Source organism: Dendrobates tinctorius, unplaced genomic scaffold (genome assembly GCF_039654945.1).
Source record: "Dendrobates tinctorius isolate UK_male_01 unplaced genomic scaffold, ASM3965494v1 ptg000231l, whole genome shotgun sequence".
NCBI lineage: Eukaryota > Metazoa > Chordata > Amphibia > Anura > Dendrobatidae > Dendrobates > Dendrobates tinctorius.
The window spans coordinates 7,814,718-7,957,328 of record NW_027361898.1 but is presented as its reverse complement, the minus strand read 5'-3'; the positions used below and the strand labels follow the sequence as shown (position 1 = coordinate 7,957,328).

General features: G+C 44.6%; 1 protein-coding gene across 4 annotated transcripts; it reads right to left on the bottom strand.

The window, feature by feature from the left end:
• Positions 1 to 31,261: 31,261 nt before the first annotated feature.
• On the bottom strand, positions 31,262 to 137,117 carry TRAF2 (TNF receptor associated factor 2). 4 transcript variants are annotated; one of them, XM_073556056.1, is made up of 14 exons: positions 136,962 to 137,117; positions 123,146 to 123,406; positions 79,833 to 80,042; positions 79,007 to 79,085; positions 76,324 to 76,422; positions 68,841 to 69,002; positions 68,672 to 68,746; positions 66,695 to 66,769; positions 65,381 to 65,746; positions 64,801 to 64,978; positions 63,439 to 63,587; positions 63,179 to 63,268; positions 47,561 to 47,691; positions 31,265 to 31,561 (listed from the first exon to the last, which is right to left on the bottom strand). In XM_073556056.1, exons 3-14 carry the CDS (start codon positions 80,033 to 80,035, stop codon positions 31,396 to 31,398), a joined length of 1,773 nt encoding a protein of 590 aa, XP_073412157.1. In that variant the 5' UTR covers positions 80,036 to 80,042; positions 123,146 to 123,406; positions 136,962 to 137,117; the 3' UTR covers positions 31,265 to 31,395. The 4 variants fall into 4 exon arrangements, with proteins under 4 accessions (XP_073412158.1, XP_073412157.1, XP_073412160.1 ...); XM_073556057.1 differs by lacking the exons at positions 123,146 to 123,406; positions 136,962 to 137,117 and adding an exon at positions 116,940 to 116,979 and having other exon boundaries at positions 31,262 to 31,561; XM_073556059.1 differs by lacking the exon at positions 47,561 to 47,691 and having other exon boundaries at positions 31,276 to 31,561.
• Positions 137,118 to 142,611: the final 5,494 nt, after the last annotated feature.

Genomic DNA, 142,611 nt, shown 5'->3' with positions numbered 1-142,611 from the left:
TTTCCTGCACAATGCATTGTACTACACGCTCCATAGGTGCCACCAATAGAGGTGTCACAATTATGTGCAAAATAATAACGGTCAAACATCACTAATGTGTTTAATTACTGTTTTTGGCAGATATATTATACAATATGGGTCAAAATTCATGACTGTGTAGATGAGTTATTGGCTCCTTTAATGAAAGGTTGGGTTCTAATAGCAGTATGGAGTTCAATTAGTAAGGTCAATCAGGTGTCAATTATGGCCCTTATTTAAAGGGACTCTGTCGGCACAGAATGACTGTTCAAACTCCGTACAGACGCTCGGTGCTTTATGGTGCGGCCAGTCGTTTATATTCACCTTATCTGCCTGTTTTCCACCTATTTCTGCCCTTTTCTAGTTCTATAAAGCAACAGCTGTTAAAGAAGAGGGGCGAGAGGAGATTAATGGAAAACAAGCAGGTCGGAAGGTGTATGTAAATGATTGGCCGAGCGGCGGGACTTTGTCAGCACCGAATAGCTGATCAAACAGAGTCCCTTTTAAAGAAGGAGGACCGAAAATGTTGTACCTGCTGGTTTTAGCCCTTGCTCATTGAATAAAATGGTTCGTTCCAGACATTGTACTGTAGGAGAAAAAAACTGATCTAGGAGTTGATTTGGAGATGGGAAACATATAAAGAAGTGCAGAAAATAATTGGCTGCTCAGCTGAAAAGATTCCCAATGCTTTAAAATGGCAAAACCCGAAGCGCGTGGTAGGAAAATAAACCCTACCATCCACATAGGTCATATAACAACAAGAATGGCAAAGAAGCATCTAATGATCAGCTCCAGGGAGATCAAAGATCTTCAGTTACCTGTGAGTCTTGCAGCCATCAGAAGACCCCTATATGAAGCCAAACTAGCTGCAAGAAAACCTGGTACAGGTTATCTGAAAAGATAAGTTTGCCAAAGAACACACTGACTGGCCTAAATAGAAGGTGGCACAACATTCTATGGACAGATAAGAGCAAGATTGTTCTTATTGGGTGTAGAGGCCGCAGACAGTTTGTGGGATGACCCATAAACACTGATTTCAGGTCACAGGACACTCTGAAGACTGTAAAACGAGGAGGTGCAAGCATAATGGTTTAAGGATGATTCTCCTGCTATGGAGATGGGCCCATTTATCGCATACCAGGCACCATGAACCAGTGTGAATGTCACAATACTGGAAGAGGTCATCTTGCCTTATGCTGAAGAAGAAATGCCCTTGAAATGGATGTTTCAGCAGGACAACGACCCCAACACACACACCAGCAAGTGGGCAACATCCTGGTTCCAGACCAACAAGATTGATAATGTTATGAAGTGGCCACCCAATCCCTAGTTTAACCCCTTTCTGCCATTTGACGTGCTATCCCGTCCATGTGCCCTGGGACTTAATTCCCAAGGACGGGATAGTACGTCATAGAGATCAGCAGCGCTCACAGGGTGAGTGCCGCTGATCGCGGCCGAGTGTCAGCTGATTATCACAGCTGACACCCAGCACTATGTGTCAGGGACGGTCACGGACCACCCCTGACACGTTAACCCCTGGCACACTGCGATCTTACACGATCGCAGTGTACCGGGGGTTTAGGGAAGCATCGGCATGAAGGGGGCTCCCTCCGTGCTTCCCTGAGACCCCCACAGCAGCGCAATGTGCAGTGCTGCTGCGGGGGCCTCCTTCCCTGCAGGTCCCCGGATCCAATATAGCGGCGGGAGCCTGCAGGGAGGCCGCTTCGTCAGTGCCTGCAAAGCGCAGGGCTGAGGAAAGTCTGCATCAGCGCCTGTGTGAGATCTCTGATCTGTCACAGCGATCTGTGATGTGTCAGATCAGCGATCTCACACATGACAGTGATGTCCCCCCTGGGACAGTATAATAAAGTGTAAAAATAATTTATTAAAAATCGCTAAATAGATAAAGAAAAAAAAATATTCCCTAATTCATTTTTTGGAAAAAAAACAAACAATAAAAGTACACATATTTAGTATTGCCGCGTCTGTAACGACCCGCCCTATAAAACTGTCCCATTAGTTAACCCCTTTAGCGAACCCCTTAAAAAATAAAAAGCAAAGCAAAAAATAATGCTTTATTATCATACCGCCGAACAAAAAGTGCAATAACGCGCGATCAAAAAGACAGATATAAATATCCATGGTACCTCTGAAAACGTCATCTTGTCCCGCAAAAAACGAGCTGCCATACAGGATCATCAGCGGAAAAATAAAAAAGTTATAGCTCGCAGAATAAAGTGATGCAAAATTATTTTTTATATAAAATTGTTTTCATTGCATAAAAGCGCCAAAACATAAAAAAAGACATAAATGAGGTATCGCTGTAATCGTTCTGACCCGAAGAATAAAACCGCTTTATCAATCTTACCGCACGCGGAATGGTGTAAACGCACCCCCCCAAAAGAAATTCATGAAATGCTGGTTTTTGTTCGTTCTGCGTCCCAAAAATCGTAATAAAAAGCGATCAAAAAATGTCACATGCCCAAAAATGATACCAATAAAAACGGCAACTCGTCCCGCAAAAAATAAGACCTCACATGACTCGGTGGGTCAAAATATGGAAAAATTATAGCTCTCAATATGTGGTGATGCAAAAACTATTTTTACAATAAAAAGAGTCTTTTAGCGTGCGACAGCTGCCAAATATAAAAACCGCCATAAATAGTAAATCAAACTCCCTTTATCACCACCTAAGTTAGGGAAAAATAAAATTACAAAAATGTATTTAATTCCATTTTCCCGTTAGGGCTAGGGTTAGGGCTGAGATTAGGGTTAGGGGCAAATCAGAGGCTCTCCAAAGGCAACATGACACGCGCAGACCATTCCATCAATGTCTGCATTCCAAAACGTCACTACTTCTTTCCGAGCCCTGACGTGTGCCCATACAGTAGTTTTCTCCCACATATGGGGTATCAGCGTACTCAGAACAAATTGGACAACAACTTTTAGGGGTCCATTTTCTCCTGTTACCCTTGGGAAAATAAAAAAATTGGGGACTAAAAGATCATGTTTGTGGAAAAAATATGATTTTTTTATTTTCATACCCCGGCGTGGGGGTTCAAAGTGCTCACCACACATCTAGATAAGTTCCTTGGGGGGTCTAGTTTCCAAAATGGTGTCATTTGTGGGGGGTTTCCACTGTTTAGGCACTTCAGGGGCTTTCCAAACGCGACATGGTGTCCGATTTCAATTCCAGCCAAAAAAGTCAAATGGCGCTGGTTCCCTTCCGAGCTCTGCCATGCGCCCAAACAGTCGTTTACACCCACATATGGGGTATCAGCGTACTCAGGACAAATTGCACAATAACTTTTAGGGTCCTGCTACCCTTGGGAAAATAGAAATTGGGGGTGAAAAGATCATTTTTGTGGAAAAAATGATTTTTTAATTGTACCGCTGTACGTTATAAACTTCAGTGAAGCCCTTGTGGGTTCAAAGTTCTCACCACATATCTAGATAAGTTCCTTGGGGGGTCTAGTTTCCAAAATGGGGTCACTTGTGGGGGGTTTCCACTGTTTAGGCACATCAGGGGCTCTCCAAACGTGACATGGCGTCCGATCTGAATTCCAGCCAATTTTCCATTGAAAAAGTCAAACGGCGCTCCTTCCCTTCCATGCTCTGCCATGCGTGGAAACAGTGGTTCCCCCCCACATATGAAGTATCAGCGTACTCGTGACATATTGCACAATAACTTTTGCAGTCCAATTTCTCCTATTACCCTTGGTAAAATAAAAAAAATTGGACTTGAAGTAATTTTTTTGTGAAAAAAAGTTAAATGTTCATTTTTTTTTAAACATTCAAAAAATTCCTTTGAAGCACCTGAAGGGTTAATAAACTTCTTGAATATGGTTTTGAGCACCTTGAGGGGTGCAGTTTTTAGAATGGTGTCACTTTTGGGTATTTTCTATCATCTAGACCCCTCAAAGTGACTTCACATGTGATGTGGTCCCTAAAAATAAAATGGTGTTGCAAAGATGAGAAATCGCTGGTCATCTTTTAACCCTTATAACTTCCTAACAAAAAAAACATTTTGGTTCCAAAATTGTGCTTATGTAAAGTAAACATGTGGTAAATGTTACTTATTAAGTTTCTGTGTGCCGTATCTCTGTGATTTAAGGGCATAAAAATTCAAAGTTGGAAAATTGGGAAATTTTCAAAATTTTCACCAAATTTCCGTTTTTTACACAAATAAACACAAGTTATTTGAATGAAATTTTACTACTAACATGAAGTACAATATGTCACGAGAAAACAATGTCAGAATCTCCAGGATCCATGGAAGTGTTCCAGAGTTATTACCTCATAAAGGGACAGTGGTCAGAATTGTAAAATTAATATTTTGTTCATGTTTTAGTTTGGAATTGAATGTGCAGCTCCCAGCACCTTTGTGTATATGGACATAAATGCTATTATGAGGATTCAGCTTATTCTCAATTGTTTTAAACACACTGCTGTTATTTTTCACATAACTGTATTGTAACACCGTTTAACGGTACAAGTATGATCTACTAAACTTGTAATTCCTCACCATTTTTAGATCCCTGCTTGCTCTAAGTGAGAAACACAGAAAAACACAATAAAACACATAAAAATACTGTTTTAAAAAAAGTAACAATAAACAGCAAGTGCTAGTAAAAAGATGATAAAAAACAGGGTATTTGGTTGATACGTTTTTTCAAAAAATGTATACTAAGCCGCTCTACCAAACATCAAGGTAACCCATGTCAGAGTAGTCCCTAACTGATGTATTTAAAAAAACTGATCATGTGTATAGTACCTATATGAGTAGGACTCAGGTAATGTCCGATGTGGACACATTGCAGAGAACGGCTTATGTGTGCATGGCCCACAAGGAAGGGTTGGAAACCTCCTTAATCTTGTAAAAACAAGAAACTAATTATATGCAAACACATGGGCCATGCACACAGTGCGGTCAGTGAGTACTAATGCTACTGTTAGAGGCTAGATGACTAGTCCTACTTTCAGATCTGAGCTGCTGCTGTCTTGGCTGTGTCCCCCCCGTTCTTAGCCAGAGGAGCAGGACTGGAGGTTTGCTCCCCATTACATTACTGTCTGTAAACCGTGTTCTTAGTCACAAGCAGCAAGCAGATAGTTTCTCACCATTTACAAAATTTCTACTAGAAAGTTACAGAACTTTTTGTTATAAAGCACTTTTCTTTTCCACTTGTTATGTAAATTAAAGCTTAGATTGTGTAAAGGCCTTAAGGCCCCATCTCACTAAACGATCTCGGTAGCGAGATCGCTGCTGAGTCACAACTTTTGTGACGTAACAGCGATCTCACCAGCGAGATCGCTATGTGTGACAGCGATCAGCGAGCGGCCCCCCTGCCGGTATCGCTGATCGCTGCAAGAAACCTCTGGACATTTCTTTGGTCGCTGGTCTCCCGCTGGCCAGCACACATCGCTGTGTGTGACAGCGGGAGACCAGCGATCAGGTGTAAAAAAAATAATAAAAAAAAATAAAAAATATGGTTATTCTCACCTTCCGACGTCGCGTTCAGCCATCCTGCCTCTCTCCACGCTCCGGTCCCAGTGATCCTTTGCATGAATGACCGCGAGACTTTGTTATCCCGCGAGACCGTGACATCTCGCGGTCATTCGTGCAAAGGATCACTGGGACCGGAGTGTGGAGAGAGGCAGGATGGCTGAACGGGACGTCTGGAGGTGAGAATAACTATATTTTTTATTTTGATACTATTTTCTACAGCGATAGCCAGCGATGGCGGGCGCTCGGCATCGCTGTGCAGATCGCTGGTGAAGCTGTCTGTGTGACAGCTCACCAGCGATCACATAGCGACTTACTAGCGATCCTGACACCTTCATATCGGTGTCGGGATCGCTGGTGAGTCGCTTAGTGAGACGGGGCCTTTACCAAGGGGTTGTCTGACCTGCCCCCCAGTTCTCAGGATTAGAGGGTCTCTGTGGCAGTTCTGGCTCTTTTGTGGGCAGTAATGACACAACATGGAGTGGAAGCAATTAGACAGATATGAACAGACAGCTCTTCTATAATGAAAGCCATGATTGCCACAAGCAAACCAACATGAGCACATTAAGAGAACTGTTGCGCAATTGCATCACTGACAAATTTGATAGAATTGTTTCCAATACAAGTGTGACCGATACGGCTGTAACCATTGTTCAATGTTAATGCAGCATCTAAACAAAAGATTGAAAAGCTTTTAATGGCCAAAGATTGCAAATGGCCACTGCTGTGCTGATCACCCCTATCCCCACAGCTCCACTCACTGTATGTCATATTTAATGTGTCCTTATATCACCTGATCAATAAATCATATTGCTAAAAAAAAAAAGTGAATGAAGTGTATTGTGTTTAGCCCAAACTGTTTAGATCCATAAAATGCATCGGCACACCGTTATGTCACAACTATGGGAAATATCTGTTAAAATACTGCTCCAATGTACAAAAGTATAATGAGGTGGTATGATAGTAGTTATATTCTTGTACATAGGGGGCAGTATTATAGTACAACCCCTGGCAAAAATGATGGACTCACCGGCCTTGGAGGGTTTTCATTCAGTTGTTTAATTTTGTAGAAAAAAAGCAGATCACAGACATGGCACAAAACTAAAGTCAATTCAAATGGCAGCTTTCTGGCTTTAAAAAACACTAAAAGAAATCAAGAACAAAAAATGTGGTTGTCTGTAATTGTTAATTTTTTAGACCAAGCAGAGGGGAAAAATTATGGAATCACTAAATTCTGTGGGAAAAAAATATGGAATCACCTTCTAAATTTTCATTCCCAAAACTAACACCTGCATCAAATTAGATCTGCTCGTTAGTCTGCATCTAAAAAGGAGTGATCACACCTTGGAGAGCTGTTGCACCAAGTGGACTGACATGAATCCTGGCTCCAACATGGGAGAGGTCAATTGAAACAAAGGAGAGGACTATCAAACTCTTAGAAGAGGGTAAATCATCACGCAATGTTGCAAAAGATGTTGGTTGTTCACAGTCAGCTGTGTTTAACAACCTTCCCACGTTGTTTGTATTTGGTCCAGTGTTATGAATGGGAAACCGAGGAGGAAAAACAAGACAACAAGCTAAGTCTCAGAAAACCAGAGAAGTTGGTAACTATGCAGATTGCAGATCCCTGATCTTAACCGCACAACTAGCAGCAGTCGTGGAGCGTTCCTACGTTGGTCCTAGATGCCTCGTCACAACCGGAGAACTACATAAGCCTAAAGCAGGAAAAGAGGAAAACTAACTGCCCCAGAGCAGACCCCAAAGGAAAGGCAGCCCCCCACATGTATTGACGGTGAAACAAGATGAAAATACAAACAAAGGCAGGAAAATAGGCTGAGCAAACGATGGGGCCCGGCTAACTAAAAAGGACAGAAAAGGAAAGACACTGTCTGCAATCTGCCAAAAACAACCTACAAAAATATTGTCCAACACTTCTGATAGCAAAATTAACCCTGAAGTCACTAGACTTCTAAACCTATATCAGCACTCTGAAATATTCTGAGACAGAGCAAAAAAGAGGCCAATCTAATAAGGGACAAAAAGCAGATTGGCAAATACTGATTAATAGTGGAATTTCAGCATAGCCCCAGCAGGGGCAGGCAGGTTACACAACAAACTGAATTGACCAACAAGCGCAAGTGTGAACATTAGCAAAAAACAAACTTAACTTGAGAAGACTGGAAGAGAGCTGAAGTCCAGGACCTGAGAAGCAGACTGAATCACCAGCACCCAGATAGGGCGTCGGCTGTCTTATATCCAGTCTGATACTCCAGAGATCCAATCGTTATCTTCGTCATCAGGTGGCAGATCACTACCACTTAAACCAACCGCACTACCTCCTGTCACCACCAGAGGGAGAACGGAAGGGGAACTCTCAACTGGTGGAGCAGAAAATGAGTTCATGACAGTCCAGATTTTAAAGGTAGACCAAGGAAGACATCAAAGCATCAAGACCGGAAACTTAAAGCAATGTGTCTCCAAAACAGGAAATGCACAACAAAACAAATAAGGAATAATGAATGGTTGGAAACTGAAGTCAATGTCTGTGACCAAACTGTAAGAAACCGCCTAAAGGAAATGGGATTTACATACAGAAAAGCTAAACGAAAGCCATCATCAACACCTAAACAGAAAAAAACAAGGTTACAATGGGCTAAGGAAAAGCAATCGTGGACTGTGGATGACTGGATGAAAGTCATATTCAGTGATGAATCGCGAATCTGCATTGGGAAAGGTGATGATGCTGGAACTTTTGCTTGGTGCCGTTCCAATGAGATTTAAAAAGATGACTGCCTAAAGAGAACATGCAAATTTCCACAGTCATTGATGATATGGGGCTGCATGTCAGGTAAAGGCACTGGGGAGATGGCTGTCATTACATCTTCAATAAATGCACAAGTTTATGTTGATATTTTGGACACTTTTCTTATCCCATCATTTGATAGGATGTTTGGGGATGATGAAATCATTTTCAAGATGATAATGCATCCTGCCATAGAGCAAAAACTGTGCAAACATTCCTTGAAAAAAGACACATAAGGTCAATGTCATGGCCTGCAAATAGTCTGGATCTCAATCCAATTGAAAATCTTTGGTGGAAGTTGAAGAAAATGGTCCATGACAAGGCTCCAACCTGCAAAGCTGATCTGGCAACAGCAATCAGAGAAAGTTGGAGCCAGATTGATGAAGAGTACTGTTTGATACTCATTAAGTCCATGCCTCAGAGACTGCAAGCTGTTTTTATAAAAGCCAGAGTGATGTGTTGGAGTGTTTTTTTTTTGTTTTTCATGATTCCATAATTTTTTCCTACAGAATTGAGTGATTCCATAATTTTTCCCCTCTGCTTGGTCTAACAAAGTAACCATTAGTGACTACCACATTTTTTGTTCTTGATTTCTTTTAGTGTTTCTTACAGCCAGAAAGTTGCCATTGAAATGACTTTAGTTTTGTGCCATGTCTGTGATCTGCTTTTTTTCTACAAAATTAAACAACTGAATGAACAATCCTCCAAGGCCGGTGATTCCATAATTTTTGCCAGGGGTTGTAGTTATATTCTTATACACAGGGAACAGTATTATAGTAGTTATATTCTTGTACATAGGGAACAGTATTATAGTAGTTATATTCTTGTACATAGGAGCAGTATTATAGTAGTTATATTCTTGTACATAGGGGGCAGTATTATAGTAGTTGTATTCTTGTACATAGGGGGCAGTATTATAGTAGTTATATTCTTCTACATAGGGGCAGTATTATAGTAGTTATATTCTTGTACATAGGGGACATTATTATAGTAGTTATATTCTTGTACATAGGAGCAGTATTATAGTAGTTATATTCTTGTACATAGGGAACAGTATTATAGTAGTTATATTCTTGTACATATGAGCAGTATCATAGTAGTTATATTCTTGTAAACGGGGCAGTATTACAGTAGTTATATTCTTGTACATAGGGGGCAGTATTATAGTATATTCTTGTACATATGAGCAGTATTATAGTAGTTATATTCTCGTAAACAGGAGGCAGTAGTATAGTAGTTATATTCTTATAGGGGCAGAATTATAAGAGTTATATTCTTGTACACGGGGCAGTGATATAGCATTTATATTCTTGTACATAAGGGGTAGTGATATAGTAGTTATATTGTACATAGAGGCAGTATTATACTAGTTATATTCCTGTACATATGAGCAGTATTATAATAGTTATATTCTGCTATATAGCGAGCATTATTATAGTAGTTATATTGTACATAGGGGGCAGTATTATAGTAGTTATATCCTTGTACATAGCGGACAGTATTACAGTAGTTATATTCTTGTACATAGGGGTATTATAGTAAATAAAAAGGGGAGAAGCCAGCGCTGCCTATGGTCAGAACGCATAATACAGAATACATAAAGTGCATATGCACATATTGATTTCTAACTGTACTTTAAAATGAGACATTTAGCAGACAATTGATAAATTCTTTGAGCCACCCAACCACGTCTCGGCATTCTGATATAGGGCAGTCCTACTCTCCGTTTTTTTATATTCGCTGTGCCATTACGGCCTCCTAAATGTATTAAAAGCAAGACTGTATTAAATGCAAAATGTACCTGAAGTGTTTCTGAATCACTCCCACGACGCCAGAAAGGGCGAGCACAGATGAAGGCCGACCAGGTCCGGCCATGGACATTTCAGATCTGACCTCCACACTGCCAAACCAGCAACCACAGATGAAGGGTGAAACAGGCCCAGACACAGGTGCATAATCAAATAGAACCTGGGGCAGGGAAGGGCTGCTGTATGTGTGTACAGCAGCCTAGATCAATCACAATAAAGACAGAAAGAAAGGCGTGCATAACCCAGTGTGCACGGCAAAAAGTGGTGGTCAGCCACAAACCAATATATAAAAAAAAAAAGGGGAGAAGCCAGCGCTGCCTATGGTCAGAACGCAATACATAAAGTGCATATGCACATACTGATTTCTTTTCAAATAATTTTATTGGTTTTCAGTCATTAAACAGGGTAAGGGAAGGAAGGGAGGAAAGGGAATGGGAAGTAAAGAATCTTGTACAGGTACGGAAAAAAATTAAAACTAGAGAACCCACAAATAGGCATTAAATAGCATGGCTTTTTGCAGGTCTATGATATTGTCCCTGACATCCTTATAAAGCTCTTTGATCTTGCCCATGTTGTAGAGGTTAGAGTCTGACTGATTAAGTCTGTGGACAGGAGTCTTTTATAAAGGTGACTATGTAAGACAGCTGTCTTTATTTCAGGTAGCGAGTTGATTAGGAGTGTCTAACTGGACTGTAGGAGCCAGAACTCTTAATGGTTGGTAGGAGATCAAAAACTTATTTCTCACTGCAAAATGCAAATCAATTTCTATAATTTATACAATGTGATTTTCTGGATTTTATTTTTTATATTCAGTCACTCAATGTTAAAATGAACCTACCCTTAAAATTATAGACTGTTCATGACTTTGTCAGTGGGCAAACTTACAAAATCAGCAAGGGATCAAATACTAATTGGGGGCACTCTATATTCTTGTACATATGAGCAGTATTATAGTAGTTATATTCTTGTACACAGGGGGCAGTATTATAGTGATTATATTCTGGTATACAGGGGGCAGTAGTATAGTAGTTATATTGTACATAGGGGGCAGTATTATAGTAGTTATATTCTTGTACATAGGAGCAGTATTATAGTAGTTATATTCTTGTACATAGGGGCAGTATTATAGTAGTTATATTCTTGTACATAGGGGGCAGTATTATAGTAGTTATATTCTTGTACATAGGAGCAGTATTATAGTAGTTATATTCTTGTACATAGGGGCAGTATTATAGGAGTTATTCTTGTACATAGGGGCAGTATTATAGTAGTTATATTCTTGTACATAGGAGCAGTATTATAGTAGTTATATTCTTGTACATAGGGGCAGTATTATAGGAGTTATATTCTTGTACACAGGGGGAAGTGATATAGGAGTTGTATTTTTGCGCATAGGGGGTAGTATTATAGTGGAAGAGAATATGCGGCACTTGCCAGTGTGAAAAAAGTATGATCCTTTATTCCATACTTCAGGACATGGATAAAGATGAGGAATGCAGGTTACAGAGGCACGCGGGGAGAGACAAAAGACGACGCGGTATTGCGTAACAACACTTCAATGGTTCCAGGTGTGTAATTACTTGAGGTCACTCCCTTTTTAAAAGGCTAACCAAATAGTATATACTGGAAAAAAAAGTGTTATAGATCAATATACATAAAAGTATACAATAAAGTAAATATAGCAATACACTAAACTGCTCTCTTTTAGCTCCTCATTGCATTAGTGCACTCTTTATTCTTCAGCTCTCCTAGATTTAACAAGATCATTAGGTTGCCGTATTTTTCTGATTATAAGATGCACCGGACCATAAGACACACCTAGGTTTTAGAGGAGGAAAATGGAAAAAACTGAAGCAAAAAATGTGGTCATGACTAAAGATGAGCAAATATTTAAATGTTCGGATTACGATTGCCAATTTTGCAATAATCGTCGATTTATTCATTGAATATTCGCAGAACATAGCCAAACGCCATTGGAGTCAATGGGAGGAAAAACAAACGCATACACAACACCTTCAAACTGGCCCAAAAGCTGACAAAACATCAAATTAGGGTCACACACTAGGAAAGTGATGAAGGCGGATTCACCGCCGAAAAGCTTTGTGAGGACATAATGACCAAGTAAAGAAGTTTCTTTTCCATCTAAAACAAGTGTTTGTCTTGGTCTGAGCGCCCTAATCAGCCGTACTTCTCTTTTCCCTTCCCCATGACAGCACCGCAGACATGAGAGATGGTATCCACCCACAGGACACAGGAAACCTGTAGCAGAAACATAAGGGGGTGGCACCTCTCTCCTCAGTTTCGTTTCCTGTTTCCCGCAGGCGGATGCCTGAGGCAGAGTCCATACCTCTGGAGGGATCCCCCTCTGATGTCAGGAGGCCGAGGTCCGCGGGGAGAGGAAGGCAGCGGGGCACGGTCGCGCGCGCCTGTCAGCCTGGCTCGGTGGGCGCTGCAGCAGTGCTCCTCGTGAGACTCCCTGGCGGCACTCGTGGGAGGCTGTGCCGGGGGAGGCGTGGCCACCACGACGCTGGCGCCGACTGGCGACGACTTCCAGGGTCGTACCAAAAGTGACGTCACACGCCGGGGGAGCAGTGTACTGGGCACTTCTGGGAGGGAGCAGTGCCAGTAGCATGCACCGCTCCTCCATAAAAGAGTGAGAAGGCAAGGTGCCACCGGTCCCTGAGAGGCTGCATACAGGCTCCGGAGTAGCAGAGTCAGACCAGCAGCCAGGCGGCTAAAGCGTCAGATGGATCCTGAAGGCCAGATGCACGCACAGGAGGAAGAGCCACAAACAACCGGGGTACCCAGTGTGCCTTTGTAAGGCAACACATAATATTAACGACTGCCGTATGTCTCTTAGGGAAAGGCCACATCAAAGCAAAAGAATAAGGAGTGTGCATTATGCAAAAAGGCCCTAGCTAGAACTTATGAGAAGCGACTGTCGCTCGTGCATTAAAAAAACAGTGGCCGAAGAGTCACCGTCTCTACTCCAGAGTATTAAAACTATGATCCGGGATCAAGTAAAGTCGACAGTCAAAGATGAATTGAAGGAGCAGACTACACTTAGCTCCGACGTAACACCTGCTTCACCCCCACCTCCTCCGCTTTCTCCCACAGAAATAACTACCGACATAGAGTCTGAGGAAAAACAAGGAGAGATAAGGGCCTCGGACTCAGACCTAGACTCCTCGGACGAGGAAAAGGGTCGTCCATATTTCCTATCCGAGGACATTGGGAAGTTACTAAAACTTGTAAGGTCCACAATGGGGCTTGAAACACCTAAAGAGCCAAAATCAATTCAAGATGCTATGTTTAGTAATCTTGAGGGGAAAAAACGAAGTGTTTTTCCCTTTCATGATAACCTTTTAAATTTAATTAAAAGGGAATGGAAAAAAAACCACCAAAAAAATATCCATACCGCAGGCGCTCAAACGTAAATACCCGTTTGATGAGGAGGTATGCGGTAAATGGGAAAAAGCTCCCAGACTAGATGCCGCCATTGCTAGTACCTCCAGGGGGATAGCATTGCCATTTGAGGACATGGGCGCCTTAAAAGATCCCCTTGACAAGAAAGCGGATGCTTTTCTAAAATCTGCTTGGGAGGCATCGGCTTGGTCGTTTAAACCCGGGGTAGCCGCCACTTGTACAGCGCGTGCTATGGTCAAGTGGTTGGACGAATTAAGTGACCAAATTAAAAATAAATGTCCAAGAGAGACACTGCTGGAGGCAATACCTTCCCTACAGAAGGCAGCAGGATTCCTGGCTGATGCCACAGTAGATTCCGTCCGAGGTGCCGCCCGTGCATGCGCCCTTTCGAATTCAGGCCGCAGAGCACTTTGGTTAAAAAACTGGTTGGCAGACTTCCAGTCGAAGGTCAAACTCTGCGCCGTCCCCTGTGAGGGTCAATACCTGTTTGGGAAAGCATTGGACGAAATTTTAGAAAAAGCGTCAGATAAGAAAAAACGGTTTCCACCCCCCTTCCCTAGGCGTCGGTGGACTGAAGCTCGCTCGTCCTTTCGTGGAGCAGGGACTAGAGGGAGCTGAGGGCGGCCAGAAGATAGAGCCATGCGGGGCAGACCCTGGAAGGAAAGGAAAGGGAGAGGATTCCTCTTTAGCAAAACCACCCCGAGACCTGATACTAAGCAATGACGCCAGGGCGGTTGGGGGAAGGCTTTGGTTCTTTGTCCCTCAATGGGTAGCATTGCCCGCCTCAAAGTGGGTAACCGACCTGTTAGCCGGGGGCCTACGACTAAGTTTTCTAAGCCTTCCACCTCAACGAGTAAAAGTGACCCGGGTAGCCAAAAAGAACCAGGCCACGCTGGAAAAGGAGATTCATCTCATACAAAAAGAAGTACTAATAAAGGTACCGTATCATCAAGTAGGGAAGGGGTTTTACAGCACTCTGTTCCTCACGCCAAAACCAGATGGGTCACTAAGAACAATATTCAATCTCAAAGCCCTGAACAAATACATCAGAACAGAAAAATTCAAAATGGAGACCTTGGGATCAGCAGTGAAGCTACTCAACCCAGGCTGCTACATGGCAGAAATAGATCTTACCGACGCCTATTACCATGTGCCAATATGGGGAGAACATCAGCAATATCTAAGATTGGTAGTAGAGATTGCTCAAGTCCCCACTCATCTCCAGTACCAATGCCTACCCTTCGGGGTATCAGTAGCCCCTCGTATATTTACGAAAATCATCGGGGAGGTAGCATCCTTTATAAGAAGGGAAAATATCCTGTTGGTACCCTATTTAGACGATTTCCTCGTCATAGCAAACAGCAAGCAAAGTTGCGAAAATGCAGTTATGGTGGTTCTGGAAATATTAACCAGGTTAGGCTGGATGATCAATCTGAAAAAATCCAGATTAACTCCAGTTCAGTCACAAGAATTCCTTCGAATTCAATTGGACTCATTAAAACAGCAGTGCATTCTTCCAGAAAGGAAAGTTGGGGCTATCCAACAAAAAATAAAACGGATACAATCCGGTCGAGCCATATCAATAAGAGAGGCAATGTCGCTTCTGGGCACTTTGACAGCAACAATCCCAGCGGTCCGGTGGGCACAAGCCCACACGAGAGAGCAACAGTGGCAGATCCTATCCGAACAGGGGAAGGGTCCTTACAATTTAAATCGGGAGATCATTCTCTCACCTCAGGTGCAGGATTTCTTAAAATGGTGGCTGAGCACCGAAAACTTAAACAGATCAGTGCCCTGGACTACTCAAAACTCGGTGGTACTAACCACAGACGCAAGTCCGAGTGGTTGCGGGGCTCACATAGAGAAATGAACCCTACAGGGCCAGTGGGAATCCGTAATGAGGGATCCATCCTCAAATCTGAAAGAACTGGCGGCTGTAAGGCGAGCCCTTCTAGTAAAACAAGAAGTGCAAGGGAGGCATGTCACAATATTATCCAACAACAACACGGTCATAGCACATACATAAACAGACAAGCGGGTACAAGGTCGGCAACCCTTATGGCAGAGGCCAGGGAATTATTCGCATGGGCGTAAAACAATCTCCTGTCCTTATCGGGTACACATTTAAAGGGGGCAGACAATTATCTGGCCAATTATTTAAGCCATCATGTACTACACCAGGGAGAATGGTCCCTAAATCAAAAAATATTTGGGGAAATCTGCGCTGCCTGGGGCACACCGGAGGTAGACCTGTTTGCTACAAGACAAAATCGGAAAGTGGACAGGTTCTACTCCCTAAATCCAAGAGAACGACCAGAGGGAGTGGATTCGCTACTACACGACTGGAAATTTCGTCTGGCCTATGCATTCCCCCCATTTCCATTGATTCCAGTAGTCTTAAAAAAGATCTGACAAGACAAAGCTCGAATAATCCTGGTTGCGCCCTTCTGGCCGAAAAGGGCATGGTTCACATGGCTCAGACGCATGTCTATCTCGGATCCTCCCAGATACCCCAAATCTGCTATACCAGGGCCCAGTAGAACATCCCCGAGTTCACAGGCTGCACCTCACTGCGTGGAACTTGAGAGGGGACTCCTTCTAACCAAGGGGTTCTCAGTTCCATTAGTAACTACCCTGCTCGCTAGCTTAAAGAAGGTAACTTCACGTAAATACCAAAAAATTTGGGAAAAATTCTTACAGTTCACGGGCCGACAATGGACTCGGACAGGCCAAAAAGTACCAATAAAAGAGATAATAGAGTTCCTCCAGAAAGGACTAGAAAAAGGACTGACCACAAGCACCTTGAAGGTGCAGGTATCGGCCCTGGGGGCGTTTTTGATCAAAAATTGTCTGACCACCCATGGATCTATAGATTCATTCGGGCCTCCTTTACATCCATGCCCACAAAATTGCCAACAAAGGTAGCTCCCTGGGATCTAAATCTAGTGTTAAGGGCACTGACATCGTCTCCATTTGAGCCTATTGCTTCCATCTCAATAAAGGTGCTAACGCTAAAAACAGTACTCTTGGTGGCCCTGACTTCAGCTCGTCGTGTTTGCGAGCTGCAGGCAATATCCGTAAATCCACCATATACCACCTTTTTGGATGATAGTGATCATAAAAACTGATCCGGCCTTCCTACCGAAGGTTAATTCCAAATTCCACAGGGAGCAGTAGATAATTTTGCCCTCGTTTTGTCCAAACCCCAAATCCCAGGGAGAGAAAACCTTCCATTGCCTAGATGTCAGACGTTGCCTGCTTCAATATATAGAAGCCTGAAAATCTCCTTTCAGGGGACAAACGGGTAAGAAAGCTTCAAAGTCAACGATTGCACGATGGCTACATATGGGTATTGCACTGGCTTATTCTTCTTCAGGTCAGACTCCCCCACTGGGTGTAACAGCTCACTCTACGAGAGCTATAGCCATGTCCTGGGCTGAAAGGGCAAATGCTTCGGTTGAGCAGATTTGTAAGGCAGCAGTATGGTCCTCGCCATCCACTTTCTTCCGACACTATAGACTAGACCTAGGGCCCTCAAATCTGGCCTTTGGGAGAAAGGTGTTGTCTGCTGTTGTCCCAACCTAGGAGTCTATTCTATCTTTCCTCTCATGTCTGCGGTGCTGTCATGGGGAAGGGAAAAAATGATAATTACTTACCGGTAATTTGATTTTCCAGAGCCATGACAGCACCACATTGTTCCCGCCCTATCTTGGTGATAGTTGTGTGGTGCACCAGAAAATTTAAAGTTGTATCTAGATATTTAAATCTATGTGAAAAAATATATAGATATATAAAAAAAAAGGGTGAATATTAGTGACACTGTTATATAACGTATGTAAACTAATAAGGTGGTTACCTTTGCATACTCTGAAACAAACTGAGGAGAGAGGTGCCGTCCCCTTCTTATGTCTCTGCTACAGGTTTCCTGTTTCCTGGGGGCGGATACCATCTCTCATGTCTGCGGTGCTGTCATGGCTCTGGAAAATCAAATTACCGGTAAGTAATTATCATTTTTCCTTGCATTTTACACCCTTCTGGGTGAGCGGCTTGGTGCAGCACGGACCCAGCAGACTTTCAACCATCCTTCAAGACCTGAAAGACGGAGGACCTGTGGTGACATCAGCATCACGTGACGCCCCTCGTGTCCGGCTAGCCTCTGAATCCGGAAGCCAGGACAACGAATGGTGCACGATAAGCACAGCAGGCTCTGCAAAAGTGGTTATGTTGGCAGGTTAGTGTACTTTGTTCTTAACCTCCTCTACGTGACCACTGGGTATCACACCAGGAGCACCCCCTCCTCTGTCTTATTTTGTTTACACACCGGAAAGTGGCCTCAATTCCTCCTCAGTACAAACTTTAGAATGACACAGCAGCAGTTCTAGGCATGAGGTATCAGGGTCTGGGCCAGCATTTACAGCTTTGAATTGAATGTCAAATTAAGATTAGGGGGGTGAAGCATCGGTGTAGGCCTTCTGTGCTGGGAGCCCTGATACCACATGCAACACCTCTGCCTGCTTTTATGCTCATCCACACAAATATCAGTTTCGTAAACTACTATTGTCAGAAAAATGGAAGGATAGTAACATGGGCAGTTGACTCCAAGGAAGTGCAGGTCTGACTGTCTCAGTGGCCTGCTACAGGCAACACGCATGAAGGAGACCCAACCAGGAGTCTACACATTTCCAAAAATTAGTCGCAGACACCAATAAAGTGGCATCAATTTCACCAGAGTAGAACTAGTATAATGGGGACTGACACCTCTTCCACTACAGCCAACCCAGCAGATGGACACCCAACCAGGAGTGTTCACATTTCCAAAAATTAGTGGCAGACACCACTAAAGTGGCATCAATTTCACTACAGTAGAAATAGTAGAATAGACACTGACAGATCTTCAACTACAGCCAACCCAGCAGATAGACACCCAATAAGGAGTCTTCAAATTTCAAAAAATTAGGGCCTGACACCACCGAAGAGGCATCAATTTGCCGAGAGTAGAAATGGCATAAAAGGGACTGACACGTCTTTTACTACAGCCAACCCAGCAAATGTAGACCAACCATGACTGTTCACATTTCCACAAATTTGTGTTAACATCTGCAGCAGCAGCAACAGCAGGCACAGAAACCACACTAAAGATATCACAGACTGCAATTACGCAAGATCAATGCCGCACACAAAGTCAAAATCGCCTAATCTGTACAGTTTGCGATTGGGGTGGAAAAGTCTTTGGAGATCCATGACTTATTCATCTTGATGAACGTTAGGCGGACTTTCAGGGGACATCCGGCTGCACTTCAGGATACCAGCAGCAGCGCTGAAAACACGTTCTGAGAGAACGCAGACTACCGGGCATGATAAAATCTCCAAGGCGTGAGAGGGACACTCAGGGTATGTGCTCACACTGCGGATTCTGCTGCGGATCCGCAGCAGTTCCGCAGACAGTGTACAGTATAATGTAGGTCTATGGGATTTACAATCCGCAGTGCACATGCTGCTTTTTTTTCACCTTGGAAAAGCTGCGGTTTTAAATCCGCAGAATTGACATGTCAATTCTTTCTGCGAATTCCGCAGCGGTTTGACACCTGCTCCATTGTAGAGGTGAAGACCGCAGGCTAATCCGCAGATAAACCGCAGGATTTTGCTAAATCCGTGCGGAAAAATCCGCAGATCAATCCGCAGCGTGTGCACATAGCCTCAGGCCACTCATCCATTTTTGAAGACCAAAATATGAAAGGGTCCATACCCTCCCTGATGGTATTGATATTTAGTTCTACGTAAATACTCCTGCACCATCCTCTCCATTCGTTCACCACGTGTAGGACTTGGACTCTGTTGTGCTGATGCATGAAACGTTGATGCAGACGCATCCGCATACATCCGCACAGCCTGCGTACCCAATATTAAAGATAGGTACGCAGGCCGCATGCAGATGTAGGTGGAGCTGACTGGAGGAGGTGCGCCAGTGGGTGGAGCTTCACGGAGCAACTATGCAGCCCTCTGCAGTAGAGTTGAGCGACTTTAGTCGGATCGGGTTTCATGAAAGAAAATACATTTCAGATGAAACTGGTCCGACAAGGGCAAAAAAAAAGTCGGAGTTTTGTCCGAAACCCGACCCCAATGCAAGTCAATGGGAAATAAAAGTCGGCATTGAGCGGATGACATTCATCCACTCAATGCCGACTTTTATTCCCCATTGACTTGCATTGGGGTCGGGTTTCAGGCGAAACTCCGACTTTTTTTGCCCTAGTCGGACTACTACTGCTGCTAATGCTTTGGCATTTACGAATTGACGTGCCAGAGGCTGAAAGTCTAGAGCTGTGATGCGAACTGTGTGCTTCACTGTTGTCTTGGGGAAAACCTCTCTTAACCCCTTAAGGACCAAGCCATTTTGTAGGTTAATGACCAGGCCTTAATTTTGAAATCGGACTACTGTCATTTTATGTGCTTATAACTCTGGAAGGCTTCAACGGACCCAACTGATTCTGAGATTGTTCTTTCATGACATATTGAACTTCATGTTAGTGGTAAAAATTTCTTCGATATGACTTGTGTTTATGAAAAAAATGGAAATATGGCAAGAATTTAACAATTTTGAAACTTAATTTTTATGCCCTTAAATCAGAGAGAGATGTCACAAAAAATAGTTAATAAATAACATTTCCTACATGTCTACTTTACATCAGCACAATTTTGGAACCCAATTTTTTTTTTGTTAGGAAGTTATAAGGGTTAAAAGTTGACCAGCGATTTCTCATTTTTCCAACAAAATTTACAAAACCAATTTACTAGGGACTACATCACATTTGAAGTGAGTTTGGGGGGTCAATATAACAGAAAATACCCAAAAGTGACACCATTCTAAAAACTACACCCCTCAAGGTGTTCAAAACCACATTCAAGAAGTTTATTAACCCTTTAGGTACTTCACAAGAATTGAAGCAATGTGAACATTTAACTTTTTTCCCCAAAATTCTTCAGACAAAATATTTTTTTATTTTGTCAAGGGTATTAGGAGAAAATAAGCCACAATATGTGTTGTGCAATTTCTCCTGAGCACATCGATATCCCATTTGTGGAGGAAGACCAATCTTTAGGCGCACGGCAGTGCTCAGAAGGGAAGGAGCATCATTTGAGATTGTGAATGTCAAATTGGCTGGAATAGAGTGTGGATGCCATGTTGCGTTTGGAGAGTCCCTGATATACCTAAATAGTGGAAACCCCCCATAAGTGACCCTATTTTGTAAACTGGATCCCCCCAAGAAACTTATCTAAATGCGTGGTGAGCACTTTGAACCCCCAAGGGCTTCACAGAAGGCTATAACATAGAGCCGTAAAATTAAAAAATCATCTTTTTTCCACAAAAATAGTTTTTTCACCCCCAATTTTTATTTTCCCAAGGGTAACAGGACCCCAAAAGTTATTGTGCAATTTGTCCTGAGTATGCTGATACCCCATATGTGGGGGTAAACCACTGTTTGTACGCATGGCAGAGCTCAGAAGGGAAGGAGCGCTGTTTGACTTTTTTGGCTGGAATTGAGATTGGACACCATGTCGCGTTTGGAGAGCCCCTGATGTGCCTAAACAGTGGAAACCCTCCACAAGTTAACCCATTTTGGAAACTAGACCCCCCAAGGAACTTATCTAGATGTGTGATGAGAGCTTTGAACCCTCAAGGACTTCACAGAAGTTTATAACATAGAGTTGTAAAATTAAAAAAAATCATATTTTTTCCACAAAAATGATCTTTTCATCCCCGATTTTTATTTTACCAAGGGTAACAGGACCCCAAAGGTTATTGTTCAATTTGTGCTGAGTACGCTGATACCCCATTTGTGGGGATAAACCACTGTGTGGGTGCATGGCAGAGCTCGGAAGGGAAGGAGCACCGTTTGACTTTTTCAATGCAAAATTGGCTGGAATTGAGATCTGACGCTATGTCGTGTTTGGAGAGCCCCTGATGTGCCTAAACAGTAGAAACCCTCCACAAGTGACACCATTTTGGAAACTAGACCCCCCCATGGAACTTATCTAGATGTGTGGTAAGCACTTTGAACCCCCCCAAGTGCTTCACAGAAGTTTATAACGTAGAGCCGTGAAAATAAAAAAATCATATTTTTTTCCACAAAAATGATTGTTTGCTCCCAAATTTTTATTTTCACAAGGGTAACAGGAGAAATAGGACCCCAAAAGTTGTTGCACAATTAAACCACTATGATCGCCTTAATGCGATCTTTGGGAGGCAGAAAGAACAAATCCACAAAAGGTGAAGAATTGGTTTTATTTTTTATTAGTGATTAGGCGACTTTATTCCTCGGGTTGGTACGATTACAGCGATACCACATTTATATCCTTTTTTCATGTTTAGCTTCTGTCACACACTAAAAGAGGCTTTTTTTGTTAGAATTTTTTGTAAGAAATTTTTGCATTGCCGTATTTTGAGAGCTATGATTTTTCTATATTTTGACCAAGAGTCATGTGCGGGCTTGTTTCTTGCGAGATAAGCTGGTGTTTTTATTGGTACCATTTTCGGGCACATATCGTTTTTTGATCGCTTTCTATTCCAATTTTTGTGGACGCAAAATGAACAAAAACCAGCAATTCAGGAATTTTTTTTTTCCTCCATTCCACGTGTGGTAAAATTGGTAAGGCAGCTTTATTCTTTGGGTCAGTACGATTACAGCAATACCTCATTTAAATCTTTTTTTTTTTTTTTAATGTTTTGGCGTTTTTTACACAGTAAAAACTTTTATAGAAAAAATAACTATTTTTGCATCACTTTATTCTGTGAGCTATAACTTTTTTTTATTTTTTCGCAGATGATGCTGTATGGCATGTTTTTTGCAGGACAAGATGACGTTTTCAGGGGTACCATGTTTATATCAGTCTTTCTTATCACGTGTTATTTGATACTTTTTAATACTTATTTGATACTTTTTATTTGATACTTTTTTCATGTGTTTTTTACTCCATTCACTGAAGGGATTAACTGGGGTGACACTTTTATAGATGGGATTTTTATGGACGCGGCGATACCAAACGTGTATTTTTTTTGCTTGTTTTATTTTCTTACATAAAAATGTGTATTTTTTAGGGGATTTTTTTATTTTTATTATTTTTTAATACTTTTTTTTTTACATATATATTTTTTTTTACCTAGTCCCTTTTTGGGACTTTCACTTTTTAACTTTGATTTGCAGGTATAATACATTGCAATGCATTATACCTATGGAGAAAGCTGCTGAGACCATGCTGTGAGCATGGTCTCAGAGGTTTTCCGTAGCTGGATGACCCAGGGGTTGTCATGACAACCCCGGGTCATCATGGCTGAGATCGGACCCAGCGATTACATCACGGGGACGCCGATCGGAGGCAGAGGGAGCCCCCGACCATCTGCCTCCCCCCCGATCGCTGCAATCACCCTCAATTGCAGCAGTCAGGGGGTTAACAGCCAGGGGCGGGCGCTGCTGTCAGTGCAGGAAGCACAGCCACTGGCAGCGCTGAGCTCCTGCACTTACCGGGCAGGAGATGCTGAAATTTCAGCATCTCCTGCCCGATCGTGCTGTGTTTGGTCAGTCAGATTGACTGACCAATCACAGCGCTCTGGGTGCGGGGGCCGACTGCAAGGGTCCCCGCACCTCTTGCTGTGCCTGTCAGCTGTCATAGACAGCTGTCGGCACTGAACTGTCACTGCGTGTTTACACGCAGTGACAAATCAAATGCATGACGTGCACAGCCCGTCATGGTGCGGTAACTTACACCCGGCCTTGACGGACTGTGCATGTAAATGGATGTTAAGGGACTTGCGAATGCTGGAGTGTCGAAACACGCTTTTACACAACCTTAAAGGGAACCCTCTGTAGTATAATGCACCCCCCCATAAACACTCACCTCTCTTCCTCTTGGTTCCTGCGCAGGAGGACTATCATCCACCTGTCAGCGTCTGACGTCACCCCGCTCATCTCTGACTGCAGGTGCCAAGTACTGATGTCATCGCACCCACTGTCAGTGTCGCCGTCGGTGACGTCAGACGCTGACAGGTGGATGATGGGAGAGGGAGCGCTCGCTCTTCTCATCAATGCGGTCAGCTGTATTGACATGTAACTAATACAGCTGAACCTGCGATGACGGGCGGGGGGGGGCCCATGGCGGCCGGGCGGCAGAGAAGGGAGATCGATTCTCCTTGCTCTGCCACAGAATGTAACTGTATTGGCGCACTGTGCACGCCAATACAGTTACACTTGCGTTGCTCAAGGTGGGCCCGCCCGTTAGCTACGCTACTGGATAGATACATTGATAGATAGATGCATAGATACAGGTCTAGATAGAGGGATAGTGAATTAGTAACACAAAAAGTGACTTTATTGTATATACACTACTGTAATTTAGTTGTAATCTAACATTAACAAGGAATGTTTATTTCCACACCTTAGGTGATGAGCTGAGCTGCCAGTGAACTCCTGGGTGCTCAGTTTCACTAAAGGGCCTTTTACACATAGCGATATCGCTAAAGCGTCACCGATTTTGTGATGCAACAGCGATATCGCACATGTGACACTCACCTCCGACCGGCCCCCTGCTGGATAGCGCTGATTGCGCAAGAACGTCCTGGGCTGTTTTCTCATCGTCTGCTTCTTGCTGGCCCCGACGAGTGACGCATGGACGCAGGTGGAAGTCGTCATCATCGCTGCGTGTGACAGGTAAGTAACGACCGCCGACCGCTGCTATGTCGCTGATGAGATCTGCCTGTTGGCAGCTCACTAGCGACCATTTAGCGATGCACCAGCGATCCTGACCGGGTCATATCGTTGTCGGGATCGCTGGTGCGTCGCTAAATGTAACGGAACCCTAAGACGCTGCCAAGGAAGGAAAGAGGAGGAGAGAGGAGGCGTCGGGCATGTAACAGGAAAACAGGAGGCGGTGCACACACTGCACAGATGCAAGAGGGAGATGATTGATGGCTCCGAGGCGGTTGACATGGGGGAGAAAGCATACCCCCCCCCCCGGACACAATAGAGGTATAGAGGGGAATTTATAAAAGTCAGTATTTCAGCATTACTAGGGATCAGAAACATAAAAGCCACCTTCACAGAATGCAGCCTTAGTGCTGCTGAAGGTGGCTCTTATACTTAAAAACGCCCTGGGGGGGTGACAGGTTCCCTTTAAGGTTGTGTGAAAGCATGTTTCGACACTCCAGCATTTGCAAGTCCCTTTCCAAGGCAGGAAGCATCTGGCAAATTTTTGTCTTATAACGTTTTTCTAACAGAGTGGTAATCCAGTAGTCAACACTATTTTGAATCATAACTATACGGGAATCATGTTGCAGATAGTGCAGCAAGAAGGTACTCATATGTCGGGCTCTTCCATGAGATCCAAGCCCATGCTATGTAGGTTGCTAGGTAACACTGATGCTTATTTCCTCCGTACCCTTCGCCAACCACGAACAACAGAGAGGGGATGATTATCCTCTTCATTTCCTGACAGTTGCTCGCCCATCACCTCTTCCTCCTCCATTTGTTCCTTGGCTGTACCACCTTCGCGAAGTTTTTCTGGTATTACCAGCCTCCAGGGCCGGACAGTCCATCGGGCAGTTCTGGCATTTGCCAGAGGGGCCGTCCCCTACCGTGGGCCGCTCCCTCTGCACCATTCATGCAGCTCAGCTCAGGACGGAGCAGGAGAAGGAGGCGCGGCCACAACTGCTCTTTTCATGCGTGCAGCAGCAGTGGGACAGAAGTCGGCAGTCAGGAGGAAAGGCAGAGGCAAGATGGAGGGGGGCAGAGGGGCATTTATCCCCAGACCATCTCTCAGCTCCTGCTCATGGCCGGTGGGGGTAATTTACATACCTCTCTAGGAGGCGGCACCAGATCCACATCTCCAGCACAGCTGCTGTCTGTAGCCCCAGCCAATGAAATCAAGCTGGGGAGCTACAGAAACCAATGAGAGGAGGTGGGCGGAGCCTATGGAAGATCCCAGCACTGAGCTCCTCCAATGGCAGCTGCAGTGTTCCCTCCTCTGCTGGGTCAGTGCTGGAGGATGCTGGGCTGAGAGCAGGACAGGAGGGTCAGGCCTGTGTGCAGCCACTAGTGATGGAGCTGAAATCCCCTGCTCCTAGGAAGTGACGTCACATGAAGAAATCCAGGTGCCTGCAGAAAGGAGCGAGTATATATGTATGCACACAATGTGTGACGTGTATATATGTGCAAGTCATGTGTCTGTAGTTTGTGTGCATGTATATATATATATATAGGTACTATCTGTAAATATATATATATGTGTACTGTGTATATGTATATATATGCACCTTATGTCTGTATATGTACTGTATATGTGTGTATATGCAAATTGCCTCCAGAAGGAAAGAGGACTATGTCATCACAGGTCATTGTCGTGCAAGGCATCACTGGGAATGGGAGCTTCCGGGAGCATCGCTGAGGCCTGGGGACGCTGCGGGGGACGCAGGAAGGTGAGAATATCAACAATTTTTTAATTTAATTCTTTTTTTACCAGGGATATAGTACCCAGAGCCCAATGGAGAATTCCCCAGACCCTGGGTACCATCTGCACATTTTCCGCAAAAAGAGTGAGCATGCTGCGTATTTTTTCCGCGATGCGATTTTGCCACGCAAAAATACGCAGCATTAGCACAGCATGTGCAGAATGCCATTGAATACAATGGCTTGCTTATTTTATGCGTTTTCGTGGCGAAAATGCGCGGCAAAAACGCATAAAATGCGCCGGAATTCCGGATGTGTGCACATAGCCTTATAGTTGCACGTGACAGAATGTGCTACTTCTTTTAATGGCCTCAGTTTCCAAGCACTGAAGCAGTTAAAAGAAGTAAACGGAGCAGGTACAGCAATGTGGCTTTACATTGCTGTGCACTAAAGTTCATGTTTAGCAGCAGGTTTGTGGCGCTTTTTCAATCCGCCTGAAAAAGATGTGTGCACATACCCTTAGACTAGGGTCACATTGTGTTAATGCAGTCCGTTCAATGCATAGCGTTGACGGACTGCATTAACGCTACTGTCATATTGTGATCGCGTTTAGTGATCATGCTAGCGCAGCTTCCCTGTCTGTGCTAGCGGTGACGGACCCCTGAACGCTGGATGGAGCCCGTGTCTGAGGGCCCATCACAGAATGACGGCACATCACGTACGCATGCCGATTATGACATGCATTGGCGATGCGCTCATCTATTGCAGTTTATGGAACAGAAATAATGAAAACCACAGATAGAACATGTACGTGAGAAATGGACGTCTGAATGAGACTTTCCTGTCATTACTGTGCTCCAGCATGTACATGACCACCAACCAGCCATATACACGTCAGTCAGTGTCCTATATGGCCTATTCACACAGGAGGACGCACTTCTCTGTGCACACAGCGACTGGTAATATGTTCTGTGCACACAGAATGGCCTGTTCTCCGGAGTGCATGTCCTGTTTACCCGGAGCAATGTGCTACCAAGAACCTTGATTTTTAAGCCGGCTAAAAATTGTCTCACGTGACTAATAATCATTTTGCTCTTACATCAGGTGATTACTGACCTATTTAAACGAGCCAATAATCAGGAAGACGCGCTCTTAAATTTACACATTTCATGATTATTGGCTCATCTAAATTGGTCATAATTCAGTGGCTTTTGGCTATGCAGCTCCGCAACACTAAACGTTTTGATTGTATGCTGCTGACCTGTACTATCTAGAGAGCAAGATTACAGAAGTTACAAGACGTGGGCCTGTGTTCTTAAAAAATGGCAGGGCTGAATTTCAGTCCCAGTCCGGCCCTGCCAGCCTCCCTCGATCGCGCAGTAATCCTCTCTCCCTTGGTACCCGCCTGTGTGACAACAGTCTGGAACTTTGAGACAATGTTTTCCTTTCCGCATCCGCCTCTGTTTCCTCCACTTCTTCTGGGACCACTACTTCCTCCTGAAGGCTATTCAAAGTTTGCTCCAGCATATAGATTACTGGAATAGTGATGTTGATGACTGCATCGTCAGCGCTAACCATCTTAGTAGCCATTTTGAAACTGTGCAGAAGGGTGCAGAGGTCTTTAATCTGTGCCCACTCCGTAAACGTGATATGCGCCACATCTGTACTACATTGGCCCAGGCTATATGATATGACCTGCTGCATCAGGGCTCATTGCTGCTGCCACAATCGCTGCAGAGTGGAATTCCACCATGTTGGCACATTGCATATCAACCCGTTAACTGGACAAAAACCTCTGTATCGATACAAGTTGATGACCTGAGGGAAGCAAACGGCAGAAGTGAGCACAGAGCTTCTGTGCTCTCTGCAGCAGCTCACCCAAACAATTTGAAAATTAGATCTCTCATACGGTATGACGTTAGTAATAGAAGAAAGAATTGTTTGAGTGTGGATGTGGCCTATATGACAAAGAAAATATGCTCCAGTTTCAAACTGAGTTCTCCCCTACTGTATCACATTCGTAACAGAAATTTGTTTTTAGTGTGGATGAGGCCTGTATAACCTAGAAGATATGCTCCAAACAATTTCAAACTGGGATGTAGCCTGCTGTATCACGTTAAAAAAACCAAAAAAATTATGTGCAACAGCCCTGCACACAGAACAATTTCACTGCCACTAAATGACAAGGTGGGAAAAGCAGGCTGTATCACGTTTAGCAACAGAAATTTTCTGAGATTTTTTTTTTTTTTAAATCTGCAGGAGCTATGCGGACAGCTGAATTTCACCTCCACTAAATGACAAGCTGATATATGGCATGCTGAATCATATTAGCAACTGCCAAAACATGTTTTTTGTGCAACAGCTCTGCACACAGAACAATTTCACCGCCACAAAATGACAAGGTGGGATATGGCTGGTTGTATCACGTTTTGCAACAGAATTTTTTAAAATCTGCATGAGGTATGCAGACAGCTTAATTTCACCCTCACTAAATGACAGGGTGAGATATGGCATGCTAAATCACGGTAGCAACTGCCAAAATATTTTTTTTCACTGGCCAGTAGGTTGTCACAGAACAATGTCACCACCACTAAATCACAAGGTTGGATATGGCGTGCTGTATCACGTTTAGCAACTGAAAAAAATAAGAATTAGAAAGGACTACTCGTGCATGGAGTGCAATGGAAGCAGTGGACCTCAGTAATGGCACAAGATAAAAAAAAATCTGGAAGGTGGACAGACATACAGGACACTAGCTATCTAAACAATCTGACCTAGATTTTAGCTAGTTAGCTAGGCGGTTGTTTCTGTCAGTACCCAGGCTCAGCGTCAGGAGCAGCCTCTCTGCACTGTTATATTGACGACTTGATTCTAAAACAAGATGGCTGCTTTTTATATAGAGAGGGACACGTGATTTCAGCAGCCAATGACACAAGCCGTCGGGACATTGTGGACGTTTGCTGCGTCCTGATTGGCTAGCTGCAATGTGCACACAAAGATAGAAAAAAAAGTTTACACGGACACCGCTCCTCTGGGCTCTCCCCACCCCTTCCCCTCATCAAACATGTGTCCCACACTCATCATATACCACCACTATCCTAGCCAAAGTGCTCAAAATACTTTAGCGGCAATGCAAATATTTTCCTACACTTTTTAATGAATGTTACCTATTTTTTCTGATTTTATAAAAAATTTTGCTTGTGTTTCCGATCATGAATCCGAATGTGCCATATTCGTGCTGAATTTATGGTTGACGATCGGTTTTCGAACATATTTGTTCATCTCTAGTCATGACTCACTGTTATAGATGGGGGTGATCTGCTGCTAGCACTGCTACTGGGGTAATTCCCCCAATTCTGTACTAATATCCTCCATCCTGGTATATATATACAGTGAAGGAAATAATTATTTGATCCCTTGCTGATTTTGTAAGTTTGCCCACAGACAAAGTCATGAACAGTCTATAATTTTAAGGGTAGGTTAATTTTAACATTGAGAGAGAGAATAGCAAAAATAAAATCCAGAAAATCACATTGTATATAATATATACATTTGTTTGCATTTTGCAGTGAGAAATAAGTATTTTATCCCTCTGTCAAACAAAACATTAGCATTCGGCGGAGGGCTGCGTACTTCCTCCGTTAAGCTCTGCCTACTTCTGCACTTCTGTTTAGCTCCGCCTACTTCTGCATGTGTCCTGCATACCTTTCTTTAACATTAGGACATGCGGATGTATGTGGATGTATGCGTGTTTTTGACGTGCCCACCAAACGCACAGAAACGTAACATAATGTGCTTCTTTTTGAGACACTCCTTTGTTGCCTTGGCTGTATGTTTTGGGTCATTATCTTGCTGGAAGACCCAGCCACGACCCATTTTAATGTCCTGGCGGAGGGAAGGAGGTTGTCACTCAGGATTTTACGGTACGGTAATTTTTTATGGTATTGATTCAATGTAATTAATTGGTTCTTTTTTTTTTAGTGGTTTAAGTAAACTAACTAATGAATTTATAGTGACTGCTTCATTGAAAGGATTAATATATGGTGATCTTAGTGAATATTTAAATATGTGGATGTCCTAATATGATGCAACCTATCTTTTATAATTTACCGCACAGGCGACTCATATTTTTTATTGATTTCTTTTATTCACCATTAAAATCTTTTCATATATGGTATATATCAAACTGTCCACTTAGGAAGCAACACTGTTTGACAATCATTTTCACATGCTGTTGTGCAAATAGAAAAGGCAACAGATGGAAATTATTGGCAATAATCAAGACAACCTCAATAAAGGAGTGGTTCTGCAGGTAGGGACCACAGACCAGTTAGAAACCGACTCCATGAGGACGGTCTGAGGGCCCGAAATCCACAGATGGGTGTTGTGCTCACAGCTCAACACTGTGCAGGACGCTTGGCATTTGCCACAGAACACCAGGATTGGCAAATTCGCCACTGGCACCCTGTGCTCTTCACAGATAAAAGCAGGTTCAAACTGAGCACATGTGACAGACGTGACAGAATCTGGAGATGCTGTGGAGAGCGATCTGCTGCCTGCAACATCCTTCAGCATGACCGGTTTGGCAGGGGGTCAGTAATGGTGTGGGGTGGCATTTCTTTGGAGGGCCGCACGGTGTTGGGCTGTGAGCACAACCTCCATCTGTGGACGTTGGGCACTCAGACCAACCTCATGGAGTCGGTTTCTAACCGTTTGTGCAGACACATGCACATTTGTGGCCTGCTGAAGGTCATTTTGCAAGGGTCTGGCAGTGCTCCTCCTGTTCCTCCTTGGAAAAAGGCTGAGGTAGCGGTCCTGCTGCTGGGTTGTTGCCCTCCTACGGTCTCCTCCACATCTCCTGGTGCACTGGCCTGTCTCCTGGTAGCGCCTCCAGCCTCTGGACACTACGCTGACAGACACAGCAAACCTTCTTGCCACAGCTCGCATTGATGTGCCATCCTGGATGAGCTGCACTACCTGAGCCACTTGTGTGGGTTGTAGAGTCCGTCTCATGCTATCACGAGTGTGAAAGCACAACCAACATTCAAAAGTGACCAAAACATCAACCAGAAAGCATAGGTACTGAGATGTGGTCTGTGGTCCCCACCTGCAGAACCACTCCTTTATTGAGGGTGTCTTGATAATTGCCAATAATTTCCATCTGTTGTCTATTCCATTTGCACATCAGCATGTGAAATTGATTGTCAATCAGTGTTGCTTCCTAAGTGGATAATCTGATTTCACAGAAGTTTGATTTACTTCGAGTTATATTCTGGTGTTTAAGTGTTCCCTTTATTTTTTGAGCAGTGTGTGTGTGTATATATATATATAAATTAAATCAAGTTATTTTCATCTTTTTAATAATAATTCTTGCAGTTGGTAATGTCCATAACACTTGTTCTTTCAACAAGGTTTCCTTGAATTTGACAGCTTGATGGAGTGGTGAATTCCTGGCTCACATGTTTTTGAGTGAGATCGGATCTGCGGTGTATATATGAAAACCTTTTTTTTTCTGTTTTCTACAGTTTCTTTTTTCATTTTTTTGACTTTTTCTTTGATCTTGATATACCTATAAAAGAAAATAAGGATGTTCAAATATTAAAATGTTAATTTTTTTTATTCTGTATCTTTCTAACAAACATACTTTGTCATCTGTTGTATTATGCGTCAACCCTATGAGCTTTGACACTGTTCTGACATGTGATTATCTCTTGGCGCCAGATTTGAATGTCTGCGTCTATATAAATGGTATGTAAGGATATTGTACACTTATGCATCTCCTGAGGAAGAAGTTATGTGAACTTCAAAACGCGTTGAGAGAATAGTGAATAGAATACCAATTTTATTATCTATATACTGGGACTGTGATTTCTACAGCAGCACGGTCAATATCGACGTTTCCTTCTATCTACCAGGCACTAGGTGACAGGAGTGATCACAGACCACTCCCAGCACTTTAAGCCCTGAAATGCTGTGATCAAACACGATCGCAGCATTCCAGAAGCCGGCAGAGGGCTGTCAGCCCCTCTGAGTTTGGTTCGGTGACGCGGGGGTCCCGATCATTGCCATAGTGACCTGATGTCGTCATGACGACATCCGGGTCACCAGAGCTAGGAATCTTGCTGATCATGCGCAGTGCAAGATGGGCAATTCTGTTTGTCAGTGCAGAGCTGACAGCTTCTATGGCATGGCAATGCTGCTTCATCTCCAAGGTATAGAAGAGATCAGCCTGCAAAAAAGGATTGTCCCAAACTGGGACAAAGGGAAAAAGTTAGAAAAAAGAAAAAAAAATAATTGTAAAAATATTTAAAAAAAAATAAAAATAATAAAGAAATCAAAAGATATTGTATCTCTAAATATTTGAATGTCAAAAAAAAACCCCAAAACCATAAACAATAAAAGTACACACTTGGTATTGCCACGTCCGCAATGACCTGACCTAAAAAACTGTCCCACTAGTTAACCCCTTCAGTAAACACCGTAAAAAAATAAAAAACGAGGCAAAAAACAATGCTTTATCATCATACCGCTGAACAAAAAGTGGAATGACGTGCAATCAAAAATACAGAAATAAACATAATACCACTGAAAACGTCATCTTGTCCCGCAAAACCGCAGCCATTGCGAGGGATTCAAATGGATTTAGGCGTGTAATAAAAATTATGAAAAAATGTGTCGTGTTTTATTTCATTAAAATACTTTTTTCTGAATTTTTTTTAACCCTTTATTAGATTAATAATGGAGAGGCTTCTTATTGATTCCTCTTCATTATTTACCGGGCTTAATGTCACCTTACAATAGCAAGGTGACATTAACCCCTTATTACCCCATGTGCCACCGCTACACGGCAGTGGGAAGACAAGGGCTAAGTGCCAGGTGGATGCAGGCTGGTATTTGTAGCCGGGGGGGCGGGAAATATCCATGGCCCCTTTCTAGGCTATGAATATCAGCCCGCAGCTGTCTACGTAGCCTTTCTAGCTATGAAATATAGGGGGACCCCACATCCTTTCTTTTTGGGGTCCCCCTATTTTAATAGCCAGTAAAGGCAATGCAGACAGCTGCGGGCTGATATTCATAGCCTGGGAAGGGGCCATGGGTATTACCCCCTTCCCAGGCTACGAATATTGGGCCCCGGATTTCCATCTCTGGCGCAGAAAATTGCATGGGAGCTCACGCCATTTTGTTTCCATTTTCTTTTTCAAAATGAAACGTTCATTAATAAACATCGGCCTTGCTATTATTTATCTATATCCATAGATATATCAAAATATAGATATATCTATGGATATATCTATTTATAGATCTGTCTATCCCATATCTATCTCTATCTATCTATAGATCTGTCTATTTAGCTGTCTGTAATGGAGTGTGGGTTGGACAAATGTAAAAGAGGAGGTTGGACCACAAATGACATCACAAATCTTTTTCTTTTTGTTAAATAACATATCTTTAATTAGCTTACAAAAACGGATACAATTCGCATCAAAAACGCGTGGATTTTTACCTGCGTGTTCTGCCAAGAGGTACAGATTCTGTGCAGAAAATTCTGCAGGCAAATCTGCACATACCCTAAAACTGCCTTATCAATTTTACCAAAGCCCCCCACCAAAAGATATTCCTGAATTGCTGGATTTTGTTCATTCTGCCTCCCAAACATCAGAATAGAAAGTGATCACAAAATGTCGTTTGCCCGAAAATGGCACCAATAAAAACGTTAACTCGTCCCGCAAAAAAACAACTCACATGACTCTGTGGGCCAAAATATGGAAAAAATTATAGCTCTAAAAAATGTGGTGATGCAAAAGTTATTTTTCGCAATAAAAAAGCATCTTTTAGTGTGTGACAGCTGCCAAACATAAAACCCGCTATAAGGCCTCTTTCACATGTCCTGATATTTACGGTACCGGAGATGTCAGTGTCCGTGTAATACTTGTGACACACGTGTGGCATCCATGTGCCGCATCAGTACCACATGGATGGGCGCCAGAGAAGCGTTATAGTAAGTGCTGTTCCCCAGCGCTTAACACTGCTCTCATCATTGTCCCCTGCTCTGCTGGCGATCGGCGCGAGTAGAGGAGAATGTTATATTTAAGTGATAGAGACAGCAGGCGGCGGCTGATGGGACTATTACTCCCATCAGCCTACCCCTGCTGCCGCTAAAAGTGACAGCAGGAGTGGCTGATGGGGATATTCATAAGCTGCCACCTGCGCTATAAGGCCATGTGCACACGATGCATTTTTCCTGCGGATCCACAGCGGATTTTACCGCGCAGAAACGCTGCGGATCCGCAAAGTGATTTACAGTACAGTGTAAATCAATTAAAAAAAAACCGCTGTGCAGACGCTGCGTTTTTTTCCGCACGGTTTTTGTGCGGTACAAAAAATTCAGCATGTCACTTCTTTTGTGCGGTTTTCCACCTGCTCCATTCTCCAAATTCAGGGGGAAAACCGCACAAAAACCGCAAGAAAACAGGAAGGAATTCGCAGGAAAAATGCAGGTCATTTGACCTGCAGATTTCTTCAAATCTGCGCGGAAAATCTACGTGTGCACTTAGCCTAAATATTTTCTAAAGCCAGCCAGGCAAAACTCACACCTGGAGGCTGCAATCCTCAGATGTCATCTTCAGCAAGGTTGGTTATCAAGAATAGAGGTATCCCCACGCTCATAGCTGGGGACTGGTATTCTCAGGCTGGTAAGGGGCCATGCAAGACAGAAGAAAAGCGGAGTAGCCATAAACCACAAGAAAAGGTTTATAAGATGCATAAAAAGCAAATCTTTATTATAATGTATTAAAATTTATCAAACATTTATAAATATACAAGAGGTGATTTGGAGAAGCATTCTAGAAGAACAGGCGAGAGGTCACCCCTATACATAATAGGTAAGACAAAAATAGTGTAGCTGCAGAGCAATCCCTAGTGAACAGAATATTGCAACATGCCTGAGCTATATCAATGAAAACTACATCAGGGTGCTGGATAAAGGAGTCACAGTATAATATCTGCAGTTACACCGTGCCCAGAAATCAACACTAATCACAGAGGGATAATACCCATAATATCCGGGGTGCTATTGCCACTTACCCATGTTGACAGTGCAAGGAGGGGGGCGCCTTGCTCTACCCCGACGTGCGTTTCGCCACGGCTTTATCAAGGGGAAGTGTCTGTCTAGCGTCACCTACCCATATATATATGCAGGGTCCCAGGTGCCAATAATCACAGCGGCACATGCCCAGTGAGGCCAGGCGGCATTCGCAAAATGACCCGTCGCCATCAGAGAGTCGCACGCATGCGTGGTAAAAAAAACACCAATCAGACGTCATCAAGATGCGTGCGACTCATATTAGATGGCCGGAACACTGCGTGCCAAAGTCGGCTACATGGCGCACGCGCGCAAGACCAGCACCATTTTTATGGAGACCTGCTGCGGGCAGCCATAATAGAAGTGTCACTCAGCTTGCACTTATGGGATAAGACATGTTAAATATGCTGAGCTGGGAGTTCCTGGAGATGTGCTGTTATGTAACCTGCACTGCGGCTCTGTGAGCGGCTGCTGATGATGCGAATTTCTATGCCGGTAACAATAGAGCACGGCAGTAATAGAGGGGGTGATTTATTTATGCCATGTGCTCTCTGCTCCTAGGGATGCTAGATTTCTCTCATCTGGTCAGTGTCTGCTGAGGTGTTGTGGAGAAGGAAAACTATTGCTGATAGCAACCAATCACAGCTCAGCTTCTTTTAAACAGCTCTGGTGAAATGAAAGATGCTTAGTGATTGGGCGGGGCTATGTGGAGTGAGCGTGGCTGATACACACATACATGCACTCATTTTTAGATAAAAACAAAAGTTTTACATTTTTATTTAAAAATAACAAACACAGTTATACTCACCTAACTATTCAACCAAAGCCCTCGTTCTCCTGTAATAAACCAAAAATAGAAAAAACAACATTATCCATCACCTGTTGTTCTGTTCCACGCTGTCATCCATGTCTGGGGGATGAATAGTTTTCAACCTGGATGGTGCCAATATGTGACCATCCAGGCTGAGAACCACTGGGGAATTAGCGGCTGCGAGCAGCAGCATCAGTGACCGGCGGTGACATCATAGAGGTTACCTCCGATCACTGAGGTTACGTTCCCAGCTGGGCTGAGCTGCAGTGGCTTCAGTGTGAGATCCACCCCTAGCACAGTGAACAGCTGTTATTAGCAGCAGCAGGGGTAGGCTGATGGGAGTAATAGTCCCATCAGCCGCTGATTGCTGTGGCTCTTATCACTTAAATGTAACTCTCATCATTCTCCTTTGCTCACGCCAATCGCCAGCAGAGCAGGGTAGAATGATGAGAGCCGTGTTCAGTATCCGGTGTTTTTTAACAGCGCTTACTGTAATGCTTCATCCCCGGCGCCGATGCGTGTCACATGGATGACATCCATGTGTGTTGTGTGTATGCACATGTGTGGAATGTTTTGTAGCCCATGCTGACATTAAAAAATGGAAACACTCTGACATGTGCACATACCCATTCACTTGAATAGGCAAATAGCGCTCCGTTCCTCCCGAGTCTCTCCGTATGGCTAAGTAGTACTGTACAGCTACATATGGGGTATTGCCACGTTTAGTAGAAATTGTGGGACAAAGTCTGGTTCCATTTTTACCCACTTCTTGTGTGAAAATGTAAAATCTTTGGCTAAAACAAAATTTTGGTGGTAAAAATGCTATTTTGTCTTCACTGCCCAATGGTGTAAAATTCTGTGACACACCCATGGTGTCAATAATGATCACTGCACCCCTAGATAAATTTATTGAGAAATGTAGTTCGTAAAATGGGGTCACTTATAGGGGGTTCTGCTCAAGACTGTGGAGTCGGTATGCCAAACCTCCGACTCCTCAATTCACATGATGACTCCACGACTCCGACTCCCTCATACATGACTCATGTTTAAGTGATAAATTTACAGTAGTAAATGGTAACATCAAGCTTTTAATCTTTATTATGATACAATAATCAAGTCATTTAGATAGAACATAAAATATATTTATTGGAATACAACTTTAGAACGAAAAAACTTTGCATATTTACAATTTATTATACACTCTGCAGTAAGTGGAAAAAAGTTTTCTACAAAAACGCACTGAGTAGCAAAACGGGTAGTGCTGGAGAGTGAGCCGTGTGTGCCCCCTTGTCCCGACGCGCGGGGGCACACACGGCTCACTCTCCACTACTCTTGGCAGCCTTTCCAGGTATAATTTATAGCGGTTACACCTTAGTGGGAGTCCGATTCTTTAAAAGATACTTTATTATTAATTTAAAAAATTTTTGAAAAAACTTTTTTAGAAAAACAGGCATGAAAAAATGCTGATATTTTTGAATCCAGAAATCGATGTATAGAATAAATTCCAACGTCAGGCAAGGGATAACAACCTGTTTATCCCTATAGGGCCCTATAACTCACGCCTGCCTGAGAGCGGAGGTTGGCACCCTCTTGAAACGCAAATGGCACCCCCGCTCCTCGGCGGCTTTCCCTACTCACCCTGTTGAATCCTGTCTATAGAAAATCAAAACTAGAAGCAACAGATGGCCGGGTTCATTAGATTCACAATCAATAATAATAAATATCCCGTGCCAAAAACCACCACAAACAAAAAATAGGTGAGCAATAGTAGCTGGATACAAAATTACTTATTGGGACATAAAGGGAGGAAAGATAACTAAAAGTCCCTATTTGATAATCTCCCTGCCTAACAGCGGAGCTTTTTCACCCTACGTTGTTCTGGAGCCACCGCTCCTCGTAGGCTGACCCTTACAATAATAGCACACACAAATATATATATACTAGATGGTGGCCCGATTCTATCGCATCGGGTATTCTAGAGTCTGTTAAAATAAAAAAGTTATATACTTACATTCCGACTGCCCCCGGACTCTGTCTCTCCTCTCCACGCTCCCGGCATCTTCCGGCTCCAGTAATGCTTTGCGCGAAACACGCTGATGATGTCACGCTCTCGCGAGAGTGATGTCATCTCCGGCCCTTCTTGCTAAACATTACTGGAACCGGAAGATGCCGTGCGCGCTGTTACCTAATATATTGTACTCCAGTTACAGCCAGAGCTGCAGTCACTGTTCTGCTGTTACCTAGTGTATTGTACTCCAGTTACTCCCAGAGCTGCAGTCACTGTTCTGCTGTTACCTAATGTATTGTACTCCAGTTACACCCAGAGCTGCTGTCAGTTCTGCTGTTATCTAATGTATTGTACTCGTTACTCCCAGAGCTGCAGTCACTGTTCTGCTTTTGCCTAATGTATTGTAGTCCAGTTACACCCAGAGCTGCAGTCACCATTCTGCTCTTACCTAATGTATTATACTCCTGTTACAGCCAGAGCTGCAGTCACTGTTCAGATCTTACCAAATGTATTGTACTTCAGTTACACCCAGAGCTGTAGTCACTGTTCTGCTGTTACCTAATATATTGTACTCCAGAATATGTACAGGACTGTGCCTGTGTAATGAGCGACGCAGCAGTGATGCCTTTAACGGCTGTAATGTGCCTGTACAATAAGCAATGCGGCCATGTTGCCGCGACTGTCGCTGATTGGTCACGGCCTATATTATATATATATATATATATAGATGTCCTCATCGATCCTGTTACTGTATTTCTGAATTTAAGATGTTAGAAAACATTTTTTCCCCTTATATTCTATGTACAGTGTATATAAGTCATCAAAGCAGCTAATTTATCCAGACAGGAGCTAAGAGGAAAAACAAACTAAAACATCAAGCATAAAGAGATAACATATACTGGACTATTGATTTATGCAGTTTATTGAAAGTTTAGATATGCTTTAGGATGTACATACCTTCTTTAACCCCTTCACGACCCATGACGCCTACGTAGGCGTCATGAAAAGTCGTGCCCAAACGACCTATGACGCCTACGTAGGCGTCATGCTATAAATAGCCCCCCTGCGGGTCGGGTGACCGGGGTCACTGAAAGGTCACCCGACCCGCACACAAAGGACACTCTACAGTTAATCCCTGGGGGCGTGGCTTAGCCCCCACGTGCCTACGATCGCTCTGATTGGCTGTTAAAAGTGAAACAGCCAATCGGAGCGATTTGTAATATTTCACCAATGAAATTTGGTGAAATATTACAATCCAGCCATGGCCGATGCTGCAATAGCATCGGACATGGCTGGACACTGACCCCCGACCCCCCCACACACCGACTGGCGGGGCCGATCGGCCCCCGCCACCGATGGACGGCGGCAATCGTTCGCCGCCGTCATCATCTGCTCCCCCTCCCCTGTCTATCGCTCCCTCCCACCTTCCGATGCCCCCAGGACCTCCGATCGTGCTCCCGGTGTCCCGCCGTGGCTCCCGGCGTCCGGATCATGGGCGCCGCCATCTTGCAAAATGGCGGGCGCATGCGCAGTGCGCCTGCCATTGTCCAAGATGGCGGCGCCCATGAATTTGCCGGTTGCCCGTTCATTTTTCATTTTGATCACTGTGATACACTCTCACAGTGATCAAAATGAAAAAAAAAGTAAATACACCCCCCTTTTATCACCCCCATAGCCAGGTGCAAATAATAAAATAAAAAAAATATTTTTTTTTCCATTTAGGGTTCGAACTAGTGTTAGGGTTGGAATTAGGGTTAGGGTTGGAATAAGGGTTACAGATAGGGTTAGGGTTAGAAATAGGGTTAGGGCTAGAATTAGGGTTAGGGTTGGAATTAGGGTTAAAATTAGGGTTAGGGTTAAAATTAGGGTTAAAATTAGGGTTAGGGTTGGAATTAGGGTTAGGGCTAGAATTAGGGTTAGGGTTGGAATTAGGGTTAGGGCTGGAATTAGGGTTAGGGCTGGAATTAGGGTTAGGGCTGGAATTAGGGTTAGGGGTGGGTTGGGATTAGGGTTAGGGGTGGGTTGGGATTAGGGTTAGGGGTGTGTTGGCGTTAGGGCTGTGGTTAGGGTTATTATTAGGGTGGGATTTTGGTTAGGGGTGTGTTGGAGTTAGGGTTGGAGTTAGAATTGAGGGGTTTCCACTGTTTAGGCACATCACGGGGTCTCCGAGCGCGACATGGCGCCACGATTTATTCCAGCCAATTTTGCGTTCAAAATGTCAAACAGCACTCTCTCCATTCCGAGCCCCGACGTGTGCCCAAACAGTGGTTTACCCCCACATATGGGGTATCAGCGTACTCAGGAAAAATTGCACAACAACTTTGGGAGTCTAATTTCGCCTGTTACCCTTGGGAAAATAAAAAATTGGGGGCTAAAAAAATGATTTTTGTGAAAAAAAATTTTTTTTTTTTTTTTCACGGCTCTGAGTTATAAACTTCGGTGAAGCACTTGGGGGTTCAAAGTGCTCATCAAACATCTAGATAAGTTCCTTGGGGGGTCTAGTTTCCAAAATGGGGTCACTTGTGGGGGGTTTCCACTGTTTAGGCACATCAGGGGCTCTGCAAACGTAACATGACGCCCGCAGATCATTCCATTAAGTCGGTATTTCAAAACGTCACTACTTCCCTTCTGAGCCCCGATGTGTGCCCAAACAGTGGTCCCCCCCACATATGGGGTACCAGCGTACTCAGGACAAACTGTACAACAACTTTTGGGGTCGAATTTATCCTGTTAACCTTGTGAAAATAAAAAATTGCGGGCTAAAAAATCATTTTTTGAGGAAAAAAAAGATTTTTTTATTTTCACGGTTCTGCGTTATAAACTTCTGTGAAGCACTTGGGGGTTCAAAGTGCTCACCACACATCTAGATAAGTTCCTTGGGGGTCTAGTTTCCAAAATGGGATCACTTGAGGGGGTTTCCACTGTTTAGGCACATCAGGGGCTCTGCAAACGTAACATGACGCCCGCAGACGATTCCATCAAGTCGGTATTTCAAAACATCACTACTTCCCTTCTGAGCCCCGACGCGTGCCCAAACAGTGGTCCCTCCCCACATATTGGGTACCAGCGTACTCGGGACAAACTGGACAACAACTTTTGGGGTCCAATTTCTCCTGTTACTATTGTGAAAATAAAAAATAGCGGGCTAAAAAAATCATTTTTTGAGGAAAAAAAATATTTTTATTTTCACAGCTCTGCGTTATACACTTCTGTAAAGCACCTGAGGGTTCAAAGTGCTCACTATGCATCTAGATAACTTCCTTAGGGGGTCTAGTTTCCAAAATGGGGTGATATGTGGGGGAGCTCCAAAGTGTAGGCAGACAGGGCCTCTCCAAACACGACATGGTGTCCGCTAACGATTGGAGCTAATTTTCCATTCAAAAAGTCAAATGGCGCTCCTTCCCTTCTGAGCCCTGCCGTGCGCCCAAACAGTGGTTCCCTCCCACATATGGGGTGCCACCGTACTCAGGACAAACTGAACAGCAACTTTAGGGGTCCAATTTATCCTGTTACCCTTGTGAAAATAAAAAATAGCGGGCTAAAAAATCATTTGTGAGGAAAAAAAATGATTTTTTATTTTCATGGCTCTGCGTTTATAAACTTCTGTGAAGCACTTGGGGGTTCAAAGTGCTCACTACACATCTAGATAAGCTCCTTGGGGGGTCTAGTTTCCAAAATGGGGTCACTTGTGGGGGGTTACTACTGTTTAGGCACATCAGGGGCTCTGCAAACGCAACATGATGCCCGCAGAACATCCCATCAGTCTGCATTCCAAAATTGCGCTCCTTCCCTTCTGAGCTCTCCCATGCGCCCAAACAGTGGTTTCCCCTGACATATGTGGTATCGGTGTACTCAGGACAAATTACACAACAACTTTTGTGGTCCAATTTCTCCTGTTAGCCTTGTGAAAATAAAAAATAGCGGGCTAAAAAATCATTTTTGAGGAAAAAAAATTATTTTTTTATTTTCACTTTTCTGCGTCATAAACTTCTGTGAAGCACTTGTGGGTTCAAAGTCCTCACCACACATCTAGAAAAGTTCCTTGGGTGGTCTAGTTTCCAAAATGGGGTCACTTGTGGGGGAGCTCTAATGTTTAGGCACACAGGGGCTCTCCAAACACGACATGGTGTCCACTAACGATTGGAGCTAATTTTCCATTCAAAAAGTCAAATGGTGCTCCTTCCCTTCGGGACCCTGCCGTGTGCCCAAACAGTGGTTTATGACCACATATGAGGTATCTGTGCACTCAGGAGAAATTGCCCAACAAATTTTAGGATCCATTTTATCCCACTGCCCATGTGAAAATGAAAAAACTGAGGCTAAAAGAAAATTTTTGTGAAAAAAAAGTCCTTTTTTTTTTTTATGGATCAATTTGTGAAGCACCTGGCGGTTCAAAGTGCTCACTATGCATCTAAATAAGTTCCTTGGAGAGTCTAGTTTCCAAAATGGGGTCACTTGTGGGAGAGCTCCAATGTTTAGGCGCACAGGGACTCTCCAAACGCGACATGGCAACCGCTAAATATTCCAGCATATTTTCCATTCAAAAAGTCAAATGACGCTCCTTCCCTTCTGAGCCCTGCCGTGCGCCCAAACAGTAGTTTATGACCACATATGAGGTATCGGTGTACTCAGGAGAAATTGCCCAACAAATTTTAGGATCCATTTTATCCTGTTGCCCATGTGAAAATGAAAAAATTGATGCTAAAAGAAATTTTTTATTGGAAAAATTAAAATGTTCATTTTTTCCTTCCACATTGCTTTAGTAGCTGTGAAGCACCTGAAGGGTTAATAATCTTCTTGAATGTAGTTTTGAGTAGCTTGAGGGGTGCAGTTTTTAGAATGGTGTCACTTTGGGGTATTTTCTGCCATATAGACCCCTCAAAGTGACTTCAAATGTGAGGTGGTCCCTAAAAAAATGGTTTTGTAAATTTTGTTGTAAAAATGAGAAATCGCTGGTCAACTTTTAACCCTTATAACTTCCCAACAAAAAAAAATTTTGTTTCCAAAATTGTGCTGATGTAAAGTAGACATGTGGGAAATGTTATTTATTAACTATTTTGTGTCACATAACTCTCTGGTTTAACGGAATAAAAATTAAAAATGTGAAAATTGCGAAATTTTCAAAATTTTCGCCAAATTTCCGTTTTTTTCACAAATAAATGAAAACATTATTGACCTAAGTTTACCACTAACATGAAGCCAAATATGTCACGAAAAAACAATCTCAGAATCGCTAGGATCCGTTGAAGCGTTCCTGAGTTATTACCTCATAAAGGGACACTGGTCAATATTGCCAAAAATGGCCAGGTCATTAAGGTCAAAATAGGCTGGGTCATGAAGGGGTTAATCCTGCTTCCTGTTCACTCCAGAGAGATGAATGAAGGCATTCCTTCCCTGTGTTTATTTTTTCCCCTTATCTGTAGAGTAAGAGCTTCACTACTTATCATGAACATAAACTGCAGCACACATTTGTCTCAGCTAACAGTCTAGACCTTATATCAGGAATAGGACAGACATTTATAGGACATTTCACAACTTTCCCAAATTCTTATGAAAAAAATATTCCTCACAAACTGCATTGACCTACTGTACCCAATTTATTATATATTTTTTAGGAGTCGGAGGTGGTCCATTTTATACCGACTCCACATGGTCTCTCCCAGTGGGTCCATGGCACCTGCAAACCATAACATTAAAATCTAGCACTCCTTGCCTTCTGAGCTTTTCACTGTGCCTGAAAAATATTTCCTGATTACGTGTAGGGTATTGGCGCACTCAGGAAAAAATGGACCTCAGCTTTTTGTAAAAAAAAAAAAAAAAAAAAAAAAAAGTCCTATTAGCCCTTAGCAAAATTAAAAACTTGGGGCTAAAATAACATTTTAGTGGTAAAAATGTAATATATTCTTTCTTCACCACTCAGTGGTATAAAACTCTGTGAGGCACATCTGGTGTCGATATGATCACTGCACCCCTAGATGAATTCACTGGGGAGTGTAGTTTGTGAAATGAGTTCACATATAGGGGGTTTCTGTTGTTCTGGCACCTCAGGGGGTCTGCCAATGTGACATGGCACCCTCAACCATTCCACCAAAATCTGAACTCCAATATGGCGCCTCTTCCCTTCTGAGCTTTGCACTGTGCCTCAAAAGTAGTATTCCCCTACAAATGGGGTATCAGCGTACTCAGGACAAATTGCGCCTCAACTTTTGAGGTCCAATTTCTCCTCTTACCCTTTGTAAAATAAAAAATGAATATTCATTCCTCTAACAGCAGGCACAGCTGTTAGCTACAGCAGCCAGCTCCTGTGAACTGCTTCTCAACCGCTTTCACTCCCCCACCTCTCCATCCACAGCAGATACATCTGGACTATAAGATGCACCCCCCATTTTCCTTCAAATTTTTTGAGGAAAAAAGTGTCTTATAGTCTGAAAAATACGGTAGTTACTGTTAGACACTCAGTGAAAATTCCATTATCACCCATCTAGTGCTTCCACCGGCTCTAATTGTTAAAGGGTTATTTCAGAACTCCCTCAAACTATAAAACAGAGAATGAACTACCCCAAATTTATGCATAAAATATAAATCTTTATTGAAAGCATAAGATTAAAAACAATTTAAAATTAAGGGAGTAGCAATTGTATTGAGATGTTAATTTAGTCACATATATACAGTATATTTGTAACAGTTGTATATTTCCATATTCCATGATGAAACTCCTTTAGAAGCATCCAAAAAGATTAAAAAAAAAAAGTATATTAACACACGTGTGTAAAGAACTGTATGAATCATTATAATATATAAAGCTCCGGCACCAACTAGTGGACAAGGATGAAAAAAAATACACAATTAAATCGTGGAGTTCAGTATAAGCTGAGTAATAGCTCTTAATGCTGCACATAAATATCATTGAGTTATAATCAAAATGGCATGTAATAGTGTAGAAAAGTATATGTATACACCAATAAAATAATTGTCACTAGGTTAATGAGTTATATTATTACAGTATATGTGAACTGAATTCCTATATGGTTGTGAAGAGTAAGTCCACAGGTATTAATCAATAAACTTATAAATATATTGAATATAAAGTGCTAGTGCATCCCTCAAACTATACCCTATCACCTCGACACTTTTTTCTGCTTATCATAGACACATCAGGAGGTTTATGTGATCAATCATATGTAAATGGAGTGTGCTGTAACATTATTAGTACAAGATCGGAGCTCAGTACTCCCAGGCATGATGCAAGCTGCCATTGTAGTCAACTGTGTTGAAGGCAGAGGACAGGTCTAAAAAGGAGTACAAAGAATTTTGTCTGTTAGCTTTGGCTGTAAGTCGTTAGTAATTTTGGTCAGGGCAGTTTCAGTAGAATAATGGGGATGGAAGTCAGATTGTAGATTGTCGCAGAGCAAGTTAGATGAGAGGTGGGAGGAAAGTTCAGCGTGTTGTTCAAGGACTTTGGTAGTGAATAAGGCGATAGTTGGACACAACGGTTGGGTTGAGGGATTGCTTTTTGAGGATAGGCATGATTGTGTCATGTTTGAAAGCAGAAGGGAAAGTACCAAAAGTTAGTGATAGGTTGAAGAGATTGAACAGGGATGGGATAAGTGTAGTGGTGAGGTTGGGGAAGAGTTGGGATGGGGTCAAGTGCATAAGTGGTGAGGTGCAATTTGGAGAGGGAGGCTATGGGTCAAGGGCAAGGGCATTGGTCTAGTGTACAAAGGCGTTGTGGTGGTCGAACAATAAAGACATGCCTAGTTTGGTCAATTTTATTTTTGAAGCTTTGTGCAAAGTCCTAAGCAGAGATGAGGGAGGTTGAAGGGGGCAGTGGTGGATGGAGGAGGGAGTTAAACGTTTTGAATAACTGCGGTTGTAAGGTAAAGAAACAGTGATGAGCGAACATGTTATCCGAGCATGCTCAGGTGTTATCAGAGTATCTTGGGCGTGCTTAAATATGTTCCGGGTCCTTGCAGCTGCATGTTTTGAAGCTGTTAGCTGCAACACATGCAATTTCATTCCAATGCTTCTCGCGTTTTCATGTGTAAATGAGAAAAATGATGATCCCTCTACACTGTGACATTTCTTCAGATATTTGTAGACCACTCCTCTTGGCCTTCTTGTTTGCAAGCTAAACATTCCCAGATCCTCTAACTGTTCCTCGTAGGGCATGCATTGCAGTCCGTTCATCATCCTAGTTGCTTTTCTCTAAACTTGCTCCAGTTTTTCAAGGTCTTTTTAAAAATATCATGCCCAGAATTGGACGCAGTATTCCAGATGAGGCCTGATCAAGGAGGAGTAGAGGGTAATAATCACATCACATGTTCTAGACTCTATGCTTCGCTTAATACATCTCCAAACTGTTTGACTTTTTTTTTGCTGCTACATCATACTGTTGACTCATGTGAGTCTGTGATCTATTAGTATACCAAAGTCTTTTTCACAGGTGCTGTTGCTTTGTTCTATTCCTCCCCGTCTGTAGATGTAAATTTAATTTTTCTTGCCCAGATGCTATTAGTGGCTGCCCAATGTTCAAGCTTATCTAAATCTTTCTGAATCCTGTTTGCTCTAGTGTTAGCTATCCCTCCTAGCTTTGCATTGTCTGTAAATTTGATTAGTAACTTCAGTTCCCTTATCTAGATCATTTATAATTATGTTTAACAACACTGGGCAGGTCAGAGCCTTGTAGTACCCTACTTGAAACACTCTTCTAATTGGATGTGCAACCATTTATTACCACTCTGAGTACGATCACTGAGATAGTTATGAATCTACCTAACCGTAGCCTTGTCAATTCCATAGTTGGTCATTTTTTTCAATAAGGATAATAAGATACTTTTTCAAATTCTTTGCTGAAGTTGAGATATACTATATCTACCACTTTCCCTGATCCACCCAGTCAGTGATTCCATCATAGAAGGAAATTAATTAGTCTGGCATGACTTGTTTGCCACAAACCCATGCTGGCTCTGGTTAATTACTGTATTCTTATCCATTTACTTACATATATGTTGTTTAATAATTTTTTTCAAAGATCTTTGCTGGTATAGAAGGCTTACTGGCCTGTAATTCACTGGCTCCGTCTTCTTTCCTTTTTTGAAGATAGGCAAATTTTGTCCCTTTCTCCCAATCTTCTGGGACTTCTGTTCTCCAGCATTTTTCAAAGATTCTGGCTAGTGGTTCTGCAATTTCCTCTGCTAACTCTTTCAGTACCCTAGGATGAATTTAATCTGGACTGTGAGACTTGAATTAATTTCTGTTAGCTGTGATCCCTCATAACTCTCGGTTTATAGATAGTTTGGATTATTTTATTCAATCGATGGCACAGTAAAAATCAATTGATGTTACAATTGCTTTTTTAGAGAACACAGATGAAAATAGGAATTTAAAAGTTCGGTTTTCTCATCATTTTTCACCCTTTTCATTCTGTAAAAATCCTATAGCATCTTTGACTTTCTTTTCGCTCTTGCTTCCACAAAATCCTTTTTTTTTTTTTTTTTTTTTTAAGTATCTCCTGTTTTTTTTTGTTGTACACTAGGTAGTTATTCTTGTACATAGTGGAGCGGTATTGTAGCAGGAGTTTTATTCTAGTATATGGGATTATCGCTACTATAAAACTGCCCCTCTTAGGTAAGAGAATATAAGTCTATTTCTGGCTTTATATCTGTACCTGATATTTTGGAGCACTGCTCCCTGTACTCTGCACATCAGTAAGACCTGAAGCGTTCCTGTTACAGTCGTGCTCGTGTTTCTACCCAAGTCTGATTTCATCTTCAGCTGCAAATTAATGAATGTTGTTCTCTACAGAAATGACAATGAGATTTCATATATATAATTTATTCATAGTGAAAAACAATATTACATGAAGTAAACTACAAATCATTAATGTGATTACACAATACTCAGCCCATGGAGGGTCCTGGTGGGACATTAGGGGCCCCACTGCTATGAGCTTACTCTAGCCACCATCCTCTTTACCCTGGAGACATTAGAACCTATTGAGCAGTCAATTTTTGCTCAGTACAAAGATTTGTGTGCAGGAAATGGAGAGGTGGGGACAATACAATAAAAAGTTGAATAACTTTTTAAGATGTGAGATGTAATGGAGTCTTGTGGATTCCTATTCACTAACAGCAGGCATATTTTTTTCTTGTAAATGATAAAGGACTTAAAGCGTAACCGATTGTACTATTGATTTGTGAAATAAAATATAAAGTTGCTTATTTTCATCAGGGAAATCTGCTTCTTTCTCTGCCAGCATTGATCAGTCATTATCAAAATTCTCAATTCTGGAGGTAAAATCTGTATTCAGTGAAGACCCAACACTCCCATTACTGAGATAGATGAGAGCAGATACAATCTTATTTAGATAGGAGAGGGTGGCACTGTGCCTCTAGCTCCTCCCTCCTACATAGAATCTCATCTATCTAGATGGGAGTGGGCAGTGCTCTGCCTCTAGCTCCTCCTACATAGAATCTCATCTATCTAGAGTGCCCTGCTCTGCCTCTAGCACCTCCCTCGTACATAGATGAGATTCTATCTAAATAGGAGAGGGTGGAGATCTGCTTCTAGCTCTTCCCTTCTACAGAGAATCTCATCTATCTAGATAGGAGAGGGCACAGTGCTCTGCCTCTAGCTCCTACTACATAGAATCTCATCTATCGAGATCAGAGAGGGCGGCGCTCTGCTGCTAGCTCCTACTGCACAGAATCTCATCTATCGAGATCAGAGAGGGCGGCGCTCTGCTGCAAGCTCCTACTGCACAGAATCTCATCTATCGAGATAAGAGAGGGCGGCGCTCTGCTGCTAGCTCCTACTGCACATAATCTCATCTATCAAGATGAGAGGGCAGCGCTCTGCTGCTAGCTCCTACTACACAATCTCATCTATCAAGATGAGAGGGCAGCGCTCTGCTGCTAGCGCCTACTACACATAATCTCATCTATCAAGATGAGAGGGCAGCGCTCTGCTGCTAGCTCCTACATAGAATCTCATTTATCTAGAGAGGGCGGCGCTCTGCTGTTAGCTCCTCCTACATAGAATCTCACTTATCGAGAGAGGGCAGCGCTTTTGCTAGCTCCTGCTCCATATAATCTCATCTATCGAGATAAGAGAGGGGGGCACTCTGCTGCTAGCACCTACTACATAGATGAGATTCTATTAAGATAGAGGGCAGCCCTCTGCTGCTAGCTCCTACTACACAGAATCTCATCTATCGAGATGAGAGGGCTGCGCTCTGCTGCTAGCTCCTACTACACAGAATCTCATCTATCGAGATGAGGGCTGCACTCTGCTGCTAGCTCCTCCTACATAGAATCTCATCTATCAAGATGACGGCGGCGCTCTGCTGCTAGCTCCTACTACATAGAATCTCATCTATCGAGATAGGAGGGTGGTGGTCTGCTGCTAGCTCCTCCTACATAGAATCTCATCTATCGAGAGGGCGGCGCTCTGCTACTAGCTCCTCCTATATAGGATCTTATCTATCGAGATGAGAGGGTGGCGTTCTGCTGCTAACTCCTACTACATAGAATCTCATCTATGGAGATAGGAGGGCAGTGATCTGCTGCTAGCTCCTCCTACAAAGAATCTCATCTATCAAGAGAGGGCGGCGCTCTGCTGCTATCTCCTCCTACATAGAATTTCATCTATCAAGAGGGCAGCGCTCTGTTGCTAGCACCTCCTACATAGAATCTCATCTATAGAGAGGGTGGCGCACTTGCTGCTAGCTCCTACACATAGAATCTCATCTATAGAGAGGGTGGCGCACTTGCTGCTAGCTCCTACACATAGAATCTCATCTATCGAGAGAGGGCGGCGCAATTCTGCTAGTTCCTCCTACATAGAATCTCATCTATTTAGGGCGGCGCTCTGCTGCTAGCTCCTTCACATAGAATCTCATCTATTGAGAGATGGCAGCACTCTTGCTTGCTCCTCCTACATAGAATCTCATCCATCGAGATAGGAGAGGGTGGCGCTCTTCTGCTAGCTCCTCCTACATAGAATCTCATCTATTGATAGGAGAGGGCGGCGCTCTTCTGATAGCTCCTCCTACATAGAATCTCATCTATTGATAGGAGAGGGCGGCACCCTGCCGCTAGCTCCTCCTACATAGAATCTCATCTATTGAGAGATGGCAGCGCTCTTCTGCTTGCTCCTCCCACATAGAATCTCATCTATCGAGATAGGAGGGCGGCGCTCTGCTGCTAGCTCCTCCTACATAGAATCTCATCTATTGAGAGAGGGCGGCACTCTTCTGCTAGCTCCTCCTACATACAATCTCATCTATCGAGAGGGCGGTGCTCTTCTGCTAGCTCCTCCTACATAGAATCTCATCTATCGAGAGGGCAGCGCTCTGCTGCTAGCTTCTCCTACATAGAATCTCATCCATCGAGATAGGAGATGGCGGCACCCTGCTGCTAGCTCCTCCTATACAGAATCACAGCTATCTAGATAGAAGGCGGCTCTCTGCCTCTAGCTCCTCCCTCCTAGTCTCTCATCAGTATTAGTAACCATCAGCTCCTATGTCACTAATGGGAGTGTTGGTCTTCACAGACTACAGATTTAACCTCAGAATTGAGAATTTTGGTAAATGACTGATCAATTATGTCAAGCAAAAAAAACAGATCTCTGATAAGATATTACAAAATTGTTTATTTTGACAAAGTACTATTGATTTATGAAAGACTTTAAAGAATAACCATCATTTTAATTTTTATTAGAAAGTTGCAGAATGTTATATTATCCATGGGAATATCCATCATATACACAATGTGTTACATAATCCTAATCACACCAGGAAACAATGTACTAATTACACCCCACACTATATAAATGATTAATAATGGTAATAAATGCACAATGGCGTCAAAACATCTGGTGTATCCCAGGGCTGCATAGTGCCGCCTATCATTGTAGGCAAGGTCACAAACAAGGCAGAGGTTCCTCCAACATCTGTCACAACACCACAATATAGTGTAGCAAAAAAAAGGTCTCCTGTGCGGTAAGTGGTGTGCGGCTCAACGTAAAACACGCTGGCGGCAATATGTGGTCATCTCTGGGAGCGGTGTCCCAATAATGACCCTAAGGCTGGAGTCACACTAGAGAGAAATATGGATGAGTGAGAGGCGCAAATACAACGCATTGCAGTCGGACCAATGTTCCTCTATGGGGCAGCTCCCATCAGCCGAATATTTCTCGGCCGTATGCAAGTCTATTCTGGCGAGAAAACACGGATTACACATGGACCACACGTGTGACTTGCGAGAAATACGCACCAGAGTCCTTTAACAAATGCTGGCAAGTCATTTTGCGATACAGTAAAATCACACTGACATGTTTAATAAAGAATAGAAAGAATAGATATAGACACATACAGTTAGGTCCATAGATATTTGGACAGAGACAACATTTTTCTAACTTTGGTTCTAAACATGACCACAATGAATTTTAAACAAAACAATTCAGATGCAGTTGAAGTTCAGACTTTCAGCTTTCATTGGAGGGTATCCACATTAAAATTGGATGTGTGGATACACACATCATTGAGACACACACTCTAATATATAATCTATAGTTCTACATAGCACAATAGCCGCTAAATCAATTGCCGGCTTCTGTAAAATCAATACAAAACGCGACATGAAATGACACATGGTTTACATACAGTAAACCATTTCATTTAGTTTTTTTTTATGTCTTTGAATAATAATTAGATTAGGGAATGTGTGTAAAATTTGAGACATGTAGGTGTTAAATTAAGGGGTTAATTCGTTGAAAAAAAATAGAGCGGACTCCCGCAATAATTTCTCCACCATAGAGGTAAAGCCAGTGAGTGAGGGCATATTTTAATATCCAAGAGAGGGACCATTGTTTTTGCCCCCCCCCCCCCCCCCCAGCTAAAAAAAATATGCCCCCAGCCACCCCAGAAAACACTTAGCCTCACTGTTCCCATTGCCCTGTAGTGGTGGCTAATGGGTTAATAATGGGTTAATGTCACCTTGCTATTGAAAGGTGACATTAAGCTGGGTTAATATTGGAGGTGTCAATAAGACACCTATCCATTGTTAACCCTAGAATAGTAAAGGGTTAAAAAAAACCACATTAATTAAATATTCCTTTAAATGAAATAAGCACCAAGTTTTTGACCAGATTTATTAATCTGCTAATCCAAAAAATAGCCATGCTAAAATGAGACGTTTATTAGCATCCTGAATAGGACCTGTGCACAATATATACCGTATGGGAATAAACATGCTAGAAATAGGAGGAAACCACTATGGCTAAATAGAGCTGTAAGGGGTGCAATAAGAGATAAAAATAAAGCATTTAGAGAATTAAAGCAAGTAGGTAGTGATGAGGCATTAAATAAATACAGAAGATTACATAAATTCTGTAAAAAGAGAGAGACTCATTGCCAGAGAAAGTAAAAATAATCCCAAAATATTCTTTAACTACATACATAGTAAGAAACTAAAAAATGATAGTGTTGGTCCCCTTAAAAATAGTCTGGGGGAAATGGTGGATGAGGAAAAAGCCAATATGCTAAATGACTTTTTTTAACAGTATTTACACAAGAAAATCCCATGACGGATAACATGATCAGGGATAAAAATTCTCCATTAAATGTCACCTGCTTAACCTGTCAAAACTGTCACTGAAAAATACCTGGGTGTATGGGTGGATGACAAACTCACATTTAGTGCCCAGTGTCAGGCAGCTGCTGCAAAGGCAAATAAAAAAATGGGATGCATTAAAAGAGGCATAGATGCTCATGAGAACATAATTTTATCTCTAGTCACTAGTGCAATCACACTTAGAATACTGCGTACAGTTCTGGTCTCCGGTGTATAAGAAAGACATAGCTGAACTGGAGCAGGTGCAAAGAGCGACCAAGGTTATTAGGGAACTGGGGGGTCTGCAATACCAAGTCAGGTTATTACACTTGGGGTTATTTAGTTTTGAAAATCGAAGGCTTAGGGGTGATCTTATTACAATGTATAAATATATGCGGGGACAGAACAAAGACCTTTCTAATGATCTTTTTACTCTTAGACCTGTGACGGGGACAAGGGGGCATCCTCTACGTCTGGAGGAACGAAGGTTTAAGCATACTCACAGACAAAGATTCTTTACTGTAAGATCAGTGAGACTATGGAACTCTCTGTCATATGATGTCGTAATGAGTGATTCCCTACTAAAATTTAAGAAGGGACTGGATGCCTTTCTTGAAAAGTATAATATACATACCTCTCCGCTGTTCAGTCAGGTCTCCCGCTGGAATCCATCAGAAGAGGTTAACTGGTTTACAACGCGGACCGGTGCTAATGTGACTGGCCCCGCTGTAAACCACTGCAGAATGAATTAGTTCATCTCTGCACGGCCTCCCCGGCTGACCGGAGATGAACTAATAAGCGTGGGAAAGTTTCTGAAATTTTTACTATCGCTGACGTCAGTGAGGCTGCGCGGAGTCCCTGGCTGGTTTTACAGAATCATGGCTTTTTTTTGGATTAGCAGATTAATAAATCTGGTCAAAAACTTGGTGTGCTTAATTCATTAAAAGAATTTTTAATTACTGTGTTTTTTTTTTTTAACCCTTTACTATTCTAGGGTCAATAATGGATAGGTGTCTTATTGACACCTCTCCATTATTAACCAGGCTTAATATCACCTTTCAATAGCAAGGTGACATTAACCCATTTATTAACCCATTAGCCACCACTATAGGGCAATGGGAAGAGAGAGAGGCTAAGTGCCAGAAAAGGCGCATCTGGGGTGGCTGGGAGCAGATTTTTTTAGCCAGGGGAGGGCAAAAACAATGGTCCCTCTCTAGGCTATTAAAATATGCCCTCACTCACTGGCTCTCTCTCTCTGGTGGAGAAATTACCGCGGGAGCCACACAATTTTTTTCAACGAGTTAGCCCCTTAATTTAACACCTACATGTCCCAAATGTAAAGGCCCCTTTACATTTAGCGATGCACCAGCGATCCCTACCAGTGATATGACCCGGTCAGGAACGCTGGTGCATCGCTAAATGATCGCTAGTGAGCTGCCAAACAGGCAGATCTCACAGCGATGCAGCAGCGATACAGCGGACAATACTTACCTTTCAGACGTGACGATCCTGACATCCTCCATCCGCGTCCACGCGTCGCTCGTCGGCGCCAGCAGGAAGCCCAGCAGGAAGCGCCAGACGAGAAATGGAGCTGCGCGATCAGTGACAGACAGCGGGGGAGCCGGTCGGAAGCAAGTATCACACATAGCGATATCGCTAGCGATATCGCTGCTGCGTCACCAAATCGGTGATGCTTTAGCGATATTGTTAGCGATATCGCTATGTGTAAAACCCCCTTTACACACATTCCCTAATCTAATTAGTAGTCAAAGACATATAAAAAAATAAATGAAATGGTTTACTGTATGTAAACCATGTGTCATTTCTAGAGTTGAGCGACTTTGGTCGGATCGGGTTTCGTGAACCCGATCCGATCAAAGTCGCTCAACTCTAGTCATTTCATGTCAGGTTTTGTATTGATTTTACAGAAGCCGGAAATTGATTTAGCAGCTATTCTGCTATGTAGAACTCTATGAAATACAAATATATATACAGTTGTGGCCAAAAGTATTGACACCCCTGCAATTCTGTCAGATAATACTCAGTTTCTTCCTGAAAATCATTGCAAACACAAATTCTTTGGTATTATCTTCGTTTAATTTGTCTTAAATGAAAAAACACAAAAAGAATAGTCCTAAAGCCAAATTGGATATAATTCCACACCAAACATAAAAAAGAGGGTGGACAAAAGTATTGGCACTGTTCGAAAAATCATGTGATGTTTCTCTAATTTGTGTAATTAACAGCACCTGTAACTTACCTGTGGCACCTAACAGGTGTTGGCAATAACTAAATCACACTTGCAGCCAGTTGACATGGATTAAAGTTGACTCAACCTCTGTCCTGTGTCCTTGTTGTACCACATTGAGCATAGAGAAAAGAAAGAAGACCAAAGAACTTTCTGAGGACTTGAGAAACCAAATTGTGAGGAAGCATGAGCAATCTCAAGGCTACAAGTCCATCTCCAAAGACCTGAATGTTCCTGTGTCTACAGTGTGCAGTGTCATCAAGAAGTTTAAAGCCCATGGCACTGTGGCTAACCTCCCTAGATGTGGACGGAAAAGAAAAATTGACAAGAGATTTCAACGCAAGATTGTGCGGATGTTGGATAAAGAACCTCGACTAACATCCAAACAAGTTCAAGCTGCCCTGCAGTCCGAGGGTACAACAGTGTCAACCCGTACTATCCGTCGGCGTCTGAATGAAAAGGGACCGTATGCCAGGCTGGAGTTTGCCAAAACTTACCTGAAAACGCCTAAAACGTTTTGGAAGAATGTTCTCTGGTCAGATGAGACAAAAGTAGAGCTTTTTGGGCAAAGGCATAAACATAGAGTTTACAGGAGAAAAAAAGAGGCATTCAAAGAAAAGAACACGGTCCCTACAGTCAAACATGGCGGAGGTTCCCTGATATTTTGGGGTTGCTTTGCTGCCTCTGGCACTGGACTGCTTGACCGTGTGCATGGCGTTATGAAGTCTGAAGACTACCAACAAATTTTGCAGCATAATGTAGGGCCCAGTGTGAGAAAGCTGGGTCTCCCTCAGAGGTCATGGGTCTTCCAGCAGGACAATGACCCAAAACACACTTCAAAAAGCACTAGAAAATGGTTTGAGAGAAAGCACTGGAGACTTCTAAGATGGCCAGCAATGAGTCCAGACCTGAATCCCATAGAACACCTGTGGAGAGATCTAAAAATGGCAGTTTGGAGAAGGCACCCTTCAAATATCAGGGACCTGGAACAGTTTGCCAACGAAGAATGGTCTAAAATTTCAGCAGAGCATTGCAAGAAACTTATTGATGGTTACCGGAAGCGGTTGGTCGCAGTTATTTTGGCTAAAGGTTGTGCAACCAAGTATTAGGCTGAGGGTGCCAATACTTTTGTCTGGCCCATTTTTGGAGTTTTGTGTGAAATGATCAATGTTTTGCTTTTTTGCTTCATTCTCTTTTGAGTTTTTTCATTTAAGACAAATTAAATGAAGATAATAATACCAAAGAATGTGTTTACAATCATTTTCAGGAAGAAACTGAGTATTACATGACAGAATTGCAGGGGTGTCAATACTTTTGGCCACAACTGTATATGTGTCTCAATGAGATATATATATATATATATATATATATATTTTTTTTTCTATGTCTATATCTATTCTTTCGTTTGTGTTTTAACCTGTTATTGGGATCCATTATATGTCCATTTTGCAAGCCGGCGAGAAAATCTCGGCATACGGATGCCATACGGATGTCACACAGATGCTTACGTGCGCAAAAAAACGCAGCCACACCTTGCCAACGGATCACTGTTCGGGGAACATTTCTGCGTATTATGACCGTAAAATACAGACCGTATTTTTATACATTGTGTCTGACTCCAGCCTAATTCCATTATTCTACACTGGCAGCCGCTCATCTCCACAATAGTTGACTATATACAACACAAAATAATAATAGTACAGTGCATCCCAATTAAAAACATATGTAATGGCTACAGTGTACCCCAATATATACATAATTGATAGTACACTCCAACATAATGCATACATAATATAAAACTGATCATATAATCAGGTGCACAATGGATAAAGTGCACCCTAAAGGAGAGCACATGACATATACAGGGCACTCAGTTTTTTGCGGGACAAGCTATTTTTATTGGTACCATTTTCGGGCACGTAACAATTTTTGATCGCTTTCTATTCTGATTTTTGTGGAGGCAGAATGAACAAAAACCAGCAATTCAGGATTTTTTTTTTCTCTGTTCCGTGTGTGATAAAATTAGCTAAGGATAATTTCACATTAGCTTTTTTTGTGCAGCGCATCGTGCGCAATAGAACGCATGCAAAAAACGCATCATGCGTTTTTGCATGCGTTTGCGGTTTTTATGCGCATTCGTTCTCTAGGGGTTAAAGCCAGTGTCTACACATTTTTACGCCAAAAACGCATGCGCAAGAAAACAGACGAACGCATGTCCATGCCCACGCCTGCATTCACATAGACTGTAATGCGTTATTTTGTCGCATTCCGTGCGCATGCGTTTTTTTTACGCCTTTCGGCGGCCTCAAAAATTCAACAGGCTGCGTCTGGCGTGCCTAGGCGCACACCTTATAGAAACGCATGCGCACGAAAACGGATACAAACGCGTGCAAATGCAAGACCATGCACCCCCCATGTTAAACATAGGTACGCATGGACGCGCACAATGCGCTGCGCAAAAAAACGCTAATGTGAAAGCACCATTCATAGTCAGCAGCGTCTTTTCCTCACAGGTACAGTCTGTCCTAAATTTTTAGTTTGGCTGGTTTTTGCAACAGCATTACAAGAGACTAGGTTCAGACAATCACAGTTATTCTGAGACATTAGGCGATTTGTGGAATTGTAAATATTGATCTGATTGCCTTTTTTTTTACATCCTGCTATAGATATTATGTAAATTTATGGAGATGATATACTCCTTATATTATAATCAATATATATGTAACTGTTAGAGTCAGGATTTATTTGTAGATGTGCTATTGCATTACTTATGTGACTATACTATGAACTAGCTGAAGAGCCCGGCGCTGCCCAGGCATAGTAACTATCTGTGGTTAGTTATAGCAAATTATAATTATCCTCCATCCCATAGTCCCGTGCCCATATACCCATCACACATCCTCCATCCCATAGGCCCGTGCCCATATACCCATCATACATATCCTCCATCCCATAGGCCCGTGCCCATATACCCGTCATACATATCCTCCATCCTATAGTCCTGTGCCCATATACCCATCATACATATCCTCCATCCCATAGTCGAGTGCCCATATACCCATCACACAGCCTCCATCCCATAGTCCCATGCCCATATACCATCATACATATTCGCCATCCCATAGTCGAGTGCCCATATATCCATCACACATCCTCCATCCCATAGTCCCGTGCCCATATACCCATCATACACATACTCCATCCCATAGTCCCGTGCCCATATACCCATCATACACATCCTCCATCCCATACTCCCGTGCCCATATACCCATCATACATATCCCTCCATCCCCTAATCCCTTGCCCATATACCCATCAAACATATCCGCCATCCCATAGTCCCGTGCCCATATACCCATCATACATATCCTCCATCCCATAGTCCCGTGCCCATATACCCGTCATACATATCCTCCATCCCATAGTCCCGTGCCCATATACCCGTCATACATATTCTCCATCCCATAGTCCCATGCCCATATACCCGTCATACATATCCTCCATCCCATAGTCCAGTGCCCATATACCCATCACACATCCTCCATCCCATAGTCCCATGCCCATATACCCGTCATACATATCCTCCATCCCATAGTCCCATGCCCATATACCCGTCATACACATCCTCCATCCCATAGTCCCATGCCCATATACCCGTCATACATATCCTCCATCCCATAGTCCCATGCCCATATACCCGTCATACATATCCTCCATCCCATAGTCCAGTGCCCATATACCCATCACACATGGTCCATCCCATAGTCAACCATTATGACATCATGCAACCTATGACGACATCAGCGTCGCCATGGCAACCATTATGACATCATAAAGAGGGGCGGGGCTTGACACTTTTTCCCCATTATGTAGATAGGGGCAAAATTGTTTGGTGAATTGGAACGAGCGGGGTTAAAATTTCGCCTCAACATAGCGTAGGACGCTCTCGGGGTCCAGACGTGTGACTGTGCCAAATTTTGTGGCTGTAGCTGCGACGGTGCGAATGCCAATCCCGGACATACACACACAAACTTGAGCTTTATATATTAGATTGGTGTTTTTGAGCGCCTCCTACTGGGCATTTTGTTATTTTAAAATTCTTTGATATTTTCATTTTGAAATATTACATTTTTTTAAAGTACTGGATCTCTTCACATTTTTCGGTTCCTTCTTGTGATACAGATCCGAAAAATGTTTGTTTTGATATTGTTTGGAAGTGCCAGATAAAAAATTTTTTTGACTAATTTTGGTATATACAATGTGAAACCAGCCTAAGGCAGCTTTATTCTTCGGGTCACTACGATTACAGTGATACATGATTTATATAGTTTTTTTTATATTTTTACATAAAAACTTTTATAGAAAAAATTATTATTTTAGCATTGCTTTATTATGAGAGCGATATATTTGTTATTTTTCTGCTGATGGAGCTGTATGGCGGCTTTGTTTTTTGCGGGACAAGATGGCGTTTTCAGTGATAGTATTTTTTATTTACATTCGTCTTTTTGATTATTCCACTTTTTCCAAGCGGTATGATGATAAAGCATAATTTGCTATTTTTACACCATGCTGTGAGCATGGTCTCAGATGCTTTCCAGAGCTTGATGACCCGGGGGTCATCATGAAGACCCCGGGTCACCATGGCAAAGATCGGGCCCAATCTGAAGGCAGAAGGAGCTTCCACCCCTCTGCCTCCCTTCTTAACGCTGCGATTGTGCTCGATCGCAGCAATTAACAGCTCCTGGCTGTTAGTGCAGAAGCTCAGCTACTGTCAGCGCTGAGCTCCTGCACTGAAGGAGCGGGAGGTGGTGATATTTCAGCATCTCCTGCACGATCATGCCCTTATTGGTCAGTCAGACTGACTGACCGATCACAGTGATCTGGGTGCGGGGACCGACGGCATGGGTCCCTGCACCTGTTGCCGTGCCTCTCAGCTGTCAGAAACAGCTGTCGGCACTGAAACAGCTGACATGTCGCGGGTTTGAGGTGGGCTCACCGCCGGAGCCCATTTCAAAGCGGAGGATACTGGCTGCTGACGTACTATCCCAACAGCAGTCAGTAAGAGGTTAAACACAAAGTTGCTTACTTATTTGTACTTTTGATTAATGTTAGAAAAAATAAGAACAGACAGTACCTTGTTAAGTAAAGCAGTTTTGTTTCTAATATTTAAGATACAGATAAAAAAAAAATATTTTTTTTTTTGTGGTTCCTTTTATTTCTTTTTTCCTTTACACACAACACAGAAAATTATAACCTTTGCTTAAATAGAAGCCACGTAATGAAACAATTGAAGATTAAAAATATGTATATTGCTTTAAACATCTTATGTGTTACCGGTGGCTGCTGCTGGTATAGATCTTCTGCTCTCAGACATTACTTACCACTGTAGTCATTTTAGATCCTACCTACTGTGAGAGCTGTAATCACTACTGCTCAGTATGCCGCAGCTTATACAGCTGGGATCTGAATCTTCTCTGCTTTTGGCTGTTACTGGAGGAACCTAGAAGATGCTGAGGTTTGTTGTCCCTCCATCGGTCGTATACCAGCTTTTTGTACATGTCCTTTTTGACTGTTCTTATGCCCCATTGTCAGACAGAAATTAAAATTCATAAAGACCTCTCTGGAAAGGGGAAATTTCAACCTCCACTGAAGTAGGTCCTCCTGCCATAGACAGGTAATTAAACATAGATCTGCTCTGAGAACCAGCCAACAGGTCTATAATTTGGATATTCAGGGGTGGAGAGAAGTACACTTCGGAGGCAAGAGCTTGATCTGTTCAAAGGACTTTCTGTAGCCAGTGATGAATATTGCATCGAAAATTAGCAGAAACTTTCACCTCCCAAAGTTACATTTTACTTTGAAAAAAGAAATGCATTGGAAAATATTTTTAAAATTATATATTATTTATATTGTAATCAGTGATTTTTGATGTGGTGACCAATGTGTGCCCCACAGACACCTTAAACCAAAAGAGGTCTTGTATCCAACTTCTAGGAGATGGGGTTCCCAATGGCCAGACTGGAGCAGCTCCACCGTACTGTGATACTTGGGCTCTTCCTCTAGGTTTGCACCTCTCAGAGAAACATTTAGGTTAAAACCTCCCTGATCCAATCTCCACGACATTCAAGGTTAAAATGTGGGTGTTGACTCTGGGGGCACAGTCTGCCACAACGCTCACGGATGGACAGGGATATTCGGTACAATAAGGTTGGGGTCAGACTGATGGCACATGGTGGAGCTGCTCTGTACAGACACTGCTGTGAGGGGTCAGCTTTACTACACTTGTCTTGCTCCTTATCTGTATATACCTGCACCTGAGCACAGGCTGTCAGCACTTTCATTGTCCTGCAACAAACTGTGAAATGCCAGAAATAAAGGAGGTCCTGATAACAGACTGGTCTCACACCTGTCCGTCACACACCATAAGATCCCAATTAAGGCAATCTCAAGCAGCAGATCTGTCTGCACACATCCATGTTGTAGTGAATGTGTTGCATGCGAGTGTCCCCCTTCTAGGGGTCACGGGCAAAGCAGAACCCCCTTCCAAACAGCGAGCCGTTCAGAGGTGGCAGCAAAGTTACCTCCCAAACACTTGGTGAGGTCCCATCCCTCTGACTATTAGGGTAGGACCAAATGGTGCTGCCGAATCTGCACAACAACACGATGGCTGATTGCTTCACAATTGCCCTCGGCAGTTGAACAGAGCTTCGACTTCATGCAGCAGGCCGCAGTACTGCACCGTTTGGCCGCATCCTCAGGTTGTGTGATTGACAAGTCATCACCAAATCTGCCATAAAAATAATTAAAATAAAGAATCACAATTGAAGCCATAAACAAAACCTCTCTGAATTCCCGCTTCCATGTGATCTGTGACGGCCACAGTCCTGCCTCGGAGGTAAGCCACCAAGATTGGAGACAATTGCATTTGTAATGTCTGCTACCTCAAGATGCAGATTTACACGTCTGATGAAACATCTCCAAGTTCTTAATTACATCCCGTCAGACCATATAAGGCCAAAGCTCGCTGATGTCTGGCACCTTGTTAACAATATCTTCATCTCATCTACTTTGAAAGGTGCGTCATCTTGTGATGTTGAGCTCCAACCCTAGTGAGCGGACCAACATTACACACGTGGCAGACTGACCAGCGTTACAGACCATCGGGATGTGCTTCCTGTTATCCACTAACAGATCACATGGAACAATGGGGCCATTACCCGCTCTCCTGGGGGTGGCGGAGCGTGACTGAGCAATGACTGAAGATGCTGGGCCTAGCTCTCAGGCAGGAGTCATAACAGTATAGGGTGCACGTCCTCTGCATCTATGGGATCAGTTTTGGTCTTACATGGACTTACTGGGGTTTTAGGGCTAATAAAGAAATAATGCAATTCATGAAGTTAGAGCCCACTACAGTTCACCCTTCAAAAAAGGCTCTGTTCACACTTTTGTTTCATCAGGCAAGTGTACGCCAATATATCTTTAAGCTGATGCATCCTGCTCGGAATACAGAGACTAATTTTTTTTGCATGAGAGTTTTGGGGGGAGCCGTAGACCACAATATTCTCCGGCAGGCAGCTCCTAGGCATAGATACGTCTGATTGACAGCTCTTACACAGACCTTGGTATCATAGCCCGGGGGCACATCTGGACAAAATCCCTCCATCCACACACAAGAAAAGGGCAGTAAGTCACACGGTTGATTGGCTACGACTGGTGAGCAGAAATGTACTGATGAGCCACATCATCATATGTATCAGAAGTGGAAGTTAATCAGTATATGTTAGTGCTGCTCGACATTCATTTTGATTAATACTTAGTAGCATTATGTTCTGCCGACTCATTGGGAAAAGTAATGTGAACAGAGCCTTAGGAAGAGAAGGCAAAACTATCGACAATGGGTCTGCTCGAAGAAGCAAGAATATGAAGATGGACTGGTCTTTATGGGGGGGGGGATTCTTCACGAATAGCCCGTGATGATGTCTAATGAAGTGACGAGCACCAGTAAGGTTATGCCTAGACAACCGCTGATGAGGGAGGGGAACTTATAGATATGGAATTAATAACTCTGTACACCAGAGTCCAAATGTCTACACTGGAATCACTACACATGGATTATCACCTATCGCTGTGACAGCTGTAATGTGGATCCCATGGGTGCAGAGGACATGGGCACAACGTAGCAGACTATACTGGTACCGGGGGGAGGATACGTGAGTCATTCTCCTCGATGGAGCAGTGCTAGGTCTTGTTATAATAAAGGAGAAGGAATCGCACCAGTGGCGGACTTCTTTTCACACTAGAGACCAGTTAGGTCGACAATGACTTTAATGAAGATGGTATCTTCCCGGATATAAGAATTTTTGTTTTCCAGCTTGGAGAGTGGGCAGAAGAGGGGGCATCCGCTAGCAATATTCATTTCGCTCACCGGCCTCTGAAAAGATGAGGAGGAAGTGTCAGGCCGGAAGGCGTCTATAACGTGTTCTCGATTGTTTTGATCTAACAACATCAGGGTGACCTGCAAATAAAAAGCAGCGGATGTCAGTAAAACCTGCTCAACACAAAAGGACAACAGCACATGAAACTAATCTGACCATCCCCCAAATTACATCATCCCTTAATATTCCAGCATGTAGCAAGCGTTTACTTGTCCCCACCACAGAAAGCCTGGGATTTCTCAGCACTGACCTTCTGATTAAATGGCCAACGCAGTAAGGCATCACTTGGCCCCTTCATCACCACAAAGAAAAGGGAGAGGTGCGTTCCACGCCCTGTGCCGTCTCCATTCAGGTATATCCTTAAGCACATCTTATAGCCGTACTTGTTCGTGTAAAAGGCTAGAAAACAATATATGCAGAAATCATCCTTCCTGGTCATAAACGGGAGAGGTGTCTGGCTTCCTACACTCGTGGGGATTATTAGTGGGAAATCCTGCCAATTGAATACGTCCTCACGCCTAACAGTCTAAGGCCCTTTTAGGGCAAGTCCAAACGGTGCAGACACACTATTGTAAAAGAACATGGGGACAATTGGCCATTGCAGTGTGAGGAGTTTCGGCTGCACCACATGGACTTACCCTCACACAGGCGAACAGTGGGCTACACAAGCACTTATCACCGAGCTGCAATGATCAGCAGACACCAAAACCTTGAGTATCAGCTCACTGCATTTTTTATGGGGCCTAAAAAAATGGTTGTTTGCAACATAGGCCTGTTTCACATTTCCGTTATTTTGACGGGAGGCAAATCCGCCAAAGCGGTTAAAAACGGATCCGCCTCCATTATGGGCTAAAAGGATGATACAGGTTCCGTGTTGTGTGGCAAAACAGATAGAGAGAGAGAAATTGTTTTTCTTTGCACGGCTGTTCTGGAACGCTACTCAGGGGTTAAAAGCCCTGCTCCAGCTTATCTGCCGGGCATGCACAATATAAATTAGTGGACCGTCGCTCAGAAAAAACGTTGCAGAGTCCGTCCCATCTGCCCGGGAGATGCTAAAATTTTGACAGATCCGCCAAAAAACGGGTTGGACGGACGACCGTCAGTCAAGATCCGCCGCTAATGCAAGTCTATGGGGGAAAAAACGGATCCGCCCCTTTTTTGGTGGATCCGTTTTCTTCCCGAAAATTGGCGGATTTTGACTGACGTCAAAAAATGGAGGTGTGAAACAGGTAATATGTGTTGCCAACAACATGCAAACTGTATGGAGATCGCAGTAATGAGTCTTCTTCACTATACAGTTCACATCAGCTCTTGTAAGGCCGAGTTCAGATATGTGGAGCATGTGCTAATCTGGTCCTAAAATCGGATCAGTGCCTGCTGCAATTTGTGAAAGGTAGCCCACCGGGTAACATTGGGGTCCGCCTGCTCCACTTCCTGCATGGGGACAACAAAATGTTTTTTGTTCAGTCTGAACATACCCTAAAAGGCCTCTAAACGAACGCTCTTATGGGCAGAGATTGTGTGAATGGGCCTCTGCACGACAGACGTCCACCCAGAAATAAATGGGGTCTCTAGACTGTTACTTGTTGCGTTAAACTCCTCTGAGACTCACGTGGAGAAAACATGGCAGGGCATCGGCCGACTATGGCATCCTGACGTTTTTTTGCAAATTCTGTAATTTTCCACACAAAGATGCCCTCGTATGTGGACAGTTCTGCCTCCTGGACCCGGGTCTCCAGTTCTGAGAGCTGCACCTCCTTCTGACCCAACGTGCGCTCCAGCTGCCGTACCTAAACAGAGAAGATCACATGCCGTTTACAGAGAGCTGACAGTTACACGTCAGTAATACAATGACAACACATGCAGGGGGAACTACAGGTACACGAATGAAACAGTACTAACTGAACAAGATGTAGGGCCCTATGAATACTTGTGGCCCTGACCAGTGTACGTCTATTAAAGGGCATTTCTACCCAAAAGCTAAAAACACAGAATATTAAACAAACGATATACAAGTACATTACGGTCGCTGTATAACGAGTCCTGCATCTTTTTACCGCACTCTGTGCCCTCATTCCTCATCAATGCCAGTGAATGGGAACATTCTTGTTTAGATCAATAGACTAAAAACCTGTCCTACCCCTGCTGAAACGGGTACACTGTAACAAACCTGCATCTGTGTCACCACTGACCTTTCCATTCAGGGTGTCAATCTTCTCCTGATCTGCCCTGCGCTGCCTCATCGCCTCCTCTATGGTCATGCTTGCTCGCTCCACCTCTCTGTTCAGGACACATACGATATTCTCTAGGATCGTGCTTTTTTTATCCATGACTTCGAACTGTCGCAGTAAGTCTGGAGTCTTGGAGATATCGGCCACCCCTGACGATGCAGAGGAAATGCTGCTGAGCGGGGAGGAGATGGCCTGCACGGACATCATCCCAAAGCGTGGAGTAATGTCGCTCAGCTCCTTTCTTCGAGGCTGAATAAACTCCCAGATTTTCGCCAAATGTTCAGCCACGTACTTGGTTTCATGCTCTAGGCACTTGTCATTTTCCACCTGGAAATTAAAATGATTGAAATCAATTACGCCGGCATCTACGATTGACATGCAACTTTCATGTGGCTCCGCAGATTGGGACAGTCTCCTCCTGTTTTTAGATGCATGTGGTGCAGTTAATCTTCCCCAAAAGCCAAATATAAAAAAACTGAGATTTACTACCACCACGTGCATCTGCAGGTATTGACAGGAGGGCACAGTCGCCCAAGACCACCAGGTTTGGAGTGTACTTCAGAGGTATATGTCGGGAGGATACGCCATTGCTTAGACATACACAAGCAATTTTCTCACTTGGGCTCAAATTTAAAAGGGTTTTATACATATAATTAATTTTGAAGCTTTAAATCTTTTCCCACTATTCAACAGCATTTATGTTTGACTGGTTTTAGGTTCTCAACTGTTGCAAGACTACAACTCCCAGTATGTCTGGACAGCCACAAGTTCAAGCAAAAATCCCCATAAATAAATTGTCCCTGCTTTTTTCAGTTGCATTTGGGTCCTCCCCCACTTTTTTCAAACTCATGGCTTGGGCCATGAACCAAGGTCATTACCATACACTGACAGAATGCACTGACCTGGCGTCGCATGGGGGTGACTGCATAGCTGAAATGTGAACTCAGCTAAATTACTGCAGAGCTATATCCCCCCCTCCACGTAGCAGACTGGGCTCTGTATGGGCGGCCGTCTCCCATCTAAAGTGTAAAATGGAGCTATGATTACTCAGAGCCCTTAACCCCTCATAGACCAGGACTACACGGCCGACGCATGAACCACCATGTAAGCCCAGGAGATGCGCTACAAGGGAGAATCTGCTGCAATGAGCCCCAGAACTGGTCAGCTGAACACCCCGAAATAATGGGGATGGTCATTCCAACACGTCGTCAGTTCTGAGGGGGCTTTATCCAGCATAGTCTGCTATGTAGCCTGATACAGAGAGCGGACACTTACCATCTCTGTGCAGCCAGCGACAAGATACCGGCACGGTGCTCTGCACCGCCCACAGGACTTTATGTGATCCTGGAACTAAAACAGAAGCCGTTACACAGAACAAAATCAGGTGGATGACTGAACGGACCGGAGGAGAAATCACCCTGATCACAGATCAAGCTGAAATGCAAATGTCGGATATATGCGCTGATTCTCCCAAAATACACGGCAGCATGGAGAATGCCAAAGTACAGTCATGGCCAAAAGTTTTGAGAATGACACAAATATTATATTTTCACATGATCTGCTGGCCTCTGGTTTTTGTGTGTGTTTGTCAGATGTTTTTATCACATACAGAAATATAATTGCAATTGTATTATGAGTAGCAAAAGGTTATATTGAGTTAGAATGAGTTAATGCAGCAAGTCAATATTTGCAGTGTTGACCCTTCTTCTTCAGGACCTCAGCAATTCTCCCTAGCATGCTCTCAATCAACTTCTGGATCAAATCCTGACTGATAGCAGTCCATTCTTGCAAAATCAATGCTTTTATTTTGTCTGAATTTGAAGGTTTTTGTTTGTCCACCCGTCTCTTGATGATTGACCACAAGTTCTCAATGGGATTAAGATCTGGGGAGTTTCCAGGCCATGGTCCCAAAATCTCTATGTTATGTTCCCTGAGCCATTTAGTTATCACCTTTGCTTTATGGCAAGGTGCTCCATCATGTTGAAAAAGGCATTGTTGATCGCCAAACTGCTCTTGGACGGTTGGGAGAAGTTGCTCTTGGAGGACATTCTGGTACCATTCTTTATTCATGGCTGTGTTTTTAGGCAAGACTGAGAGAGAGCCCATTCCCTTGGCTGAGAAGCAACCCCACACATGAATGGTTTCAGGATGCTTGACAGTTGGCATGAGACAAGACTGGTGGTAGCGCTCACCTGGTCTTCTCCGAATAAGCCATTTTCCAGATGTCCCAAACAATCGAAAAGGGGATTCATCAGAGAAAATGACTTTACCCCAGTCCTTAGCAGTCCACTCCCTGTACCTCTTGCAGAATATCAGTCTGTCCATGATGTTTTTCCTGGAGAGAAGTGGCTTCTTTGCTGCCCTCCTTGAGACCAGGCCTTGCTCCAAGAGTCTCCGCCACACAGTGCGTGCAGATGCACTCACACCTGTCTGCTGCCATTCCTGAGCAAGCTCTGCACTGCTGGTGGCTGATCCCGCAGCTGAAACACTTTTAAGAGACGGTCCTGGTGCTTGCTGGTTTTTTTTGGGCGCCCTGGAGCCTTTTTGGCAACAAGGGAACCTCTCTCCTTGAAGTTCTTGATGATGCGATAGATTGTTGACTGAGGTGCAATCTTTCTAGCTGTGATACTCTTCCCTGTTAGGCCATTTTTGTGCAGTGCAATGATGACTCCACGTGTTTCTTTAGAGATAACCATGGTTAACAGAAGAGAAACAATGATGCCAAGCACCAGCCTCCTTTTAAAGTGTCCAGTGGTGTCATTCTTACTTAATCATGACAGATTGATCTCCAGCCCTGTCCTCATCAACACTCACACCTGTGTTAATGGAGCAATCACTGAAACGATGTTAGCTGGTCCTTTTAAGGCAGGGCTGCAATGATGTTGAAATGTGTTTTGGGGGATAAAGTTCATTTTCTAGGCAAATATTGACTTTGCAAGTAATTGCTGTTAAGCTGATCACTCTTTATAACATTCTGGAGTATATGCAAATTGCCATTAGAAAAAATGAAGCAGTAGACTTTGTAAAAATTAATATTTGTGTCATTCTCAAAACTTTTGGCCATGACTGTATATAGGAGAAGGACCGGATCTACTATTGATCTAGAGTTCTGAATGCAGCTCTGGCTGTGACTGGAGTATAATACACGACACCGTCAGCAGGCGAGCTACTCAGTGTAGGACTATATCATATGCACGACTTTACATATACAAGTGTATAGGGGGTCCCATCCGTTGCAGGGGGAGCACATACCTTTTCTCTGGGGATTTTCTTCTTCCCGCAGCCTTCACACGTCATTGGGTATTTGGGACATATCTCATCATGAGCCTGAAAGAAAGAGAATATGTCAAGTTTCCACACATCTGTCTGTACCCATATAATAGGGGATTGTCCTTTTAAACGGCACAAAAACTTTCTGCACCTTAATTTCTAGAAAGTAGAAGGAGACTTTGCAGTATCTGCAGTTCAGTTTCCGCTCGGGGCATTCTCGCTCATTATGCATGTCTCGATCGCACGCCCGGATGAGAATCTTGCACGCAGAACACGGCACCAGCATAAACGGGCACTTTCCTTCATGATGGGCCTGTAAGAGAATCGATCACAACTATTACGAAACACGACTGATCGCGAGAAACAGAAAGGGTGGGACGATCATGTAAGGCGGGGAAACTTGAAGACGGAATGGTTTAATATAAATCAGGTCTGAAATCCAATCACTTGAAAATACAGGCCCAAAGCCTGAGACCGCACCAATGAAAACTACACATCCCTCCTGGCACAGAGTTATCATACTGACCCTATGTGGGTCTAAATCAGCACGTGCATCAATATCCACAGAAACTGATCAATATCTGGAACTGTCGGGTTGCATGAGGACGGAGATTTCTGTACTCATCTGTGCAATGGGGTGAACCCGCTGACATTGTTACACATACAACTAAAGGCACAGTTACATTTATTTGTTCCAATCTTGGTGTAAAACATGAGGTTTGATGCCCCCAGTTACCACTTGTCTTACGGCCTGGATAACCACCACCACTGTATGGTAGACTGCCTTTCTTCACTGCACAGACTTGTTTCAGACCACAAGTAATAGGAACTTTAGCAAAAAGATGAAGTAGCCAGAAAGAGACATGCAAAAAAAGGAAACAAATATGCAGGGACCAGGAAAATGTTACAATCTGCAAAGTGCTGTTTAGGTCAGAAGTCAAGCAGCGCAGCCTCTGATGCCCCATGGCCTCCCTTCTCCCCCACACATGCGGAAAGGCTTTATTTTCCATTGTTCCATATAAAGAAAACAATGTGAACTTTTATGACGTTATGCCTTTATTATTATATGGCCCCACCTGCGTCCGAACACAACACTTACTGTAGGACAGACTGTTACAGGGCAGCGCCCATATCTGTAACTGAAGAGTCTACATGAAAGGAGATTGTGGGCCCCCTGGCGGTCAGTACAGCGGCCATTGTATATACCCGGAATACAGGGAGCGGCCAGAAATAGCAGGTGCGCTGCCCCGATACTCAAGAAAAAAGAAAACAGCTGCAATCAAAATTTTTTTTTGTTTTTCAATGCAAATAAGTTTTATTGAAGACACCACAGAGGAATAGTTTTATTCCTCTGTGGTGTCTTCAATAAAACTTATTTGCATTGAAAAACAAAAAAAATTTTTCTTGATGATTTTCTGGACGAAGTTCCAGGTTCAGCTCGCACCTGCCTTCTATCTACAGAGTGCACGCCCTGTCTATACTACTGCACCGATACTCAAGACACTCCCCAAGCCTTTAACTCTTCAGAGATCAAAAATAGAAAATAGTTTTCTTGACATATAAGGGGATAAGTGACCGGGGATGCGGAGGGCAGTAGCTCTGCAACAGATAAAGCGCAGTGACACAATGAGAGTTGTAAGTTTATGCAACAGGGAAGAGTCAGAACTATTTCTAAGGTTTTATCAAGTTTGCACTTTTCCATTGTACATGAGGATGTAACTGAAGAAACTGATCAGCGGACGCTGATGCAGCTTGGGATCTGGATTTCTGGTACCCCACAGAGACCGAATTAAATACAAATACATACATATACATCTATAAATATTTTACACACACATATATACATACACATTATATACAGTACATTACAGGGGTTGGACTAAATAATGGTAACACCTAACGTTTTGGCATCATAATCTTCGAACATGTTATAAACATGCAAACCGTGACATATGGTAATGTTTTGCAGTTGAGTATTTGTGTTATGTGATATGTGTATGTAAATTAACTGTTTGTTTTGCAGAATTGTAAGAACATTGCTGAAAACCTGATACCAATGGCAGACCTCTCGGATTTTCAAAGAGGCCAAATTGTTGGTGCTCGTATGGCAGGCGCTAGTGTAACAGAAAGTGCCCGAATGCTTGGCATGTCAAGAGGTACTGTCTCCAAAGTAATGACTGCGTTTGAAAGAGAAGGAAAAATGTCTGCTGCAAAGCACAGGTCCGGCCGAAAGTCGAAGTTGACTGAGAGACTGTCGGACTCTAAAGCGAATTGTGAGAGAGGATAGCAAGACCACGGCTCTGAAAATCACTGCTGAGCTCAATGAACACCTACAGAACCCAGCTTCCACGAAAACTGTTCGACGGGAGCTGCACAAATCTGGATTCCACGGAAGAGCTGCAATTAGAAAACCGCTGCTCTCAATGACAAATGTTTCCAAGCGTTTAGAGTGATGTAGAAACCTCCAGAATAGGTCCCTCGAGCAGTGGAAACATGTGATATTCTCAGACGAATCATCATTTACCCTATTTCCGTCCTCCGGCCGAGTGTACGTTTGGAGACAGCCGAAAGAAGCATTCCATCCAGACTGCCTTCTCCCAACCGTAAAACATGGCGGAGGTTCTGTGATGATCTGGGGTGCTATTTCATGGAGATCCGCCAATGATATCCCTTCATGGAAGAATTAACAGCCGCGATTATTTAGGCATTTTGGGTGACCAAGTGCATCCTATTGTTCAAGCACTGTTCCCGGAGGGGAACGCCATCTTTCAGGATGATAATGCACCAATTCATACAGCTAGAATCGTTAAAGCATGGCACGAGGAACATCTGGCCCCCACAATCTCCAGACCTCAACATTATTGAGCATTTATGGCCGATTTTAGAGATTCAAATTAGACGTCGATTTCCTCCGCCATCGTCGCTCAAAGAACTGAAGGGTGTTTTAACTGAAGAATGGGCTACAATTCCTTTGGAAACAATTCACACCTTGTATGAATGCATACCTCGGAGAATTGAGGCTGTAATCACCGCAAAAGGTGGACCTACATCATATTAAACTAACTTTTGTTGATGTTTCCAGGTGTTTCCATTATTTTGTCCAACCCCTGTATATATACACACACACACACACATTATATATACACACATGCACATGTTGGTAATATATTTTTTTTTACAATGCACAATATGGCAGGCAATGAATCCAGATGTGACTGACACCCTCCATAATGAGGATTGCCATACTGGTTACTAGGCTATGTGGCGTAATGACCACTGTGTCCACTAGGGGGTGCTGTGTGGATGTCCCAAGAGTGTGAGTGGTTGAAGAGCCATTATGTATCTCAAGGTGGGTGACCTTGAGATAGAGACATATGTATGTTTATGAACGCTATTGTAAAGTATATATGTCTGTGTGAAGGACCTGTGGTGAGGTCAGTCATGTGACCCGGTGTGCGTGGCTATGGACCATATAATGTGGCCAGGTTAGGTCACATGGGGTGAGTGCTGGGACCTAATTGGTCCAGTTTGGAAGGTCCCGTGAGGAGAAGGATCTCGTCACTAACAGCCTGTGGAGCGGCCAGTGTCTGAGAGTCCCTGAGGAGTGAGTGGATTTCTGCAGCCTGGAGAAACAGCCATGTGGGAGCCCTGACGTGGGTGAGATAAGTATGAGGCTGAATAGCCTGTATAATGGACGCTATCCTGTAATGCTGTTTATATTGCTGGGATTTATGATGACAAATAAACCTCATGGACTGTTATGGCTTATGAAAACCCGAGCTGGATCTGATTGTGTGGCTGCCACCTTGAATAACAGCGTTACCTCACAGCTATTATAGGTTCTCATTCGCGTCCTGGACTTCTATTGCTGTACCCAGGAAGAAAAAAAAAAAAAAGAGATCTCCTCAATCACTCTGTGCTGTTAAAAACTCCACTCATTTAGTTGTTTGTGCCCCACCACTAGCATCTACAAGATTAGCATACTTTTCTATTAAAATTCTTTGCGCAGTTGCAGATCCTGCATAGTAGTCCGTGACCTCCTTCTTGTCTCCATTCTGTTACATCATCTAGGTCAGTGTATCAGAGGATCAATGCAACATCTTTTCTGACATACTCTGTGCTGCAGTTTTGCCTTCATTCATTTTCTGCCTGAAGCGCTCTCCCTTTCAGTCCCCTTCTCTCTCTCCATCAGCTTCTCTCCTCCATTACTCCACCCAGAACAAACTGGTTTTTCTAGGTACTTTCCAGTTCAATTTAGAACAGCTGGCGGCAGTAATCTTTGACGCCATAAGTCACTCAGTCGGTTGGTCGTGATAAACACAAACCTAGTACAGCATTACAGAACTACAGACAGGGCTTAGCACAGTGCCCATTACTGTACCGCTGCAGAGGGGATAACATACTGTATCACAAGCCACCAGCCGTTGCTCACAATTTCTCACAGGTTGGAAGCTTTCAAATGTGGACAGCTCAAAATAGTCCACATGATGGCGCTCTGAGCAGACCAGCCACACATTAGTGTCCAGTAACAGCAATTCCCCCTTGGTTTTCTCCACCATTCAGCGGTGCCATCCGCACACTAGAGTCCACAAACATACAGTGCCTACAAGTAGTATTCAACCCCCTGCAGATTTAGCAGGTTTACACATTCAGAATTAACTTGGCATTGTGACACTTGGACTGTAGATCAGCCTGGAAGTGTGAAATGCACTGCAGCAAAAAAGAATGTTATTTCTTTGTTTAATTTTTTTTTAAATTGTGAAAAGTTTATTCAGAGGGTCATTTATTATTCAACCCCTCAAACCACCAGAATTCTGTTTGGTTCCCCTAAAGTATTAAGAAGTATTTCAGGCACAAAGAACAATGAGCTTCACATGTTTGGATTAATTATCTCTTTTTCCAGCCTTTTCTGACTATTTAAGACCCTCCCCAAACTTGTGAACAGCACTCATACATGGTCAACATGGGAAAGACAAAAGAGCATTCCAAGGCCATCAGAGACAAGATCGTGGAGGGTCACAAGGTTGGCAAGGGGTACAAAACCCTTTCCAAGGAGTTGGGCCTACCTGTCTCCACTGTTGGGAGCATCATCCGGAAGTGGAAGGCTTATGGAACTACTGTTAGCCTTCCACGGCCTGGACAGCCTTTGAAAGTTTCCTCCCGTGTCGAGGCCAGGCTTGTCCGAAGAGTCAAGGCTAACCCAAGGACAACAAGGAAGGAGCTCCGGGAAGATCTCATGGCAGTGGGGACATTGGTTTCAGTCAATACCATAAGTAACGTACTCCACCGCAATGGTCTCCGTTCCAGACGAGCCCGTAAGGTACCTTTACTTTCAAAGCGTCATGTCAAGGCACGTCTACAGTTTGCTCATGATCACTTGGAGGACTCTGAGACAGACTGATTCAAGGTTCTCTGGTCTGATGAGACCAAGATCGAGATCTTTGGTGCCAACCACACACGTGACGTTTGGAGACTGGATGGCACTGCATACGACCCCAAGAATACCATCCCTACAGTCAAGCATGGTGGTGGCAGCATCATGCTGTGGGGCTGTTTCTCAGCCAAGGGGCCTGGCCATCTGGTCCGCATCCATGGGAAGATGGATAGCACGGCCTACCTGGAGATTTTGGCCAAGAACCTCCGCTCCTCCATCAAGGATCTTAAGATGGGTCGTCATTTCATCTTTCAACAAGACAACGACCCAAAGCACACAGCCAAGAAAACCAAGGCCTGGTTCAAGAGGCAAAAAATCAAGGTGTTGGAGTGGCCTAGTCAGTCTCCTGACCTTAACCCAATTGAAAACTTGTGGAAGGAGCTCAAGATTAAAGTCCACATGAGACACCCAAAGAACCTAGATAACTTGGAGAAGATCTGCATGGAGGAGTGGGCCAAGATAACTCCAGAGACCTGTGCCGGCCTGATCAGGTCTTATAAAAGACGATTATTAGCTGTAATTGCAAACAAGGGTTATTCCACAAAATATTAAACCTAGGGGTTGAATAATAATTGACCCACACTTGTATGTTTAAAATTTATTAAAATTTAACTGAGCAACATAACTTTTTGGTTTGTAAGATTTATGCATCTGTTAATAAATCCTGCTCTTGTGTGAAGTTTGAAGGCTCTAACTTATTTGCATCTTATCAAACCTGCTAAATCTGCAGGGGGTTGAATACTACTTGTAGGCACTGTACATCAATGCCCACGCACGCCTTCCCAGCACTCACTGCTCTTCCCCATCATACAGCAGTTGTCTCCAGCCAGAGGCTTTAAAGCTGTTGCAATACTACACAACCCCCAGCATAGCCAGACAGAGTTAGTTACTTCACATGCCAAGCTCTGTATTAGATAAGTTGGGCAACTGTGACCCAGAATGTGCTGGTTTGCTGGCAAGAGACCTAGAGTTTACACAACTTGTTATACAGATTGCACCCTAATAAAGTTTTCACTGGAATTCAACAGGCACAAAAGTCAAGAAAACAGAGGTAAGAAGAGCCAGAGTTACAGCAGGTACAAACACAAGTCACTAAATATACAGCACGAAAGATTCCGATAATCCGGCATAGTGAACATCACCGTGTGCTGGATTAGTAGATGGTCTGACAATACAAGGTATAGTAATTCAGGGCACAATGTACATCCCAGGTCCAAGGGTGCCATCACAGTCAATGAACAGGCTGGCCAGTGCATACACGCTTTCTTTATTTCCCCCTACAATATACCAAATTTCTTGGACCACAGAAAGCCCCCTGGTGACCGTGGATCTGCTGCTGGGAAGAATAGCCCAGGTGGGTAATAAAAGGGGTGATAAGGGGTCAGAGTGGGCAACATTGGGAGGGTATACTGCTACTCTATCTCTAGATTGATGGCTGATCCCCCCCCCCCCCCAAGAGGTGAAGGGGGTAGAAGGTACCAGTGACTGCACCCTGTGAATTGCATAAGTGGCATCATGTGTCATATGTATGGAGGCTGAACACACTGGAAATTCCCGGTTCTTCATATACAGGTAAAATGTCACCAGATATCAGGACAGGAGGGAGATGCTGCTGCATCAAAGGATTGTCATAAATGGAAACAACTGTAGCAAAGCCTGAGCTACAAGTAACAGGTCTGTAAGATTTCAAAGCCATGCTACGAGTTTACCATCGCCCTAGTACCATTTACAAGACAAAACACTTTCCATCTACATTCAAAGCCCATACACCAGACAGGATGTTCGGACACCCCCATAAACATGAAATCATGAGGCTCTGACAAGATGATAATGGGCCTCTGAATTATCACAACTGAAACATAAAATGTGCAAAAACTGTACAATGTTATAGAAGAACATGTGCAAATCTGTGTTCCCAGGTACTTAGAGGGTTAAATCACAGAATGGGAAAGCAGACACTGAGAATGACATGAAGATACTGTGTAACATGGGCTGGAGGGAGGCAATGATCAAATGACAAAACAGATTACTAAAGTTTCTACAACAACATTACAAAATATATCAGAAACAGAATATCATCACTATGGCGGACAATTAAAAACAATAACCTGAAAACAGTGTTGAGGGGAAGAAGGTGCAGCAGAAAGACAGACAAGTAAATAGAAAAAGGACAAATATGCCAGGGGCACGTAGGACTCACCTCATACTCCTTCAGCGTCCCTCTCCAGGAACAGCCATTGTTGGAGCAGACAGCAGGCAGACTCTCCACCTCCCGCCGCGCCGCATTGTCTGAAAATGCCTGGTGGAACAAAGGAGAGCGGACATTTCACAATTTTATATTCCACATATTCAGAGAACAATCTAAATGCCTTAAAAATGATTACATTTTCCTGTCTCCTGTTCTCAGGCTCTTATCCCATGCTTTCGCTTTCCCTTTCGCACACCGCCCATGATTTATGCTTTTCCTTTCACTTTCTCACACTACATATTCTTTCGCTTTCTCTTTCATGCACTGCCCCACTTTCACTTTCCTTTTCTTACACCACTCATGGTTTTCACACTGTAACCTGTGTACAAGAATATAACTACTATAATACTGCTCCTATGTACAATATAACTGCTATAATATATAATACTGCATTCTATGTACAATATAACTACTATATACTGCCCTATGTATAAGAATACAGCTACTATAATACTGCTCCTATGTACAAGAATATAACTACTATATACTGCCCTATGTTTAAGAATACAGCTACTATAATACTGCTCCTATGTACAAGAATATAAATATAACTACTATATACTGCCCTATGTATAAGAATTCAGCTACTATAATACTGCTCCTATGTACAAGAATACAACTACTATAATACTGCTCCTATGTACAAGAATATAACTACTATAATACTGCTCCTATGTACAATATAACTGCTATAATATATAATACTGCATTCTATGTACAATATAACTACTATATACTGCCCTATGTATAAGAATACAGCTACTATAATACTGCTCCTATGTACAAGAATATAACTAGTATATACTGTCCTATGTTTAAGAATACAGCTACTATAATACTGCTCCTATGTACAAGAATATAACTACTATATACTGCCCTATGTATAAGAATACAGCTACTATAATACTGCTCCTATGTACAAGAATATAACTACTATATACTGCCCTATGTTTAAGAATACAGCTACTATAATACTGCTCCTATGTACAAGAATATAACCACTATAATACTGCTCCCTATGTACAAGAATATAGCTACTATAATACTGCCCCCATGTACAAGAATATAACTACTATAATACTGCCCCCTATGTACAAGAATATAACTACTATAATACTGTCCCCTATATACAAGAATATAACTACTATAATACTGCCCTTATGTACAAGAATATAACCACTATAATACTACCCCTATGTATAAGAATATAACTACTATAATACTGTCCCCTATATACAAGAATATAACTACTATAATACTGCCCTTATGTACAAGAATATAACCACTATAATACTACCCCTATGTATAAGAATATAACTACTATAATACTGTCCCCTATATACAAGAATATAACTACTATAATACTGCCCTTATGTACAAGAATATAACTACTATATTACTGCTCCTATGTACTAGAATATACCATATTTTTCCGACTATAAGACGCACCTAGGTTTTAGAGGAGGAAATTGGGAACAAATTGAAGCAAAAAATGTGGTCAATTCTGTACTTAATATCCCCTATCCTGTTATATATGGTCCCCTCATCCCCATCCTGATACACATGGATCCCTCATCCCTATCCTGACAGGAATGATCGCCCTCATCCCTATACTAGTATGCATGGCCCCATCCCTATTCTGGTATACAGGGCCACCCATCTCCTCCTAGTATGCATGGCCCCATCCCTTTTCTGGTATGCAGGGCCTCATCCCTATTCTGGTATACATGGCCCCATCCTTATAATTGTCTCCCACCACCATCCTGGTATTCATTGAATATTCATTTCTCTTAAGTAGCGGCACATGTGACCACCGGCAGCAGCAGGAAGCCGGTGGCTGACACTGTGCGCTACTGAAGAGCAATTAATACTCAATGCTCTCTGAGCACACAGTCCTGGTGAGTATTCCGACAGCTGTGCTCTGCATTTGAGCAGCACATGACGTCCCTGCCATGCACTGCTTACAAGCATAAAGTGGTTGCTGGCACTGGAGGAGGACGCTGCGAGAGAGCGCAGGAAGGTAAGTGTAATGGTTTTTTTTTTTTTTTTAATGTTTTCTGATGGGGCCATGCACACCAAGATGGGGGCCAATTATAAGGATGGGGCCATGCATACCAGGGTCGGAGTTGGGGGCAAATCATACCGAGATAATATTAATTTTTCTTTAATAGTAATAATTGCCCTCCATGCCCATGGGCGTGGAACGCAGTGAATATTAATTTCTCTTTAGCAGCGGGAACAGGAGTTAGTCGCAGCCGCTGCCTCCAGCCTCCTGTGATCCGCTGCTCCATCGATGCCGCTCCCCCACCTCCCCACTAAAGCCAAAGCCAGTACATCCAGACTATAAGAAGCACCCCCCATTTTCCTCCACATCTTTGGAGGAAGTGTGTTTTATAGTCCAAAAAATACAGTAGCTACTATAATACTGCCCCTATGTACAAGAATATAACTACTATAATACCGCCCCCTATGTACAAGAATATAACTACTATAATACTGGCCCTATGTAAAAGAATATAACTACTATAATACTGCCCCCTATGTACAAGAATATAACTACTATAATACCGCTCCCTATGTACAATAATATAACATTGCCCCTACATAAAAGAATATAATTTAGCTCTGGACGTACTGTGGTACTTTCTAAAGTGGAGATGCCTTCCTCGTATATACCTTCATGGATACAGGCTGCACATTTCTGAGGTCCTGAGCTGAGACATTGAAAAAGATGGTATTTAGGCACAGAGTATTACCTACATACGTTATCTGTATCATGCTCATTACTGCTATAGGTGATGTCACTGTTCTAAGCAAAATAATACTTGGCACTCAAGAGGATTGCAGTGAACAATAGGGTTTGTTTATTCGATAATCTTTATAACTGACGATTCGGTCCTAGCCCTTGGACCTTCACAAGAACTGATTACCACCAGAGGAGGGAGGACACTGCTGCGGCACCATTTCCTAGTGGCGTGCATCATTACACCAGCAGTGTCCTCCCCTCTCTGGTGGTAGTCCGTTCTTAAGAAGTTCCAAGGGTTAGGACCGAAACGTCAATTATAAAGTTCACCGAATAAACAAACCCTATTGTTCACTGAAATCCTCTTAATTGCCAATTATTATTTTGCATATTTTATGGGTTGGAACCCTACTTGGGCACCACTACACAACTTTTAGGAGTGCCGTATATCTCTATATATTTTGACACTGTTCTAAGGTTTCCAGAATGGCTACATGGTGTATTTTCAAAGTAAAGACCTGTCACAGTAACCATATTAGAGAACTAACTATAGGAGATATTAGTGCAGAAACCCGCAGATTCCTCAAGTCCCTTAGTCTATGACTTCTAAACAAAGGGAATCAAGGGACCTCCAGATTTCTGCCACCAAAATCCCTGTCAGACATCTTAGAGAGAAGCTTATTGCAGCAGTTAGAGGTCACAGCTTTACATTTCTCACCTTATAATCTTCCTCAGGCAGAAGGAGCAGTAACGATGTCCACACTGGGCCTGGAACGGCCTCCTAAGGATGTTTTTACACTCGGAGCATAAATATTTCCCTTCTAACTTTGTCCCAAGAATTTCTTTCTTGAACCCGGGCTCATTGGTGTCTATAGAGCTGGGTGCCGAGGAGATGGAGACTGCGGCAGAGGCCATGTGCATAGGACACCTGGGAGGAAAAACAGAAAGGTTGAAACATTATACTGAAACACTGCAAACTGCCCTGGACAAAGCTGCAACTCCTACACATAGAACAACTCAGCACAGACGGCAGTAATCCTGACACACGCTGCAAACACGTCTTCAACAGCGCTGCTCCAGGTGTGCAGAATGTCTACAGTGAAAATCCCATCAGGCTGGAGTTTTTTCTATTATAAGTTTATGCTTAAAACATACAACTCTGCTCTCCAACTTTCCAAACAATAAAACCTACAAGAGACAAAATGAACAAAAACCTTGTCGACAGTGGGACGGCTTTTATGCTATATTTGATCAAATACAGTATTATTAAGAATTCTGTATTATTTAAATGCACTTTTGCTTTTTACTTATATAGTTACAGCAGGTTTTTGCTCATTTTGTCTCTTGTAGGTTTTGTATGCTTTATGGCCAATGTGAACATGCGTTTATGTGCGGCATGTATACCAACTCAAACCAAGCTCAATCTTTGTGTTTTTACCTTTCCAAACAAGCCTACTTCACCACCCTCATCACCTCACTATCCAACAATCTTAAATGACTGACACTTTTCATTTCCTCCTCTGTCCAAGAGTGCAAGAGGGGCCCCTCCAACACCGACCTCAGCGCAGATGATCTGGCCTCTTATTTCGAAGAAAAAATTAACCGAATTCGACAAGAAATTATCTCCCAATCCCCTAACGTTATGCATATTTCCCCCCCCCCCCCCGCATTCCATTTAACTCACTTTCTGTCTTTGAACCGATCACGGAAGAAGTTACCAGGCTCCTTTATCTTCTCTCCCTACAACCTGCACCAGTGACCCTATTCTCTCACATCTCCTTCAGTCCTTTTCCCAGGCTGACAACACTCAATTAAAATATTTAACCTCTCTCTCATCTAGTTTTTTCCCTTCTTCTATAAACATGCCAGCATACATCCATTAATTAAAAAAACATCCCTGCACCAGAACCATGTTGCTAACTACACACCTGTCTCTAATCTCCCCTTCATTTTTAAACTTCTGGAACGGTTGGTCCGTTCCCGTCTAATGCGCTCTCTCACATAACACTGTTATTGACCCTTCACAATCCAGTTTCCGCTCTTTACACTCTACTGAAAGTCCCCCTCATTAAAGTTTCTAATGATCTACTACCAGCTAAATCTAATGGTCCCTGCTGGTTCTTCTGGATCTTTCTGCAGCATTCAACACAGTGGATCTTCAGCTCCTCCTCACTGTGCTCTGCTCTACTGGCCTCAAGGACACTGTTCTCTCCTGGTTCTCCTCCTCCTACCTCTCTGACCGCTAATTCACTAACTTTTGCTGGCGCCTCTTCCTCAGGGATCAGTCCTAGGCCCCCCTCCTTTTCTCTCGCCCCTATTGGACAAACCATCAGAAGACTTAATTTCAGTACAATCTATATGGTGAGGACTCCAAATTTTACACATCGCCTCCTGAAATCACCTGTGCATTACTACAAAATACCAGTGAGTATTTCTGCTGTCTCTAACATCATGTCCTGCCTCTATCTAGCACTGAATCTGCCAAAATCTGAACTCCTTGTGTTTCCTCCATCCACCAACGTTTCCAAACCCAATATTGCTATTTCCATGTATGGTTCCACCAAGGGCTGTGGAGTCAGTAAGAAAATCCACCGACTCAGACACCAACTCCGACTCCACAACACTGGTCACTACTGAGCATGTGCATAAGGTGCAGCACAGATTCATCTCATCTACAACTCCACAGCACTAGTCACTACAGAGCATGTACATAAAGTGCAGCACAGATTCATCTCATCTAAAAGCTGACATCCTTACATTGGGAACAAGACATTTATAGGGCATTTTATAACTTTCCCAAAATTAATAGGAAAAGATTTACAGCACATCCTGCATTGTACTACTTTACCTAATGTATTATAGATTTTAGGAGTCTGAGTGGATCCATTTTATACCGACTCCAACTCCGACTCCACAGCCCTGGTCCAACATTAATCCTTAGCAGCATGCCCTCTGTCTTTGGGTTATATTTCACTCAGATCTTTCCTTCACTCCCCACATCTGATCACTAACTCGTGTCACCTGCACCAAAAAACGTATCTAAAATTCAATCTTTTCTTACCTTTGACTTTGCAAAAACTCTAACTGTTGCTCTTATTCATTGTCATCTGGACCACTGCAACTCTCTACTAATCGGTCTCCCTCTTACTAAACTCCAATCCATCCTGCATGCAGCAGCCAGGATCATATTTCTTTTCAACCGCTACACCGTTGCCTCTACCCTGTGCCAGCCATTGCACTGATTGCTCATCCACTACAGAGTCCAATATAAATTTCTCACTCTCACCCACAACGCGCTCCTAAGTTTGACACCACACTACATCTCCTCCCAAATGTCTGTCTATCACCCTACCTGTGCCCTCCTTTCAGCTAATGACAATACTAACATCCTCAATAATCAAAACAATCAAAACCTCCCACTCTCATCTGCAAGACATCTTGTGAACTATACCAATTCTCTGGAATCCACTATTCGATTAATTCCCAATACCCACAGTGTTAAGTGTGGCCTAAAAATACACTTTTTTAGACTGGCTGTTCTGCCCATTCATGTGCAGCAAGAAATTTCTTAAGCGCTGTTCCAGCTATGGCCATTAGATATCATAGTTGCCTTCTCTTTTTCTATTCATAGATTTAGAATCATTTGCCTTTAATAGTTGTTCTGTTTAGAACCACCCCTCCAGGTTTCCAGGCTTGAAGCTTGTAGCCATTTTCTCTCGGATCTCTGAGCTACTCACGTTTCCTGCTCTCTGCAAAATCGCTGCTTCTGGCAAGCGGATTCCGGTGAGGGTTTAATGCAGTTATGTGTTGTGCTATGTATCTGTGTTAACTAGCCATAATGCAGCCCCCACGATATGTGCAATGTATTTCCAGCTCCTTGTAATGCCTTTGCACTCCATGTTAGACAGATGCACCCGTTCAGTTAGTGCAATGCTGACAGCCTTACGTTGCTTAGATCTTCCCTGCATTGTGCGTTGTATTACTCAACTTCTGTAATAATGCCTGCTACTGTTATAATAGCACTCTGTATTATTGCTGTGATATCTGCCAGTACTGATGTATTGTACTGTCTGTTTCTTTATAGTTTTTACCCGATCATATCCACAATTGTGTTCACCAATCTCCTCCACTATATCATCCGTTATCATCTACCATTGTTGTTCACATCATTTCAATAAATATAGACTTAAGCACCCATACAGTCTATTTACTGGGAGTGGATGAAGGGTTTAGCCGTATGCTGGAATCCACACAGCGTCATACGTGGAAGAAGGCAGAACAGTAAAAACGGTGCGCCGGCCGCATGCAGTGATTGTATAGACTGTTTGGGACAGCTATCACCCAGACTGCACCGCATACGGGTACTACAGAAGCTGCCATACAGCCGCAGGGAATAAGAGCCCAGGGCCTAGTAAAAACAGACCGCTGGTCGTACGCGGTGATTACACAGTCAGTAAGGGACCACAATCACCCAGACAGCTCCGCATACGGGTACTACAGCAGCTGCAATACAGCCGCAGGGAATAAGAGCCCAGGGCTCAGTAAAGGGCCCCTGGTCGCATGCGGTGATTACACAGTCAGTAAGGGACCACAATCACCCAGACAGCTCCGCATACGGGTACTACAGCAGCTGCAATACAGCCGCAGGGAATAAGAGCCCAGGGCTCAGTAAAGGGCCCCTGGTCGCATGCGGTGATTGCATAGACTGTACTGGACCGCTATCACCCACACTGCTTCGCATACGGGTATCACAGCAGCCGCCATACAGCCGCAGAACGAGAGTGCAGCCCACCAAGGAGTGCTACATCATTCCCACCACGCGGAAGCCCGCCGTGCATAGCCTCAGTTTCCCGCCAATATACTTAGCAGTACGCAGCTAAACGCACAATGTCTCGAAACAGCAAATCCTCACACAGAACGAGGTCACGAGCAAGCTCTAGCAGGTCGTCAATAGCAGAGCTCGCTGCTGTCGCTTGTGCGGAAGCAGCCAAAGCAAGATCCTCCTTCGCCGAATGAGAGATGCCTCTAAAGCTGAGACAAGCAGATCAAGATGCCGAAACCGCACGTTTGCAGTCAGAGAGAGAGGCGGAAACTGCACGCCTGCAAGCCAAAATCGCACGTTTGCAGGCAGAGAGAATCGGAAACTGCACGCTTGCAGGCAGAGCTGGAAAGACTTGCGGCAGCTAAAGAGACAGCAGCTGCAATAGCTAAGGCAGAGTATTTGGAAGCTATGAAGGATCCTGATTATGAGAGACTCAGCAACATTCTAGGACCAGATCTAGAGCAGCAAGATCCAGCGCAGTGCATCGCAGAGTACGTCCGTCAACATTCCGGCATGGATGACAGCCCTGACGCATCATATCGATCAGACTATGCCGATTACCAGCTATCCAACCCCCAAACTTCACTACCATAGATGAGGAGACGTCAAGCACAGAGATGTCGACCGCAGCTACCGTTCCACTGAGAAGGTACAGCTCCCATCCCGCCTTAAAGAGCCACCTTCTTCACCGAGAAGGTACTGCACAGACTATCTGGAGTCAGAAGGGTCTTATAGGTATGGTGATACACCACACACTAGACATGACTATAACACACTGGCTCGTGTCAGCACTGACCGAGCCACCATGGACTTTGCAAAGTTCTTTGAACGCCGAGAACTGGTTACAAAAGGACTTGTAAAGTTCACTGAAAAACCCAAGAACTATAGATTATGGCAAGCCTTGTGCTGGACCGCCATTTATGGTCTGGACCTTTCTTGTAGTGAGGAGTTAGATCTCCTAGTAAAGTGGCTTGGAAGGGAGTCGGTCGAACATGCCAAAAGACAGAGACATTAATATAAAGCATCCACGCACAGGTCTACGTAAAGTGTGTGAAAAACTTTATGAATGCTATGGGACAGTAGAAGTCAGAGAATGCTTTATATAAAAGAAGTGATGAGTTTCCTAAGATAGAACCTAAAGGTTATCAAAAGCTTAGAGAATTGAATGATTTATTGATAGAGTTACAGGTTGCCCAGGAGGAAGATTTGCCCAGATTGGCATTCTTAGACACCGCTAGAGGAGTCAATCCCATAATATAGAAACTTCCTTACAACCTACAAGCAAAGTGGGTTACATGTGGTTCACGGTATAAACAAAATCATGATGTACCATTCCCTCCTTCCACTGTTTTTGTAGATTTTGTCACCCAACAAGCTAAGATCAGAAATGACCCTAGTTTTGACTTCACTCTGTCATGTTCCACTGACCCCGTTGTCAAACCCAGTAGGACACCTGTGGCAGTCCACAAAACTAACATTGTTTCCACAGGCCCTCCTCACAATGTGAATAAATCCCCTCCAGACGAGAACAAGCCTCAGGATGTCAAACAGTGTCCTCTACATAAGAAACCACATCCTCTACTAAAATGCAGAGCCTTCAGGGAGAAGTCTTTGGAGGATCGCAAAGGTTTCCTCAAGGAGAACAACATCTGCTTCAAATGTTGTGCCACAACCTCTCACTTCGCCAGGAACTGTGAAGCTAGCGTGAAATGTGCAGAATGCAGCAGCATGGATCACAAGACAGCCATGCACCCTGGATCACCTCCAAGAGTATTGTCGCAAGCAGAAGAGCATGATGGGAAGCAGGAGGACACTGACGAAGACACCACTGAGGTCAGCTCTAAATGTATGGAGATCTGTAAGGGACTCACAGGAGGAAGGCCCTGTTCAAAAATCTGCCTTGTCCGAGTCTATCCTGCAGGCCACAAGGACAAAGCCCTTAAGCTATACGCAATCCTGGATGACCAAAGTAACAGGTCCCTAGCCAGGTCCATCTTCTTTGACAACTTCAGCATTGTAGGCCCTGGTTCTCCCTACACCGAGGACGTGTTCAGGTACCGTTGAGACGGCGGTGAGAAAAGCAACCGGATACAAGGTGGAGTCCATAGTTGGCCAAACCTGCCAATCGCTACTGACCATCCTGGAGTGCAACCAGATTCCTGACAACAGGTCAGAGATACCTTCACGGGAGGTGGTGACACATCACCCCCATCTGAAGCGTATAGCCCACCTGATACCGGAGTCGGATCCAGAAGCCCCAATAGCTCTACTCCTGGGAAGAGATATACTGCGAGTCCACAAGACTAGAGAATGTATAAACGGCTCCAGGAATGCTGTGTACGCACAGAGGCTCGACCTTGGATAGGTCATTATAGGAGATGTCTGTCTAGGAAAAGCACACAAGCCGGCCACAGTCAACAGTATGCTTACAGAACACTAGAAAATAGAATTAGACTTACCGGTAATTCGGTTTCTAGATACCTTCCACGACAGCATAGGAGTTTGTCTCCACGCTCTAATGGGGGACAGGAAGCACAAAGAGGTTAAAAGGTCCCTCCCACCTCCCTCTCACCAGTGACTTATAACTTAACACCATAGCACCGGTTACCTTAAGATTCTCAGAATTTTGTCCAAGAATACAGGGAGGCAATTAGTGCTGTCGTGGAAGGTTTCTAGAAACCGAATTACCGGTAAGTCTAATTCTATTTCCTCTAGCAACCTTCCACGACAGCAAAGGAGGAATACCAACCTATACTGCACTAGGAGGGGACAATGGCCTGAAGAACTTTTCGGCCAAAGACTAGATCCCTGTTGGACAAGGGGTCCAACCTATAATGTTTAGTAAAAGTATGCAACGAGGACCATGTTGCAGCCCTGCAGATCTGCTCAGAGGAAGCGCCTGCCCTTTCAGCCCATGAAACTGAAGTAGATCGTGTTGAATGAGCCTTAATCCCTGTAGGGGGTGTCATATTCTGCGCACAATAAGCTTCAGAAATGGCTTTCTTGATCTAGTTGGCAATAGTGTGTCACCTTCTTTCCCTTATTTCTGCCTGATGAGTGGATGAACAAATTCTGGTCGATTCTCCAGGGTTTGGTAAAGCTCAGGTAATGCAGAATTATACACCTTACATCCAGCATGTGGAACATTTCCTCTCTAGGGTTTGCTGGGTTCAGGCAGAAAGAGGGGAGGATAATATCCTGTGATCTATGGAAGTCAGTCACGACTTTTGGAAGGAAAGATGGATCAAGTCGGAGGACTAAGGCATCATCCCTAATTGTTAGGTAAAGTTGCCTAACTGAAAGAGCCTGAAGTTCTCCTATACGCCTTGCCGAGGTTATTGCAACGAGGAAGGCAGCCTTGCAGGAGAGGAGCTGAGGACTACAGGACGTCAGAGGTTCAAAGGGAGATTATGTAAGCCCTTTAAGCACTACATTCAGGTCCCATGGGGGTACGATAGCTTGTTTCTTTGGATGTAGTCTGGTAGCTGATGTCATGAACCTCCTTATCCAACAGTGGTTGGCTAAGTCCCGGTCAAACATGGAGCTTAAAGCAGCAACCTGTACCTTGAGGGTACTAGGCTTCAGTCCTAATTCAAGCCCTCTCTGTAAGAAATCCAGGATGCGAGAAATATTGGAATGTGCTGGGTCAGGAGGATTCGGAAGATACCATGACGAGAATTTTTTCCACACTTTTTCATAGATGGCATTGGTGACCGGCTTCCTTGACTTCTGCAGGGTTCCAATTACAGCACTGATAGGCCTCTGGATTTTAGGACCTGGGCCTCAGTAACCAGGCAGCTAGCTTCAATCCCCAAAGATTCGGGTGGTGTAGGGGACCCTGTAGGAGGAGGTCGTCTTCTATGGGTAAATGGACTGGTCCGTCTATTTGAAGCTCTGTTATCAGGGAAAACCACCTCCTCTTTGACCGTACTAGGATGGTCGGAGTTCCCTCCGCTCTGATCTTCCTCAGAGTGCTGGCCAAGATTGGAACTGGGGGAAAGGCATATGCCAGGCGGAAATTCCATTTGTAGGCGAAGGCAACTACTCCCAGAGATTTGTCTCTGAGGTTCAGGGAGAAGTATTTCTCTACCTGGGAATTTTGGCCAGATGCTAGCAGGTCGACCTCTGGAAGGCCCCACCTGCTCACTAGTTCTTAGATTGTTCTGTTCAGACTCCACTCGCCGGGCTGAATACATCGTCTGCTCAGGAAGTCTGCCTGAAGATTGGAGGTTCCCTTTAAATGGACCGCTGTCAATGAAATTAGGTGCCTTTTGGTGCAGAATTATATTCTTCCTGAAATGGACTTTAGACCGTTGAATTTCATGCCCCCTTGGTGTTTGAGGTGGGCTACCGCAGTCATGTTGTCGGAGTGTACCTTGATATGATGACCCCGGACTAGGTTTGTTGCTGCCATGAGAGATACCAATGCTCCCCAGCCATTTTTGCTGGTGTCTGTCGTTACTGTGACTAAGGGAAACTGAGATCAACTCACACCCTTGCTCAGAGTCTTGGGGTCTGTCCACCAAGCCAAGGAAGCCCTTACTCATCCTGGAGTTAGAACTCTTTTGTTCAAAGAGCGAGGGTGTCCGTTCCAGCTCCCCAGGACGTGGGACTGAAGCACTCTGGAATGGGCCTGCGCCCAAGCCACTGATTGTATGCAGGATGTCATTAACCCCAGAACTGACATGGCTGACCGGAGGGTCGGGGACCTCTGTTTTCTGAAGTCCAAGATTTTTGAAATTATGGAACTCTGATGACCTTCCGGAAGAAAGGACATCTGCTTTCTTGAGTCTAAAGGTCCTGTTACACATAACCATGTACCAACGATCCGACATGGATGGGATCGCTGGGACATAGTTAGGCTGATCTCTGGTGAGCTGTCACAGACAGCCCCTTTAGCGATCAGGACCAGCGAGCAAGCTGGTTTCTAATGTAATCATCGGGTATCCAGGATCCGCGGCTCTTGGATACACAATGTTTACCTTGGAAACCGGCGTACACGCTGGTTTCCAAGGTAAACATCGGGTATCTAAGAGCCGCGCGGCTCCTGGATACCCAATGATTACATTAGAAACCAGCTTGCTCGCTGGTCCTGATCGATGCGTGCTGGCCAGCGGGAGACCAGCGATCAAAAAATGGCCCAGGCCGATCGAGCACGATCAGCGATACCCGGCAGAGGGGGCCGGTCGCTGATCCCGCTAGCGAGATCGCTGTGTGTGACAGGGCCTTAACAGTACTCCCAGAAATATTCTCCTTTGAGAGGGTTGGATCTGGAATATCTTTACATTCGGAATCCAACCTAAAGAACGAAGAATGTCCAGAGTCTGAGCTACCTAGCTCTCCAGGGCCTGGTAGGAGGTACCTATTATCAGCAGGTACGATGCAAATGCCCTGATTCCGAATATGGGACACAGCTTACCCCATTACCTTCGAGAACACCCGTGGGGCAGAGGATATGCCAAAGGGGAGCACGTTGTATTGGTACTGCTTTGTCTCCAGACCTTCTTGAACTGCAAACCGTAGATACCTCCTGTGGCGAGGATGAATAGGGATATGGAAATATGCATCCTTGAGGTCTATAGTGGCCATGAAGGAGTGAGGGCTTATCAAGGGAATGGCGGTTTTTACCGATTCCATCTTGAACCTGCGGTATGCGATGTGTCGATTGAGGTTCTTCAGATTTATTATTATTCTCGACTATCCTGTGGGCTTTTTCCACGAGAAATAGCCGGGAATAATGACCCTTTCTGTGTTCTTCTACAGGAACTTGGGAAATAGCGTTTATCGTAATAGGACCTGTATGCCTGATTTTAGCGCTGGCTGAGCCTCCCGAGATGGTAGGGATGTGACTCTCAGCCCCCGGGGAGGGGGATGACTCGAACTCTAGGAGAAGGCCCTCCTTGATGACATTGAGGACTGTGGTAGGGCTAAGGGTCGTGTAATCGATGGGAGATATGTGTCTCATAAATGGCTTGTCTCCATAATGTAAGGCATAACAAATATTGCTGTATTATTGTTTTGAAGGACCTGTGGTGAGGTCACAGTCATGTGACCAGTCAGCTGCTGGGTTCGTGGGTGTGGCTACACCCTTATAATGTGGCCTGCTCTTGAACCAAGCAGCTGTATGTGAGGGGGGTATACAACTCCTGTGTGCGCCGAGGCTGGTGGACTGAGCCTGAAGGAAAGGACATTTTGATGTTATTTTGTCGCCTGAACTGAAGGCTGTTTATTTTGGTGACATACTGTTTGGTTTATGACGTAATAAACCGCATGAACTTCAAGAGAACCTGCCTCCTGTCTACCGTCGCAACTAAGCAAGTAGAATCCCTACAGGACCCAAAGGCAGTTGGACACAGACTGCCAAATGTGGAAGAAATTCGAGAGCCTCCCCCCCACCGTGACGGAGTTATTGTTTCTCCTGTTGTTGTTGCTGCTGGGGGACTAGGATATTCTTACCCCTCCCCTTAAGCATAGCTCCATCTTCCTGTTTTCCCCTTCCCTTTTGACTGGGAAGTCTGACTCTGGGGGCTCGAAAAAATAACCGCTTCCTGGAGGCTTCTTATCCGTGGCCTTTTCAAGAATTTCATCTAGGGCTGGTCCAAAGACGTGTTCACCCTTGAAGGGGATGGAGCAGAGACTGACTTTAGAGGTAACATCCCCACTCCACATCTTAAGCCAGAGCGCTCGTCAGGCAAAATTAGATTGAACAAGAGACCTGGCGGAAGCATGAATCATCTCCATGGATGCGTCCGCCAGGAACCCTGTAGCTTTCTGGAGTATGGGAAGGGAATCAAGAAGCTCACCCCTTGAGGTCCCCTGGGAAATATGACTCTCTAGCTCTTCAAACCACCGGAAGAGGGATCTGGAAACAAATGTTGAGGCGATACCCGACTTTAACACTGAGGCAGAGGTCTCCCAAGCCTTCCTTAGAAGGCTCTCTATTTTACGGTCCATTGGATCCTTAAGCGGAGATGGGTCATCAAAGGGAAGGACTGTCTTTTTTACTACCCTTGCCACTTGGACGTCCACCTTCGGGATGTCCCATTTACATGCATCACCTTCCAGGGGAAACCTGTGCCTAAGCTCCGATGAGAGGTATAGCTCTTCTTTGGGTATTCCTATTCCTGGGAGATCATATCCACTATGCTTTTATGCACAGGGAAACCCGCCTGTTTAGCCCCCTCCAATCATTCTATCTTGAGCTGACTGAGGTACCGGCTCATCTTCTAGCCCTATAGTGGCACTGACTGCACTGACCAGCTCCTCCACCTATTCTGAGGAGAAAAGATATCTTATAGCTTCAGAAATTTTAGGGGCCACCGACTCTTCCCATCTTTCAGAGCTTGAGTCGCATGAGTGCTCTGATTCAGAAGCTGAGTCCTCCGGCTGAAATCTCCGTTTTTTTGAGGGAGATAGGTCCGCTGATGGAGGAGGAGGGGGGGGGGTTTAGGCGGCTAAGGAGGTCTGAACCTCCTGTTTGACCAAGCTGCGGATTTCATCAATCAAGGAGGGCTGCTCGGCTCTGACCACTCTATCCGTGCATGCCTGGCACGATTTCTTCTTCCATGATGTGAGAAGCCTTTTATTACAAATGGTGCACTTAACAGCTTTTTTGGTGGTGCCTTTATGGGAAGACTTGTCTCCCTATAAGAGAGGAGAGAAGTATTTGGGGATTAGTAACCCCCTACAATAAGGCCACCGCCACCAGGACCCACCCTATTAACACTCACTGTGGCTGGGGCAGCGCTGGGCTCTGCAGATGCAGGGCAGAAAGAACTCTCCATGCTGACAGGGGATCTTTGTCTTACCTGTCGGCGTCTTTATGAACAGTTAAACCCCGCCCTCAGCGCTTGTACCATTTTCCCCCTCCCAGGGTGCGGAGCAAGCTCCGGGTCTTTCCGGCATGCTCTCCACGCTGTCCGCTCTCCGCCATAGGCCGGACTGGAAGTTGCCGCGTTCCAGGGTGGAACGCATACCCCGGAAGTGATCGCGCGTGTAACGTCACTTCCGGGATGCCGAAAGCGTGCCAGGAGGAGGAGAGACCGGAGGGCTGCGGGAGGCCTCCGGTTGGGGATCACTAGCCCGCTTTACCCCCGAGGGGGTGCAGGTGGGCCAGGAAGGTCCCAAGTTTTAAGAAGACGGGAGCTGCACGGAGGAGGGGAGGCAGAGCCACCGACCACCACTGCCCGTCATTCAACATGGACAGGTAAACTGCAGCAGCTGGCCACACAGCATACCCCTAACCTCTCCAAGCCCCATGGGGGACAGGAAAGACACTGGTGAGAAGGAGGTGGGAGGGACCTTTTAACCTCTTTGTGCTTCCTGTCCCCCATTACGACGTGGAGACAACCTACTATGCTGTCGTGGAAGCTTACTAGAGAAAATGGACAACGGTCTCTCTTACGGCCATGTCACAATAGTCAACTGGTAATGGAATTGCCAAACAGCACTCCCCTACCTTGCCCTTTCTCAGTACCTACCAATAAAGACCACGCCTGTGAAGGTGAACAAGACCACATGGGATGTACGGTCTTAAGGTAGCGATGTCCATAGAAGATAGGATGATCATGGATAGACAAATAGTCAAAGACGAATCGAACAGTTGGGTCGCACCTTTACCATTTCAGCCTCAGAGAAGGCGCCTACCCAACAACAGGGAACTGGTCTACAGCCGATTGATCTCCCTCAGGCACAAGCTTCAGAAGTCACCTGAGACGAAGGAACACTTCTTTACCTTCATGGGGAAGATATTCCAAAACAACCATGCAGAGATTGCACCTGCACTTTTTCCCCACAGAGGAGTGTTGGTACCTGCCCATCTTCGGAGTCTACCATCCTAAGAAGCTAGGTCAAATAAGAGTAGTATTCGACTCAAGCGCTAAATGCAAAGATGTTTCATTGAATGATGTCCTACTGTCGGGTCCAGACCTTAACAACAGACTTCTAGAAGTATTACTCTCTTTCCACAGAGATACGGTGGCATTTATGGCTGACATACAACAGATGTTCCACTGTTTTCTCGTCAAAGAGGAACACAGAAACTACTTGAGGCTAATTTAGTACCGTGACAACAATCCGGACAAACATCACAGAATACCGGATGAGGGTGCACATCTTCAGGAACAGCAGTCGCTATCTACGGCCTCCGAAATTCCGCCAAAGAGGGCGAAGAAAAGTATGGGTCTGACGTCAGATCATCGTAGAAAAGGACTTCTATGTAGACGACTGTTTGAAGTCCACACCGACAAATGAGGCTGCAATCAGTCTACTAAAAAGGGCTCAAATGCTTGCTCAATCTAACCTAAGGCTACACAAGATTTCCTCCAACAGCCGAGCCTTTCCCTCAAGACTATTCCAGCGATCTAAAGGACCTAGACCTAAGCATCAACTCACTTCCCATGCAGTGGAGGTTTGGATTGCTTTGGGATCTAAAGACAGATGCCTTCACCTTCCAGATCAGTAAAGACGAGAAACCCTTCACACGCAGAGGAGTTCTCTCTTTTGTGAATAGTCTGTACAACCCCCTGGGATTCGTAGCTCCAGTAACTATCAAAGGAAAAATGATGCTAAGAGACTTCACCCAAGACACGTCTTATTGGGACGATCCACTTCCAGCAGAAAAAGCAGACCTGTGGGAAGAGTGGAGTTCTCTCGAGGCCTTGACCGACCTCCGTGTGAAACGACTGTATGCTCCTGTGCCATCCACAGAAGTCAAGACACAAAGACTTTGTATCTTCTGTGATGCATCAGTCAAAGCGATCGCAGCAGTAGCATACCTCAAACCATAGACATGAACGAGCAGAGCCACATCGGGTTTGTGATGGGCCAGACTAAACTGGCACCACTCCGTGAACACATGATACACAAACTGGAACTCTGCGCTGCTGTCCTCGCAGTTGAGTTGGCCGAGCTTATCTCAGGTGCAATGAATCTGGAGACCAAAGATGCAGAGTTTTACACCGATAGCAAGGTGGCACTAGGATACATCTACAATGAAACTCAACACTTATGTCTACGTCAGCAACCAGGTACTGAGGATAAGAAGATCCACCTACCTAATCAGTGGCACTACGTGCCTAATCACCTCAATCCTGCGGACCATGCGACTAGATCCGTTGCTCCAAGTCATCTTAAGGACACTACATGGTTCACAGGTCCTGCTTTCTTGTACCATTCGATGCCTCACATCGACAGGCCCGATACGTTCAAACTAGTGGATCCAGATGCCGACGAAGAGCTCCGTCCTCGATTGTCTGCTCTGCATACAGAGATTTCAAGCCATCATCTGGAATCTCATTGGTTCAGCAGGTTCTCAACCTGGAAGTCACTTGTTCGAGCCATTGCTTGTCTACATCATGTGGCCCAGTCCTACAAGTCAGCATCACCTGCAAGCCAGGGATCTTGTGAAGGTCGGCATCACTGCAAGCATGTGTTTACCGCCCTCAACCTGGAAAGAGCCGAGGTTACAATACTTCGTGTTGTACAAAAGGAAACCTACCCCAGAGAAATAGACAACCTCAACAAAGGACAACCCATTCCTGGAGGCAGCGTGCTAAAGAAGCTCGATCCAATTGTTGACCAAGACGGGCTGCTGAGAGTAGTTGGCCGTCTTCAAGAAGCCGAGATAGAAGTTTCAGAGACCCTGTAATAATCCCTGAAAGTCATCACGTCACAATTCTGCTCATTCAGCATCATCATGACAGTGAGACACCAAGGCCGTTTGTTTGCCGAAGGGAGTCTGCGGGCGGCTGGACTATGGATAGTCGGTGCAAAGAGAAGTGTGAGCAAACTCATCTTTAACTGTGTTACGTGTCCAAACTCCGCAAATATTGGACAAGATGTATTCGATCCTTGGTCCGTGGCTACTCGACGCACTAGGAAGATCTATATTGAAGGAAAGTGTTGTGCAGTTCTAGTCACTTGCCTGCCCATCAGAGCTGTTCATATCGAAGTTATCGAATCTATGGACACTTCAAGTTTCATAAATGCGTTTCAACGCTTCACTGCAATCAGCGGCCCTGTGAAACATATTCGCTCTGATAGAGGTACGAATTTCATTGGAGCAGCAAGAGAACTCCAAATCCCTTCCAATTTAGACATCGCTAATGTTGAAAGGTACCTAGGCGAGCAAGGATGCACCTGGACTTTCAATCCACCACACTCTTCGCACATGGGAGGTGCCTGGGAGAGAATGATAGGCATAGCACGCAAGATACTAGACTATCTTCTTGCAAACGAACATCAGGCTCACACTTGAGAGTTTAACTACGTTCTTGGCCGAGGTATTAGCTATCATGAACGCCAGGCCACTGACAGCACTTTCCAGCGATTCCGGAGACCCGACAGTCCTTACTCCTGCAATGATACTCACGCAGAAAACCTGTGTCCTGAGAGCCCCACTCAGAGAATTCAACGATAAAGACCTCTACAGACGACAATGGAGGCAAGTACAAAGCGCGTCCAATGTCTTCCAATGACAGATGGAAGAAGCAATATCTCTCCACTCAGCAAACCAGGACAAAGTGGCAAAAAGACCACCCAAACATCCAACCAGGCAATGTTGTACTTGTCAAAGACAGTCAGTCACATCGAAACAAGTGGCCACTCGGCCTAGTCACCAAGCCTCTTCCCAGCAAGGATGGGAAAGTACGCAAAGTAGAGGTCTAAGTGTGCAAACTTGGGAAGAACAAATTGTTCATCAGGCCAGTTACTGAACTTGTACTGTTATTGTCCCCAAAAGACCCAAATAGTGGCATCCGTTGATGCCAAGCGGGGAGTGTTCTGCCCATTCATGAGCAGCAAGAAATTTTTTTAAGCGCTGTTCCAGCTATGACCATTAGATGTCATAGTTGCCCTTCTCTTTTTGTGTTCATAGGTTTAGAATCCTTTCCCTTTAGTAGTTGTTCTGTTTAGAACCGCCCCTTCAGGTTTCCCAGGCTTGAAGCTTGTAGCCATTTTCTCTTGGATCTCTGAGCTACTCACGTTTCCTGCTCTATGCAAAAATTGCTGCTTCTGGCAAGCGGATTCCGGTGAGTGTTTAATGCAGTTATGTGTTGTGCTATGTATCTGTGTTAACTAGCCATAATGCAGTCCCCATGATATGTGCAATGTATTTCCAGCTCCTTGTAATGCCTTTGCACTCCATGTTAGACAGATGCACCCCTGTTCAGATAGTGCAATGCTGGCAGCCTTAAGTTACTTAGATATCTCTCTTCCCTGCATTGTGTGTTGTATTACTCAACTTCTGTAATAATGCCTGCTACTGTTATAATAGCACCCTGTATTATTGCCGTTTTGTTATCTGCCAGTACCGATGTATTGTACTGTTTCATTATAGTTTTTACCCGATCTCATCCACAATTGTGTTCACCAATCTCCTCCACTATATCATCCGTTATCATCTACCATTGTTGTTCACATCATCTCAAAAATAGACTTAGGCACCCATACAGTCTTTTAACTGGGAGTGGATGAAGGGTTTAGCCATATGCTGGAATTCACACAGCGTCATATGTGGAAGGAGGCAGAACACTGGCCTATCGCCTCACCTCACTTATCTAACTAATCTCATCCCTCGCAGCATCTGTTTACACACCCTCCATGCACTTACTAGCCCTTTGTGTCTGTACTGTACACACATTGGCTGGTGAACGGTTCCTGCAGCTTATGTGAATACCCAATTTATTGTATTGATGGCTGGACCATACAATACAAGCACTTTTTACCATATAACTATCGAGTCTCCTCTATTTCCTCATAGATCGTAATCTTGTGAGCAGTGCTCTCTTTCCCCTAGGTGTCTCTTCAATGTTTACTCTTTAATATCTGGCTTTATAGAAATAAAAATTATTAATGAAAGGTGAGTGACGGTCATCGTTGTTTACAGAAAACAAGATTAGGAGTCCAACAAGCTGGCTGTGACTGCTAAATTACACGTCTCATCAAGTGGGAGGCAGACAGGACCGACTGAGGCTAGTATTCCTACAGCACGCACCACAGGTTACATGGATGCAACACGGTTTTTGTACATTAATCTTAGGAAAAGAAACAAATATTAGGCTATGTGCACACGTATGCCAAAAATAATTTTTTTTACCGCAAAGCGTTTTTTCGCGGTAAAAAACGTATACATCTGCACAAAAATTGCGGAATTCATTTTAAATGAATGGTAAGCTTTTTTTTAAGCGTTTCTGACGCGGTTTATTTGGTAAAACCACGAAAAAAACGCTACGTGTGAACACAGCCTTACAGTGTGTGGAGGGGATTTTCCACCTTCCTGACAGAGCTCCATTTCCCATATCTGATAGCTGTAACTTTACATGTACGAAGTGTGCTATGTCCAATCCCAGTTATATATATTTTTCAGGGGGGGGGGCTTACTGGTCAGAAAAGTCATCTAAAAAGACCCAATTTTAACTCCTTCCCCCCAAAAGTATTTGAAACTTCTGAAAAGGTTCACAAGAATTAAAATAAGGGGGGCGTGGCTATGCCTTGAACGGGAGAGGACGCTGGTACAAAGAGCTCCTCACCATCTTGTAAGATCCTGACCGCTGGACCTCTTCCTGACAGCGCACTCACGGCTACCTGGACCCCCTGTGGCAGGTTGGAAGAGGGCTTCTGGGAGCGGGCGGCAGGAGAGCTAGAAGCGGGCGGCTGGTCTTCCCACGAGGCGGCGGCCATCTTGGGTGCGCGGCTCAGCTGCTGAGAGCTGCAGCGCCGACCTCCATTGCTGCACCGCCGCCGGGCAGTGAAGAAAACCGGCTGGCAATCTGAGGGGACGCGCGGTGAGTGCCCTGGAAAAATGGGCCCTGCGTGATATCCCTCTTCATTTATTGGCAGCCGGTTGGCGCCATTACCAGGGGAGGCTCTGTGCGCCCTTCCCCACTGCAGCTGCCTCTGCGGGGTTCCTCCGCCCTCCCCGGGTCATTCAGATCTGGACAGTACCTGGCTACCATCCTTGTAATCCCTCTGGCATCCCTCGGTGGTCTAATCCGCAATTAACTGTTGCCAGCCCCGCTGCGATTCCCATCTGTAGTGGGCAATACCTGGATTACACGTTTTAATTGTCCCGCTAAACCGCACTGCAGACAATCATGAGCTGACTTAAAGGGTCGGGAGTGGCGGAAAAACTGAAGGAATTTGCTAGAGCTGACCCCGCTGAAAGTGCACAACATAATAGGAGCACATCCTCTCAAGCTCAGCGCAAAAATCGCCATTCTGGGGGTGAGGAGGAGATGGAACAGGAGGAATTGACCCTTAAACAAGCATCGGAGCAGTTGATGCAGGCTCTCATTGACCAGGACATCCCTGACGGAGAAAATTGAGGCTGTTCATACGGAGGTGGGGAGACTCCGTCAGGATATGCAGGCTATGAGGGGACGTATTACGGAGGTGGAGACAAGAGTGTCCAAGATGGAAGATACCATTACACCCATGGAGGATAAATTAACGAAGGTGGCGGGCTCCATTAATGCTTGGAAGCAGAAGGCGGATGATTTGGAAAATAGAATGCGCCGGAATAATATCCGTATTGTTGGACTGCTTGAGCGCTCGGAAGGTCAGCATCCTGAGCAGTTTCTGGAAGATTGGCTTAAGAACTCCTTGGGGGATGAATTCTCCTCAATGTTCGCTGTTGAACGAGCTCACAGGGTCCCCACAAGACCCCTGCCTCCGGGGGCTCCGCCTTGGCCATTCCTGGCACGCCTACTCAATTGCAAAGACAGAGATACCATTCTGCGTCTCGCATGCCTGAAAAGTCCTATCAAGTTCAACAATGCTGTCGTTTCCATCTTTCCGGATTTCTCCATGGAACTGCAGAAGCAACGGGCACAATTCTTCGAGGTCAAGAAGCGGCTCAGGGACAGGAACATTATATATTCGATGATATATCCGGCCCGGCTCCGGATTGCCCATGAAGGCTCCTCCGTATTTTTTACAGATCCGGCGGAGGCAACTGAATGGCTACGATCCCATAGGGGATCCCCTGCGAAAGATTCCTAATGTGGCGGCTGTTACCTTGGATCCTCTCAATTAACGGTCTAATTGGAGCTCTCTCGGCGAGTTCCCAGATGCCAGCTATACCGGACGCTGTATACAGTGATGGTATCCCCTTGTTTATCTTTTGATGGGGGCGTAAGACTGTACGCCTATGTTACTAGGCTCCTGTTTTGCCTTTTCATTTTCAAAAGTTTTAATTTTTATAATTGTTTAGATAGAGGCCGCAGCCGATGTCAAATTCTGCTATCTGTGTGGGTTCTCTGCACCTGGTTCAGGCATCATCATGCATTATATCCAGATAGACGAGAATGGGTTCTGAGCTGATTTGTATGACCTGGAATGTAAGAGGCATAAAAACCCCTAAAAAAAAAATTAAAGTGTTCTCCCAAATTAGACATTACCATCCTCACGTTGTGGCTCTGGTGGAGACGCATTTGACCAGAGATACGGTTCGGTGGGTACAGAAACCGTGGGTGCAATGGTTTATACATGCTTTTCACACCAGCTACTCAAGGGGAGTTTCACTATTGGTTCATAAGGATGTTCGGTGGGAGGTTAGGGAGGCCCGGAAAGACCCCGAGGGTCGATTTGTGTTTGTGCACGCGATGATTAATTCTCAGAAATATGTCATCCTTTGTATTTATAATCCCCCTCCGGCCAATATATCAATTATTCAGAAGGCATTGAGCTTTGCTTTGAATTACCCGGACGCATGTCATCTGTATGGGATATTTCAATTTAGTCATGAATAGCCATTTGGATAAATTGACACTGGGTGATGGAATACAGGGTGGGGTCCCCCCCTCCGACCACATCCCAACTGTCTCAATTCATGACGGGTAGTGGGTGGCTAGATCAAGGGAGTATACTTGTCATTCCTCCACTAAGTGCTCTCTGTCTTGTATAGACTACATTTTTGGGTCTAGTGGTCTGGTGGCATGGGTGGATGATATTAAACATGGAAGTAGAGGAATTTCGGATCATAGTCCAGTTATTCTCAAGCTTAAATTTGGGCCATTGACTAATAGGATAACATGGAAGTTTAACCCCTTTTGGCTGAAGTTGATAACATCCCCTGATAGAACGATAGATCAATTACGTTGCTTCGTCTCATCCCACCCCGAACCCCGAAATATCAATGTATTCTGGGATGCTCTTAAAGCTTATTTACGAGGTTGCTTATCCTCTACAATTTCTCATATTAAGCGAGTGACATCGAAAGAAGATGGCGAGATGGAGCGACGTCTGAAAGATTCGGAGGCAGCCTATATATTGGATCAAACTAACAGTAACAGGGTAGAATGGCTGACCGCTCAAAGGCTATATGCTCAATACTCTGACACTAAAACGAAACGTAAATTATTCTTTGCCCGTCAGTCTTATTTTGAAATGGGGAATCAGGCGAGTAAATTTCTGGCATACTTAGTACGACAGCATAATGCTAATACAATTCTACAGGTTCGTGACTCAGATGGTACTGTGGTTTCCTCAACTGAAGAGATACTAAAATGTTTTTCTGACTATTATGGTTCATTGTACAATTCTAAGACTGATGGGGATGGCCTGGAGTGTTTAAATTATTTGTTAGATATAGAATTTCCTAAGCTAAGTCCTTCCCAACGGGCCTTAAGTCCTTCCCAATGGGCCTTTATGGATGCACAGTTTACTCTGGAGGAGGTAGAGGATGCCATCAAAGACATGGCCTCCGGGAAGGCCCCTGGGCCGGATGGATTTCCTGTGGAACTATATAGGAAATATCAGGATATACTGGCACCCCTTTTGTTGATAGTGTTTCGTGGGATTTGGGAGGGGGGATGCATGCCGGAGTCCTTTTATGAGGCCAATATAATAATTCTTAAAAAGGAGGGGAAGGATCCTCTAGACTGTGGATCTTATAGGCCTATATCATTAGTTAATGTGGATTATAAAATTTTTACAAAAATTTTAGCCAAAAGAATAAATTCAATCATATTAGATCTTGTACACCCTGATCAGACGGGTTTTATGCTGGGTAAGAGTACTTCCATAAATATCAGACGAGTCCAGTCAGTGGTCCAATATAGCTCTCTGGTACCGGATAATGAATGGGCATTGGCATCGCTGGATGCGGCCAAGGCCTTTGACTCGCTTGAATGGCCTTTTCTCCGTGCATGTTTACAGAGGTATGGATTTGGTGAAAGATTCCAAAAATGGGTTAATGTTATATACATGAAGCCCAAGGCCCGGGTTATTGTAAATAACTCCATATCTGAGCCATTCTCATTACATAGGGGAACTTGTCAGGGGTGTCCCCTTTCCCCGGCCCTTTTTGCTCTTGCTATTGAGGCGCTGGCAATACGTATAAGATCCTCCCCTAATATTGCTGGTATAGAAATAGCGGATCGGATAGATACCATAGGCCTATATGCTGACGATATGGTGATATTTATGGACAAAGCGGAAGAGACCCTGGCAAGAGTGATCACTACCATAAATAATTTCAGTAAATATTCTGGCCTATACATAAATTGGGAGAAATCTGCTTTGATGCCTCTTTCCCACACTCCAATGCCACGACTTGAGACTCTCTCCTTACTGCCCATTGTAACTAGTTTTAAATATTTGGGTGTTCATATCTCTCAGGGTGGTAAATTTGATCTGCAACTCAATATACAACCATTGCTGGAGATGGTCAGGAGTAAATTCGCAATCTGGGGCAAACTTCCACTGTCTGTAGCCGGACGTATTAATTAAAATGATATTACTCCCCAAGCTTAGCTACTTTCTTCAGCATAGTGCGGTGGTGGTACCAAAATCCTTTTTTGCTAATTTAAATTCACAAACCACATCCTTTATTTGGGGGAAAGCCAGGCCTAAACTTAAATTAACCACTCTACAGAGGCCCAAGAAAGGAGGAGGGGCAGCGTTACCCGATTTCTTTTTATATTATTTGGCTGGGCAGGCCAAGGCCATGAGTACATGGATGCTTGGAGGCCAGCTTCCGAATTCTGAGAACCATCTACTTCACGCTGCAGGGATAGGCTGCCCACTGGGTTTTTTGGAAATGAGGAAAATAAATGTCTCGAAACTGTTACCCCTGCTTCGTCTGGCACGATGGATATGGAGACAGATCAAGGGGGTGGTTAGATTTGGGGATGTTATAGCTGAAATGCCCCTATGGAATAATGACTATTTCCCGGTGCTACTTAAACATCCATCCGCTGAGTTTTGGGCTCAATACAGTGTCTCGACGATAGGTGATCTATATGATCATTGAACATTGGTATCCTTTGAGCAATTACAAGTTAATCGTGGAGTCCCGAGATCCCAATTTTTTTGCTATTTACAGCTAAGATCAGCTTTTCAATCGCACATGAGATGTATGGGTATAGATAATGCCATTTCGTCTCTACCTCTGATAGGGATTCTTAAATCACAGGGCCCTCAAGGTCTCATCTCCTCTCTATATACATATATGCTGTCAGTGGGGACAGAAAATGCCTTAGACTCCGTTAAGAAGAAATGGGAGAAACTCATCCCGGGTACACTGGGTGAGGAATGGGAAGAAATCCTGGAGTCACCAATCTAGGTGTCTCCGTCTGCCAACAACAGGATGATACAACTGTACATTATTAATCATATTTGACTCCTATTCGACTCTTTAGGATGGGCCGGTACCCGTCATCGGAATGTTTAAGATGTCACTCAATAGATGCAGATTTTATCCATATGATCTGGTGCTGTCCTGTTGTTGCGCAATACTGGAGGGGGGGGGGTGACGTCTTTATTAACATCCTTGGTACAAACCCCAGTTCCCCTTGAACCACTGATTTGTCTGTTTGGAGTGTGGGATGAGGAGGCCTGGGGTCATTATGTGGGGATTTTTCTACGGGAAACACTGTTCATGGCGCGGAAGATACTAGCATTACGGTGGATGGGGAATTCACCCCCTTCTCTTGGGTCCTGGATCACTCTGGTAAACTCGATTATCCCATATGAACGTACACTATCAGAATAGAGGGTGCCCAGGTAAATTCAAAAAGATTTGGGAGAGGTGGAATTCCTCTCACCTCACTTTGCAGGGCGGGGAAGTCGCACAGTAAACCGTTTATTGTATAGAAGTAGGCTGCGGAACGGTTTACGTTTTGGTAGATGTAGGTAGGTTTAGAAGCTAGGCAGGTTTTTATTACTGGTACAATAACACTACTGTAATTCACTTGATTATGTCTGCTTTATTCACACACAATTGTTGCACATATTATGCTTCACGTCCTCATGTTACTTGAGCATATATAGAGCATATATATACACTATGTACCACGCTTAACATTTTGTACTAAATGTGTGTATTATATAACTGCTAATGGTTCAATAAGCGAATAAAAAAAAAAATTAAATAAGAAAAAATAAATACGCACTTCCACAACACACACACTTAAAATGTTGCTTTGACCTCAATTTTTTTTTATTTTCACAAGGGAAAATAGCAGAGAATGGACCCCAATATTTATAGCGCACTTTCTCCCATATGGAGTACATACACCAGTTACAGAGTTTAAACGAAAACAGCTTTAAAACTCACGCAATGACTGCATTTTGGGAATTACACCCCCTCTTATGAAATGTATCTAATATATTTTCTCTACTGGTGTTTGTTACAATGATAAATTTACCTCCAAATTTTTCATTTCTATTATGGCTGATAAGAAAACAAGTACACCACAAATTACACCATTTCTCCCAAGTACGACTTAAATGTGGTCATACACGACTGTGTGGGCACATGGCACAGCACAGTAGGGAAAGAGCACCCGCAAACTTTGAGAAAAATATGCCCTCTAAAAGCCAGAGACTGACTTAAGGTGTCAGCACAGCAGAAATTCCCAAAAAGTGATACCATTATGGAAATTACACGCCACAGCGAATTCTTCTACTGGTGTTATGACTATTTGGACCATTGTGACATTTTCCAGAAATAAGCACTCAGTTGGCGTCGTAGAGTGAAAATTACACATACCCTGTATATTATTAAAGGGGTTGTCCAGGATTTAACAACTGATGACCTATTTGTAGGATAAAGAGATATTCATGTGCTCATCAAGTGTATGTTCCTCCTTCATCTAAAAGTGCTTGGAAGTCTCACAGGCCTTGAGAAAGACTACATACTCGTACAAGAGAGAAGCCCAGAACTTCCCCAAAACCATCATGTTTTATTCAAAAGAAATTTTCAAACATGTACATCCTTCAAGATACAAAAAATGTATCTGTGCGATGCGTTTTGAACCCTGTCAGGTTCTGTGTCTCAGCATGGACAGGACCTGGATACATAAACCAAAGAGCCATGAAATCATTAAACACGTGATTGGCACTGTCTTAGGATACTTAGAACTTGAAGGGTATGTGCACACGATGAGTATTTAGATGTAGAAATTTCTGCACTATTTCTGCATCTCTTGGCAGGAAAAACAGAGGGAAAAACACCTTTTTAATGCGTTTTCTAGGAACAGGGCAGAGAAGTACGCCTGCGCAGAAGCACTATGGCCCTGGAGCGATGAAACAAGCAGGAAGGCGGCTTTGCAAGAAGATGGGAGGCGCCGGACCTGCGACACCCATCAGACCCAGACCACATCGGACTGCGCCCCCAGGTGAGTATAATAAAACTTGTTTTCTTCTCTTTCAGGTTAGATCAGGGGCTTATCTACAGCATTCTAGAATGCTGTAGATAAGCCTCGAAAGGCAGTGGACGCAGCTTGGACGCAGGTGAAAAAAGAGCTGACAGATTCCCTTTAATATCAGCTGTCTGCTTTACCTTTGCTGGTTATCAGGCTGGGAAGATACTTGGTTATTTTATTGGGCACTTCGCAGCCTAAAAATACAAGCCCGCAGCCTCCCCAGAAGTGGCGCATCACATTACATGCACCAATTTTGGCACTTCACCTTGACTCTTCCCAATTGCCCTGTTGCAGTGACAATGGGGCTTAGGGTTGATGTCTGCTGTGAATTGTCCAAGAACACAGCTGGCATCCAGCCCCCAATGGAGAGAATCTCTTCTGAATAAATGAATGAACACAAAGTTAACAAATTATCGTTCTCTAAAAGTGGAAATAAAACAAGGTGAAATGGCTAGAAATGAATGAAGATGAAAACAAACCTCATATTAGACCAAAAAGTCCAAAGGTCATGGGGAGAGACATCTTTAGATGCCTGTTGTGATCATATGTTCGATGCCTCTCAGGGTTTCTGTATTGAGATCACCAGTTGTATCCAACTGTAAGAGAACCTGTTGGGGTTTGAAACGCGTCACAAGGATGCCATTTTGCATCTTGCAGGATTTTGATGAAAATTAATTTTGAATAAAACGGGAACATTTTATGGAAGTGCTGTACTATTTCTCTTTTATGCACAGGGCATTTTATCAATATGATATTGGTGTCGGTTTGACCCCCCAACTGAGAGCTGCACTGGCAGAGGCCAGAACTAAGTGATGTACAGGGGAAACACAACATCTAATATATAAGCTTAATGGTAGCAGCCGGGTACTGTAGTACATTCAATTGGAGAAAGCGGGCAGTAAATCAGTGCACAGGCTGCAGTGTTTCCCTATACATCGCTTAGTTCCAGTTATCACCAGAGCAGTTTTCAGCTTATTGGTTTAGGTGTTAGACCAACACTGATCTCATATTTCCTGGATAACCCCGTTAGCTGGGTTGTCCCTATGTGGCCATGTCATACATGGATTGGTGGCCATTTGGCTTTGAAAGCGTGGATTTTATTTGATTCCTATTTTGAGCCATGTCGCTTTTCCACAGTGTCTGAGCTACCTATTTTTCCCCTGTCAGATGAGAGAGCCGAGCGGTGACGGAGCTGACTGTGAGGGTATGTTCACGCGTTGTGTTTTTTAATGCAAATTCTAGCTACGTTTTGCAGTACCAGCTAGGACTATGAGATTTTAGAAATCTCAAGCACACAACTTGTTTTTGTCCTCAGTATATTGTGCAAAATCTTGGGTTTTGCAGAATGGAGCATGTCACTTCTTTCAGTGTTTTTCATCCATTAAAAGTAATGGGTGGTGAAAAAATGCAGGTATCAGGTTTTGCAGCGGTTTTTGTGTCAAAATCTTATGAAATAGGATCAGATTTTGTTTTTTGGCACTAAACGTCAACAGCATGCACAAGAGAGAAATGTAGCAAGACAAATGCAACAAAAACCAAGCAAAACCTGTTTTTTTTGCAGCAAGTTTTACTGCCAAGAGAGCAGGTTTTGCTGCAGAAAAAAGCGCAGCAAAAACACGTGTGAACATAGCCTGAGGGACCATCCTGTTTAAAAATGCTTAAATTGCGTTTATGGTATTTGCAAAAAGAAATAAAAAAAACAACACCTCACAAATAGGTTTGAGACTTAAGACTGGGAGATCATGCCAATTTCTAGGATAAGGGAGAAAAAAAAAAAAACACGCTAATGATGCGCACACTTAAACTTAAAACATTAAAATGTATAAAATATCAAAATATCAATGAATCAATGTAAACCGAACACAGTGTGCAGACATGGACCAATGAGACATACCAAAAGATTCATATCACAGCATAACATACAATCTTTTATTATTGCTAGCAATGGTACATAATGTAATGTAAGCCATGCATAAATGCATATAAAGGACGCCATATAATACCCCAGCAATCCTGAGGGATGAAAAATTAGTACAGTGCCTTGTGAAAGTATTCGGCCCCCTGGAACTTTTCAAACTTTTCCCACATATCAGGCTTCAAACAAAGATACCAAATGTAAATTTTTGGTGAAGAATCAACAAGTGGGACACAATTTTGAAGTTGAATGAAATTTATTGGTTATTATAAATTTTTGTGGAAATTCAAAAACTGGAAAGTGGGGCGTGCAATATTATTCGGCCCCTTTACTTAATACTTTGTTGCGCCACCTTTTGCTGTGATTACTGCTGCAAGTCGCTTGGGGTATGTCTCTATCAGTTTTGTACATCGAGAGACTGAAATTCTTGCCCATTCTTCCTTGGCAAACAGCTCGAGCTCAGTGAGGTTTGATGGAGATCGTTTGTGAACAGCGGTTTTCAGCTCTTTCCACAGATTCTCGATTGGATTCAGGTCTGGACTTTGACTTGGCCATTCTATCACCTGGATACGTTTATTTGTGACCCATTCCATTGTAGATTTTGCTTTATGTTTGGGATCATTGTCTTGTTGGAAGACAAATCTCCATCCCAGTCTCAAGTCTTTTGCAGACTCCAACAGGTTTTCTTCAAGAATGGTCCTGTATTTGGCTCCATTCATCTTCCCATCAATTTTAACCATCTTCCCTGTCCCTGCTGAAGAAAAGCAGGCCCAAACCATGATGCTGCCACCACCATGTTTGACAGTGGGGATGTTGGGTTCAGGGTGATGTTGCCTTTACGCCAAACATATCGTTTGGTATTGTTGCCAAAAAATTCGATTTTGGTTTCATCGGACCAGAGCACCTTCTTCCACATGTTTGGTGTGTCTCCCAGGTGGCTTGTTGCAAACTTTAAACACTTTTTATGGATATCTTTGAGAAATGGCTTTCTTCTTGCCACTCTTCCATAAAGGCCAGATTTGTGCAGTGTATCACTGATTGTTATCCTATGGACAGACTGTCCCACCTCAGCTGTAGATCTCTGCAGTTCATCCAGAGTTATCATGGGCCTCTTGGCTGCATCTCTGATCAGTCTTCTCCTTGTTTGAGATGAAAGTTTAGAGGGACAGCCGGGTCTTGGTAGATTTGCAGTGGTATGATACTCCTTCCATTTCAATACGATCTCTTGCACAGTGCTCCTTGGGATGTTTAAAGTTTTGGAAATCACTTTATATCCAAATCCGGCTTTAAACTTCTCCACAACAGTATCATGGACCTTCCTGTTGTGGTCCTTGGTCTTCATGATGCTCTCTGTGCATCAAACAGAACCCTGAGACTATCACAGAGCAGGTGCATTTATATGGAGACTTGGTTGCACACAGGTGGATTATATTTATCATCATTAGTCATTTAGGACAACATTGGATCATTCAGAGATCCACAATGAACTTCTGGAGTGAGTTTGCTTCACTGAAAGTAAAGGGGCCGAATAATATTGCACGCCCCACTTTTCAGTTTTTGCATTTCCACAAAAATTTAAAATAAGCAATAAATTTCATTCAACTTCACAATTGTGTCCCACTTGTTGTTGATTCTTCACCAAAAATTTACATTTGGTATCTTTATGTTTGAAGCATGATATGTGGAAAAGGTTGAAAAGTTCCAGGGGGCCGAATACTTTCGCAACGCACTGTATGTTAAATCCCCCACCAGCATGAAAAGCGCCCTGGAGATGAGCTCCAGAGGGATTGGAGTATGCTATAAAGTGCAATGTGTAAAACAGTATGATAAAGTCCCATTGTCCTATGTCTGCACCTGTGTGCACTTTAGGTTGTTTCATTGATATTTTAATATTTGAACACCAATAAAAGTAGTTTTACCTTTAGGTGTGCGCCTCATTCTGTATTTCTGCGTTCTCCCTTTTGCTGTATGTTGTTTGATACACGATGCAGCACCCTGTTGTGGTCACCTAGGCTGTGCACCCATTGTTGCATGTTCTGACATGATGCCAACGTCTAGCATGTGTTGAGAAATAATCGCATGGCAGCCGAATGTCTGTACACACAAACATCTGCAGGCACATGACAGCGCAGTCTGCACTGAACGATCATGGAGCGCGCCACATCAGGGCTACAATTTACTGCAGATGTACTCCGCTATGTTGGGTCCCTTTCTGAGTAACGGTGTGTTCACTCTGACAGAACCTGCACTGATCAACAATATAAACAAATCAAATGGCGCTAATTTAATGGGGTTGTTTTGCTTCACCAATTATTCCCCCAAAGGTTCAGGGACGGAAAGCAAAATGAGTTCTTATCCTCTCTGCTTCTCACCACTGCTCTGGTCAGCTGCAATGATGATGTTACATTGACAGCGCTGCAGCCAATGTCAGATCTCAGCGGTCCTGCTGATGTGGAGCCGCTGAACTTCGGAACCTTTTAAGCAGAACAACCCCTTTAAGGCCCTTTTAACATGGGGCTGATGCAAACGGAGGATCCAGTGATAGTTAATGATTATTCAGTCCCTCTGCAGAATGTATACTGGAGACACTGGGGAATGTGAGATTTACAGCGATGGTTTTACTGATAGAAGTTAGGAATTCTCATAACAGAAGACAAACCACAGGGATTTAAGGGTACGTGCACATGTTTTGGTTTCAAAAAGTTCTGCATCATTTTGCAGGAAAAAAGCAGCGGAAAATAGATGTATTTTGCTGCAGATTTTTCCCCACTCATTAAAAAACACAAAGAATTGACATGCTGCAGAATTATGTAAATCTGCAAGAAAAAAAAGCAATGTACACATGATACTACAGAACTCTCATTCACTTTTCTGGCATCAGGAAACCCTTTCAGGATTTGTGACACAGATGCAATGTCTGCACACAGCCCACAGGAGCAGAACTTCCTCTCACAGGGAATCCCCAGGAATTTCGCACACTAAGTACACAGGTGTCTGGTTAAGATCTTGGAAATAACCAGTGTGAAGCTGGATATATGGTCCCTCTCCAATCTAGTGCTGAACACGAGTGAAGAGAATGGGCATCCTCTGAGGCATTCCGGGCATCCTGTGAGGCATCCATGTACAAGTCATCAGGATGTAACTCTGACCACATCCTTCCACTTCATCTCAGGCAGACAGAAAGTGTTGCAAAGTTGGACTAAACTGCTGGGAAGAAGGAAGAAACGGTCCAAAAATACATATTGACTGCCTCTAGGTCTTCAATATGAAGTCTGTTGGGGGTCCGACACCCCAACTGGTCAGTCAACTGCTGCCTATACAGTGGTTGTCAGACATAAACAATGTACAGGGCACAGCACCCCAGCTCCGAAATTTGATCGCCGCTGACAAGTACTACTCCTCATCTCCAATTCAAGTGAATGGGGGGTGGCCACTAAACAATGTACAGGGTCACTGTGTGCCACTCAGTAAGATAAGACATCAACATACATGTCCCAGACAGCCCTATAAAGTGCAGGGTAACATGTCCTCAGAAGCTCCCGCCTGATCCAGCATAGCACATGTCACATGTATAGACAGTTCTACATATCCATGGAAATAACTTACTTACAATAAGACAATTCCTGTAGGTTTCAAGCCCAAATGAAAGTGCATAGTCAGTCACATCTGCTGAAGAAGTGAAAGTGAAAGCTTCTGACACAAAGCGACCAACCAGGCGCTGACACGGGGCTAGCCTTATTTATGGCTGCTTCCCAGACCCTTGCTCCAGGTCACCCAGAAGTTACCACTCTCCATGACCAGGCATCCTGGTTCCCGGAGACAGGAGAGTCTCAGGCTATGTTCACACACAGTCAAAACCTGCTATCTTGGCAGTAAAAATACTGCAATCAAAAATGCACATTTTGCGGCATATTTTTTCTTAGTCTTTCTTTGGGTGCAGATAACGTGCTCTTTGTCTACAGTGCACATTTAATAAAGTTAGTTTTATTCACAAAAAATAAATGCTGCAAAAACACTGAAAGAATTGACACGCAGTTCTGAAATTCAGTCAGGAAAAAATAATCATGTGCAGGAGATTTCCGAAATCTCAGATTTTGCTGGTACTCTAAAAAACAGGTTTAAATTTTCATAAAAAATGCATATGAACATAGCCTTACACGTTCTTCACCACCTGACAGTGCCCATGTTATATGTTTAACTCCTTCATGACATCCGCTGTACATGTTCGGCGCAAGTCAAACAGGTGTATACTGCGGGCTCACAGGGTGAGTACACCCCATACCGGCGGGTCATGGCTTTGTATTACAGCCAGGACGTGCCCCAAATGATTGTTAGCCCATTAAATGCAGCTGTCAGTCTGACAGTGATATTTAACACACGCAGGCATGGGTGAGTATCATTCCATGAGCCCATCGGTGCATCCGTGATGTGATCGCTGGTAGCCAATGGGTTGCTATGGCTGCTGGGAATGAGCTGATGACCCCTGGTGTTTGTCATTACAGAGCTCCTTTGTAACCCTACCTGTGGCCGAGCTTCAAAGGAGACCGTGATTTTTGCCATGTGCAGAGATATTGTCGCAGCGCTGCATATCACACAAGCGATTAGACGATCGCAGCTTCAAGTCCTCTAAGGGGACTAACAATAACAGTGAAAGGCAAAGAAGTTCAAATCACTAACCCTTTTGTCCCATTAAACGTAAAGATATTAAAATAAAATGAATATGTGGTATTGCCAGGTTCAGAAAAGTCCTATCAAACTTTAAAAATAATTAATCCAATCAGTAAACATCGTAAACAAAAAAAAACAAAAATCAAGATTTACATTTTTTTGGTTGCTGCAATTCCACAAAAAATGCTGTAACAAGTGATCAAACATCACATCTATCCCAAAATGGCATCAATAAAAATGTTGCCTTGTCTCGCAAAAAATACGCCATCACACAACTCCAAGAACCCTTAACTCCATCAACCCTCAACAGAAGGTGAAGGATCGTTCTGACAGAATGACTGCTCTACTCAGGCCTGATAGGATAACTCTACTTACAGGATCCAATTGTAGAAGAGTAGATATCACACACGGTATAGGGGTTTTTTTTTCTACAAACTATTGCAAGAAATTGTCTGCCACGCTATTCAATACGACACAAAATAAGACCTCTGCCGACGAATGCTTTTAATTGAAGTGCTAGTAACATATCTGGCATAAAAGTGACTGCACTCAGCCAAGCAGTGGGATAGTGGGCTACAGGGCAATACCATGCAGTGAGCTCTCTGCACTGACCTGACCCGCAGTGGGAAAGTGGATTACAGGGCAATAGCATGCAGTGCGCTCTCTGCACTGACCTGACCCGCAGTGGGAAAGTGGATTACAGGGCAATACCATGCAGTGAGCTCTCTGCACTGACCTGACCCACAGTGTGAAAGTGGATTACAGGGCAAAAGCATGCAGTGCGCTCTCTGCACTGACCTGACCCGCAGTGTGAAAGTGGATTACAGGGCAAAAGCATGCAGTGCGCTCTCTGCACTGACCTGACCCGCAGTGGGAAAGTGGATTACAGGGCAATAGCATGCAGTGCGCTCTCTGCACTGACCTGACCCGCAGTGGGAAAGTGGATTACAGGGCAATAGCATGCAGTGCACTCTCTGCACTGACCAGACCCGCAGTGGGAAAGTGGATTACAGGGCAATAGCATGCAGTGCGCTCTCTGCACTGACCTGACCCGAGCAGTAGGAAAGTGGGTTACAGTGCAATACCATGCAGTGAGCTCTCTACACTGACCTGACCCGAGCAGTTGGAACGTTGGAAAGTGGGTTACAGTGCAATAGCATGCAGTACGCTCACTGCACTGACCTGAGCAGTGGGAAAATGGGTTACAGTGCAATAGCATGCAGTGCGCTCTCTGCACTGACCCGAGCAGTAAGAAAGTGGGTTACAGTGCAATACCATGCAGTGATCTCTCTGCACTGACCCGAGCAGTGGGAAAGTGGGTTACAGTGCAATAGCATGCAGTGCGGTCTCTGCACTTACCAGACCAAAGCAGTGGGAAAGTGCATTACAGTGCAATAGCATGCAGAGCGCTCTCCGCACTGACCTGACCCGAGCAGTTGGAAAGTGGGTTACAGTTCACTAGTATGCAGTTTGCTCACTGACCTGACCAGTGTGAAAGTGGGTTACAGTGCAATATCATTTAGTGCGCTCTCTGCACTGACCTGACCCGCAGTGGGAAAGTGGGTTATAGTGCAATAGCATGCAGTGCGGTCTCTGTACTGACCAGACCAAAGCAGTGGGAAAGTGCATTACAGTGCAATAGCATGCAGTGCGCTCTCTGCACTGACCTAACCCGAACAGTGGGAAAGTGGGGTATAGTGCAATAGCATTCAGTGCGCTCTCTGCACTGCCCTGACCCGAGCAGTGGGAAAGTGGGTTACAGTGCAATAGCATGCAGTGTGCTCACTAACCTGATCAGTGGGAAAGTGGGTTACAATGCAATAGCATGCAGTACGCTCACTGCACTGACCTGAGCAGTGGGAAAATTGGTTACAGTGCAATAGCATGCAGTGCGTTCTCTGCACTGACCTGACCCGAGCAGTAAGAGAGTGGGTTACAGTGCAATACCATGCAGTGATCTCTCTGCACTGACCCGAGCAGTGGGAAAGTGGGTTACAGTGCAATAGCATGCAGAGCGCTCTCTGCACTGACCTGACCCGAGCAGTAAGAAAGTTGATTACAGTGCAATACCATGCAGTGATTTCTCTGCACTGACCCAAGCAGTGGGAAAGTGGGTTACAGTGCAATAGCATGCAGCGCGCTCTCTGCACTGACCTGAGCAGTGGGAAAGTGGGTTACAGTTCACGAGTATGCAATTTGCTCACTGACCTGACCTGACCCAAGCAGTAGGAAAGTGGGTTACAGTGCAATAGCATTCAGTACGCTCTCTTCACTGACCAGACCCGCAGTGGGAAAGTGGGTTATAGTGCAATAGCATGCAGTGCGGTCTCTGCACTGACCATACCAAAGCAGTGGGAAAGTGCATTACAGTGCAATAGCATGCAGAGCGCTGTCCGCACTGACCTGACCCGAGCAGTTGGAAAGTGGGTTACAGTTCACTAGTATGCAGTTTGCTCACTGACCTGACCTGAGCAGTGTGAAAGTGGGTTACAGTGCAATAGCATTCAGTGCGCTCTCTGCACTGACCTGACCCGCAGTGAGAAAGTGGGTTATAGTGCAATAGCATGCAGTGCGGTCTCTGTACTGACCAGACCAAAGCAGTGGGAAAGTGCATTACAGTGCAATAGCATGCAGAGCGCTCTCCGCACTGACCTGACCCGAGCAGTTGGAAAGTGGGTTACAGTTCACTAGTATGCAGTTTGCTCACTGACCTGACCTGAGCAGTGTGAAAGTGGGTTACAGTGCAATAGCATTCAGTGCGCTCTCTGCACTGACCTGACCCGAAGTGGGAAAGTGGGTTATAGTGCAATAGCATGCAGTGCGGTCTCTGCACTGACCAGACCAAAGCAGTGGGAAAGTGCATTACAGTGCAATAGCATGCAGAGCGCTCTCCGCACTGACCTGACCAGTTGGAAAGTGGGTTACAGTTCACTAGTATGCAGTTTGCTCACTGACCTGACCTGAGCAGTGTGAAAGTGGGTTACAGTGCAATAGCATGCAGAGCGCTCTCCGCACTGACCTGACCCGAGCAGTTGGAAAGTGGGTTACAGTTCACTAGTATGCAGTTTGCTCACTGACCTGACCTGAGCAGTGTGAAAGTGGGTTACAGTGCAATAGCATTCAGTGCGCTCTCTGCACTGACCTGACCCGCAGTGGGAAAGTGGGTTATAGTGCAATAGCATGCAGTGCGGTCTCTGCACTGACCAGACCAAAGCAGTGGTAAAGTGCATTACAGTGCAATAGCATGCAGTGCGCTCTCTGCACTGACCTAACCCGAGCAGTGGGAAAGTGGGGTATAGTGCAATAGCATGCAGTGAGGTCTCTGCTCTGACCTAACCCGAGCAGTGGGAAAGTGGGTTACCGTGCAATAGCATGCAGTGCGCACTCACTGCACTGACCTGACCCGAGCAGTGGGAAAGTGGGTTACAGTGCAATAGCATGCAGAGCGCTCTCTGCACTGACCTGAGCAGTGGGAAAGTGGGTTACAGTGCAATAATATGCAGTGTGCTCTCTGCACTGATCTGACCCGCAGTGGGAAAGTGGATTACAGTGCAATAGCATGCAGTGTGGTCACTAACCTGACCTGAGCAGTGGGAAAGTGGGTTACACTACAGTGCAATAGCAAGCAGTGCGCTCTCTGCACTGACCTGACCCAAGCAGTGGGAAAGTGGATTACAGAGCAATAGCATGCAGTGCGCTCTCTGCACTGACTCGAGCAGTGGGAAAGTGGGTTACAATTCACTAGAATGCAGTTTGCTCACTGACCTGACCTGAGCAGTGGGAAAGTGGGTTACAGTGCAATAGCATTCAGTGCGCTCTCTACACTGACCTGACCCGCAGTGGGAAAGTGGGTTCTAGTGCAATAATATGCAGTGTGCTCTCTGCACTGATCTGACCCGCAGTGGGAAAGTGGATTACAGTGCAATAGCATGCAGGGTGCTCACTGACCTGACCTGAGCAGTGGGAAAGTGGGTTACAGTGCAATGGCATGCAGTGCGCTCTCTGCACTGACCTGACCCGTGCAGTAAGAAAGTGTGTTACAGTGCAATACCATGCAGTGATCTCTCTGCACTGACCCGAGCAGTGGGAAAGTGGGTTACAGTGCAATAGCATGCAGAGCGCTCTCTGCATTGACCTGAGCAGTGGGAAAGTGGGTTACACTACAGTGCAATAGCAAGCAGTGCGCTCTCTGCACTGACCTGACCCAAGCAGTGGGAAAGTGGATTACAGAGCAATAGCATGCAGTGCGCTCTCTGCACTGACTCGAGCAGTGGGAAAGTGGGTTACAGTTCACTAGTATGCAGTTTGCTCACTGACCTGACCTGAGCAGTGGGAAAGTGGGTTACAGTGCAATAGCATTCAGTGCGCTCTCTACACTGACCTGACCCGCAGTGGGAAAGTGGGTTCTAGTGCAATAGCATGCAGTGCGGTCTCTGCACTGACCTGACCCGAGCAGTGGGAAACTGCGTTACACTGCAATAGCATGCAGTACGGTCACTTCAATGCGCCATGCCACACAGCTAGGTCAATCAATGTGTGGGTGAATGACCACCACATCAAATCCCTGTCAAGATGAAGATGGATAGTCACAAGCCATTAAAGAAGAACTGCTTATATTTTTGTACCTTTTGTACCAGGAGTGGTATAAGGTCACTCAAAAGCAGTGTGAAGACTGGTGGAAATCATGCAAAGACCATTGAAAGCTGTGATTAAAAATCATGGTTATTCCACAAGATATTGATTTCTGAACTCTTCCTGAGTTACAACATTAGTATTGTTGTTTCTATATGATTATGAACTTGTTTTCTTAGCATTATTTGAGGTCTGCAAGCACTGCATTTTTTTTGTTCTTTTGACCATTTCTCATTTTCTGAAAATAAATACAAGAGCTTGGAAATTCAAAGACATGTTGTCAGTAGTTTATAGAGTAAAAGAACAATTTACATTTTACTGAAAAATATACCTATAAAGAGAAAAATCAGACAAACTGAAAATTTTGCAGTGGTCTCTTAATGTTTGCCAGAGCTGTATACTGGATGAGCCCCACACAGCCTCCCTATATACAGCACAAGCCCCACACAGCCTCCCTATATACAGCACGAGCCCCACACAGCCTCCCCATATACTGCACAAGCCCCACACAGCCTCCCCATATACTGCACAAGCCCCACACAGCCTCACCATATAAAGCACAAGCCCCACAGAGCCTCCCCATATACTTCCCAAGCCCCAAAGAGCCTCCCAATGAGCCACACGAGGCCCCCATAACCTCTCCTTGTGCAGCACGATGCCCCCATAGGCTCCCCATGTGCAGCAAGACACCCCCATAGTCTCCCCTTGTGCAGAACTACACCCCCCAAAGCCTAATCTTGTGCACCACGACACCCACATAGCCTCCCATTGTTCAGCACTACACCCCCATAGCCTCCCATTGTGCAGCACGACACCCCATAGCCTCCCCATGTGCAGCACGAAACCCCCATAGCCTCTCCTTGTGCAACATGTCACCCACATAGCCTCTCCTTGTGCAGCATGTCACCCACATAGCCTCTCCTTGTGCACCACACCCCCCCATAGTCTCCCATTGTGCAGCACTACACCCCAATAGCCTCCCCATGTGCAGCACGACACCCCCATAGCCTCTCCTTGTGCAGCACGACACCCCCCATAGCCTCTCCTTGTGCAGCACGACACCCCCCATAGCCTCTCCTTGTGCAGCACGACACCCCCCATAGCCTCTCCTTGTGCAGCACAACACCCCCATAGCCTCACCTTTGATAGAACAGTGTGGAGGCTGCGGATGTTTCGCCCTGACACCTGGTAATGAAACGGAAATCCACTGGATAAAAGAGGAAGTTTCACAAGAGGATGTATACATTCAAATAATAATATTACCAGGAATGTTCTGACAGCTCAAAGTGTCATACAGGACAGGGTCACAATGCAGATATGTTTGCAAATTGGCTATCATGTCTGGCAAGGCTGCTATGCAGCTTCTACTCTCTTATCAGCAATTTCAATCCGAGGAGAGATTGACAGGTGAATATTCTTCCCTGTTACCAGTGATCATTTATTGGCATGTGAGTACACTAACTGTTTCCACCCAGCATCAAAGGATTAACCAGTCTCCATATTGAAAACATATGCACACTTGGCCAAACAGTGTGCCTGAGTGTGGAGGGTCAGTAGGAATAGAGACAACTATTAAATATCTGTGGTGACCTTAGCAGAATTCTACTATATAAAGCCTGCATCTTCCTTTGCTCATTAGTGCAACCCAATACCTCCCCCGGGTCAGCGTACAGTCACATAGATCAGCTGCAGCCCTGACCTCAAATCAGCACATCTACAGAAGGCAGATAGGACTGGATCTTGTTGTGCTTTCTGCTCACTGATCAGGATGACCGGTAATTACGGTTTGTTTTGTATCCAGGACAATGTTTGCACCGACAACAAGAAGATCGTCCCAGTCTATGGATCATTAAAAAGTAATGTTGAGTTAACACAGGGCCATATGTCTGGACTCATTAAAGTGTGGCTAAGCTGCAATATCGGTCTACAAAGGGAGCACCATTACTAGGAAAAACAAAGCAGACCCTTTATTCTGATTTTATACAAGCCCAACCTACATCCCATGATAGTCACACCAGCCTCCTTCCCTACAACATATCTGATGAGCATTACTAATGGTACTGTCACACTTAGCGATGTACCAGCGATCCCGACCAGCGATATGACGCGGTCAGGATCGCTGGTACATCACTAAGTGGTCGCTAGTGAGCTGCCACACAGGCAGATCTCACCAGCGACATCGCAGGGGTCGGGGGTCGCTACTTACCTGTCAGATGCGGCGATCCTGATGTCCTCCCGCCCGGCTCCACGCGTCGCTCGTCGTCACAGCAGGAAGCGCCGCAGGAAGCTGACGACGAGAAACAGTCCAGCCTGTTCTCGCGCGATCAGCGATAACCAGCGGGGGAGCCGGTCGTAGGCAAGTATCAGACATAGCGATATCGCTAGCAATATCGCTATAACGTCACTAGTTATAGCAATATTGCTAGCGATATCTCTTAGTGTGACATGCCCTTAACACACCTGCTTAGGACAACAATGGGAGTGATTACCGCCTACATACAGTTGTGGCCAAAAGTATTGACACTCCTGCAATTCTGTCAGATAATACTCAGTTTCTTCCTGAAAATGATTGCAAACACAAATTCTTTGGTATTATCTTCATTTAATTTGTCTTAAATGAAAAAAAAAAAACACAAAAAGAATTGTCCTAAAGCCAAATTGGATACAATTCCACACCAAACATAAAAAAAGAGGGTGGACAAAAGTATTGGCACTGTTCGAAAAATCATGTGATGCTTCTCTAATTTGTGTAATTAACAGCACCTGTAACTTACCTGTGGCACCTAACAGGTGTTGGCAATAACTAAATCACACTTGCAGCCAGTTGACATGGATTAAAGTTGACTCAACCTCTGTCCTGTGTCCTTGTGTGTACCACATTGAGCATGGAGAAAAGAAAGAAGACCAAAGAACTGTCTGAGGACTTGAGAAACCAAATTGTGAGGAAGCATGAGCAATCTCAAGACTACAAGTCCATCTCCAAAGACCTGAATGTTCCTGTGTCTACCGTGCACAGTGTCATCAAGAAGTTTAAAGCCCATGGCACTGTGGCTAACCTCCCTAGATTTGGACGGAAAAGAAAAATTGACAAGAGATTTCAACGCAAGATTGTGCGGATGTTGGATAAAGAACCTCGACTAACATCCAAACATGTTCAAGCTGCCCTGCAGTCCGAGGGTATAACAGTGTCAACCCGTACTATCCGTCGGCGTCTGAATGAAAAGGGACTGTATGGCAGGAAGACCCCGCTTCTTACCCCGAGACATAAAAATGCCAGGCTGGAGTTTGCCAAAACATACCTGAAAAAGCCTAAAACGTTTTGGAAGAATGTTCTCTGGTCAGATGAGACAAAAGTAGAGCTTTTTGGGCAAAGGCATCAACATAGAGTTTACAGGGGAAAAAAAAGAGGCATTCAAAGAAAACAACACGGTCCCTACAGTCAAACATGGCGGAGGTTCCCTGATGTTTTGGGGTTGCTTTGCTGCCTCTGGCACTGGACTGCTTAAATTTTGCAGCATAATGTAGGGCCCAGTGTGAGAAAGCTGGGTCTCCCTCAGAGGTCATGGGTCTTCCAGCAGGACAATGACCCAAAACACACTTTAAAAAGCACTAGAAAATGGTTTGAGAGAAAGCACTGGAGACTTCTAAGGTGGCCAGCAATGACTCCAGACCTGAATCCCATAGAACACCTGTGGAGAGATCTAAAAATGGCAGTTTGGAGAAGGCACCCTTCAAATATCAGGGACCTGGAGCAGTTTGCCAAAGAAGAATGGTCTAAAATTCCAGCAGAGCATTGTAAGAAACTCATTGATGGTTACCGTAAGTGGTTGGTCGCAGTTATTTTGGCTAAAGGTTGTGCAACCAAGTATTAGGCTGAGGGTGCCAATACTTTTGTCTGGCCCATTTTTGGAGTTTTGTGTGAAATGATCAATGTTTTGCTTTTTGCTTCATTCTCTTTTGTGTTTTTTCATTTAAGACAAATTAAATGAAGATAATAATACCAAAGAATTTGTGTTTGCAATCATTTTCAGGAAGAACTGAGTATTATCTGACAGAATTGCAGGGGTGTCAATACTTTTGGCCACAACTGTACAGTCCAGTGTAGGTCCTATATCCTGGGCTGGATCTCCAAGTCATCATGAACAAAGACTATAAAATGGACAATCCGGCCTCACCCGCTGACATTTACTTATTTATAGCCTCCGTGATCACACACCACGTACCAAAGCGCATTTCTGAAATGGCTTCTTCAGAATTGTGTGAAATCATGCAATTCATTTTAAGGGTGTGTGCACTTCTGCAACCATCTAAAATAAAAGCCATGAAAATGTGCACATAGACAAAGTTTTTCTAGTCAAACAGAGGCTAGAGCAGTGATGGCGAACCTATGGCATGCGTGCCAGAGAGGGCAAGCAGAGCCCTCTCTGCTAGCATGCGGCGTTGCCTCAGCCAAAGTGTATCGCAGCTTTGAACTGCTAGCGCGATCGCGTTAGCAGTTCAAAGCTGTGTCGGATCGGAGGAGACATTGCTCCTCGCTCCGACATTCACTCTCCTGGGCCGCAAGCCTGTGGCACAGGAGAGACTGAGAGCGTCATTATGCTCGACACCATTAAAAGACGTCATGTGGCATCGCCGGAGTCATGATGTCTTGTGCTGCAGCAGTGCGGGAACTGACAGAAGACAGAGCAGTGGTGGAGCTAACGCCGGAAGGAGAGTATGATTTTTTTTTTTTTTTTTTTTTTAACTTCTAACCATACAGGGGCCACAAATGATGGAGCACATTTCTACAAGAAGGGGTGCAGGCTGGGACAAAACTACAAGAAGGGGAGCAGGCTGGGACATTACTACAAGAAGGGGAGCAGGCTGGGACATTACTACAAGAAGGGGAGCAGGCTGGGACATTACTACAAGAAGGGGAGCAGGCTGGGACATTACTACAAGAAGGGGAGCAGGCTGAGACATTACTACAGGAAGGGGAGCAGGCTGGGACATTACTACAGGAAGGGGAGCAGGCTGGGACATTACTACAGGAAGGGGAGCAGGCTGGGACATTACTACAGGAAGGGGAGCAGGCTGGGACATTACTACAGGAAGGGGAGCAGGCTGGGACATTACTACAGGAAGGGGAGCAGGCTGGGACATTACTACAGGAAGGGGAGCAGGCTGGGACATTACTACAGGAAGGGGAGCAGGCTGGGACATTACTACAGGAAGGGGAGCAGGCTGGGACATTACTACAGGAAGGGGAGCAGGCTAGGACATTACTACAAGAAGGGGAGCAGGATGTGACATTACTACAAGAAGGGGAACAGGATGGGACATTACTAAAGGAAAGGGAGCAGGCTGGGACATTACTACAAGAAGGGGAACAGGATGGGACATTACTACAAGAAGGGGAGCAATGTTATAAATAGGTAACCGAGGACGATAACAGGGGAATAGGCGAGTCAACCAGATAACCAGAGAGGTTGGTAACTTAGCAGATTGCAGACCCCTAAACGGACAACACAACTAGAATTAGCATTGCGACGTACCTACGATGACCTAGACGCCTCGGCACAGCCAAAGAATTAACTAAGCCTAAAGAGAGAAAGAGGAAAGCTAAACTGCCCCGGAGTAGAACCCAAAAGGAATAGATAGCCCCCGAACATATATTGCCGGTGAGACAAGATGAGGCACAAACACAGGCAGAAAATAGAGTAAGCAAATGATGGGGCCCAAACTGTCTAGATAGAATAGGACACGAAAGGATACTGTCTGCAATCACGCAAAAAACCCTAAGAAAAACTCCAACACGTCTGATATGCAAAAATACTGAGGCCACACGACCTCTCCCCCACTAAATCAGAACTCTGGTGTAACTGGACGCAAACAAAAGATACTGATATAACAGGGGATTAGAAACAATGCAAAGACTGACATAAGCTGTGGCAAATGAAACAGAGTCCAGCACAGGTCCCAGCAGGAAACCAGGCTGGACTCACACCAGCAAGGCAGAAATCAGAGAAAAGCAAAAAATGGATCAAATGCAAAAAGATTCAAGCAGACAAATAACTTATCTGAAAGATGCAGGATGAAGCAGGAGGCAAGCAGACTTCCAAAAAGCTCAGGAAGAAAACCAAATCACCGGCAAGAGCTGAGGGAAGGTTGCTCACTTAAATCACTCCAATCATCCTGCTCAGGTGATTGACTTTTGTCAGCCAGACCAGCTCCATTACCAGCAGCAACCACCAGAGAGAGCCCAAACTCAGAAGCCAGGTCAAAAGTGTTCACAACAGAGCAAGATGGGACATTACTACAGGAAGGGGAGCACGCTGGGACATTACTACAAGAAGGGGAGCAGGCTGGGACATTACTACAAGAAGGGGAGCAGGCTGGGACATTACTACAAGAAGGGGAGCACGCTGGGACATTACTACAAGGGGGAGCAGGCTGGGACATTACTACAAGAAGGGGAGCAGGCTGGGACATTACTACAAGAAGGGGAGCACGATGGGTCATTACTACAAGAAAAAGAGAGCAGGATGGGACATTACTACAAGAAAAAGAGAGCAGGATGGGACATTACCACAGGAAGGGGAGCAAGATGGGACATTACTACAGGAAGGGGAGCAAGATGGGACATTACTACAAGAAGGGGATCAGGATGGGACATTACTACAAGAAGGGGATCAGGATGGGACATTACTACAAGAAGGGGATCAGGATGGGACATTACTACAAGAAGGGGATCAGGATGGGACATTACTACAAGAAGGGGATCAGGATGGGACATTACTACAAGAAGGGGATCAGGATGGGACATTACTACAAGAAGGGGATCATGATGGGACAATACTACAGGAAGGGGATCATGATGGGACAATACTACAAGAAGGGGATCATGATGGGACATAACCACACTCTTGCACAGAGATAATTTAAATTGCACTGTTGGCACTTTGTTATAAATAATTGGGTTTTAGGTTGCAGTTTGGGCATTCGGTCTCAGAAAGGATCGCGATCTCTGGTCTAGAGCTTCAATGCTGACCCTTATGTCCCCACGGCTGTGTACTTAACTGCACTGTGACAGCTCGGAGGTGTAGTATTGCCTCCATCTATTATACAGGTGTACGGAGCTGTCATAAAGCCTCGTGAGTGACGTCTTATCATTAATGATGAGCGAGCGTGCTCGGATAAGGTGTTGCCTGTTTGTTAGGTAACCTCTGCACTTGTTGCAGCTATCGAACAGCCGTGAGACATTCAACCACGGAGACTCAAACATAGTATATTAGAGCATGCTGAAGATGCTCTGTGTTCAAGCATGCTCAGATAGCACCTTATCTGATCATTCAATCTATAATTACCTGTGAGATTCGTTTGTGTCTTATCCAGCAAAAAAAGCTTCGGCTTGTCTCCAGCCAATGGTGTGGTGAGTGAACAGAAAGTCTGACTATCATACGATCTTCTGATTCTGCAGGCTGGAGCTGGGATACACAATATATACAAATGTATATCCCAACTACACATATTTTCCAGGCGTATAATAATCTGCCTCCATGTGATACGGGAATGTCTCAACACTTCATGGAACAACTCTGTCGCATTCCTTTAAATAGACAGCCAATCTGCAAGAGAATGAAAAAAGGAAAAAATGAATTAAGTGACAAAGCGACATACCGATACATAATACTCTACAAGCAGATGGCATGTTACGTGGTGATATCCATAAGGATACAGTATTACAGGGTTACTGTGAGTTGTATGAACATGTCCTTTACTCCATCAGGACGACAGAGCAGGAACTACGCGTTTCTCTGCAAAGCATGGATGACTGTGACTAGATGATGGCTCTACAACTTTTATATGGCTGCTTTGAATTTGCTGCTTTTTTGAGAACCTAAAGCTGAAGAAGTTTCTTCTAATAAACTTGTGGTCCACTGCTATGAAATGTCACTACTTTATTATAGTTAGGGGTCCAACCTGTGGAAACCCAACGCTCAAGAGAGGCAGCTGTGCTGTAGGGCTGGTTTAGTGTTGCGAGTCCTGAACAGCGGCACCGCAGGACTCCAGGCTGTGCAGAGAATTGCAGGCTGACAATACAATTTAACACAGATTTCCCAGATCTCAGCGGCTGCCACCACCTTCTGTGTCACTTAATTAGGATCCCAACGATGCACTCCTTCCAGCCCTTCAAACCCAGAGAAATTAACGTTATACATTGCTTTCCCTGGTTATAAGAGTTAAGCAGAGACCTATAGTACCAAGGTTGGCACTTGCAATGATCCCAGTAACCCAGCCCAACAATTAAAGGCAGAGCGCACGGGGCAGCAGGGTCACAGCAAGTGCTGGAGTCCTTCCATATCACCAAGGAGAGCGATGTATAAAGTTCAGTCTCCAGGGCTGTAAGGAACGGATCGTTAGTATACTAGTAAGAAAACAGAGAAGGTAATGGCTGCAGCCAAGATCAGGGAGACCTGGTAATAGGCTCCTTTACGTGAAAAAAATTACTGAATAAATAAGTAAACTCTCCTAATAATCCACCCCCAGGTCCTATTACAATGCAACATCAGAAATGCCCCTCAACAAACGACTGGACACAGTAGTGATTGGTTGAGTTGCCTTTTTTTGTGTGTCTGGGACAGGACCAGGAAATAGATCGGTGTGGACCGAGTAAGCATCCTTACGGGACCTGCGGGGCTTGGTGAGGACAAGTATTGTTGCTTTTAAATTTTCTTTGAATTAGTCAGAGGACTTTGACCAAAAATTTTTATCCCCAAAACATCCTTTAAAAAGTAATCGTTTTATTTTTTGTTTAACTATAGTACTTGTGAGAACAAAAAATATATGTAATAGATAATATCTGAGGAATTTGCTTACGTCTCCTCTAAGATTCATTATTCGTTTTCAATTCATGGGTAAAATGTCTCTGCAGTCTTCTGATTACTGAGATGGGGATGACGGTTGGTGCTCATAAACTCCTATGGAGAAGAGAATATCTGTCTCCCTTCTCTGCTCCCCGACACTGAATCTTCTAAACACCAACTGCCATCTCTCTCAGTAATAGAAAATCTGTCTTCACTGAACACAGATTTTACCCATGAACTGAGAAGGTTCAGTCCAAAAGAACAGAGCGATGACTGTGGATCAGAACTCTGCTCCTGGGCATCTTTACTAATGGATGCAATTTTTTTTTTGCCAGAATACAACTATATAAAACTATTTTTAGTAGGGTCTTCATTAATGAGGCTATGCTACAGTTCAAAGCATAGTGGATGGCATGGCGGAGAACCAGTGCTACACTAGCGCTGCGCCCAACCGTACTTTGGGACTGGCTGGGATCCTATTTCATTGATACAGTGATGGCCGATACTAGGACTTTATAAGATGGGGGTACCCGCTACAGATTCTCCCTGTATTATGGCCAGTGAGGGAATAACAGATGCCCTAATATTTTCCAGAGCCACCTTTGTGCAAAGCATGATAATCATATCACAATAACTCATGGTGCGGACACACAGTGAGCTCTGAGTGGCCGAAAATCGCATTCAGCTTTACTCTAAAATGCACATGTGCTGCTCCCCAGGTCCAAGACTCTCCTCTCCCCAATATATAAAGCATCCACATGAAGACTCTCCTCCAGTGCATAATCAGCTGACTGGAGTCACAAGGACATTACACAACTTGGGGGAGAGGAAATAAAAACGGCTCCGCGTCATTCGGAATAACCTTGTGTCACTGTCAATACACTTTTTTTTGCAAAATTGAAGGACAAGAACACTGCCCTGCTTTGATCATGATACTAACAATAAGATGATCCAACCGCAACATGCAAGAAAAACCGTAAACTCTGCTGGTATATAAGTATATGGACACGAGAGCTCCCAGGCTCAGGTCTTCCATGTCAATAGACCCTCGCATTAGTAGCTACACAGCAGACAGAGCTTCCATTGTAGGACCCCCAATGGGAAGTTTGATATGAGGGTTCAGCCCTTTTTCTCACAAGGAACAGATTCAGCAACATGCTCATCGACATTTTTAGGGTGATTTTAGGATATTGAGGGTACGCAACAGCTCAAAGCACATCAAGAGATAGGAAGAGAAAGCCCTAAACTATTTTACATATACTCTAGTCAGTAACATGATGTACAACTGCAGTAATGAAGATGAGTGTAGTAGTCTGTGAATAATTCAAATTTTCATTTGATAAAGGGAGAAATACAGGAGCCGTGCCAGACAGCGGGATTGATCAGGGACCTGGTGGAGGAAGGGGGGAGCATTTGTCCTGCTGCATTTCAACTACACAATTTTTCTTCCTTTTGTCCTTGATGCAGAAGAAAGCAGCAGTAACCCAGCAAAAATATTTCTTAAAGATGAAAAAAACTACGCTTGGCATCAAAGAAAGTGCTTGTCACGAGCGACTTTACGGAGTTTTTACATTTGTTCTTCTTCAATCCTTATTGTTGGGGGTGGGTAATTATTATAAAAGAATATAAAGGAAAAAGCCTTTTTTTCTTTTAGCAGCGACTGCCCTAACAACATCACATCAATACAGCGCTGAATTGCAGTTGCCACCTTTTTGGATGTACACGTACCTCTTATGTCCTTTTCAGGCTGTGTGCACACGCTGCGGATTTTGCTGCGGTTCCGCAGCGGGTTTTGGCCGCTGCGGACCCGCAGCAGTTTTTGCTGCGGTGTACAGTACCATGATTCCCTATGGGAATCAAAAACCGCAATGTAGACGGTGCGGAATTTTCCGCGCGGATTATCTGCGGTTTTCAATCTGCAGAAAGAATTGACATGTCAATTCTTTCTGCGGGTTCCGCTGCGGTTTGCCTTCTCCTCCATTGTGGAGATGAAAAACCGCAGGGCAAAACCGCAGAGCAATCCGCAGGTAAAACCGCAGGTATTTTGACCTGCGGTTTCACCTGCGGATTTTACAAAATCTGCGCGGATGAATCCGCACCTAATCCGCAGCGTGTGCACACAGCCTTAGAAGCTGCAAAGGACTAATTTGTTGGGGGAAAGAAAATCGACAAAAAAAAAATCCAGACATTTAACTGTGCATGCCTCTTTTTGGCATCGGAGTTACAGTGCCTTGCGAAAGTATTTTGCCCCCTGGAACTTTTCAACCTTTTCCCACATATCATGCTTCAGACATAAAGATACCAGATGTAAATTTTTGGTGAAGAATCAAGAAACGCAACCTGTTACAATTTGGTTGCGCTCGACGCACCGTCAAAAGGACGCATGCGCCGCCAAACACATACTGCGCACGGCCTGCATCCCCAGTGATAAAGATAGGGGCAGCGTAATGCGCCGGAAGGCGGAGCTACTGGAGGAGGCGCGGAAGGGGCGGGGCTTAGCGGCGGCCGTGCGCAGGCCGTCGCTGCACCCTGAAACGCTAATGTGAAACCACCCTTACCTCTGACAGCGACACTAAGTTTCAGTCAGTGTTCTGCATAGTCTTCCTGCACCATAACAGTTAGGCTGTGTGCACACGCTGCGGATTAGGTGCGGATTCATCCGCGCGGATTTTGTAAAATCCGCAGGTCAAAATACCTGCGGTTTTACCTGCGGTTTTGCCCTGCGGTTTTTCATCTCCTCAATGGAGCAGATGGCAAACCGCAGCAGAATCCGCAGAAAGAATTGTGGCGCCGACGAGCGAGGCGTGGAGCCGGGCGGGAGGACGCAGGATCGCTGCGTCTGACAGGTAAGTAGCGACCCCCGTCCCCAGCGATGTCGCTGGTGAGATCTGCCTGTTTGGCAGCTCACCAGCGACCACCTAGCGATGCACCAGCGATCCTGACCGCGTCATATCGCTAGTCGGGATCGCTGGTGCATCGCTAGGTGTAACGGTACCCTTAGTGACATTTAGGTGGTAAACAAACACGTTTTCATTCCTACTATACCACTTTGCATTAATTCCTGAAAATCACCTGGAGGGTTAATAAACTATTTGACAGCAGTTTTCAATATGTCGAGGGGTGCTGTTATTAAAATAGTATCACATTTGGGGTCTTCCAATATATAGCACTCCCAAAGTCACTTCAAACCTGGATAGGTCCCTCAAAAAAAATACATTTTGTAAATTTCCTTGAAAAAATGAAAAATTGATGCTACATTATTAAACCTCCTAAAAGGCTAAAAAAAATAAATTAGCGTTTTAAAAATGGTGCTAATGTAAAGCAGGCATGTGGGAAATGTTATTTATTACTGTTTTTCTGTGATATGACTATCTGGATTAAAGGGATAATCATTCAACTTTTGAAAATTGCAATTTTTTTTACATTTTTGTCAAATTTCTGAAACTTTTTATAATTAAACACAAAACTTAACAACCTAAATTTACAATTATCATAAATTATAATGTGCCACGAAAAAACAATCTCAAAATCAATGGGATTTGTTGAAGCGTTCCAGAGTCACCACATAAAGTGACATTGGTCAAAATTTAAAAAATAGGCTCCGTCACTAAGGGGTTAAACAAGAATCCATGATTACCATAATTTCTGGCTAAAATAAGCATTTTTGGTGCTTTTTCGGTGTGAGTTCCTCTGATAGATCCCTGTGCATGCCTGTGAACATAAAAATCTGTGTTTTCACCACTGACATGGTTGGAGATGGAGATCAAAGCGTGTGTCTACATTTTGTAAGGTTTGGACACCATGGTGAATAAAAAAGCCACATATAGAAAGTGGAGAGTTCAGACGTGCATCGTGTACAACATGCATGGTTACGCCAGGTCTGGGGTGGGCCACAGGCAGCAGGTGGGTGAATACTTAGTAGACTCTTGCGCATGATATTTCAGTCCCTCTCCCAGACTTATAGGCAGCGATAGAGCAGTCTACCTGATGACAAAATACTAAATGTTATCATTTTTAACATTTTTTCCCACATTTTGAAAATTCTGTCACTGTGGCGAGTTATAAAATGGGCCGTTAGTTACCAATATCTATAGATTTATTCAACCAGTTAGAACACATTTCTTAAGGGGAACTGAAATGAGGAACCATGTCTGTTTTCTCCAGGACACTGCCCAAGCTACAACACTGTGATAATAAGTACAGGATACAGGACAGGGGGCAGTGTGGCATACGTGCAAGGCTGGGACGGCGCCGGACGCAAGCAGAACGGCGTACATGCAGGATGGGGGCGCCGGACATACAGGGCGAATACATCACTACAACCTCTACGGAAACCCTAACACGACTCCAAACAAAACGAAGCTAAATCCAGCCTTGTGCACCTGCCAGTATATACACCCATCACTCCAGAAACCATTGCTTCACCTGACACAGCTGGAGGCAGGTCCTTCAGTCTGTAAAACACAAGGCACAAATCACATGCCTCTACCAGCAGGTACACAACTTCCTCTAACTCTTTCACTAACCAACAGAAATCCTGCAAAGCTGCATGCATTCCTACCTACATAGCTCTTTTGGGAGATCAATTGCTCCCTGTTTTCAGGCTCTAGAGAGGCTGACGGTAATACTCTCTTGCTCCATATTTTCATCTGTGACGAGCATGACAGTAATATTGAGTAATGTTACATAGTACGATACGTCACTCCCTTAGCGTAGCGGTGCCGAGTAAAGATCCAGTCTGTAAACATAAGTAGAGAAGAACTCGGCACCCAGAGGCTGAGCAATAGAATAGTGACATTTCTATTTATGCAATATATATTTGACATTTCAGTCCTATCATGCCTTTCTGCATGTGTGATTTTGGTCACAATGCCATTGCTTTTCATCTCCTGAATCTAACCCATTCATAGCAATCTGTTGCTTTCTGATGAAGGTCTGGAATCTAGGAACGAAACGTCAAATACATGTTGCAATTGGATTGCCTAAATAAAATTTTCACTATTCTATTCCTCAACCCCCGAGTGCAGAGTTTTTCTTTAAGAGGAAACCCATCTGAAACCTGACAGTGTCATCTTTCTGGGCAGCAGAGAATGTCATATCCTAGAGATAACTGACTTCATAAGCTGCGGATCAGTGCGATGCAGGGCAGCAAACGCTACGGCAACCCTCCTTACCATCTCCTCTGCTGCAGCCTTGGTACTGGAGGAAAATGAGGAGAAGGGTCCCCACTGTTTTGGCAATTTAACAATCAGCTCCTATCCAATGCAAAGGGGAAAACAAACTTCTGGCTGGACATAAGGAGTGTGGGAATCAGGAACCAGAGGATAGCAATCATGAAATGGATCAAGTAGAGTGAAATTCAACATGTCAGATCCTACTGTCCCCAACGTGGGAGAGGCCGCCATACACCCTATATAGTGATCAGTGCTCACGCCGTAGACTTTGGTTAACGGGCTTCCATAGTGCTGTAATAAAATGGCAAAGTTCACACACAGCTGGGGGGGGGGGGGGGGGGGATTTTATTTCCTAAAGACACTAGGATTGGACACTGTCTTATACATTTCAGGGGCTACTTTATCATAAATGGGGGTGGTCCAATCCAATGGATCTCCTGAACACACAAATGGCTCTGCCATGTCACATTTCTATTTTCTTGTGTCAATCATGTTGAAAAAAAAAAAAAAAGGAAGGATATGTTCTGCAATAAGTAACATTCTGCCCAAAGGCACATGATGTTCAGAGGATAAGGTTGCAGAGAAGGCGATTCTTACGTCTGTGGGAGGTCATTTGGTTTATCACGTACATCCTATATACGTTAGCAGCTCTATCACGGTTTCCTACTCACCGACAGCAAGAAGTGATCTTAGAACTGGAGAGGGCCACAATTGAAATACATAGAACTGGTCTGGCAATAAATCACATAACCGCTGCAGCCAATCGGAGTCCTCAGCAGTCACATGTCAGACATGCAGAGTCACTGCTGACACGACACAGAATGAATAGGCAAAAGATAATTATTTTAACTCATTTCCAACTATTTGGACATTTAATAGAAAATCCCACAATCTGGGGTAAACTCAATTTAGGCAAGCCTTTTAAGTATCCGGCTGGATTAGACCTTTAAAAAGCCGAGAGATCTCCAACACTTTTGCGTGGCGTTTTCCTTAGAATCATAGAATGGTAGAGTTGGAAGGGACCTCCTGGGCCATCTGGTCCAACCCCCTGCTCAAAGCAGGATTCGCTAAATCATCCCAGTCACATGTCTGTCCAGCCTCTGTTTGAAGACTTCCATTGAAGGAGAACTCACCACTTCTCGTGGCAGCTTGTTCCACTCATTGATCACTCTGTCAAAAAGTTTTTTCTAATATCTAATGTGTCTCCTCCCATTCAGTTTCATCCGATTGCTTCTAGTCTTTCCTTGTGCAAATGAGAATAAAGTTGATCCTTCTACAATGTGACAGCCCTTGAGATATTTGTAGACAGCTATTAAGTCTCCTCTCAGTCTTCTCTTTTGCAAACTAAACATTCCCAAATCCTGCAACCTTTCCTCATAAGACAGGGTTTGCAGACCGGTCTCCATTCTGGTCGCTCTTTTCTGAACTTGCTCCAGTTTGTTGATATCTTTTTTAAAATGTGGTGCCCAAAACTGGACACAATATTCCAGATGAGGTCTGACCAAAGAGGAGTAGAGGGCAATAATGACTTCACGTGATCTAGACTGTATGCTTCTGTTAATACATCCTAGAATTGCATTTGCCTTTTTTGCTGCTGCATCTGAAAACTTGTCCATGTGCCCTAGGACTTAATGCCCATGGACGGGATAGTACGTCATAGCGATCAGCGGTGCTCACGGGGGGAGCGCCACTGATCACAGCCGGGTGTCAGCTGATTATCACAGCTGGCACCCGGCAATATGTGTCAGGAGCGGTCACAGACCGCCCCCGGCATGTTAACCCCTGGCACACTGTGATCAAAGACGATCGAAGTGTACCGGGGGTTTAGAGAAGCATTGGCAGGGAGGGGGCTCCCTCCGTGCTTCCCTGAGACCCCCCGCAGCAGCACGATGTGCTGCGCTGCTCTGGGGGCCTCCTTCCCTGCAGATCCCCGGATTCAATATGGCCGCGGGGGCCTGCAGGGAGGCGACTTCCTCAGTGCCTGCAGAGCGCAGGCATGAGGAAGCCTTGTGCAGCGCCTGTCAGATCGCTGATCTGACACAGCGCTGTGTGACGTGTCAGATCAGCGATCTGACACATGACAGTGATGCCCCCCCTGGAACAATGCAATAAAGTTAAAAAAATAAATAAATAAAAATCGCTAAATAAAAAAAAAAAAAAATATTCCCTAATGAATTCATTTTTTTTAAATTAAAAGAAATAAGCACACATATTTAGGATCGCCGCATCCGTAACGACCCGCCCTATAAAACTGTCCCATTAGTTAACCTCTTTAGTGAACCCCTTAAAAAATAAAAAACAATGCTTTATCATACCGCCGAACAAAAAGTGCAATAACGCGCGATTATAAAGACGAATATAAATAACCATGGTACCGCTGAAAAACATCATCTTGTCCCACAAAAAACGAGCTGCCACACAGCATCATCGGCGAAAATATAAAAAAGTTACAGCTCGCAGACTAAAGCGATGCAAAAATAATTATTTTTTATATAAAATTGTTTTCATTGCATAAAAGCGCCAAAACATAAAAAAAGACATAAATGTGGTATCGCTGTAACCGTACTGACCAGAAGAATAAAACTGCTTTATCAATTTTATCGCATGCGGAACGGTGTAAACGCACCCCCCCCAAAAGAAATTCATGAAACGCTGGTTTTTGTTCATTCTGCGTCCCAAAAATCAGAATAAAAAGCGATCAAAAAATGCCTAAATATGGCACCAATAAAAACGTCAACTCGTCCCGCAAAAAATAAGACCTCACATGACTCGGTGGGTCAAAATATGGAAAAATTATAGCTCTCAATATGTGGTGATACATAAACTATTTTTACAATAAAAAGCGTTTTTTAGCGTGCGACAGCTGCCAAATATAAAAACCCACCATAAATAGTAAATCAAACCCCCCGTTATCACCCCCTTAGGTAGAGAAAATAATAAAATTAAAAAAAAAAAAAAGTATTTATTTTCATTTTCCTGCTAGGGCTAGAGTAAGGGCTAGTGTTAGGGCTGAGATTAGGGTTAGGGGTGTGTTGGGGTTAGGGTTGGAGTTAGAATTGGGGGGTTTCCACTGTGTGGGCACATCAGGGGCTCTCCAAATGCAACATGGCGTCTGATCTCAATTCCAGCCAATTCTGAGTTGAAAAAGTCAAATGGTGCTCCTTCCCTTCCAAGCTCTGCCACGCGCCCAAACAGTATTTTACCCCCACATATGGGGTATCAGCGTACTCAGGACAAATTGCAAAACAACTATTGGGGTCCAATTTCTGCTGTTACCCTTGGCAAAATAAAAAAATTGGGGACCAAAAGATCATGTTTGCGGAAAAAATGATTTTTTTTATTTTCACGCCCAGGCGTCAAACTGCTGAGATGCCCTGGGAGGTTCAAAGGTCTCACCACATATCTAGATAAGTTCCTTGGGGGTCTAGATTCCAAAATGGTGTCATTTGTGGGGGGTTCCACTGTTTTGGCACATCAGGGGCTTTCCAAACGCGACATGGCATCCGATCTCAATTCCAGCCATGAAAGTCAAATGGCGCTGCTTCCCTTCCGAGCTCTGCCATGTGCCCAAATAGTGGTTTATCCCCACATATTTTCATGCGGAGCGTTATAAACTTCTGTGAAGGCCTTGGGGTTCAAAGTTCTCACCACATATCTAGATAAGTTCCTTGGGGGATCTAGTTTCCAAAATGGGGTCACTTGTGCGGGGTTTCCACTGTTTAGGCACATCAGGGGCTCTCCAAACATGACATGGCGCCCGATCTCAATTCCAACCAATTTTTCATTGAAAAGGTCAAACAGCGCTCCTTCCCTTCTGAGCTCTGCCATGCGCCCAAACAGTGGTTCCCCCCCACATATCAGGTATCGGCGTACTCAGGACAAATTGCACAATAACTTCTCCAGTCCAATTTCTCCTGTTAGCCTTGGTAAAATAAAAAAAATTGGACCTGAAGTCATTTTTTTGTGAAAAAGTTAAATGTTCATTTTTTTTTTAAACATTCAAAAAATTCCTGTGAAGCACCTGAAGGGTTAATAAACTTCTTGAACGTGGTTTTGAGTACCATCAGGGGTGCAGTTTTTAGAAGTGGTCCGTAAAAATAAAATGGTGTTGCAAAAATGAGAAATCGCTGGTCAACTTTTAACCCTTATAACTTCCTAACAAAAAAAAATTTTGGTTCCAAAATTGTGCTGATGTAAAGTAAACATGTGGGAAATGTTACTTAAGTTTTTTTAGTGCCATATCTCTGTGATTTAAGGGCATAAAAAAAAATTGCAACATTTTAGCCAAATTTCCGTTTTTTTCACAAATAAACGCAAGTTGTATCAATGAAATTTTACCACTACCATGAAGTACAATATGTCACGAGAAAACAATGTCAGAATCAGTGTGATCCATGGAAGCGTTCCAGAGTTATTACCTCATAAAGGGACAGTGGTCAGAATTGTAAAAATTGGCCCGGTCATGAACTTGCAAACCACCCTTGGGGGTAAAGGGGTTAAGGCCGTACCCTCCTCCCTGGTATCACAACAGTGACTTTTTGCTACTGATTAGTAAGAATCTAAAAATAAAAAAAAGCCGCATCTGCGTCAGGGGCAGCGGAAGAGGTTACATTTTCAATGGCCACACAGATTACTAGTAAATAAATGATGGGCATAAGAAGCTGAGTACGGCTGAAAGGGGAGGGACACAAAAAGACGCTGGGTACGGCTGAAAAGGGGGGCACGAAGACGCTGGGTACGGCTGAAACAGAGGGCACGAAGATGCTGGGTACGGCTGAAACGGGGGGCACGAAGATGCTGGGTACGGCTGAAACGGGGGGCACGAAGATGCTGGGTACGGCTGAAACGGGGGGCACGAAGATGCTGGGTACGGCTGAAACGGGGGGGCACGAAGATGCTGGGTACGGCTGAAACGGGGGGGCACGAAGATGCTGGGTACGGCTGAAACGGGGGGGCACGAAGATGCTGGGTACGGCTGAAACGGGGGGGCACGAAGATGCTGGGTATGGCTGAAACGGAGGGCACGAAGATGCTGGGTACGGCTGAAACGGAGGGCACGAAGATGCTGGGTACGGCTGAAACGGAGGGCACGAAGATGCTGGGTACGGCTGAAACGGAGGGCACGAAGATGCTGGGTACGGCTGAAACGGAGGGCACGAAGATGCTGGGTACGGCTGAAACGGAGGGCACGAAGATGCTGGGTACGGCTGAAACGGAGGGCACGAAGGCGCTGGGTACGGCTGAAACGGGGGGCACGAAGGCGCTGGGTACGGCTGAAACAGAGGGCACGAAGATGCTGGGTACGGCTGAAACGGGGGGCACGAAGATGCTGGGTACGGCTGAAACGGGGGGGCACGAAGATGCTGGGTACGGCTGAAACGGGGGGGCACGAAGATGCTGGGTACGGCTGAAACGGGGGGGCACGAAGATGCTGGGTACGGCTGAAACGGGGGGGCACGAAGATGCTGGGTACGGCTGAAACGGGGGGGCACGAAGATGCTGGGTACGGCTGAAACGGGGGGCACGAAGATGCTGGGTACGGCTGAAATGGGGGGCACATAGAAGCCTCTAGCTGTGGTATAAATCCCAGGCATACAATGAATAATTTATCCCGCACCAATGTAATCTGATAGTTGCTGGATTAATGGATGTTCTGGATTATCCTTCTTGAAGCAGCGCCAAAGCCTGTATCAAATATGATGAGAGACAGGCTAATGTGGGATTCAGACCAGAAATACTCGTTGGGATGTGTCGCTAATCTGCTAAATCTATAGTCTCATTCCTTCCCACCGGCAACAATGTAAGGGTAGAGACACACTGACGTATTTTTCGTCCGAGAATCGCATTGTAAAACTCGCACTGGCTGTCTGCTCTCCTGACCTGAGCTTGACAGCTGCATAGTAATCCATCACGCCGTCATGCTCAGGTCAGGAGAGGTGCCGGCCAGTCCGTTCAGTGTGATGCGATTATCGCAGGAGAAATTCGGCAGTGTGACTCCAGCCTAAAGGCCCCTTTACACTTAGCGATGCACCAGCGATATGACCCGGTCAGGATCGCTGGTGCATTGCTAGTGAGCTGCCACACAGGAAGATCTCGCAGTGATACAGCGGACGATACTTACCTTTCAGACGCGGCGATCCTGACGTCCTCCCGCCCACGTCCACACGTCGCTCATCTCCACAGCAGGAAGCGCCCGACGAGAAATGGAGCTGCGCGATCAGCGACAGACAGCGGGGGAGCCGGTCGGAGGGAAGTATCACACATAGCGATATCGCTGCTGCGTCACCATATCGGTGACGCTTTAGCGATATTGCTAGCGATATCGCCATGTGTAAAACCCTCTTAACACTGACCAGTGGACCCCAGCAGCAGACCCTCACCACCTGCACAACCCTGAATGCCACATCGTAGCCGGCAGAGATCAGCCATAATGCTCCACTTGTCACAGGTCCCTCCATGGCCAGCCGGGGGACCACAACTCCCAGCATCAGCTTGTGACAGACTTCAGCCTTCATGTCGATAACTCCCAGCATGTCCAGACATATGGCAAGTTCCATTAAATGAAGGTTTTCCGCTATGACTACAACCCTCAGCATGCCCTGGCACATTACACGACGTGCTGATCTACTACCCTCAGCGTGCCACTATTCTCCCAAGAGCTTCTGCGTACGGTGGGATTATAGTCCCAGTTTCTAGGCAGGGCTTGCTGGGAATTGTAGTCACAGGTACAATGCTAAACTGTAAAGGTTGTAGAGCATGCTGAGAGTTGTAGTCCCAGGGCAGCAAGCTCTTGGAGTAACTAAATAACTAAAAGTAACTAAATGGAGTAACTAATAACTCCCAGCAGGCACAAGTCACGGATTTACCATTATAAAAACCACTGACTCAAAGGTGGGGCAGGCTGAGGCTTGTGGTACCACAAGAGCGTAAGTACATAAGGGCAGCTGAGATTTAGGTACAAAGAAACAAATCTGCCACTAAAGGAACGAGCAGCTGGGGAGAGGAGAGGCTGGGAGTTATAGTACCACACAGCAGCGGCCTACACCGTCCTCTCAGCCTCCCGACGAGCCCCGCACGAAAGACCGAGGCCCCGCGGCCTCCATAGAGACAGACGGAGAGAAGAGACAGCAGCTGAGACTCACCACAGACAGCGGCGACCAGAGACAGACACCGAGCCCAGCACCGACGGAGGACACAGGAAGTTACCACAGGAGCCACGTGACTGCAAAACCGAAACCGCGCAATAGTCAGATGTAGGTGCAACATACTGTGCGACCTCTTCTGGTACACTGTCTGCTGAGCTACATGTATCCAATCCTCCCCTGTGTCACACTGCTGAGCTACATGTATCCAATCCTCCCCTGTGTGACACTGTCTGCTGAGCTACATGTATCCAATCCTCCCCTGTGTCACACTGCTGAGCTACATGTATCCAATCCTCCCCTGTGTGACACTGTCTGCTGAGCTACATGTATCCAATCCTCCCCTGTGTCACACTGCTGAGCTACATGTATCCAATCCTCCCCTGTGTGACACTGTCTGCTGAGCTACATGTATCCAATCCTCCCCTGTGTCACACTGCTGAGCTACATGTATCCAATCCTCCCCTGTGTGACACTGCTGAGCTACATGTATCCAATCCTCCCCTGTGTCACACTGCTGAGCTACATGTATCCAATCCTCCCCTGTGTGACACTGTCTGCTGAGCTACATGTATCCAATCCTCCCCTGTGTGACACTGTCTGCTGAGCTACATGTATCCAATCCTCCCCTGTGTGACACTGTCTGCTGAGCTACATGTATCCAATCCTCCCCTGTGTCACACTGCTGAGCTACATGTATCCAATCCTCCCCTGTGTGACACTGTCTGCTGAGCTACATGTATCCAATCCTCCCCTGTGTCACACTGCTGAGCTACATGTATCCAATCCTCCCCTGTGTCACACTGTCTGCTGAGCTACATGTATCCAATCCTCCCCTGTGTCACACTGCTGAGCTACATGTATCCAATCCTCCCCTGTGTGACACTGTCTGCTGAGCTACATGTATCCAATCCTCCCCTGTGTCACACTGCTGAGCTACATGTATCCAATCCTCCCCTGTGTCACAGTCTGCTGAGCTACATGTATCCAATCCTCCCCTGTGTCACACTGCTGAGCTACATGTATCCAATCCTCCCCTGTGTGACACTGTCTGCTGAGCTACATGTATCCAATCCTCCCCTGTGTCACACTGCTGAGCTACATGTATCCAATCCTCCCCTGTGTGACACTGTCTGCTGAGCTACATGTATCCAATCCTCCCCTGTGTCACACTGCTGAGCTACATGTATCCAATCCTCCCCTGTGTGACACTGTCTGCTGAGCTACATGTATCCAATCCTCCCCTGTGTCACACTGCTGAGCTACATGTATCCAATCCTCCCCTGTGTGACACTGTCTGCTGAGCTACATGTATCCAATCCTCCCCTGTGTCACACTGCTGAGCTACATGTATCCAATCCTCCCCTGTGTCACACTGTCTGCTGAGCTACATGTATCCAATCCTCCCCTGTGTCACACTGCTGAGCTACATGTATCCAATCCTCCCCTGTGTGACACTGTCTGCTGAGCTACATGTATCCAATCCTCCCCTGTGTCACACTGCTGAGCTACATGTATCCAATCCTCCCCTGTGTGACACTGTCTGCTGAGCTACATGTATCCAATCCTCCCCTGTGTCACACTGCTGAGCTACATGTATCCAATCCTCCCCTGTGTCACACTGTCTGCTGAGCTACATGTATCCAATCCTCCCCTGTGTCACACTGCTGAGCTACATGTATCCAATCCTCCCCTGTGTGACACTGTCTGCTGAGCTACATGTATCCAATCCTCCCCTGTGTCACACTGCTGAGCTACATGTATCCAATCCTCCCCTGTGTCACACTGTCTGCTGAGCTACATGTATCCAATCCTCCCCTGTGTCACACTGCTGAGCTACATGTATCCAATCCTCCCCTGTGTGACACTCTGCTGAGCTACATGTATCCAATCCTCCCCTGTGTCACACTGCTGAGCTACATGTATCCAATCCTCCCCTGTGTGACACTGTCTGCTGAGCTACATGTATCCAATCCTCCCCTGTGTGACACTGTCTGCTGAGCTACATGTATCCAATCCTTCCCTGTGTGACACTGTCTGCTGAGCTACATGTATCCAATCCTCCCCTGTGTGACACTCTGCTGAGCTACATGTATCCAATCCTTCCCTGTGTGACACTGCTGAGCTACATGTATCCAATCCTCCCCTGTGTGACACTGTCTGCTGAGCTACATGTATCCAATCCTCCCGTTTGACACTGCTGAGCTACATGTATCCAATCCTTCCCTGTGTGACACTGTCTGCTGAGCTACATGTATCCAATCCTCCCCTGTGTGACACTGTCTGCTGAGCTACATGTATCCAATCCTCCCCTGTGTGACACTGTCTGCTGAGCTACATGTATCCAATCCTCCCCTGTGTGACACTCTGCTGAGCTACATGTATCCAATCCCTCCCTGTGTGACACTGTCTGCTGAGCTACATGTAACCAATCCTCCCCTGTGTGACACTGTCTGCTGGGCTACATGTATCCAATCCTCCCCTGTGTGACAGTCTGCTGAGCTACATGTATCCAATCCTCCCGTGTGACACTCTGCTGAGCTACATGTATCCAATCCTTCCCTGTGTGACACTGTCTGCTGAGCTATATGTATCCAATCCTCCCCTGTGTGACACTCTGCTGAGCTACGTGTATCCAATCCTTCCGTGTGACACTGTCTGCTGAGCTACGTGTATCCAATCCTTCCCTGTGTGACACTGCTGAGCTACGTGTATCCAATCCTTCCCTATGTGACACTCTGCTGAGCTACGTGTATCCAATCCTCCCCTGTGTGACACTCTGCTGAGCTACATGTATCCAATCCTCCCCTGTGTGACACTCTGCTGAGCTATATGTATCCAATCCTCCCCTGTGTGACACTCTGCTGAGCTACGTGTATCCAATCCTTCCCTGTGTGACACTGCTGAGCTACGTGTATCCAATCCTTCCCTGTGACACTCTGCTGAGCTACGTGTATCCAATCCTTCCCTGTGACACTGTCTGCTGAGCTATATGTATCCAATCCTCCCCTGTGTGACACTCTGCTGAGCTACGTGTATCCAATCCTTCCCTGTGTGACACTGTCTGCTGAGCTACGTGTATCCAATCCTTCCCTGTGTGACACTGCTGAGCTACGTGTATCCAATCCTTCCCTATGTGACACTCTGCTGAGCTACGTGTATCCAATCCTCCCCTGTGTGACACTCTGCTGAGCTACATGTATCCAATCCTCCCCTGTGTGACACTCTGCTGAGCTATATGTATCCAATCCTCCCCTGTGTGACACTCTGCTGAGCTACGTGTATCCAATCCTTCCCTGTGTGACACTGCTGAGCTACGTGTATCCAATCCTTCCCTGTGACACTCTGCTGAGCTACGTGTATCCAATCCTTCCCTGTGACACTGTCTGCTGAGCTATATGTATCCAATCCTCCCCTGTGTGACACTCTGCTGAGCTACGTGTATCCAATCCTTCCCTGTGTGACACTGCTGAGCTACGTGTATCCAATCCTTCCCTGTGACACACTGCTGAGCTACGTGTATCCAATCCTTCCCTGTGTGACACTGTCTGCTGAGCTACGTGTATCCAATCCTCCCGTGTGACACTGTCTGCTGAGCTATATGTATCCAATCCTCCCCTGTGTGACTCTGCTGAGCTACATGTATCCAATCCTTCCCTGTGTGACACCCTGCTGAGCTACGTGTATCCAATCCTTCCCTATGTGACACTGTCTGCTGAGCTACGTGTATCCAATCCTCCCCTGTGTGACACTGTCGGCTGAGCTACATGTATCCAATCCTTCCCCGTGTGACACTGCTGAGCTACATGTATCCAATCCTCCCCTGTGTGACAGTCTGCTGAGCTACATGTATCCAATCCTTCCCTGTGTGACACTCTGCTGAGCTACATGTATCCAATCCTTCCCTGTGTGACACTGCTGAGCTACATGTATCCAATCCTTCCCTGTGTGACCCTCTGCTGAGCTACATGTATCCAATCCTCCCCTGTGTCACACTGCTGAGCTACATGTATCCAATCCTCCCCTGTGTCACACTGTCTGCTGAGCTACATGTATCCAATCCTCCCCTGTGTCACACTGCTGAGCTACATGTATCCAATCCTCCCCTGTGTGACACTCTGCTGAGCTACATGTATCCAATCCTCCCCTGTGTCACACTGCTGAGCTACATGTATCCAATCCTCCCCTGTGTGACACTGTCTGCTGAGCTACATGTATCCAATCCTCCCCTGTGTGACACTGTCTGCTGAGCTACATGTATCCAATCCTTCCCTGTGTGACACTGTCTGCTGAGCTACATGTATCCAATCCTCCCCTGTGTGACACTCTGCTGAGCTACATGTATCCAATCCTTCCCTGTGTGACACTGCTGAGCTACATGTATCCAATCCTCCCCTGTGTGACACTGTCTGCTGAGCTACATGTATCCAATCCTCCCGTTTGACACTGCTGAGCTACATGTATCCAATCCTTCCCTGTGTGACACTGTCTGCTGAGCTACATGTATCCAATCCTCCCCTGTGTGACACTGTCTGCTGAGCTACATGTATCCAATCCTCCCCTGTGTGACACTCTGCTGAGCTACATGTATCCAATCCTCCCCTGTGTGACACTCTGCTGAGCTACATGTATCCAATCCCTCCCTGTGTGACACTGTCTGCTGAGCTACATGTAACCAATCCTCCCCTGTGTGACACTGTCTGCTGAGCTACATGTATCCAATCCTCCCCTGTGTGACAGTCTGCTGAGCTACATGTATCCAATCCTCCCGTGTGACACTCTGCTGAGCTACATGTATCCAATCCTTCCCTGTGTGACACTGTCTGCTGAGCTATATGTATCCAATCCTCCCCTGTGTGACACTCTGCTGAGCTACGTGTATCCAATCCTTCCCTGTGTGAACTGTCTGCTGAGCTACGTGTATCCAATCCTTCCCTGTGTGACACTGCTGAGCTACGTGTATCCAATCCTTCCCTATGTGACACTCTGCTGAGCTACGTGTATCCAATCCTCCCCTGTGTGACACTCTGCTGAGCTACATGTATCCAATCCTCCCCTGTGTGACACTCTGCTGAGCTATATGTATCCAATCCTCCCCTGTGTGACACTCTGCTGAGCTACGTGTATCCAATCCTTCCCTGTGTGACACTGCTGAGCTACGTGTATCCAATCCTTCCCTGTGACACTCTGCTGAGCTACGTGTATCCAATCCTTCCCTGTGACACTGTCTGCTGAGCTATATGTATCCAATCCTCCCCTGTGTGACACTCTGCTGAGCTACGTGTATCCAATCCTTCCCTGTGTGACACTGCTGAGCTACGTGTATCCAATCCTTCCCTGTGACACACTGCTGAGCTACGTGTATCCAATCCTTCCCTGTGTGACACTGTCTGCTGAGCTACGTGTATCCAATCCTCCCGTGTGACACTGTCTGCTGAGCTATATGTATCCAATCCTCCCCTGTGTGACTCTGCTGAGCTACGTGTATCCAATCCTTCCCTGTGTGACACTCTGCTGAGCTACGTGTATCCAATCCTTCCCTATGTGACACTGTCTGCTGAGCTACGTGTATCCAATCCTCCCCTGTGTGACACTGTCTGCTGAGCTACATGTATCCAATCCTTCCCCGTGTGACACTGCTGAGCTACAT

What these genes read in the sequence shown, in the direction of transcription:
- TRAF2 (XM_073556056.1), bottom strand. Translation starts at nt 80,035, where the DNA reads ATGCACATGGCCTCTGCCGCAGTCTCCATCTCCTCGGCACCCAGCTCT. An exon ending in GGACGCTGAAGGAGTATGAG is followed by an intron (nt 69,003 to 76,323) that starts GTGAGTCCTACG and finishes ATTCTCTTACAG; the next exon opens with GCCCATCATGAAGGAAAGTG. An exon ending in TTGACACCCTGAATGGAAAG is followed by an intron (nt 64,979 to 65,380) that starts GTCAGTGGTGAC and finishes TTCTCTGTTTAG; the next exon opens with GTACGGCAGCTGGAGCGCAC.